The 109,052-nt window shown below is 38.6% G+C and overlaps 6 protein-coding genes across 10 annotated transcripts; 4 read left to right on the top strand and 2 right to left on the bottom strand.

Annotated features, from left to right (window-relative positions):
- Positions 1-4,720: 4,720 nt before the first annotated feature.
- On the top strand, positions 4,721-9,810 carry LOC136240950 (uncharacterized). Its single transcript, XM_066032045.1, has 2 exons — positions 4,721-4,874; positions 4,935-9,810. The coding sequence occupies exon 2, from the start codon at positions 4,972-4,974 to the stop codon at positions 8,905-8,907; it is 3,936 nt and encodes a 1,311-aa protein (XP_065888117.1). The 5' UTR covers positions 4,721-4,874; positions 4,935-4,971; the 3' UTR covers positions 8,908-9,810.
- A 15,875-nt stretch (positions 9,811-25,685) lies between these two features.
- LOC136240953 (catenin beta-1-like) lies at positions 25,686-34,686 on the bottom strand. Of its 2 annotated transcripts, none has more exons than XM_066032047.1 (18): positions 34,533-34,686; positions 34,302-34,399; positions 34,083-34,250; positions 33,245-33,271; positions 33,065-33,189; positions 32,591-32,835; positions 32,108-32,262; positions 31,224-31,330; positions 31,024-31,164; positions 30,576-30,683; positions 30,323-30,442; positions 28,372-28,593; positions 28,166-28,321; positions 27,479-27,598; positions 27,202-27,352; positions 27,050-27,147; positions 26,772-26,999; positions 25,686-26,133 (listed from the first exon to the last, which is right to left on the bottom strand). In XM_066032047.1, exons 1-18 carry the CDS (start codon positions 34,598-34,600, stop codon positions 25,816-25,818), a joined length of 2,655 nt encoding a protein of 884 aa, XP_065888119.1. In that variant the 5' UTR covers positions 34,601-34,686; the 3' UTR covers positions 25,686-25,815. The 2 variants fall into 2 exon arrangements, with proteins under 2 accessions (XP_065888119.1, XP_065888120.1); XM_066032048.1 differs by having other exon boundaries at positions 33,065-33,180.
- A 1,527-nt stretch (positions 34,687-36,213) lies between these two features.
- LOC136240951 (catenin beta-1-like) lies at positions 36,214-44,991 on the bottom strand. Its single transcript, XM_066032046.1, has 20 exons — positions 44,873-44,991; positions 44,756-44,811; positions 44,586-44,674; positions 44,298-44,395; positions 44,065-44,244; positions 43,883-43,910; positions 43,662-43,821; positions 43,190-43,434; positions 42,690-42,844; positions 41,682-41,788; positions 41,478-41,618; positions 40,771-40,878; positions 40,517-40,636; positions 39,626-39,847; positions 39,418-39,573; positions 38,485-38,604; positions 38,196-38,346; positions 37,969-38,069; positions 37,683-37,910; positions 36,214-36,726 (listed from the first exon to the last, which is right to left on the bottom strand). Exons 1-20 carry the CDS (start codon positions 44,877-44,879, stop codon positions 36,379-36,381), a joined length of 2,820 nt encoding a protein of 939 aa, XP_065888118.1. The 5' UTR covers positions 44,880-44,991; the 3' UTR covers positions 36,214-36,378.
- Positions 44,969-59,973, top strand: LOC136240954 (N-acetylneuraminate 9-O-acetyltransferase-like). Of its 2 annotated transcripts, XM_066032049.1 has the most exons (22): positions 44,969-45,119; positions 45,176-45,266; positions 45,316-45,436; positions 45,641-45,682; positions 45,729-45,788; positions 46,461-46,502; positions 47,270-47,321; positions 47,366-47,446; positions 47,494-47,584; positions 47,633-47,738; positions 50,144-50,262; positions 50,802-50,854; positions 50,907-51,045; positions 51,802-51,910; positions 51,957-52,052; positions 52,832-52,951; positions 53,993-54,134; positions 54,189-54,337; positions 54,388-54,522; positions 59,415-59,459; positions 59,507-59,599; positions 59,652-59,973. In XM_066032049.1, the coding sequence occupies exons 1-22, from the start codon at positions 45,029-45,031 to the stop codon at positions 59,829-59,831; spliced, it is 2,157 nt and encodes a 718-aa protein (XP_065888121.1). In that variant the 5' UTR covers positions 44,969-45,028; the 3' UTR covers positions 59,832-59,973. The 2 variants fall into 2 exon arrangements, with proteins under 2 accessions (XP_065888121.1, XP_065888123.1); XM_066032051.1 differs by lacking the exon at positions 47,366-47,446.
- Positions 59,974-70,499: 10,526 nt separating this feature from the next.
- LOC136240670 (uncharacterized) lies at positions 70,500-82,576 on the top strand. The gene is made up of 7 exons (XM_066031690.1): positions 70,500-70,818; positions 70,863-71,138; positions 73,670-73,793; positions 73,932-74,327; positions 74,376-74,739; positions 77,927-78,242; positions 82,261-82,576. Exons 1-7 carry the CDS (start codon positions 70,620-70,622, stop codon positions 82,473-82,475), a joined length of 1,890 nt encoding a protein of 629 aa, XP_065887762.1. The 5' UTR covers positions 70,500-70,619; the 3' UTR covers positions 82,476-82,576.
- Positions 82,577-85,767: 3,191 nt separating this feature from the next.
- Positions 85,768-105,357, top strand: LOC136240696 (uncharacterized). 3 transcript variants are annotated; one of them, XM_066031721.1, is made up of 6 exons: positions 85,768-86,366; positions 87,322-87,417; positions 90,708-90,831; positions 91,646-92,005; positions 92,054-93,387; positions 105,102-105,357. In XM_066031721.1, exons 1-4 carry the CDS (start codon positions 86,315-86,317, stop codon positions 91,692-91,694), a joined length of 321 nt encoding a protein of 106 aa, XP_065887793.1. In that variant the 5' UTR covers positions 85,768-86,314; the 3' UTR covers positions 91,695-92,005; positions 92,054-93,387; positions 105,102-105,357. The 3 variants fall into 3 exon arrangements, with proteins under 3 accessions (XP_065887793.1, XP_065887794.1, XP_065887792.1); XM_066031720.1 differs by having other exon boundaries at positions 85,785-86,366; positions 92,054-92,207; XM_066031722.1 differs by lacking the exon at positions 92,054-93,387.
- The last annotated feature ends 3,695 nt before the right edge of the window (positions 105,358-109,052 follow it).

The raw sequence follows: 109,052 nt of genomic DNA, 5'->3' as shown, positions 1-109,052 counted from the left end.
TACTACTATTACTAACACTTTACAGTGACCAGCACTGAAGGTATGACACGAAACCGAAGGTGTGTAACAATTGCGCGATCGAGATTCGTTCACGCCTGCCATGCAAACCGCTTAGAGCAGTTAGCTGAAAATGAGTATGTAGCTGGAATAGTTATCGTAGAAAGTCCTTGTAGTAGTACAGAACAATTGGTTTACAAACCACTGACTTATGATTTCAAAGCTAACTCCGTGTAGCAAATTCGAGATCGAGATACTCTAATAGAACAGTCACCCTAATAGAGCATTCAGCTAGTTCATGACTTAATCCATTGTAGATTTCTATTACATTGCAAGTTATGCTGTAGGGAGTTCAGCAGCAACCAGTTAATATTGTAGACAGTTCAGCTACAAGCAAGTCACCCTGTAGACAGTTCAGCTACAAATATATCGATATATACTTATAACAAGTCACACTGAAGAGAGTTCAGCTATCAACAAGTTATGCACCCTGTAGAGAGTTCAGCTACAAACAGCTCACTCTAGCTGATCTGCAGAAATTCTGCTACAAACAAGTCTTCATTTCATGTAGAGAGTTCAACAACCAAAATCCACCATGTAAAGAGTTCAGCTTTACTAACAAGTTACTCTGTAGAGAGATCAGCTAGAAACAAGAGAGATTTCAGCTAGAAAATGTCATCTTGTAGAGAGTTCAGCTACAAACAAATCACACTGTAGAGAGATCAGATAGAAGAAGCCACCTTGCAGAGGGTTCAGCTGTGAAGTGATCACCCTGTAGAGAGTTCAACTACAAAGAAACCATCCTGTAGAGAGTTGAGCTACAAACAAATTACCCTGCAGAGAGTTTGGCTACAAAAAATTACCCTGTAGAGTATTCAGCTACAAACAAATCACCTTGTAGAGTGTACAACTAGACACAAGTCACCCAGGAGAGAGATCAACTAGAATAGTTTACATTGTAGAGAGATCAGCTAGAAGAAATCACCTTGCAGAGAGTTCAACTACAATGAAACCATCCTATAGAGAGTTCAGCTACAAACAAATCACCCTGTAGAGAGTTCAGCTACAACCTAACTGCATAGAGTTTGGCTACAAAGAAACTATCATGTAGAGAGTTCAGCTGCAAACAGATCACCCTGTAGAGAATTCAGCTACAAACAAATCGCCCTGTAGAGAGATCAGCTAGAAGAAGTCACCTTGTAGAGAGTTCAGCTACAAAGAAACCATCATGAGAGAGATCAGCTGCAAACAAATCACCCAGTAGAAAGTTCAGCTACGAATAGATCACCGTGTAGAGAGTTCAGCTAGAAACAAATCATCCTGTAGAGAGATCAGCTAGAAGGATCACCTTGTAGGGAGTTCAGCTATAAACAAGTCACCCTGCAAATAGTGCAGCTATAAACAAGTCACCCTGTTGGGAGATCAGCTAGAAGAAGTTACCTTGTAGAGAGTTCAGCTACAAAGAAACCATCATGTAGAGAGTTCAGCTGCAAACAAATCACCCTGTAGAGAGTTCAGCTACGAACAAATCACCATGTAGAGTTCAGCTAGAAACAAGTCACCCTGCAGAGAGATCAGCTAGAAACAAGTCATCCTGTAGAGAGACCAGCTAGAAGAAGTTCACCAGGTTATAGGAAAATGCCCTCTTTTAGAAACACTTCTGGTCTAACTTATTCATACTCATCTCCTTACAATTTAAAGGGACAGCATACTGTGGATTTATGTTCATAAAGAACTTGCATAAACTACATACCCTCTCATATTATAGCTTATCAAATAAATAACACACATGCATTGTGTTAAAATCTATACTTGAAGTGAGAATATATAGTCTATATAACATCATTCTCAAATCTCACACTGTAGCTATGTTTATTGAAACCTTAGTGTTCCTTAGTTACCTTAGTGTTCCTTAGTTACCTTAGTGTTCCTTAGTTACCTTAGTGTTCCTTAGTTACTTTAGTGTTCCTCAGTTACCATCATCTATTTGAGGAGAAACATTTATTGCATATACTACTTTGTACATAACATCAACAACATGTCTAATACTAGCTGCAGTCATTTCAGTCCCTAGCCAGGGATTTTTTCTGCATTCAGCATAGTTTTCAGTTACAGTTTCTGACTTCCTGCTTCACAGGCTTACTGTTAGCCTCCTTGCAGGTCCCTAGAGGAATAGCCGTATGGCTATTTACTGAACGGACTGTAGATCACCATATACTGGATTGTTCTTGACACCAGCTCCAAATAGAAAACAATTGTATTGTATTAATGCTTTACAGTGACCAGCACTGAAGGTCTGCAGCAACAATATACATTATCTCATTAATCCAATAGAAGAGGGAATTACTACTCCCGGTGTAAAAATTTGGGGTGCTTAGTTATTGATTTAAGATCACTCCAAATATGGAAATGATGTTTCAATAAATGTTTTATACATGTGGGTATATGTTGTCATATGAAAGGTTTCAAATAAAATGGACACCCAGATGCACTGGCTTAAAAATCTCCCTCACACACTGATTACCAGGATAGGAAAACATACACTCTCTGGAGTTGGAGTAGCTCAGCTCAACATGAGAGTTACAAACAAGTCACTACACTGATTAATATATGCTGCATATATTAATTAAAAGCTGTGTGATAAGTCATTATCTAGTATATATCAGGTAGACAGGGACATGTTGCCTATCCAATTCCATGATACAAATACATTTAAATATTATATATATATAGGGTCCTATTCTGAGTAATCACATTTCTGTCTTTCAATTCTGAATTCTCCACTAAATAGTAATATGTAGTAATAGAAACTTTACAGTACAGCATGAATAGAAAGAAAATAGGATTATAGTTAGCTACATAAGCTGCACTGAATTAAGGCCTACTAGCCTAGCAACCTGTGCTAGCAGCCAAATTGAAGAAGATAGTAACATTACTTAACTACGTAATTAAATTAATTAACGATTGCAATTATGGGTACAATGTTACAATGACTATAGGAGGGACAAAGGAAATGATTTGTAGAATAATTCCAAAGGTGTTTGTAAATCACTATAGCTACCTTGATTGTGTTCAAGTGTAAATTAATGTTGATAGGGTAGGGCATTCCAAAGCATAGGGAGTTGATTGAAGTAGAAGTTATGAATTTTCAGAGAATAATTTGTGAAGCAATTTGATGATCTTGTACTATGGTTACAGAATTTAAAATGTTAAAGTGATCGCTAATTGGCTGCTTTAGTATATCGTAATAATCAAGAGTATACATCAATGGAAGGAGTTTCAAATTAAGTAAACAAATTTTATAATCAGAAGTGTAATCATACATAGTGGCACAGAAGGAGGAATTAGACACATAACTCAGTATTTGTCTAAGTACGTGTGTCATAGGCGGTGGAGACGGGGGGGCCAGGGGGGCCATGGTCCCGCCACTTTTTTTGAAAGATCGAGATATTCTAATAGAACAGTCAGGATCTGGATACTCTAATAGAGCAGTCACAGTATCAGAGAAGCAGTGTAGCAAATTACTTAGCTACGTATGTGTAGTTATAAATAAGGAGATGTAATTGGTGGAGAGCAGCTATTGTCAGCAAATTGTGACCTTTTTTTTTTTGGTCTTCAACTTATAGCTGGCCTGGCCCCCTCACTCTTTGGCCTCCTCCACCGTCCCTGGTGTGCGTGCATAGTGTAGTGTGTGTGTGTGTGTGTGTGTGTGTGTGTGTGTGTGTGTGTAGTGTGTGTGTGTGTGTATAGTGTGTGTGCTGGCTTTGTAGAAAAGAGATTACATCCTTAATTGCTGTGGTAGTAGCACAAAATACTGACTTCTACAGTTTTGTAGTAGTGCAGACAGTCAAACTTTGCAAGGAATTATAAATATTCTGGTTTTGATGTTTTTGACAGTGTACAGAATCAATGTGTTGTCTTGAGTCAAGAGGGTAGGTCAACTCTATAATACCCATCAATGAAGAAAGAGAATTATTGATAACAATATCTGGTCAATATAAGGTGTGACCAGCACAGTCGAAGGTATGGTTTCCTGTCGCAATTCATTAAAGCAAAGTCACTGCAAGTCAGCAGCCACTGGACATCCACCCAGAATGAATATGAGCTGTAGTCAGTCAGTTGGAATCATACACCTGGTCATACAATGTATATACATTTTATGTGCCAGTAATGCAGGTGTACTACAGTGGGTAAAGCATAAGAGGACTGGAGCAGAAAGGAAAGCTGCCCAGGGTGGAATTCATTCTGCAAGAAGACTCCAACCTAGAAACTATGAAGTCAGATTACAGATATAACAGCAACGTTTCATCTATGTTAGCAGATTTACAATGGCCTTCTCTCCAATAATTACAAAATTATAATCGTTGTTCACTCCTCATCAGTCCTAATAATTCCTAGCTACTTTTCTAACACTACCTTACCCACTCGCCACCACCACCTTTCCCACTCGCCATCACCACCTTCTCCAGTTTGAGATTCAGAACAAATTACAGTATCCATGATTGGAACAACCTAGCTACCCACTGACACCAATCTGTAGGAGTATTTTTGGATAAATTACTATTTGATTGGCATTTACTTTGTGACTCATTAAGTTTTTTCCCCCTGAATATATCAGTTTGTTAACTGTACATTTCAGTACTCATAATCATAATCATTGAGATGAGTTTCACACTCTAATGTAACGGCTTTGGTTAACAGGTTTTTGGCTGTCTTGTTACTGGTCGTGTTTAGATGATGTAATTCACTGTGCACGTGGAAATTCCTCATAGTCGTATGATTGTATGCGAGCTCACCTCAAACCTCCCACAGTCACCGCGTCGTCACGGCGATTGTCGAGCACTAGATTGTTGACAGATGCCAACATTGCAGTGCAGGTAAGTAGCTAGTCCATTAATATTTCTCTCGAATTTCAACTCCATTTTGGTTTAATATAGGGGCAACGATTAAATTAAACGATATAACAATAACAATATGGCCGATTCAGCAGTTGGCTTTCTACAAGTAGCACTTGGTATGGCGCTACTAGCCTTTTCCAGTGGATCTTTGATAACTGTAAACTCTAATGGAAATGACAGTAGGGCCTGTCTACTGGAACCAGGACTGCCCTGTTGCACACTGGAGTACGCTCTCAACCATGTTTCCACTTCATCACTTGTCGTCATTACATCTGACGTCACCATTAGTAAACCAGTGACCATCTCTGACATTATGAACATCACCATTGCTGGTAGTAACCTGGTGTATATCAATTGCAGTGGAGATGATGGTGGTATAGCCTTCATTGGTGTTATCAATGTGACACTAACTAACTTGTCATTTCTGAACTGTGGTGCTCAACGCAACAGCACTAGTCATTACTTTGACAGCACCACATTAAAGTTTGATCCAACTACTGTGGCTTTGTTTACAAGTGCACTGTATTTTAAACAGTGTAGTGATGTTACGATGCACCTTGTTAGTGTTGTTGGGACCAAAGGTATTGGGGTTACATTATATAATGTTGATGGCATTGTAACTATCAATAACTCAAGCTTCATCAATAACAGTTTTACAAACATCACATCAGGTGGCGGAATTTATGTAGAGTATTGTGAGAATGGTGCAGGTTGCAATAAAAATAATTCATATGCTACATACACCATCAGTGATTGTGTGTTTAAGAACAACAAGGCACATATGAACAAGACACTCACGCGCACTGCATTTATTGAACCATTCTCTGGTATACATTATGCCTTTGGGAGAGGAGGTGGACTATCTTTTTATTTCAGAGGTAGCAGTTTCAATAATTTCATAATGATAAGGAACTGTAATTTTATTGGTAACACTGCAGTGTGGGGTGCTGGTCTGTTTGCAGAGTTTATGGACTGGTCGAGTGGCAATAATGTAACAGTGATTGATAGCAACTTTATTCACAACTACTGTCCTTATGATACCTTAACTACTATCTATAGTGGGACTGGTGGGGGTGGAACAAGAGTAAATTTTGCTTTTCATAATGAAACTCACTCACCTCATAACAACAACATACAATTTACTGGCTGTTATTATAACAACAATGAGGCTTGGTATGGTGGTGGGGTGTCCTATTACACATTTATGGAACGTCCTACAGAAGCTAGGCCAATATCCAGTCAGACCAACAAATTATCATTCCTTAGTTGTAGCTGGATAGGGAACAAAGCAAGGCTGGGTGCCGCTGCTTACTTATCAGTATGGGAATCACTGCCTAATGGGTTTCTAAGCAGCCCAATATTCGATAACTGTTCCTTTTTTTCTAACACTGTCAACTCAAGTATGAATGGTCATGTCCAACAGTTGGGTGTAGGAGCGGTCTATGTCGATAGCCTAATTATTAGTCTTGTTAATGCTGTTACATTTACAGCCAATACCGGTACAGCTATAGTCGGTCATAATGCGGGCTTCAATGTTCATTCTGGCTGTGAAGTAGCCTTTTATAACAACACTGGTATACAAGGAGGAGCTATTAGTCTTTATTCTTCATGGATACAAGCAGATCAAGACTCTACAATAAAATTTGTGCACAACTATGCTTTTGATCAGGGTGGAGCTATATTTGCACAACTAATTGGTGGAGAAAGACAAATCTCAGAGCGAAACTGTTTTATACGATATAATAATTTGTCTGTACTCCCTCAGCATTGGAAGGCAAACTACACATTTGTAGCCAATTGTGCTGGTAATGGAGGCCACTCTATATTTGCAACAACTCTGGCCAGTTGTGTATGGTTTAACAATAATGGTGATAATTCCAACAGTTCCCTAAATGTGACTAAACTGTTACAAAGAGTGTTTATGTGGGAGAATGTATTTAGTTATGATAGCTGTAGTTGTGAGGTTGATGATTGTTACCACATTGCCACAGAGGCTACACAATTTAGTGTCAAAAACACCACACTGAACCTTTATCCAGGTAAAAGTCAGATATTAGAAGTCGGAATAAAAGACGATAGAAACCAACCTAGTAATGTTGTATTTGTTACACAGTTATCTAATGGTGATCACAATAGGACAGCTACAATAGATCCTCGATACAGGTATGTGTCAAATCCTGCTATCCTGCTATATGGTGAGCCCCATACCATTGTGACTTTATCACTACAACACAATGGAGCACAAAAGACTCTTAGCTACACTGTTAAGTTCCTTGACTGTCCCATTGGCTTCTTCCTAGATAACTACACTTGTAATTGCACTGCAGATTCTGAGGATAGGTTTATTCCAGGAATAGAAAGGTGTGATAGTCACTCCTACACATCGTATGTTGAGAATTTTTACTGGGTTGGGTTTGTAAATAACAAAATGGCTACAGTGTATTGTCCCTTGGGTTACTGTGCAAGAAATACAAACAGCTTTTTACGCAGACTTCAACCTAATGAAAGTGATAGCTCAGAGACAATTTTCTGTGCACCAGTCAACAGAATGGGACAAGTTTGTGGTGAATGCAAAGAAGATTTTGGTGTGGCTGCTAACTCTGATGAAAGAAAATGCATAAAATGTCAAAATGGAAAGCACTTTGGTTTGTTACTGTTTATAATATACGAGATATTACCCTTGCTATTGTTTTTCATGCTGTTACTCTATTTCAACATCACCTTAACTTCTGGATATTTTACTGGCTTTATTTTTTATGCTCAAGTGTTGAGGGCCATGAATATTTATGCAAACAACGCTATAGTCACTACCAAACTGCAAGATGTGCTTATTACCACATACAGATTTCTTTATGGCATGTGGAGTCTTGACTTTATAGAAACCATTACACCAGAGTATTGTATCCTGCATGGCATGAACACATTGGATGTGCTTGTCTTTGACTATCTAATTGCTCTCTTACCTCTACTAATAGTTGTGGTATTATTTTTGTTAACCAATTATGGTTACATCCTGCTTAAGCCATTCAAATTAGTTAAACTTAGTTGCTGTTGTACAAGACTAAGGAAATGTTTCCAGAATATTGATAGACATTTACGAGGTCATCAGCATTCATTGTTCATACATGGAATTGCTTCATTCTTGGTCTTGTCATACGCCAAATTCATTTTAATCTCATTTGACATATTACGGCCAGTACATGCAAGTGGGTTTGGTGGGAAAAGTGTAGCCACATTAGTATTTCTTGATGGAACTTCACAATACTTCGGCAACAAGCATTGTCTCTATGCCATTCCTGCCCTGCTAGCATTATGTATATTTGTTATTCCAATTCCACTAGTTTTGATACTTACTCCATTTTTGTACAAACTACAATGTGCCAAGTGTCCATGTAAACTAAGACGTGTTTGGTCATATTTCCCCACTACAAAGTTTAAACAATTTCTTGAAGAATTTTATGGACCATATGAACAAAAATACTGCTTCTATGCAGGTGTGTTATTTCTGTACCGTGTTTTGTTATTTGTGACCAACAATGCAGCTGACTCTTTAGGTTTTCAATATGTTTGTCAACAAATTTTGTTGATTTTCTTTATCATCATTCAGACCATTGTACAACCATATAGTACAATGTATAATATTGCCAACAAACTGGACACTTTGATATTCTGCAACTTGGCTTTAATAAATGCATTAACAATTTACAATTATTACAGTGTGCTCAATGTTTCTGATCAGACAGAAGTTGCCCTGTGGGCACAGTTGGTGTTGATATACATACCATTAGTAGGACTGATAGTCAAGGTGATATTATCACTGAAGTACAAATGGTTTGTTTGCCGACTACAGCCAGAATCAAGAGACAACATGGATAACACCAATGTGTACTTCTTGATCGAGTCCAACAGGAATATGTTAGCAAAAGAATTTGAAAATTCTACACTACCTGTGGCCATTAAAGAAAGCAACAGTAGCTTTATTGAGCCTTCCCCACATCACAAAACAATTTGATTCTTATAAGTGTGACAGATTGTGTGTGTGTGTGTGTGTGTGTGTGTGTATGTATGTGTGTGTGTGTACTGTATTAGTCTGTATAGTTATACCTGCATGCCCAGTGCTGACATATGCAGACTTGTAGTATGATGTGTGTGAACATGTAAGCCATATGGTTCTCTGATGCATTTTTGAGTGCTGTTGATTGTATTCATAATGTTTTGGTGTGAAGTAATAGCAAATGAACTGTAAACATTATGCATGGAAAGGAACTAATCTGCTGATATGGCATTACAGCATATACTAGTGGCACCTGCCAATAATAAAACTTATGGAATGTAGTTAATGAAGTCATGAACACAATTTTATTTTAGTCAGACTGAGCGCTATGAAGTACTTAATACTCAAAGAAATTTTAAAGTTAATATTAAATTACTTTTCATAGCTATGAGTTATACATACACACTATGCAGGTGTAGCTGTACAGTGTTGTTTGTGTGTGGTGTAATGTTTGCTTTTGTCTTGGTTTGTGTTTATATATGAATCTATGTTTAGTTTGTTGTTGTTCTTTGTATCACATCAACAAGGAGGAACGGCATTGTGCTGATTGTTGTGAGTATAAAACACACACACAAAATACAGAATAGTTTAGTGGTTGACTAGAAGCTACTTTATTTTGATATAAAGTCCAGAATCATTGTGACTCTTGTATTCTGCCACTCTGTTTGATTCCATCAGAAAATACACATTAACAAAACCTTCTTCATTATCATTAGTCTCAATCATGGTAGCTAAGTTTGATGGTGAGCAGAACAACAATAATAGCTGATGCTAAGCAGAGAACTAGGGAGATCAATGGAATACAAGCTATTACAAAACCAATATAGCAGTTGCTTCTATATAATCCCAAAGTAGTAGAGCGGCTAAGCGAAAAAAATCGTTCATTTTTTTGATAAAAGAGCACCAAACTTGGTACAAAGTTTGCTTAATTAGATATGGTGCCATTAAATTTACTAATTGTATCATGCTCAAAGAACCTGAAAATAAAATAATAGAAAATGAATTAGGGAAGCCATAAAAGTGATACGTAGGAAATATACTGAAACTTTGCATCTGCATAGATGAGCAAGGGATGGTGATATCCAAAAGCTGATCAAGGGAGGTGTCCGTCCAGGTGATTAGCTTGCCATGTTAAGAAGCACGGAGAGCCGCAGTATATGAAGCCATAGACGTGTAATGTATAATTTCTATAGGATTGTGCCTGTACTTTTAACACAAAAACATTGGCTGAATTAGAAGTGTTTAAATAACAGCTTATTTTACCACATTTTTGATTGCATATGTAAAATTGAAACATTTCCATGTAATTTCAGCAAAATAAAGATTCCAGATGCACTTGTATGGTTTCCTGACCAGCTAAGAATAGGCATATAACCCAGTTTTAAAGCTTCAAAACATGCCTTAAGGCAATGAGTTTGATGTGGCACCGTATTAGTGTTGTTCCAGTACCAGCTTGTTATTTCAGTTCCAGTTCCAGTTATAAACCTTTGGAATTACAGTTCCAGTTCCAGTCTAGAACTATAACAGTTAGAATTAAAGTTCCAGTTCCAGTTCTGGAACCATAACCTTTAGAATTATAGTTCCAGTTCCAGTTCTGGAACCATAGCTTTTAGAATTACAGTTCCAGTTCTAGTTCTAGAACTACAACCTTTAAGATTACAGTTGCAGTTTTTAGTTCTGCATAATTAGTTTAGTGCTCCATTTCTAAAACAATGCACAGGACTATGGGTTTTGATTTGATTGTGTTATGTATCTAGGCAGGGCAACTACTACAAAACCAACTATACATGCAAGGCATTGATCCAAGGCTTTGATTATGAGGGATGATTTGAAGTTATTTATCAAACATTAAACTAGCACTAATATGAACATATTTCAGAATGACAGAAACACCTAGGTAGTGAGAATTATCAGTTTCACTTCAGTGTTGCATTGGGTGTATACAATCACTGGACTGGATCGTGGACTAGACCAGTGGACAGACCACATGAACTGGACCAGTGGACAGCCATGGACTGGACTAGTGGATAGACCATGGACTGGACAAGCTTCTTTCTTTTTATTGCAAGTATTTAGGAAACTGGTTGTAACTACAGTATTTTTTCCACAGCAGCACTAAATTTAGACTAACATGTAGGTGGACCTGTCAACCTACAGTTTGTATATGGAAAAGCAAGATCGACAGATAAACTACAGCTACTTAATTTTGCTTCCTCGAATGCCCATAATTTGTGTTAGAGGATGCATAATAATATTAAATGTTAAGAACAAGAAGGATGGTGGACGCACACACACACAGAGCTAAGAGTTTAACTGTAAATGGAAGTATTTAATACTTCCAATTTTTAACAGCTATTCTGTACGTGTTTCAATTCCTGCTCAAAACATTAACACAAGTTGTTATTTGTAAACAACCCCATGAACAAGTAATGTAGGTGGGAAAAGTTGATGGGCTCATTTGCATATTCTATACATGTGTAGAAATATCATTTCTTTTATAGCAGTATAGCTAAATTCAATATCTCAAAAGCATGGAAGTTAAAAGCCAAAATTGTCCTCAGAAACAAGAAAGAATTAACTCTAAAAATGGTAATGGTTTCTCCAAGCCTGAATATTTATATAAGGCAAGAGTCCAGTTGTCCAGTCCTCCAGTTCAGCCCAGTGTTTCTAGTTATATAACCTTTTGCATCATTGAACACTTATCAGTTCTTGCTTTTATCAGCACACTAACTGTAGTCGTGTAATGAGCATCGTATTTGCTATTTTTATTGATAATAACTAAATGATTATGACCAATTTCAGTTCCAGTATTAGTTCCAGTACTTGATAAATTTTCATTTTAGTTCCAGTTCCAGTTCCAGTATTGAGGAAAGTAAAATTATTGTTCCAGTTCCAGTTCTAGTTCTAGAACTGGAACTAAAATAAAATTGCTGGTACTGGAATTACTTTTAGTTCCAGTACTCAGTACTGGAACAACACTACACTGTATCTTAGTGTACCTTACTCAACTTCCACAGAAAATTTGGTGCTTTTATCACAAAGTGAACGATTTCATCAAAATTTGTTGCTTATAGCTGCTCTACTAAAGAAGGAGTATTCCTGTAAGCAACTTATAAACTGCACCCAGTAATATTCCATCAGTATGGTTGTTACACAAAAACACCAATACACTTTTAAGTTTTGGCACCTCTCCTATATATACCGCAATATTTATAGTTGCAATATTGCATGGACAAGTTTGTATTTCTTTTCTAGTATTTACTACTCCTAATCTGCACAGGGGCATGCCTAGGATTTTTAAAGGAGGTTTCCACTGGAAAGTAGATGCAGGGGTTTGGGGGTGCAGCCCCTAGATGCTGATGACAACCTAATTTTACAGGTTGTCAAAAGCCAGTAGCTATAGTCTGATTGCTACATAATATGTGACCGAATTTGCGAAAAGGTACCTTTTCCACACATTTTACATACCAGCAAACAAAATCCTGTAACACCTGACTCCTTACACTGATTAACTTGCTCTTAGTATCAAACTGCAGCCAAATACTGTTTTACTGTAGCTATACTCATGGAAAATTTCAGGCAATTATATGAAATGATCAAAAAGTTATGAAACATCAAAGTTCAAAAAACGGGTCAAATTTTTTGTGTGAAAAGGTACCTTTTTGCAAATATATATATAGATTGTATATATGTGAGTGGTTCAAGTAAAAACGAAACATTATGTATTTTGTATTTTGGAATTAAAAATCACAAGTGCAAAAGTTACATGACTGAACAATCTCATCATATCAAAACATATGTATGGGATTTGTCAAATCAAGCATTTTCAGGTGGTCAACATTAAAAGTTTTCAAACACTGGGTTAAAACCTTTAAAATTTAAGAATTATACATTAAATAAATCTAATATCTGTTTAATATCCTTTTTGAAACCTCAACTTGGTAAAACAGGCTGATCATAAAATCTCATCATTCCTTGTCATTTGTTGTCCAATACAAAATACATGTATTTTACACTACACGCAAAAACATTAATTTACAACCTTTAACTCACACAATTTCTACAGCACACCATACAATAAAAGAAAGCCCTTGAATTTCTCTATCCAATTCCGACCGTACAAATGGGAAAATGTCGCCATAGCGACAGTTATTTACTGCTGATGATGACATAATACGCGCTCCATACATTAACCTATTGGAAAATTTAATTATCCCGCCAGGAAAATCCCAATTTACAAGTTGTTATCCTCAACCAAATTCGCTAAATTTGGTATCATTCTACGCAGCGAAGGATGCTTAATAAGACTCCGACCGTACAAATTGTTAAACAGGTTAGTTTATAGAAATATGTTTAAAAACACGTGTTTTTACAAGCATTCTGAACACGTAAATTTCGCGGTACAAGGCTCCTTTCTAGCTTCCCCTTCGTTACTACACAAAGAATTTATATATGAATCGAATCGCCTTTCATCAAGGAATCTGATAAACCAAACTTCGTGTCTGTCAACCAAAGTACGCGGAAGTTATGGCGCCTTGTTTAGAGGACGGTGTTATTTTATATGAAACGGGCGTAACCCATTCGGAAATCCGGAATATCTTACACAAGTTTTGATATGTGTTGAAAATAGTTGAATGGTCAGTTGAGTTGAAAACGCTACATGCTATAGCAAAACCTGCCTTAGCAACCACCTGCATAGAAAGGCCAAGACTCTAAAAAGGCCAACTTTAAATTCCCAAAGTGAAAAGATAAGTTACAAATTAACTTCTTTAAAAGCAGCCACCTGTCTGTTAAGGCCAAGAAATTTTGGCCTAAAAGTAACTAGGTTAGACAGATTTCATTGTAATTCATTTACTTTTGTTAGTGTAGACAGCTAGCATATTGTGCACTCATAACTTTTTTAGCTAAACTTTTGCAATTTTCAACTCTAAAAAAGTCAAATACATGAAGTTCCATGTTTATTTGAACTGGTCACACATGTAGTAGTTGTAACATGGGCACAAATTATTTGCCTGAAATATCGTGTACGCGTGAGCACGGGAGTGCAGCCAGAGTGCGGGTGCATATATTTCAGGCAAATCACAAGTGCCCACGTTACAATTAATATATTCCACTTGGATGACTCACCTGTAAGTGCCGGCGGGGAAACTGCAGGAACGTGCGCATGCACACGCACACACACTACACACACACACACACACTACACACACACATTACACACACACACACACACACACACACACACACACACACACACACACACACACACACACACACACACACACACACACACACACGTACCTTGTATCATTGACATGTACAGTAATACATATAGTTATTGAAGAGTGTACTGTAGCAGTTCTAATTGTGTTGTCTACTTCAATATCATGCAGTAAAATACATGTATAATATACCTATTTCTAACTAGTTAGCTAGCTAACAGATTTGCTACAGATTACCAGTTAACATTACAATAGTTTACCCAGTATATCAAGAGCTGTGCATGGTAATCAATGACAGTGATGAGTACTCGTGTAGTTAAGAACCTAAAGTAAATGATTACATACAAAGAACCATGTACTTTGCAAATAATAATCCTAGCAGACTAATGGGATATTGCTGCAGGCGCAAGTTTTCATAAGCAACTGTAGAGGATTTTAAGTGTAATGTGAGGTGACTGTTCTATTAGAGTTCTTCACTGAATGCTCTATTAGAGTATCTCAATCTTGCATAACCAATTTTGGAGAGGGGCTGTGATCCTCCTACATGAATCTGCTACTACAATAGTGTACATTGATGTAGCCCATATAGCTATACTCATGCTATTTTTTAATTGCAAACAAATCAACAGCAACACTATGGCCTGGACTTTGTTATACCACTGAAAATTTGTACGGATTTCCTGAAACCCCTGGAAACCCCCCTCAATACACCCCTGCTCTTACAAGCTTAAGTATGATAGTATGTGCACATGCACATGCATGTATGTATTGCTGACATATGCAGACATGTATTTAGCGTGTGTACAGACACACACACACACATGTAAAGCCTTGACTTACTGAGTATATTTTTGAGTGCATGTATAGTTGATAATTTTTGGAGTGCAGTAAAACATAAATTTAAACTATATATCAACATCATTGCATATGGAAGGAACTGATCATGATCACAGTGAGAATGAGATATATATCATAACAATGGCACCTGTACCATGAATTAAGTCAATTATCTCATGCACACATTTCAAACAGTTGACCTTGATTTGCCAGAGTTGCCTATGCTATTCTAACACTTAAAAGAACTTCAAACAAATCTATTAATAAAAGAATATTTCATAGCTGTGAGATGTAATATAATTTCACAACAATGTCTGATGGTTGGCTAGAGGCTGTTATTGGCTTCAAAATATTAGCTGATTCACTGTGATTCCTATACTCTGCCACTAGTTCATTTCTGATGGAATCCATCAGAAAGTACACATCAACACAAGCTTCTGAATCATCCACACGACATCATGGTAAGTTTGTTGGCAGACAGAATGGATAATAATTGATGCCAAGTACAGAACTAGGTATATTAATGGAATATGAGCTATTGTTGACCCAATATAGCCTGATGGCAGTTAATCCCATGACTAACAAAGAAGTAGTATTTCTGTAAGCAACTTAAATAGAGTAATACACCAAGTAGCTAATATTCCATCAACATAATAATGCACTTGTCAATTTCATGCCCCACCCCCCCACCCCCGGGGAGGGTGGGGGAATACAGGAGATTTGACAAATCGTGGTGTCAAATTCCCCACTACTGGGGCAAAATCGGCTGTCAAATCCCCACTATGTCCCCACCCCCATAGTAGGGGATTTGACCACACCTCAAGGATGACTAAGCGCATATTTCATAGTAATAAACCTGCCCTGTAGCTAGTAAAATTATATAGCAAGTGCGATTTTATTGTTTAGAAATGCAACTACCGAAAATCAGTCAGTGAATTGGACAACTGTCAATTGCTCCAGGGGTGGGGACGAGAAGCAATGTCAAATCCCCACCTGGGGTGTGGGGACGCCCGGGGGTGGGGGGGTGGGACATGGAATTGACAAGTGCATAATTATTATTATAGTTGTACAGCTTTTACTCTAACACACCATTTAGTGTGGCAGGACAAAATGAGTAATAGTTTATGGCACAGTACAATTATACAATTGATAAAACTTGCATTAATCTCTCAGGGAAGGATTTACAGAGGTAACATTTAAAAACTTGTTAAGAAGATCGATATACTGTAATAGAGCAGTTAGGTGTCTATACGTACTCTAATAGAATATTCCTGTAAATGTCCATATGTTAAGGAGCTTAATTGGTGGAGTTTTTCAGACATTCTAACAGACAGTAAAAGCAAAACTGAGCATGACCTTACATTATACTGTTGGTGTACATGTGTTTAAAGATATAGTCTAGAACTCCAGTAATTTATCACTTGGGTATACAAAACGAACCCATGCTATGTATATTTGTAGTTTATGTGAATCAGCACTTCATTTATCCAGCATTAAAAGAATCAGCACATCAATATGCAGCAGCCATAAATTTACAAAATCAGTGTTTTTTATACTAGTAATTGTTTATTGTTTCTATAAGGTTTCAATTACATCAGGGTTGCATCATCACGCATCATCACCAGTTACTTATTACAGTCCCAGTTCTCAGCTACTTTACATCATCTCCTCGCCGGTATAAGCTCGACCCGAGCTTCTGCACTAGGCTTCTTTCGACTTCTTAGAAAATATCGGTGCTCATCATTGGTTGTATCTGTTGATGTGACTTCCTTAACTTGGGAAGCACTTGTTGGTGGAACTTCTGCTGGATTAGTTGAACTAGTCTGTGATGGCTCTGGTAATGACTCTGCTGGAAAAGTTCCTGTGGCTGTTGGCTCTGGTAGTGACTCTCTGTCCATGATCTTTGGTCCGGGTGTTGATTGATGTTTCATTTCAGCGTCCAGGTTCTCCAATTGCTTCAGCACTTTCTTTGGTGGTCTACCAGGTTTTGATCGCTTGTTCCCATACCAGAAGAAGCCTGTTGGTAAGGATGGAGGACAAGGTTGTACTCTGGATTGATGGACTTGAATGGCCGGATCATCAGGGAAATAAATCTTGGTCACTACAATATCTGGGTCATCTTGGGACACTATCCGGTATGGTCCATGCCAAGGCTGAGAGAGTTTCCTGTTTTTTCCAGTCTCATCTTGAGAAAAGTAGATTAATACCCAATCTCCAACTTGGTTTAGCTGATTTGTCATATTGGGTCTTGTACCGCTTCTGAGAGATCTTGTTAGCTTCTTTAGCTAGGTTCCTAGCAGTTGATAGGGACAGTACCATCTGTTCCCGATAATCATTCAGATTGGTAGCCTTCAGTGATCTGGTTGGCAGTAATGCAGCTTCAGTGGGAGTGCGACAATCAAAGCCATACAACAAAAATGATGGCTTCTCCCCTGTGGAACTGTGAGGGGTGTTACGATAAGCCCATAAAACTCCACTGAGATACTGGTCCCACTGCATCCCGAACTTAGCTGCGTGCTTCCTCAACATGGTCTTGAGGGTTCTGTTAAATCTTTCTATGGCCCCATTACACTGTGGGTGATTTGCTGTAGTGTTTAACTTCTCTATTCCAAGCATTCTACAGACATCTTTCATAAGATACGATAACAAGTTGGTTCCTCTATCAGACAAAACAGCTTCAGGTACACCAAAACATGGGACTATTTCTTCAACCAGTAATCTTGCTATACGCTCTGTCTTCTGGTCTGGAGCAGGGAAGACCATGGGCCACTTGGTAAACAGATCTTGAAAAACAATCACATAACGGTTCCCTCTAGTGGTGACAGGTAGTTCCATGATGTCTACTCCAAGTATTTGGAAGGGACGCTCAGTAGCAATGGGTTGTAGTAGTGGTTTCTGTCTCCTTCCTGTACCTTCTACTATGGCACACTGTGGACAGTTGTCAGCATACTTCATCACATCAGTATACATATGTGGCCACCACCAACACCGTATCACACTCTTGTACAACTTGGGTCCTGAGAAGTGACCAGCCAATGGTCCATCATGGTGTTCCTGCATTATTCTATGACGCAAATGCTGTGGCACCACCACTCGTGAAATCTCAGTCTGCTTGGGACCTACAAAGTATAGCACATTGTTACACAAAGCATACAGAGTTGACTCAGCTACTATTTTCTTGGCCAGAGTAGCATCTCCTGGTAGTGTTCCATCTCTTAGGTAGAGAATAATTGAACTCAGTTCTGGATCTTTCATCTGCTCATCACAAAATGCAGTACTATTATGCTCCGCTTCTCTGGGTTCCTCTTGTAGCACATCACTGATAGTGGCTGGTAGCTCACAAGAGATGGCTGCAACTTGTACCTCAGTGTTACTATCTTTATCTGAGGGTGCAGCCATGACCGGCTGTCTAGAGAGACAATCAGCATGTGGGTTCTTTTTACCTGACCGATGAATTATGTCAATGTGCTTGATGCCGCTACCATAGACTTTACTCCACCATCTCGCGTGTCTTCCAGTGAGGTTTGGTGCACCAAGAATGGCTCTGACTGCAGCATGATCTGTAAAAACAATAACATTATGACCATACAGATAGTAGCGGAAATGGGTAACAGCCCATACTACTGCAAGGGTCTCTAGATCGGTTATGGCATAATTTGCTTCAGCATTGGATATGGATCTGCTGGCATAAGCAACAGGATGTAGCTTCAGATCATCTTGATATTGCGATAGTATGGCACCCAGTCCCAGTTTGCTTGCATCAGTCTCCAGTGTGAAGTCCTTGGTAAAGTCAGGGTAAGCAAGCAGTGGTGAAGAGGACAGTTTCACTCTCAAGGATTCAAATGCCACTTCACATTCTGCTGACCAGCTAAACACTGCTCCTTTCCTAGTGAGGGCATGAAGTGGATGGGCTACTTTAGCATAGCCAGGAATAAACCTTCGATAGTACGAAGTCAAACCAAGGAACTGTCTCAACTGTTTCAAGGTGGTGGGTTGAGGAAAATTTCTCACAGCTTCCAAGTTACGATTATTGGGCTGGAGTCCACAAGGTGTCACAATATGTCCCAGATATTCAACCTCCTTGCTCAATAACTTGCATTTACTAGGGTTGAGCATCAGTCCAGCTTTCCTTAGTCGATCAAACACAGCTCGAAGATGTTTGATGTGATCTTGCAGAGTCTCAGAAAACACTATCACATCATCCAAGTAAACAGAGACAAATTCAACTGTAGATGATGTCTGTAATCCGGACAACACTCGCTGCATCAAACGTTGAAAGACTGCTGGGGCATTGGTAACCCCGAATGGCATCACTCGGAACTCAAACAAGCCCTTATGAGTGATAAATGCGGTCTTCTCCTGGCTGTCATCACTAACTTTAATCTGCCAGTACCCAGACTTGAGATCTAATGTACTAAAATACTTTGATTTCCCCAGTTGGTCAAGCAGGTCATTAATTCTTGGAAGTGGAAAAAGATCTGGCTTTGTTAGTGAATTCAGAGCTCTATAATCCACACAGAACCTAAGTGTTCCATCTCTTTTCCTCACTAATACGACGGGGCTTGCCCATGGACTTTCAGATGGCTGGATCACATTGTTTTGCTGCATCTTATTAAGTTGATCAGCTATCTCTTGCCGAGCCCCAAAAGGGACTCTTCTGACTGGTTGCTTCCTTGGCTGTGAATCTCCAGTGTCAATTTTGAACTCGACTAAATCAGTCTCTCCCCTTTCATCATCACTCAGGCTGAATACATCATGGTACTCAGATAAAATCTTACTCAACTGCGTGGACTTATCATCAGATAGCTCTCTGTTAGACTTTATTAAGATTCCTCTAAGCTGTTGCTGTCTCCATCGTATATGCTCATTAGAGCTAAGATGGTTATTGGACAATGTATTTATAGTCCATACGTTCAACTGTCCAGAAGCTGGTTGTAACGACTCTGGCACACTAGGTGAAGAAACATCAGAAATAGTAGCATCATCTTCAAAGCAACACTTCTGGTCTGACAATTGACTCTTCTCTATAGTTGATTCCACCTCCACCTCACTAGCACATGCAAGCTTGATACTACTCTTCAGTTGATAAGGTGTTTTGCTGTTGTTGGAAACTATTACAGTGGTTCGTCCCTCTTGATTAACATTCACCAGAGAATCATCAATGCTCAAACAATCATCAGGTAAGTATTCTGACTCTATCAGAACATGTCCTCTCACTGCTTCAACCTCCACTGGTACAGCTGCTGAATAATAAGCTGGTAGTCGAACAGCAGTAATCAGTTTCACTCGTGCAGGCTGAGTTTTAGAAATATCGCCAACATCATTCGAAGGTGGGTATCCATCACTACTTATCAATTTTGACTCACTTTCCTTAGCATCGGGCAGAACATGAATAGCTGGAGTATCAGAAGACTGATTCATATCTACTACTGGAATCTTATCACTAGTAGAATCACAGCTACTCTGATCAGAAATTGAGGCTTCATTAATGCTAATTGGGAATTCCTTCTTTTCTTTCAGAGGTTTCTCTTCACTAGTAGACTGACACCTCTCAGCTGACTTCACACTGGGGTGATAACTCACAATTCCCAAGAGGTGACAAACTTCTTCTGACAATAGTAATTCGTCAGGTGCAACTAGCTTGATATAAACAGTAGTAACAATTGCCTTCTCACTAAAACTAAGACTCATCTTCATCTGTCCATCTAGTCGTATTGGTTTCTGGTCATAAGTGCAGGCTCTAATCTGTTCAGCAACTTCAAGATCTTGTACATTCAAGCCAGCTTTTGAAACTATGTTGTAGAATTGATCTCCTCTTAGTATTGTGATATCGGATCCAGTATCTATAACACCAGTTATGGGAATTCCTTCAATGTTGACTTCCACACTACGGGATCCACACTTAGGGTGACTGTGAGGAGTAGCTCGAATTACATTAGCACCAGGTCTAGAACTAGATGATTTAGTCTGTGTTGACTTCTTACCAGAGCTCTCGGTCTTTGGCTGTTGACATTGCCAAGCCAAGTGATTTGGGCTATCACAAATGTAACATCTTCGTTGTTTCTGCTGTAAGACTGGGCTGCTACTATCTTTCTGCGACCTGTTCCCTGGCTTCCAGTGCCAGCTTCGTGAGGTTGTAGGCTGCTTGTAGGTTGAGCCAATGATCGATTGCTTAGCATTCTTCAAGTAATGCTGCTTCTTCTTAAGCTCATTGAGCCTCCTCTCCTCTCTCTTGGCTGCTAAACAAAGCTCCTTGTAGTTCTGGGCACCAGACACAGATGGTGCCTCCATCAAAGTGTAGAGTAGGCCCTCCTGTAGTTGCCCAAAGAGTAACATCTCCCTTGTCTCATTGGAAAGTTGTTCACGCCCAAATCCAGTCTGGAACACCTGTTCTAGTCGACCTATGAAATCTGAAACAGATTCATTTGTGTGCTGTGAAATGTGACGGAAATCAAGAGCTGCCAAAGTATGATTTCCCGGGTCTAACCTCTCCTTCAGAGCAGCTATGGCAGCTTGGTATGTCCTCTTATTCTCTGGCTGTAGTAGTTTCCACTGTTGCGCTGCTCTTCCTCTCAAGTAGCCAGCCAGCTGCATCAGTGACTCTTCAGTGGTCCACTCATTCCACTGGGCTGCTCTCTCTAGTGTCAGTAGCCAATCCTCAAAAGTTACTGTGACCTCTTCAGCATTGAAAGGATCTATTGGGGGTGCTTTCCCTCGGCGAGAATAAGTCTGACTGTCGGTAGCCGGCTTACTACAGTTAGCAATTCCAATAGAGTTTATAGGTCTGCTGACAGAAAGGGCATCAGATAACGATGCACTTATATTGGTTACCTCTTGACCAGTTGAAGGTAAGCTCTGCTCATAAGCTCTTCCTAGAAAACCACTCCGTTCACGTTTGTTCAACTGTCCCTGGGTTGTTGTTGGTATGCAGCTGGTAGGTAATGGCCATGGCTGTTGGAAAGGATTAGATGTGGCTGCTCTTGTTGTGACAGGTAAAATATCAGCTGATGTTGTTGTCACATGTCCCAAAGGTAAGGATGTTGTTGTTGTTGTTGTTAGTGGTGCTACAGGTACAAAGGTCTGACCTCTGTGTTGCTCTGGTGTTGTTGAAGCCATAGTAGTTGGATAACAAGTAAAATTAACATCAGGGCTTCTCTGGAGACCTCCTCCAGGTAGGTTGTCTCGAGCAATTCCTGTAGGAAAAGAAACACTTTTACCATCAAGTAAACTCACTGACTCCTCCTTGAGAAGTTTAGCAGTATCACTCAGAATTTCTGGCCTCTCCAAACTCGACAGTTTCAACCTGGCTAGCTCCAGCTCTCTCACTTGCAACTGTTCCCTCAGAAGTTGCAGCTCCTTATCTTTCTCGGACATAGCATTATCGTACTGTATTAGTTGCTCACAGTTTTCCTGCCAGAGTTCCAGGATCCTATCCTGGGCGATACTGAGCTCAGCCTTCAGATCATCTATTTCACCTCTCATTAACTCGAGTTTGGCACTTAAAGCTCCACTCTCTTCCTCTCTCACTTGAAGAAGATTACGTAATTGGGTTACCTCAATTGCTAGACTCTCCAAGTCCTTTGCTATGTCCAAATCTTCAAGCTCCTCGCTAGAAGTAGACACCATACTGGAAGCCATACTAGATGCCCTTCTGGATACTCTGCTAGATCCTCTACTAGGCAAGGCTGGCAGTGGTGGAGCAATCAAAAATGTACCCTCCATGTCTCTCAGTGAAACTAGTTCTCCTTCCTCAGTCAGGGAAATAATGACTTGAACTTGTGCTTCTTCACCACGGGTTTCTGCTATCCTTCCAGTAATCATTACTTCAAGGTCACTTCTTGGGGCTGCTGCTGGCAAGTCAAGGGCTCTTGCCAAGTGCTGAATGTGCTGGAGTTTTAGCCTTTTCGAGCTTAAAGGGTAGGCTGTCCCTTTCACTGTTCCAACTGTATTGTCCATTCTCACTAAAAGAAATTCTCCTACACTGAAAGCCAAAAAGCCAAAAGTTCATGGGAGTTGTCTCTTTACAGTAAGCTGTATGTTATACCAGCAGTACCTGTCTTGTTGACCTTTTCCTCCCTGTCCTTCTTGCTAAAGCCAAGAGTTCAGTTTCTTGCCAATTACTACACAAAGTAAGCCTGCAAGATCTCGGTAGGACCTCCACTGTGAATCAGCACTTCATTTATCCAGCATTAAAAGAATCAGCACATCAATATGCAGCAGCCATAAATTTACAAAATCAGTGTTTTTTATACTAGTAATTGTTTATTGTTTCTATAAGGTTTCAATTACATCAGGGTTGCATCATCACGCATCATCACCAGTTACTTATTACAGTCCCAGTTCTCAGCTACTTTACATTTATATGTTTTCATTGTAAGTCATTCCATTATCAGTGGTTTCATGGTTCCTATGCCAGTGGGATAACTACCCTTAATTTGACTGTGGACGGAAGGTATACAGTGGCGGATCTGGGGGAGGGCACGTTCCCCCCCATCCCTTTAAACAATGCATATATGATCGAGATAATAGAGCAGTCAATCACCAATCACTCTAATAAAGCAGTCACAGTGTACATGAGGAAGTGTAGCTTAACTATATGAAGCTATGGATGAGGATCTCTTTATATACTTTATAGTATATCTACTTGGTAAAGGACAGCCATTATTGTTGTTGACCTTTTTTTTGGTCTTCAATTTTTCAGCAAAGTGCACCCCCCCTTTCCAAACTCTGGATCTGCCCCTGGTATATACCATATTGTGTACTACCGCCAATGTATCCACCTTATGGAGCATCACAGAAACTCTAAGAAAGTGCACATGCATTGATGTAACCATCACATTAAAACTGTCAACTACAATGTCTGGGATTGCATCTCCATAGTCCAGACCCTTGTGTATGATGTCATGTGGTCTATACATACTAAAAACCCCTTCATCTTACCAGGTCTTAGATTGTCTCTGAAATATAAACGACATTATATAAAACATGAAACAGAAATCCTGACAGAGGATACACAATGCAAGTGTTTGTGTTACACATAAGTTGGAGCACTTGTTGTTGATGGGCGGCTGGCTGGCTGCAAATGTGGTGGAATTGCTGTGGGCTGCAAATATGGGTAGAGCTGCTGTGGCTGAGAAGGGACACCATATTATCTTTTTTTTAATACTATCCATTGTATTCCTACACATCACTTATATTACTCAGTGTGTTCTCTAGCAGATTACTGAAGCAACACAAGACGGTACAAATGCCGAGCATGATCTCCTCACTGCAGATTGTGAGTATCCCGACCAATGGCTAACTTAAAATCCTACTATAAGGAATGTTTTTTGCCACCTCCACCCTCAGTACCAGCTGTCCAGTATTAGATGTTATGGAATAACCAGCAAGTGGTCAGTCCAGACAGCAATCATGGTTGGCCCTTACAGTAGAACAAGCCAGGTTGACAAGATGGCTAAAAAAGTAATGGGTGCTATGAACAATCTTCTGTATCAGTTAATTTTATGAGTCGAATTCAGCATACCTACGTAAACTATCAAACTGTGCAATTCCTTTCTGAATTTCTTTGATGTGATAGTCATTCCAGTGGATCTGGTAACGTGTTTTAGACTCGTTTGCAAACATCTTGCTACTGCACACACTTATGAAATGATCAGAACACGTGACTTGTAGAAAATCACACATTTCTTCAATGACTCTTCTTGGATTGGCAATCAGATCCTTGCCATGTATTTGAATTGTGTCAATTCCAAATCTTACTTTGGCATCCTCGGAGGCTTGATATAGCTTGAAGTACTTGGCTATTTGTTCATCTATCAAGTAAGAGTCAAACGAGTAGTTATAACCATTCTGTTTCAGTTCTACCACATCATCAGTAGTTGTATTATGAGATTTTATTGCATTGTAAAACACTAAAGTGGCAATGTTATCATATGGGTTGCGGATAACATGGAATAGTTTCACTGGCAAGCCAGTAACTGTTTCTAATCTATCAAAGGTTTGTTTCCAGAATGTGGAATTATTTGCCAGCAGTGCCGCGGTTTCCAAACCCTTCTTATCTCCTATAACATCAATGTACGATTCATAAGTGCCTTGGTATAGGTTGGGAATTGCAAGTGTGTAGCCTTTTTGAACTGCAGTCTCTGTTCTAGCACCTGATGTAGATACTGCACTAACAGCCTTCTGCCATAATGCATTCATGATCTGTTTTTTGGTCCAGTTTGGATTGTGTACCATCTTGCGCAGCAGACCTAACTCATGAGACATCACGATATGAGGATGACTGTCCAATATACTGGCCACTATACTGTGTCCACTGCGGGAGTGTCCAATGAACAATACAAGTGACTTTATTCTGCTCGCCACACGTTTGGGGAGTTTTTCTACTGACTGCAACAACGCCTTTCGCGGTGTTTGTTCCTGTGTCTTGAGCAGGTACTTAGTTCGAATCTCCAGAGCTTCAGCATTGCGGGGTGAGGTAAGTATGTAATATAGTAAACATCCAGCGGTACACACAGCGGTAAATAATGTTACTTGAGTTAAACGACGTCTCATTCTGAAGGAATCCATTTTTCCGATGGTAGAACAAACGCGAGAACAAATTAAGGCTTTAATTAGAACAAAGGCACACGCCCTCAACCACAAGAAAAGCCGCTTGAACAGATCAAGAAAAAAAAATCACGATGAATTGCTTTATTTATTTGTCGAGGAATTTGTTACATGTGAATACAAAAATATAAAAAGGTATCACAACACATAGATGAATGTGAAGGTGTGTGTGTGTGTGTTAGTTGGCAAAGGTCTCATATCATAGGTCAGTGTCAAACCACTGTCGCTGGCCTCTTGATGTATCCATCACTGCAGGTGATGGAGGAAGATACTCTTGTTGTTGTTGCTGCTGTTGTGTGTAATGGTGTGCATAGCTCGGAGGTTGTTGTGAGTGGTGTTGTTGTTGTGGGTTCATTGACATGGCGGCTAGATGAGTCATATGATGCTGTTGCTGCAAATGATGTGGGTGTGGCTGGGAAGATAGGGGCTCCATCATGTAGCTGTTGACAGTTGATGATGTTGCCTGCATCTCCATTCCATCCATTGTGCTGAATAGTAGATCTAAATCATCTGAAAACTGAAATAGGAGACAAGGAGAATATACAGCTGTGGCATTAGTGTGCATACATGGTGACAACAATGACAACTCAGTATTCACTTTTACAAACATGATTCACAGTGAAACCTCTTTGAACTAAAGCTCTAGTTGTTTTGTAAAACCAATAATAAAACAATTGTACTTTTAGTAGAGTACCGCAAAATTTCAAACCACTTCTGAACACAGTTACCTAAGCTCTCTGATGTATAGCAGAAAATGTTACTGAGTTATTGAAGTTACTTATACAGCAACTTTGGAATTTAACTCTCTAATAGAGCAGTCACATTAATTTTAGTCACATACATGACACAACAGTGGATACTCTAATAGAGCAGTCATTAGAAAGCTCACATGATTCAAATGGAATAAGACCAACCAATAGTGTCCAAGGAACCTAATTTTCTACATACCAAGGGATACTTTAAGACCTTACTTAAGTGTCTGGATTAAGTAGGGGTTCTCAATCATCCACATTAAAAGGTTCCACTACTGTCTTAACACTAAGTATGTAACAAAACACTCTGATAGAGCAGTTACATTAATTTTAGCCTTGTTCCATATAGGAACATGACACAATCGTAAAAATACTCTAATATAGCAGTCACTATAAAGCTCACATGATTCAAGGAGGACATGTGATGTTGGTCTGTCATGTACAATGGTTGTTGTTGCTGCGTGTTAGGTATGCTCCCTCCACCCCCTGTGTGAGGGGTTGATGGGTGACTGCTGTGTGCCGACAGGTTGCTAGGGGTGTGGTCATACATCTGGTTGACCATTCCACTCTGGTACATGAGAGGAACACTCTGATGATGTAATCCTCCCATTATCTCCGAATGGTACTCAGACTAGGGAAATCACTATGGTAACACACCCATTAGAGGTGTCATGTCCTCACTTCATTATGACATAATTGTTGCATGTTGGCTGATAATCTGTGACCATTACCTGCCGACCTGTCTACAGACAGTTGTAACAACACACCAGCTGCATATGCTAATAGAAAGTAACAGCATTTAACACTATGCTGTTACACAGGCACACGCTCACCAATTCCTTCACTAGGAGAATGCAGCAACTCTGTGAGACGACTAGTGGCATTCTCTCGTTCTATCTCAGTGATGCTCCCACTCTCTTGTGATAGGTCACATAACAATTCTAATGCCACTCGGATGATGTTGTTCACCGTGCTGTACAGGAACTGGAATGGGAATGGAATAATGGATCAGGAGCAGGAATAGAAAACATGGCAAAAACGAGCAAAAAAGGATGTACCAACAATTGTAATTAACAACAAAAATGATAACACCGTGAACAGAAATCTTACCTTTACGATTAATGGAATGCAGTGATGTGATCGGATGATACGTCTGTTCTGATAATCCCTGGCCAGAATATGTAATGAACCAACTGTTCCTTCAATAATCTCATCCATATAAACTCCTTCCTAACAACAGTGACACAAGAAAACAATTAGTAATGGCTAAGAGTATAGACATCACATGATCTCATAGTTCAACCCCAACACCTCAGTATCAATACTAAGTATTCTAATGTGTGAATTTATTATTTGCTGCTAGCTTATATGCCCAGAATTGGTAGAACCAGGTGTCCCAGAACCCTTACAAACCTACTTTATACTTTCAGCTACCCCAAACAATATGCTGCCTATAGTAGCAATCGTACAAGTTTCAACTACATAAAAATTTATTCAACTATTAGGATTCACCAGTCACAACTAATCCACAAACATGTAGGAATACATGATGATCATATACTAAACTGTACCAAAATAAGTGGGTTAGCCATTTAATTAAACTTCTATCAAACCTTCACTTTGGAAGTTTAAATTCTTACAAAGGAAATATTTTAAAGATAATGCTGAGTTACCAGTGTGACACCCTGTGAAATGTGATAACTTAGGACCAAGGTGTCTTGATGTTTCCGAATTAGTTTAAAAGTAATAAGGGATATTTCAGAACTGAACCTACATCAAGTGACCCTTAGAGCTCACCACATATCCAGGGGGTCCACCTTGTACATGTCTACTGCTGGACTCCTGGTATGCTTTGTTCATCAGTTGTATTAATATTGGGATAAGAGCATTGTCTCTGAGGGAAGCGTGATTTTCCAACGATAATGCCAAGTTCCTTATCAAGCCAATCACAGCCTAAACACACCCCATACACAACATCATAATTATTTAAAATAAAATTGAACCTTGATGAGTGGCCACCGTGTTATGGGTGATTTCATAATGTTTGCTAGGGCAGTGATGCCCCCACATAGCCGGACAGCATTCTGTGCCATCTCTGCATGTACATGACGGCTTGTTAAGTGTCGTAGGGTACACACAGCTGGGTCAGTGATCTCTTCACGATCACCAGCATTGATTAAGGCATGAACTAGCGCCTCAGTGCCGTGAATCTGTGTCACGATCACCTACAACAAGAGAACATAACATGCTAGATAACTGTACGCATTCATACACCACCCAATATTCACAAAGTCAGTACAAACATTTTGAATATACTACTCTGCTATCAAGGACACTCTAAGGACACTACTACAATGATCAAAACCAAATCAATCCTTTCTAATCAGGGAAAGGACAGTGCCAGTAACTGCCATTATTTCCAGCTGTGCAGTGAGGTTACATACAAAACAATTAGAGTTAGGCACAATGGCAATAAGAGTCTAGTCCTCAGTATTATAGCTAACGATCAGGACTGTCATAATTTTAAACTTCCCCCCACCATCTCATCAATTTAATTAACAAGTAAAATTTTTGAGTTTCAACAGAAAGATTTGGGTAAGTAGAATTCTAGGAAAACGGGAACAGAAAGCGGAAACGGGAACAGAAATAGAAACAACCAGCGGAAAATGCCTGATAAAAAGTTCATCATGCCATTATAAAGGTTGGCTGTTATCGCACAATGCTTATTTGCAGCATTGTTGGATTCTTCCGCTAAAATGATCGAAACACTCTAATAGAGCAGTCACCTGTAGTATAATACTCTAATAGAGCAGTCAAAAATGTTTTGTCAGCTATCCCACCAGAGATCCACATTGATGGCCTGTGAATTGATGGGCTATAGCTGTCATACATTAGGTGTATAGACTAGCTAAGTCGTCAACATTAGAAGTTAGCTACTCCTTTGAAACTATAAATTTTTAGAATATTCAACTATTAAACATTAAAATAATACTGATATGAAAACTGAGATTCACAAAGTACTCTAGTTAACTGGCAGTTCCTATTATAGGCTTCGAAAACTGCACCTATACTGCTTCCAGATAAGAAGTCATATGATGGGAGTATGTATGCAACATTTGGTATACTTGTCAAGCTGAAATTGGCTCCAAGATCCCCATGACTGCTCATATAGTACTTAACCTCCTCATTGGAGCCATGCACCTACACATACTTCAGCTGCCACATGCCCATCATGTGACATTTTCATGAGGGTGCAGGTACAACCTCCCTCATCTATAGGTAGTTGCTGTCAGTTAATTAGAATCCTTTTGTAAACTTTTAATTACTTGTTTGGTATGCTATATTGGTATAAATTTATGGTTTCAAGGGAGTAGCTAAGTTTTAATGTTGATGACTTAGCTAGTCTATACACCTAATCTATGACAGCTATAGCCCATCAATTCACAGGCCATCAATGTAGGTCTCTGGTGGGATAGGATCCATGACCAACCTTCCAAAATACAGACAGACAAAAAGTAGGGACCTGCCGATTATGCTCATTATTTTACCTATTATGCTATGCTGCACTGCTCAAAATTTTGCCTATTATGCTTAAATTAATGCTCAATATTTATACCTCAGTTCTCATGTTTTTCTAGTAAATTTGCACTTTATGGGAAAACAGTAAGTTGCTGAAGCATAGACTCTAAATCCCTGCTTGTCAAAATCCATGTCACGGAAAAGATCGATATACTCTAATAGAACAGTCAGCTGTCTATTATTTTCTGACTGTTCTATTAGAGTATATCGATCTTTTTCTGTGATATGTATTTTGATAAGCAATAATTTATGGTAATGCACAAGTGTTCTGCCTATTATTCTAGCATTATGTTCAATGCTTTCAGGCACCTATTATGCTCATTATTATGCCAGCATAATCGGCGGGTCCCTAACAAAAAGTAATTACGTTCTCACTTTGTTCTTGGCATTGTTACAGGTCAAATTGGACAGGATTCCAGCTGCACACAATACTACGTTGACATCACTGCTTGACAACAGGTTGATTAGAATATGTAGTAAGCTGTCCAAATTACCCTAAGAAATGTATACCATGTAATTTTTTTAAGAAAAAAGGTTTTAATAACAGAACCCCATAAATTTTACAGTATTTCTTCCCTCAAATATAAGTTCCCCATAGAAATTTGTTGACTGATACAACCCGTTTTACCTGTTTGGTGGCAGCATCAGACAGGTTACGTAAGATCCACAGTACATTCTCCACCAGGCGGGCATTGCTATGGTTAAGGAACATTGCCAATACCTGCATACCACCAGCCTGTAATACCAAACAATTCAGTGATGATGACTGATGAATAATATACTGTATTGATTCTTAAGAGTTGTCCTAAATACTCTAATAGAGCAATCACTGGTTAAAATTATAGAAATGCTAGGAACATAATGGGAACACTGAAGAGCATAATAGGTGAAAGTTTTGGGAAATTCATGAAAGAACTTTGGGCAACATTTTGATCAGGCTTACTCCCAAATTATTAGTATGCAGTAGTAAATTTGTCCACTGGAGACAAGAGTATTTCACTACAAAGTGACTGTTCTATTAGAGAATATCAATTCGCACAGCAATAGGACAATCACAGATGGACAGACACACTAACCTGTACAATTTCAGCTTTGTTACTAGCACACACTGACAACACCTTCAGTAACCTGCTACAAGTGAGCAACAACTTCTCATAAGAGTAGGAACGCATCACTCGGACCAGCTGTGCAGGACCACCTGATGCCAAGATGATCAGCTACAGAAAATAAGGTGGAGCTGATGATCGTGTGATGCCCCCCAATAAACCCAACAAACCTTGCTATCTTGATGTCTGTGGGCCAGCAAATGAAGACAATCAATTGTGATGGTGAGAAACTTGACATTGTCTTTAGACAGGAGTCCAACCATTCTCTCGAGGCCAGCTGAAGAGGAAAGAAAAGATTAACCAACAGTTGATATTAATAGAAACCCTGGTATACCACAAGAAAAAGTAAAGCCTTTAATGCTTTTTCAAATGACTGGGTACTACTCAGGTGCTATGAGTCAGTGTAAGCAAATCTTCCTGGTTCAGGACTAGTAACTCACAGGAGACTGTACCATGTTTCACAGGTGAAGGTGTGGGCACCTGAACTTCCATATTATAAGGGAGAGACACATGGACAATTGCTTTCCCTGTATCCATTAATACAACTAGCTACAGGCAGGCCGCTGCAATGTAAGTAAGGTTTCTGCACATATTTGGAATAAGGTGTCATCTGTGTAGAAAGTAACCTACTAGACAGAGCCACCTGCTCACTGACTACCAGGCTTCACTGTACAATACAAGCCAGAAGCCCAAGCCATTAAAATACTTCATGAGCCCTGAAAATAATTTGTGTAACATTCTTAGTACTTTCATGGTTAGAAGTTAATAATAATTGTGCAACAGCTTGCTGGAGATGAAACCTTTGTATGTGCAGTTGTGTTATAGTTTAACATTAACAAATCAACAATTTTAGTGTACATACGTACTTGAGAACTATAGTGTAGTGTGTGTGTGTGTGTGTGTGTGTGTGTGTGTGTGTGTGTGTGTGTGTGTGTGTGTGTGTGTGTGTGTGTGTGTGTGTGTGTGTGTGTGTGTGTGTGTGTGTGTGTGTGTGTGTGTGTGTGTGTGTGCATATGTATACATATGTGTACACAACATTTAGATACAGACTTACATTCAAGACGGACAGCCATTTTACTAGGCTCATAATGCAATAACAAGTTGTGCAGGGTGGTGATGGCATAAAACAGTACCGCATCAACTGAGGACATCAGCAGATTCACCAAATGACGAATACCTCCAGAATTGTAGATTGAAATCAGGCCTTGTCTAGAGGAACAGTAACATGGAACAATATTATACCAGTTTCTCCTGTACAATTGCATGAGTATTGATTTCCTCTTAAGAGACACAAGTTACTACTGTTAACATGGACAGTACTTAGTACAAAAACCGTCAGGATATCTTAATCAGGACACTTAGGTCAGTCCTAACTCCAAAGGTGTCCATGTTGCACAGTTTGGACTTTAACACAAAACTTCATCATATAACATATTATGGTAAAGTAACACCACATTATTACTAAACAAGCATTTGTACACTTCTAAAAACTTATAGCAAACACAGATGCCAATAAAACTAGGACCAGCAATTCTACCTGTCTCCGGAGATATGATTTAATGTTCCTGCAACATTACGCTGCACATCAGGGTCAATAGTCCTCCCTATGACTTGAACAATTGAAGTGATGACATCTTGATTGCCAATAATGGCATGCCTGCTTGCTTCCTTCTTTGACAGCTGGTGAATCAACATTGCAGCTTGTCCGACTACTATGACATCTGTGTTGCTAAGAAGCTTTGTCAACTCTGGCAAAATCTGAGCTGTGTGCTCTGTGCTATCCTGCAACAACACAAACACAGGTGTAGATCTGTGTCTAATAATAGTTCTAACAGTTCACCCTGTAGGACAGAGGTTTCAATTTAAGTGGGAGAGGTGCTAGCTTGCTAATGTTTAATTAGTGTCCCACATGTTTCAAGGCCATCACAAGGTAGTCATTGTTTTGGCTCCACAGAATCAGATTACTACATTGTGGTCAAATGGAAGCCTAAAGTAGCATAAACAAATTTACCTGATAGTTTATCAGATTGGTGACAGCATTCTTCATGATCTCTGATGGATTTTGCAGCTGCTGTAAAGGTTGGCTAGGATTCAACTGGGTACTTGGGATTCTCTGACTCTGGAAACCTGACCATCCTAGCAAATGGAGCCATAATAATGAAGGGTTGTGCCAGAATTGCTTATAACTTACCTTCTTGATTAGATGGGTTGTCATTGGCTAAATGTGGACATGAAAAGTGCCAATCAACACATCACATGCCATTGGGAGTGTATAAACAGTGGAATGGACGGTGGAATGAAATTTTTGAAGTTCAATATGATTTTTTACATTCAAAAAAGCATAACTCCTCTCCTTCAGTAAGCAAATAAATAGGATTCCCCTTGAAGTCAGCTCTTTTAGCATACTTCACCTCACTCACCATAGACAAAGCTTACCAATGTAATGTACTGTACGGTCAGTTATGAACATGCACAATAGCAGTTTATTGGGAATACCTGCAAGAAGACTCCTGATAACCATTGTTCCAAAAGGGAAATTGATGACAAAAGTTAGCTAGCTATAGCTGATTACGTGCATGTATATGAATTGTAAAAGTACATCCACTTAGTGTTACCTTGTAAGCGTTTAAATGAGCCTTTTACACAATTATATATCAAAACGAAATTTAAGCCAAAGTTCGTTGTGGCTGTGCCACATTGCACACTGAACTGAAACTGACAATTATAAATTTAAGTTTCAGACAAGCAATATAAAGTATTGAGTCATAAGTCATACAAGTGTTGTGGTGAGAAGTATGCTAAATGAGCTGACTTCAATTGAGGGGAATCTTATTTATTTGTTTATTTAAGGGGGAGGAGTTGTACTTATTTGGATGTAAAAAAATGATCAGTAAAAAATTCCACCCCATTCCACTGTTTATACACTCTCCCCATGCCATCCAATAAATCTGATTGGTGTTAACTGAAGTTTATTTTAAAAATCAACACATCTATCAACCCCATTAACATGGCCATGCTGGCTAACTAACCTTGGGCCCGTTGCTGCTGAGGGTCATATGTACTAAACATGTCCATTATGTCGCCATCATCCAGGTCTCCTTCAGCAACCATTGATGGAGTCTCTGACCCAATGGCTGAATCATACGGGCTTGGGAATGATGATGAAACTGTTCTAATGCGTTGAGTTTGGCCTATAGCTAATAGGACAAAATAAAGAATAGATTTAAGAAAAAAAACAAGACCCTTACCTCCATGTTGGTAATGGAAAGCAGCGTAGGGTCCAAGTTGTTGCTGTAGCTGACCAATTTCGGCATCAACTTGACGCAGGCTAGCCTCAATCTCATACCTGTTAAATCCAAGGTTAAATCAAATCGATATTAACATTTATATGATATTTAAAAATGTATTTGGAAATGTGTAAGTTATGTGTGTGTCTGTGTGGACCAGACTAAACTTGTGGCACACAATTCCTCACTTACCTTTGATGAGGATTTGTCTGCAAATTTGACAGCAATCGTCGTCTTTTTTCGTGCAACGTTTGAAGCATACTCTTTCTCCTATAACACCACAACGCAACACAAACAACAACTCTTTAACGAGCAATGAATGAAGCGCGGTTGTTTTCGTTTTTGTATATATCTAGTTAATAGATTACATCATCACAACATTACATTACATAAGTTATGCTATTACGTCACTGGCAAAAGCTTTGGGTGACGTGTATGGTAACAAAAAATTTTCTGGTAAGGGGCCAGAAAAATTCACACTTTATCATCACCGCCCACTTGCACTGCCAAAATATTCATTTTGTTTTATCACGTGCTTGAAATATTATATCATGGATGTTATGTAGCAATGGAATCTTTGATTCTATGTGTAGCTAACATAGAGGAGTAGAAAAAGGAGCTACGTGAATTGTAGTGTCACAGACAAACAGAGTTGTTCCAGCAAATGACAAAGAGCAAGACCGTCATCACTAAGAGATATGTCACACAGCAATGTCCTGCAAGACAGGGCAATCAGCTGTTGACCACCGCAACCCTAAGATTCAGCCACCAGAGGGATAGAGACACCAAGCACCAGCAGCCTATACAAGTTCGATTCATCACAGGTGAGCATCCTAATCTTCTCCTCTACAAGCAGCCACACCAGCCCATCCAGCTGCAGCAGACTGAGCCAACAGTAGGCACCGGCCGATTATGCCAGCATAATTTAAAGCATAATAGGTGACCAAAAGCATCAAGCATAATGCCAGCATAATAGGGACGATGTTTGAAAATTTAATTAAAATGCGCAATACGCTCGCCTGAAAGAAAGCAAATATTCACTGCCAATAGTATTATTAGTGCATTTCATATTTAAAAACACGTAATATAACTTATTAAACCATTTCTTTGTTGGTTATTCACACTTTGCAGAAATAAGATCGAGATACTCTAATAGAGCAGTCACTTACTCTAATACAGCAGTCAGGAAAGGTTGATATACTCTAATAAAACAGTCAGTTCTAGAGCATAATCTTGATTTTGAAAGCATAATTTTGAGCATAATAGGCTTAATTATTGAGCAATGCTCAAAAGCAGAATAGGTAAAATTTTGGGCATAATAGGCCGGTGCCTAGCCAACAGTATATTCCTGTAATGGACATCACACAGTAACATCAAAGTATGCAGGCCTCCCATGTATGAAGTCAGGGTGAAAGATAAACAGCGAGTGTTGCCTTAAGGTACATACATCACAAGAAGCAGTAGCTACGTACGCAGCACGTGATCACCTAATAGATCAACACTGCCACAGGGCAGCAAAGACATCAAGGGGACACCAAGCCATTCAGTATTGAAGAGAGCATACAAACTCCTGGGAGGCCCAGAAAATGTAAAAGGGTGTAGTTTGCATGCATGTGTGTGACATGAAGTGAGTAGTTTAGAGAAAGCACTTTCCATTCAATCAGGAGTTAATAATATGGTTCTGTATGAACTCTTGATTCAACCACAAAAGATTAAAAGATGTTTTAAAATGTACATGGATACTGGGATATTTAAATTCATATAGCTTTTCTGATCACTTGATCCCAGTCCCAAAATATTATCAGTAGTGACGCTCATCTTGTGAGCATATACATCTACTAAAAGCCAGATGATTTCCTTGTCATATTGCATGTCTTGATCAAGGGGAAGTTTATGACTGAATTACACCATACAAACAAGTGACACACAAAAATAACACACATGTACAACATGAATAATACAGAAATATACAGAGGATATATGATAGATAAATGTGAAGGTATGTGTGTGTGTGTGTGTTAGTTGACAAGTTTTCATATCATAGGTCAGTGTCAAACCACTGTCGCTGGCCTCTTGATGTATCCATCACTGCAGGTGACGGAGGAAGGTACTCTTGTTGTTGTTGCTGCTGCTGTTGCTGGTGTTGTTGTTGTTGCTGTTGTGTGTAATGGTGTGTGTAGCTCGGAGGTTGTTGTGAGTGGTGTTGTTGTTGTTGTGGGTTCATTGACATGGCGGTTGGATGGGTCATATGATGTTGTTGCTGCAAATGTGGTGGGTGTGGCTGTGAAGAGAGGGGCTCCATCATGTAGCTATTGACAGTTGATGATGCTGCCTGCATCTCCATTCCATCTATTGTGCCGAACGGCAGATCAAAATCATCTGAAAACTGAAATAGGAGACAAACAATAAACAGCTGTGGTATTAGTCCAATACATTGTATTAAGTACAGTGGAGAATCAATTATCTGAACTAATATGGAGGAAAGATACTTGTAAAGTACCAAATACCGTATGCGCAGAAATTTTCGTAGTATGAAAATCATTCACCGTTGGAAACTAAAACATGATTTTAGTTTCACGGTTCCAAGTTAAAACTGATTTTTCAGTTTTATCTACCTCAAGTTTTCATGGTTTTTTTGTGCTTAACTGAAGAATTGTCTTGCAGCTATTTGAGTTGGTATTAATGACTACACGAGATATAACCCATTAGCCAAGCCAAACGCTTTGCCAAGCAGCGTTCACAGTCAACAATTGATTGTGTTAACAGGGAGATGAAAGTGATCTCAAGCGCCACTCACAGTCAAGCGGGAAAGAAACGTGGTGAAGATATGATGAAGACAGAGCTACTGTTGGCAAATATGCTGCAAAACGTGGAATTGCAGCTGCCATTTGACATTTTTGAGGAAAGAAACCTTTTCCGGATTTAGGGAAGCCAACATTCGTGGGTGCGAGTCAATGTCTATGTCGTACCACTAGCACGCGTATACACGTATCGCAAAGAAATGTTTCATGCTATGAAAATTTGACAGATTTTATTTTCACGGTCGCTCTGTTGACCACGAAATCTGTGAAAATTATGTACCGTGAAAATTTCCGTATGTACGGTATGACTATTTATACTACAATAACAGACACAATGTGATGTAACAACTTTGGGATCAACCAATAGTGCCCTCTGATTATCTGATTTCCCAGGTCAGTTGATGTACTAAGGGATACTTTGGGACCTTAACTAAGTGTCTGGATTATGTAAGTGTCCTCATTAGCAGGTTGCATTACCTTTAACCACAGCAAACTATACTACCACAAAACACTCTAATATAGCAGTCACTATAAAGCTCACATGATTCAAGGAGGACATGTGATGTTGATCTGTCATATACAATGGTTGTTGTTGCTGCATGTTAGGTATGCTCCCTCCACCCCCTGTGTGAGGGGTTGATGGGTGACTACTGTGTGCCGACAGGTTGCTAGGGGTGTGGTCGTACATCTGGTTGACCATTCCGCCTCGGTACATGGGGGTAATACCCTGATGATGTAATCCTCCCATCATCTCTGACTGGTACTCAGACTATTTGAGGGAGATCACCACGGTAACACACCACACAGTAAGTAAGAGAAGCACTCACCTCATTATGATACAGTTGGTGTATGTTGGCTGATAATCTGTGACGATAATCTGCCGGCTTATCTTCGGACATTCGGAACAACACAGCAGCTGCATAGCATGCTATAAGAGACACAACACAATACAATTATGCAATAGAAAACAGAGAAACAGCATAAGATAATACACTTGTATCAATGAACAGTTATTCAACCCCACAATCACTCACTACACTGCACACACACTCACCAATTCCTTCATTAGGAGAACGCAGCAACTCTGTGAGACGACCAGTGGCATTCTCTCGTTCTATCTCAGCGATACTCTCACTCTCTTGTGCTAGCTCACACAACAATCCTGTGGCCACTCGGATGATGTTGTCCACCGTGCTGTACAGGAACTGGAATGGGACAGTGGATTAGGAACAGGAATAGAAAACAATAATAAAAATAAACACAAGAGCAAAAAGGAATTATTTAACTGAATCAACAACAGAATTGGAATAGACAACAGAATAGGAACTGAGATATTTTCTTACCTGTACGATTAATGGAATGCAGTGATGTGATCGGATGATATGTCTGTTCTGATAATCCCTGGCCAGAATGTGTAATGAACCAACTGTTCCTTCAATAATCTCATCCATATAAACTCCTTCCTAACAACAGTGACACAAGAAAACAATTAGTAATGGCTAAGAGTATAGACATCACATGATCTCATAGTTCAACCCCAACCCCTCAATATCAATACTAAGTATTCTAATGTGTGTAATGGTAGTATGTCCCAGAACCTTTACAAACCCCAACACAATATTATTTATCCTGCCCACAGTAGCAATCGTACAAGTTTCAGCTAGATAGAAATTAAATTCAACTATTAGGATTCACCAGTCACAACTAATACACAAACACATGATGATCATATACCAAACCACACCAAAATATGTATACACATGTGGGTTAGCTGATAAAGCAATTCTTACAAAGGAAATGACATGTTATGATGCAGTACAAGCCGTGTTAACATAGGATCAAGGTATTCTGATTTTCTAGTGATGCACTGATACGAGATTTTGCCGATATTCTGATAACCAATATTTTCAAGTCAACAATTGGTAGCTGTTCACTACATGCCTATATTCCTACAAATTTTATTAGAAATTTGACCAGTACAGCTTGTTTATAGTGACAGTAATGCTACAAATATAGTTGACAGTATTTGAAATACTAATAACAACATTGTAATGCTGGAGAATGCAACTCAATGCATTCATATTCGGTACACACAAGCAAGTGTTTCTAAATACACCATGAGCTGGTCCAATACAAATACAGCTGACGATAAGGTTTTTCCGATAACCAATCCGATCATCAGTGCAACACTAGAATTTTCCACATCAGTTTAATGAATATTTTGCAGTGTCCACATTAACATGTTCCAGTGACTAAACACAACCCTTAGAGCTCACCACATATCCAGGGGGTCCACCTTGTACATGTCTACTGCTGGACTCCTGGTATGCTTTGTTCATCAGTTGTATTAATATTGGGATAAGACCATTGTCTCTGAGGGAAGCGTGATTTTCCAACGATAATGCCAAGTTCCTTATCAAGCCAATCACAGCCTAAACACACCCCATACACAACATCATTTTAAAATAAAACACACAATTGAACCTTGATGAGTGGCCACCGTGCTATGGGTGATTTCAAGATGTTTGCTAGGGCGGTGATGCCCCCACACAGCCTGACAGCATTCTGTGCCATCTCTGCATGTACATGACGGCTTGTTAAGTGTCGTAGAGCACACACAGCTGGATCAGTGACCTCTTCACGGTCACCAGCATTGATTAAAGCATGAACCAGTGCCTCAGTGCCGTGAATCTGTGTCACAATCACCTACAAGAGCACATAACACGTTTGATAACTGTACACATTCATAAACCACACAACATTCACAGTGAGTACAAACATTTTGAATAAATCATTCTGCTATCAAGGACATGCTGGACACTACCAACATCTCAAAATATGCACAACACCAATTTTTAAAATCAGCAAGCAACTGTGCATTGAGGTCACATACTTACAGTGGGACAGAATGAGATTAACGGACAAAGAGTCTCATTTACAGTACTGGTATTAGTACTACAACTAGCAACCAGTGGGATAGCTAAATTTTTAAATAAACATCTTACCCAATTAATTAACAAAGTAGCATGTGTTAGTTTCACCAGAAATGGTTTACTAAATGCTATTAAAAGATATTTCATAAATATGTAAACTTTATAATTAGCAAGACAAAATGTTGTGAAATATTTCAGTGGGATAATCCAAACTAGAGACAACTAAATTGTCTAGCAATAGCTACTGATCAGAGGAAGTTGATCACATGTCCATGAGGTATTGGTATGTGTGTGATTGTGTAACCAAATATGGTACCTAGTAAACACATTAGAAGCTAGGAAAGCCGTGTTTGGAAAAAAAGGGAATTGAAGGTTAAATGAGATGTCTCCTGACCAACCACCAAAAATGTAGCAGACAGTCACACAAATGGTGCTCACTCACTTTGTTCTTGGCATTGTTACAGGTCAAATTGGACAGGATTCCAGCTGCACACAACACTACATTGGCATCATTGCTTGTCAACAGGTTGATTAGAACATGTAGCAAGCTGTCCAAATTATCCTAATAAAAGCACACCAAGTAAATTTTTCAAGAAAGCCTCATAAAAATAAAGCTAGTTTATATTGTAACAGAACACATAAACTTTTACACAAATTTCCTAATAGAAATTTGCTGACTAGTACAACCCGATTTACCTGTTTGGTGGCCGCGTCAGACAGGTTACGTAAGATCCACAGTACATTCTCCACCAGGCGGGCATTGTTATGGTTAAGGAACATTGCCAATACCTGCATACCACCAGCCTGTAATACCAAACAATTCAGTGATGATGACTGATGAATAATATACTGTATTCATTCCATAGAGCTCTCCTAACAGAGCTTGTCTCCAGTAGACAAACTGTACTAGTGTACACTAATCATTTGGGAGACATAACAAGGTATTGTGTGTAGCACGTGGTGTAGGAGTGTTGTAGTTACTATGAATATGTGTCATTAGAATTGATTGGCTGGATATAAATGAGGTATAATGATTGAGTACACAAACATGTTAAGGACTTGCCAGTTGATTCACAGGTGAAGTTCTTAAGAGTAGGGTAACAGAATCAAGCACAACAAATGGAGTGTAAAAAATTCAAATAAAAAAGAGGGTGGTCTTGATGAAATAGTGTGTTTTGAAAACATATTTGCAGGTGTTCAGTAGTTAAACATATTGAAAAGAATACGAGCCTAGATCTCAAGAGTAATTTATAGTGGTAGTTACGCTCGACTTTTAAAATAAATAATTTCTATCTATGAAAAAAAGTGGATCAGTCAACCTCTAACATACAAACTAAAACACAAGTACACTAAATACACACACTAGCAATAGGACAATCACACAGACGGAAGGACACACTAACCTGTACAATCTCAGCTTTGTTACTAGCACACACTGACAACACCTTCAGTAACCTGCTACAAGTGAGCAACAACTTCTCATAAGAGTAGGAACGCATCACTCGGACCAGCTGTGCAGGACCACCTGATGCCAAGATGATCAGCTGCAGAAAAAAAAAAACAGGTGGGACTGATCATGTGATGCCCCTGCAATCAATTTAACAAACCTTGCTATCTTGATGTCTGTAGGCCAGCAAATGAAGACAATCAATTGTGATAGTGAGAAACTTGACATTATCCTTAGATAGGAGTCCGACCATTCTCTCAAGGCCAGCTATAGAGGAAGGAAAAGTAAACGACACTAGACTCAGAGTTTGGCATATTACAAGCAAAGGCAAAGTCTCAGCTGTTGTATGAATGGATATTCCTACCCAGTCAACTGGGGTACTAAGTGCTTTGAGTCAAGTACCCACAAGAGGCCGTACCACAACCTAAACCTCTCCCAGTATGTGGAAACATGGGACAGATGGAATTTACTTCCCCAGTACCAAACAGTAGCTAGACCGGAGTTAGTGAAGTTTCTACACGCCTGTATGTTATGTGACCGGATATGTGAAAAGGGGTCTCCCATGTACATCTGATTTTATGATCTCAAAATTTATTTCAAACATGCTCATTTGAAATATTCTCCATCCATTATGTTGTGGCTAACTTCTGACTGAATTTCAAGCCAATAGCTTCCAAATGAGCAACAAGGATGAGTGTGGAATACATTCTTTTTGGATACTCAATCACACATATTTGAATTTTCAAGTTAAATCGCATGTCATCTATATATGTACAAATTAAACTGTGTAAGACAGAGCTATCTGCTTACTGATGACCAGCTGCAGGCTTCACCGTACAATACAAGCCAGAAGCCCATACCAACCTACTGTATTGTTTAGTGTGATTTCTTACCATGAAAATGTTAAAAATGTTACACAAAATATTTTAAGGGCTCAGGAAACATTTTAATGGCTGGAGATGAAACCTTTGTATTCACACTTGTGTGAGATGGGAACAGTTAAAATACCATAAGAATTATAACAAATCAACAATTTTAGTGTAAATACTTGAGAACTACAGTGTGTATTTGTACGTAGTGTGTGTGTAGTGTATAGTGTGTGTGTGTGTGTGTTGTGTATGTAGTGTGTGTATGTACATGTGTACACACCATGTAGATACAGACTTACATTCAAGACGGACAGCCATTTTACTAGGCTCATAATGCAATAACAAGTTGTGCAGGGTGGTGATGGCATAAAACAGCACCGCATCAACTGAGGACATCAGCAGATTCACCAAATGACGAATACCTCCAGAATTGTAGATTGAAATCAGGCCTTGTCTAGAGGAACAGAAATATGGAACAATATTATACCAGTGTGTCCTCTGCAAAAACACATTTTTCCTTTATGCTTAAAACTGTTAAACTGGACATTTGAGGACACCCATAGCTACATAATGCAGACACTTAGTTAAGGTCGTAAAGTACCCCTTAGTAAATAAACTGACATGGACACTATTCGGTTGGTCCCAAGGTGTTCATGTTATACATTTTCCACCGAAACACAAAACAAATTACGTACATTTACAAGGAAGTGAATCATACTAAAATGTGCTGAACCCACAAAACCACTGAGATCACAAAAGCCGATAAATAAGGATGACAAGTACTAATATATACAAGTACCTGTCTCCAGAGATATGATGTAATGCTCCCGCAACATTGCGCTGCACATCAGGGTCATTACTCCTCCCCATGACTTGAACAATTGAAGTGACGACGTCTTGACTGCCAATAATGGCGTGCCTGCTTGCTTCCTTCTTTGACAACTGGTGCATCAACATGGCGGCCTGTCCAACTACTGTAACATCTGTGTCACTGAGTAGCTTTGTTAACTCCGGCAGAACTCGAGCTGTTTGCTCAGTGCTATCCTGCAACAAGAGAAACAAAGGTGTATAGATCTGTGTCTAATATTAGTTCTAACAGCTCTCCAGGAAAGAGGTTTCAATTCAGGTGGGAGAGGTGCTAGCTTGTTAATATGTTAATTGTCCCACATGTTTCAAGGCTATCACAAGGTAGCCATTGTTTTGTCTCCACAGTATCAGATTAATACATTGTGGTCAGTGCAGATGGAAGCCTAAAGAACAAACAAATTTACCTGATAGTTTATCAGATTGGCTACAGCATTCTTTACGATCTGTGATGGCTCGGCCAGGCGCTGCAAGTTAGTGGGCTGGTTAGGATTCAACTGGGTACTTGGGATTCCCTCCGATTCTTCTGTGATTGTCTCAGGAAACATGACCATCCTAAGTCTGTCACTACAAAAGGAGCCACAATAAAATAAAACAAGGGTTGTGCCAGTATTGTTTACAACTCTACCTTCTTGATTTGATGAGGTTTTCATTGGCTATATGAAGACATGAAAAGCACTTAAGTCATCACAATCAACACATCACATGCCAACCAATAAATTTGATTGGCTTAAACTGAAGTGCTTAATTCAAATAATCAACACAGCTATCACCTAAATCCCATTAATGCCAAGTTGGCAGCTAACACACCTTGGGCTTGTTGCTGGTTGTATTGTTGTGGATCATATGTAAACATGCCAGTAATATCATCATTATCCAGATCTCCATCAGCCACCATTGATGGAGCTTTGGTGCTAAACTCTGATCCAATGGCAGAATCAAGTGGGCTCGCAAATGACGACGAATGTGTACTAATGCCTTGAGTCTGCCCTATAAACCACAAAAACAAAGTAAAGAAGGGATTAATTAAACAAGACACTTACCTCCATGTTGGTAATGGAAGGCAGCATAGGGGCCAAGTTGTTGATGTAGCTGACCAATTTCAGCATCAACTTGACGTAAGCTAGCCTCAATCTCAAACCTGTTACATCACATGTAAACATTGTAACATTATGACATAAAAGTCATGATTTAATTTTAAGTGTGTGTACATAATAGGACCACAAGACTCCGCATACATTGATATTAAACTAATTTGGGCTACAGTCCAAGCGTCACAGCATAACAACACGAATAACTATCGTGGTATAAACAACTGATTCCTCACGTACCTTTGATGAGGATTTGTCTGCAGATTTGACAGTAACCTTTGTCTCTTTTCGTGCAACATTTGAAGCATGCTCAATCCTTCTACTTGCTCCTAACACCAGAACACAAACAAACAACAAAGTAATATTATCGCCACTTAACTAGCAAAGACTGAAGCGCTATCATCGCTAACCTGTTCATCGCGATTGAAGTTTCTCTGCACAGAGCCGGGTGGAGGGTATTGATATCCTAACGGGTAAAACATAACCGCTAATGTCACCTACTCGATAAAGGAATGCATCAGTCTTACCGTCCATTGTTGTCAGAGATGAAACGCCTTTCTGCGTTACCCGGCCACCGCCAAACTTATAAGAGTGAAATACAAATGGTATACTAGCTCCGGATACTAGGACTGCTCTCCGTGTAATGGCTCCATCTTTGCGCACCAATGACTTAGAATACTAGCATGCATTTAAGTTCACCGTGTCGGGTAACAGTGTTTCTGATCCTTTTGGTGGTGTTTGGGCTAAATCTCACCTTCTGGGTTCAGGACACAGGTAACAAGCTGCTTTTGTGTCTATGATTGCATGTCTGGTGTTTGCAACTTCTCCAGGTACACGTCACTGCGCTAATGTAGGACACTGGGAACACCTACAGTGGCATTCAGAACTAACAGAGTGCTCACTACACGAGTTCACTGGCAGGTAAACAAGTTCAACATGTCATGAGCTTGTGAAGTGCTTGTCCGTGCAGTGATGCTGTGCAGTGTCTACATGATAAATATATATCATTTATTGGAGATGACAACATGAGACGATTGTTCATGTTCTTTGCCATGGTTGTGACAGGGAAAAATTATGAGTCAAACGATAAGGTATGTTCAGTGAAATCCCTCATAAGATCACATCAGGATAGTGGACGACCTCTTTATAAAGGACATCGGTCTAGTTAGTTTATATCTAAGACCACTTCTTTACAAAGGTCAAAATATAGATTCTCCAGTGGTGTCCATCATAGAGGGATTCCACTGTGTTGCTATGACTACTGCACATCATATTATGGTAGTAATGTGTTATAGGGACAGTTGAGTGTGAGGGATGAGGTCAGAGACATTACCATGGTGAGTGTGATAATGATCATGTGGTGATGCTAGCCAACATTGATAGGATTATCATCAGCTAAATGTGGTGGACAATGGAGTGGATCAACTCTATGAGCAATGGAAGGTAATGAGTATGACATTGTTAACGGCAGCCAATAAGGACACTACATATATGGTCCAGAATGTACGAGGCTTGTGAAGTCTTAATATGACATTGTTATCAGTATCCGATAAGTACACTTCAGCATGATCCAAGGCGTACACAATATATGAGGCTTCTCTATATTTGTCTGTTCCTGATTTCCCCCATAGAGTTAGTGTGAGACTAAGTGTCTAACTGGCTTCAGTTTGTGATGATGGATGATGTAAGATAAGAAAATACAGGGAAAATATTGAAAGAATGCTTTTAGCAAACAAATATTGTAAGAGCATTTAGCCCCCAAACAAATTGGTGACCTAATATTGTTACTTTTGTTAAATATTCTAGCCAGCCAAATATGGTCTCTTCATGTAGCTGCTCTCGCAATAAGATAAGCTTTTGAGGATACACGATCAGCATCTCAGTTCATAAAGCTTTGTGCCTGAGATAAGTGTTTTCATAGAATTAGTGAAAACTACAAATATGCTCTACTGATTGTTGTGTACGATGTAGGGCTTCCCAGGGAAGTCATTTATTTCCAGGTAAACTAAGGGTATGCTCCATTTATGGTTGCAGATACTGCATATATAGCAGCAGATGTCTACATGTGATGTATGATATTATACTCTAATCATTTCTGTTTTTGTTTGTCCACAGGCATCCAATGGTCCCCAGCTAATTCTGCATAATGGATGCTCGGTGAGTTGTAGTGTTTAAGACATCTTATACAACTAATTTGAATTGGCTTGCTGGCTGTATCTCACTGCAAGGACAATGTCACTTGTCCTGTGCAAATACACAATGCTCTGACTGTTTGTAAAATCAGACAACTTAGACTATTTTTGGGCCTACTTGACACGGTCACTTTAATGTGAGGAGTGAGGTACACCTTTAAGTTGGAGTTTGGGAAGGAATGAAATGACATGAGTGATATAGCCTGGTAGATGTTTCCATTGTGCTGAAATAGGGAATGAATAATGTTGATCTATAATTTTAAAAAGTATTTGTAATCTGGATATTTTTTTGTTGTAATTGAAGGCTTGGCCAAAACAGATGCTGTATCATGGAAATAATACTGAGCTGTATCAGTTGAAATCACTTACTAGGACCCACCTAGCTGCCCTACACTGTACTTTCTCTAACTGCTGAATGCTGTTATGACAGTATGGGTCAAAAATAATTGCAGCATATTCCATTGATGGGCGTACTAACGTACAATAAGCTGTTGCTTTGACCTCAGATGAATAGCAGCTCAGGTTATGTATGTTTCAGGAAGTTTAATGTTTTATTGGCCTTAGCAACTGTATTGCTGTTGTGTTGAGATCATAATGGTTTGTTATGTAATATCCTTATAATGCCAGGGGTAAGATTAGCTACATTTGGGACCTGGTCACTATAATGAAATGTCTGTTAAAATGGCAGCTACATTAAGGATTTGTTGTACGTTTCTATCATACCTTCCATAGTGGATGGTCAGCCGTAGACGGACAATGAGTGAAGTGTTATCAGAGACTAAAGGTAACTTATTCATAACATTTCTTATTGTAATTTATACCCTCCAGCTAATGTGTCCAGGTTGATGTCTAATCAACATGGTTTTCTTGATAACCACAGGGATGCCCATATTTTCTGGCTACCTCAAGGTGTATTCTGATTGGTTAGTTCACTAATTTCAAATTTTAAATCACAGATGATGTATCAACGGAGAAACTATGGGGTCAAGCCAGGAAGAATACTAATAGACACATTGTGGCATGTAACGAGTTGATACGATATGTTTAGTAAGTATTTGCAGTTTGGAGGGTGTGGCCGATCACGTGATCCTGTAGTTCAGGAAGTCCAGTGGAGTACATGGAGCCTCTAACAAGTCTGGTATATAGTAAATCACCTGGGGGCATGGATATTTCTGTATTTTGGAATTTAACATTGAAAGCGGTAAATACAATGAGTGTGTCTTATACAATGTAGATATTTTGGGACCAGCAACTATTTTTGATGTGTTTGTGGTTACTTTAAGTGTATCTCTTTTTTGTGGTGACACGTGCACCAAACCTGTTGGAACGCTTTGTCTTATGATTGAGGTGTGAACTACTTACTTCTGTATTTAAACATCCATATAATTGCCTATTACAGTAAATCGCTAATGCCGCCATGTTAAAGGTGTTTTTACATGGCAGTGGTACATATTTTGTATTTTGTGCTGGAGGTACAGTACTGTAGATGGTTTTACATAAGTGACATGCACAACTTCTTTCTGTTTGATGTAGTATTTAATATCCTATAGAATAAAGTGTTTTACTAAAGTACTTCATGCACAGTACACTATAGTTTTTTCATGCTGATAGTACACAGTTAGGTTACCCCAATAGACTCTGTAGATGTGTCGTGTATTATGTAGTTGGCTCTTATGTAGGATAGTGTCTCATGAGGTAAAGCAATTATCATCACAATTTTAAGTAGACTTTATTGGACGAGGCCCCCAACTAGTAGGAGTGTAATTGTATGGTGGTGGTATGGCATTTGGCATGTCTCTGGGTCAAACCACCGCTGGTGCAGATCTTGGTTGTAGTGGCAAATATTCAAATGAGAGCTTTGAAGACTGAAGTGAAGAAAGCTGCATGGTGTCTTGTCTTACACAATTGTGATGTAGGACATTATTGTAGTCTTGTTATGATTGTATTTCTTTTGGCATTTGGTGAGGATTATCCTCAGGTCATTTTTTTTTCCCTGAGGAAAAAAAAAATCTGTTTGGCGAGACCATGGATTGTACCATGACATCTGCAGAGCAACTCGTTTGTTTGATCAGCATTACTTTTGAAGTTTACAAATCACATCCTAATGTTTGTGGTTATTGTGAGTTATGTAAGTGGTGTTATGGCTATTTTCATCATAATAATTTTATCCAAGCTATATGGTGAGACACCTTCCAGCTGCCCAAACAGTGTAACTGACTAGCTGCTGGTTTCATCTTGTGAATAAACTGTAGGAGGATAATTAGATGAGCTTGACAATGGCTTCCCTAGCAACTTTAATGGATAGTTGTATGGCTTTGCTTGTATGAGAGCCTTTGGTGATATTAAATTGATCAATTGCTAAGCAAATGAATATTCTTGTATTGTCTGTGTGTGTAACAGCCCCTGGTCAGACTTGGTATTTTAATACTATAGTGACTACATGCTACACAAATTTGAGTAATTGTATGCTCAATTGAGTTACTTCCTGTTGTTGTAGCTATTTAATTGTTATTTCATTGTTCATTTATATTACCTTCAACTTGAAAAATAAATTTAGACCTGTGTATGTAATTGTCTAAATATATCGAATTATAGAAATATTGTAAGATAAGGATGATAGGTCTTTTTATTTAGATATTAGTAATCTTCTACTTGTATACTAGTAATCTTCTGTAAACTACTTGTATACTAGTCAAATAGTGTAGTAACAAAACACACCTTCAAGCTTCCAGCCACTTTATTGCAATTTATGACTAACATTTTTCACTATTTGTTCTAACATTGTTTTAGTGCAGTTTTTTTCATATTTTAGTTTTAATTTTAACACTAATATTAGTTTACCATATAGATACCAGAAACACTCAAGAGAGCATTTAATTTAGTTTTACTAAAATAAAATTATTACTAATTTATATTTTAGCAAATATTTTTTTTAGTTTTACTTACCAAAGCCATTCAGTCTTTATTTTAGTTATATCAATCAAACTTAACATACTTTTAGGTGGTACTAAAAGTCAAAATGCCCTGTTTTAGTGGTAACTAAGGCAACACTGAATTTTGTTCACTTCTCAAATAATATTATTGAGAGATGTATGCTTAAACTTGTTATCACACACCTCTTAATTCATTAGTAGCTACAGTACATCAGTGTGTTGTAGATGTTTTTCCCTCGTGTATTTTTTTGATCTGTTGTAATACTGTATTTGTACTTGAGGTTTCATGGAAATGAAAGCTTTGTTCATGTTTTTGCCATGCAAAGTTACAGTGTATTGAAGGTGTTAAGGTGAAGATGATGGAGTGTTATTTGCAGCACAAGTTCTTATCTGTGTTACCTTCATATTGAGGATGACGGAAAATTAAATGTTTATCTTAAAATTTACCCTGCAGCCATTCACTGAGCAACAGTTTATAATATACAAGGCCATCCCTGAACAGTTAATTTTGTGTGAGAGTTGTTGTACCAGAAAGTAGCTGGTCAGTTTGAACTATAGATGAGTTAATCAAACCTTCGTACACACAATGATGGTTAGTAGCACTTATCCCACTTCACCTTGACTGCCTGCAATTCTGTGATGATGGTTTATGGTCATATTTCTGTCTGTACAGAAACTCAATGTGGTGTTGAGTTCTTATTGTTCTCCATCACTACCGGATGTCAAGTTGTCACCGAGGTGTTGTGTTAGCCCTCAACCCAGCCAATGGCTGTTGGTTGTGATGGTACTAGGGTGAGTGTGTGCATGCATGCATGCATATGTTTGTGTGTGTGTGCTTCCTGTGGGTTACTAGTCTAGCCCGGCAACCTGAAGTTCCAGGTTTGATGCTTTGTTATGCCTGGTTGGTGTTATTATTGTTGTTTTCTTGAACAAGAAACTTTATTACTCCGTGTGCCCAGCTGTATACTGGCAAATGGGTTTAGGTGGGACTTTAGTGCCCACACCTTGACCTATGTGACATGGTCCAGTGCAGCCCCATGCAGATTGCTAGTCCTGCCCCTGGAGGATTTGCCTGTGCTGACTTGTAACACTTGAATAGTGCACAAGTACCCTTCACTGGGTATGCACGACTCCTTTCAAGTTTCAAAAGCTTGTAAAATAGGTTATCCGGTGTCCTCTCCTGTACCTTCCAAGAGGGGTTGGGGTGGTCTCAAAATGATTGATGACCTCCAGACAAGCAGAAAAGTGTTTGTAGTTTTTGTATATTTGTATTGATGTATGCATGATGTGTGCTAGCTATCTATTTTACTCTACCATTCCATTCTCTTCAGTGTGGCTATCTACTTGGGTAGTAGTATGATAGTAGCTACTAACACATTAAAAGGTTAGTCCACCTGCAGCATATCTGTAACACACCCATACCACACCCTCAACAGGTCTCCAGCCCTTCATACAAGCCAGCAAGCAGTTAGGGATCATCCCACTGTCTGACCAGAGACTACATGTCGTTGGTCAAATCATCAGCTCTGTGTGTCAACTAACAATGATCTTTCTGTTAATATATGTGTGTGACAGGTACACTGTACAATGTGTTAATGTGGACACTTGAGGACACCTACATAATCCAGACACTTAGTTAAGGTCCCAAAGTATTCCTTAGTACATAAACTGACCTGGAAAATCACGACACCTTGATAGTCAGGACACCTTGATAATCAGGACACCTTGATAATCAGGACACCTTGATAATCAGGACACCATTGGTTGGTCCCAAGGTATCCATATTACACTACATATGTGACCCAGTCTGAGAAAACCAGTCTTATCGCCCATATCAGCAGATTCGATTTTTCACCCAGGACACACAGCTACATGAATAAACTATCTAATTCCACATTTAAAATCAGCTAGACTTGAGTGGTCTGGTTTTGCTGGCTGCTTTTCCCGAGCCCAGTGGCGATCCGTACGTGTGGTGTGGGGCCTTAATGGAGCTCTGGTCAGCCTGGGAATGACTGTATGTGGCTGTACAGCTCTGTGGTGTTGAATAAGTACCTCTGCTATGAATTTCCTTTCATTTTAGCCAGTTTTGAGACCTCAATGGCTCAAAACTTGGCCTAATTCATCCCTTGGCCTTCCTTTTCAATTTTTGAACACCATCATTGGTGTAAAACGTGTGAAAATTTGTTTCAACCATTGGTGAGCTACAACACACTAAATACTTAAAACCGGCATTTCTCGATACTATTAAATAGGCGATTAGCCCGGTTTTGTCAGACTGGGTCACATATTACACTGATGTTTCCTAGTGCTATTATTATTGTGTATGTATAGGACATTCCTGTTTACCAAGTCAGACAAAATATCGTCAATGCTGATATTCTTGCTACTGCTGTTCTGCTCTGTACTTGGTGGACTATTAACACTGACAGAGCCAGAAGAGGTTGGGAGTGTTTTACTGGTATTGTGTAAGACTGCCATTACTGTAGTATGGCTTCTTTGATGATCGGCAAGTTGACGAGTTCAAAGGATTGTCCATGTTGTTTATCCTCTGTTATTCCTATATGGCGCCCGCCATCCAACAGGTATGATTTAGCAGTCAATACCTGTAGATACACCAGCAGGTACTATTTGTAAGTGTTTCCTAGGGTATGTGGTTGATCTCTGAATGAGCCTCCATTATATTCAAACACTTGTGTGCCAGTTCACTTACGAAAGTATGTTCAAGTGAAATTTTCTCAGTAAATGAGGCTCATTCATACCAGGAGCTCATAAGCCCCGCACATAAACTCCTGTTCATATGTGGCTCTATTCAATTGCTCCAACAGAACATACAGTTATGAATGCATACTGGCGGTTGGTATCTATGGATTAAACCTCCATTATGTGCAAGCACGTGTGTGCCAGTTCACTTACTGACATATTCAAATGGCTCATTCATACATGGCTCTATTCAATTACTTCCACAGAACGTACAGTGATGAATGTACTCTGGTTGGCAAATACTCTAATAGAACAGTCACTTCTACCATTCAAAATCAAGGGCCAGGTTAGTCAAGACGCTGAAGTTCCATTGTGCCTATAGCATGTAAAATAGAACTGTGTCATATCATAGCAACGTCATGTCAATACATCAGTTCATCCCTATTCTCTCACTCTGCATGTAAACCACTTTGTTATACCGACCCAGCATGCTACTTGGGTGTGTGGTATGTGTTACATTTATCTCTACAGTGAAACCTGTCTAAAATGGTTATCCCCGGGTCGGGTTTGGCCTTTGTGAAGTATGTGTGTGATATGTCAGAACAGAAACAGTGTTAGGTAGAGTAGATAAATAATGTTCCTCTTTGTATTTCTAATGTAGCGGATATTTCCAGACAGTATCCATCAGTTATCAGTTGGACTGTACTTGTTCACAACATCCTACAATTGTTTTGTCTACTCCAGACATTGTAAAGGATTCAGCCTCAGTAAACTACTCAAGGTTAGCAACTGCTACTATCTTGGAAAACTCATTAGGGTGCTCCCCCTATAAGGCACTGTAGCAAAAAACTTGCCAAATTTGTTGGAAAGAGCAGTGAATTTAATAGATGCAACCTTTTATAATTTTTATTTAATCCAATACACACATTTTTCAACTTGTGACTTTTCTTTACCAGAACTTTACAGTACCATTGAAGCAACTGAGGTAACTGCCTTAGTCAAAGTTGGACAATAAGTGTGACTGGATCTACGAAAACCATATCTTATCACCCAAGACAAGAAGTTTGATTTTTTCACGCAAACACAAAGCTTAATGAATGCACTATCAAGTTTCACTGTCAAGGTTGACCAGAGTAAAGTGGTCTACTTTTGCTGGCTGCTTTTTTAAAGCACAGTGGTGAGCCGTACGAGTGGTCTGGGGTCTTGGTGGAGTCCTGGCTAACCAGGAGATGGCTGTGTGTGGCTGTACAGCTCCGTGGTGTTGGACAATGACCTGTGTCATAAATTTCCTTTCATTTTGGCCAGTTCTGAGCCCTGAATGGCCCATAACTTGGCCTAATTCATCCCAACACGTTCGTTTTCAATTTTTGACGCCATTTAAATAGTTTTTAAAATGAGGTTGACTGTATCAGTTAAGCTGCCAAAAGGGTGGGAGGCAGGGGCCCTGGAAGGCGAGCAAGATGGTGCGGGAAACTTAGCTGTTGACAACTTCTTCAGTTGATATTCAGGAAGGAAATTGTTGTAAAATGTGTGAAAATTTGGTATGCGTAGCTACCACCATTGGCCAGCTACAACACTCTGAATATTTAAAACCGACATTTCTCGATACTCTTAAATGGGTGATTAGACCAGTTTTCCCAGAGAGAGTCACAAGTTTTAGTCAAGATTTATTTTTGCAAATATCGAGATACTCTAATAGAGCAGTCAGACATTCTAGTAGAAAAGTCAAGTGTTCCTTACCTTCCAACCCTTTGATGTGTCAATGTAACTCCTCTGCTGTGTTGTGTTACAGTTTTCATGACGTGTTGGTTTGTTTGTTTAGCGGCTGGCACACATCAACCTGTTCCCCATCATCCTTAGTACATTACTCAAGACTTCATATCCTGTCTATTACCTTGCTCCAATCTTGTCATTGTCTTATTTGTTCATGTTCCTCGTCATCTCAACACATCCCAAAATTACAAGTTAGTTGTTGTGTACCATTTGGTGTGTTTACACAGTATCGTTTGTTTGTTTAGATTTCAGTCATTCTATGTCAGTCATTGTAATTAAGCTAGCTCTTCTTGCTGTGGTGATTTGGTTTTTGCCACCTATTGATTCATTTGTAAACTCCAAACAGACACCAGCCTGGCGTGCAGTTTATAAGTTAATAGATGACAACAAATTTGTTAGTTACTGTATCTGTGTAATTGTTTGTAATTGTGTACTCAATGAAAGGTGCCATTGTTTGGAATGATTGTGGGTTTTGCAACATGCAAGGCTAAAGATGCAGAATTGAATGTGTACAAGCTACAGAAAGGAAGTCGTGTGGCAATCAGAGTGGTCATATTGATAGGATCACTATTAACATTGGTGAGTCCATTTTTATCAATTTGTATCATTTGGGCTAAATATTTCTGATCTTGTTAATTACATTGGGAAGGCCACTTTATACACAAATGATTATTAAGTTGACTGGTTTAGGTGACCTTATTACATAGTTGGCTTCATTGGGCCTGTACATATATACATTTGGCAAGCTTCTATTAATTTAGACAGGTGACCTTATTTCCACAGTTATCTGTTATCCATTTGGTTCAGAACACCATGGTTTTGGTTCTTAAAGAACACAGCTTTTGTTACGTAAAATATGTATTTTGACATACAACACTTGGGCTCCTGTCAATCCCTGTATGGACCACCTATTCCTTTGTGGTTAGTACTAAACTACTCACAATGACTACAATATCATATATACCACTTTAGCGTGGGTGTTCAAAGGCACCGCTCAGTGTTTAACTCGCATATTGCCCGGGAAATATCAAGATATTATCCGGGCAATATCATGGGAAAGCGGTTTGCCAATGATTTTGATACCCAGCCAGTTCAAAGGAACAATACGCTTTGACTCGTTATATTGAGCGACATAGAGCTTTGCATTGTGGGACTCAATTTTGTAGTGATTGCTAAACTGAGTATATTCTCTAAGATGGACTAGTTGGTTGTTAGTAAAGGATAATGAAGGCACAAAATAATTGTTTGGGTGATCGTGGATGCGTATTTCTACCCACCACATATCAGCCTTTGAATAGACCACAGAACGGAAAAACTATTACTGCTATGCTGAAATAGGTTAGTAACTTACAGTCCTAAGTACTTAACTTAATGTAATAACTTACTTACTGTCCCAATAGCGAAGTTAGTTGGCTTAACTTAGTACAAAAATGATAACAATATAAACTCAATCCCACAATCGCAAGTTTTCTAACATAGCGTGTTGAAGCATAGTAACGTATTAATGACATTTTAACGTATGGACAACGTTTTGATGGTTATTAGCCCACGCTTTTAAAACCACGATCGATTTTCAGATGCTACTGTATAAAACAAACGGGATAAGTTCTCGTTAGTTCTTTCACCTTTTAGGTGAGTGCGCCCCAAGTGATATATATCACTTATACCATGGCTGCTTGGAATTTTGCTGACATATACACCCGCAGCCCTCGATCCGCAGGCCCAAGGGCTTTGGGTGTATATATCAGCAAAATCCCTTACTGCCGTGGTATAACTATTAAATAACTTTTACTAACTCTTCTTTGTTTCTTCTATCCATTGTGACAGGTACCATCGTCATAAGTATCACCTTAGAAACAACCAAAAATTCTTTCCAATGCAAATTCGCCTTACATCATGCTTGATCATGCTTGATCATGCTTGATCATGCTTGATCATGGGTCATTCCATGTCAAATCACCAAGGGTCACCTCTCGGATTTCGACAAAACTTGTTGTGTTTGTAGTACCTATGGTGCTCATCACCCATACCAATTTTTAGCCTCATACACCACATACTTTTTGATTTATGACTACAAATATTTTGAACATTCATGAAAAATTGATCCGTCTTGAGTTACAAAATCAACTGTAGCTCACCACTGTGTTAATATTTTAAAATAAAATTTTCAGCGATTAAAGACTGTTAATTGATCTTTCAAGTAATCCATAAACTATGGGATATCAATTTAACTAAGGTTCAAAAAGGCTCCATTAAAAACTTTAATCCTTAATATTTCAAACAGTGCTTCGTCAAATTCTTTGAATTTTTTAGTAAATAATAATTAGGTTATGGTCTATTGTTGGTAAAATTTTTGTGGTGGGGCCACAATGGGTTCAAGAGATATAATTAAATATGTTGTGGTATGTATGGAGTTTTATAGTCTATTATTGCTATATGGGAGTGTACACCTCTAATAACCACTGCTGATAAGGCCATGCCAACTTTGTCTTACACAATGAAGGTGTCCAAGTACAGTGCAACCTGTATTAGCGACCACCTGTATTGAAAGACCACCTTTGTGCTGCAATTTATTTAGTTGTATAGTTTTCAAATGCAGCCAGCTTATATAGCTTGCAAAGGCAATACGATGACCAGCTAATGACACCGTGTCAGTTGTTCAATTGAGCATGTAGCAACATACCTGCTGCTTACTTTGGGTATTGTAACAATGAAGATTATTCGAGACAACAGGGATGTTGCTTTCAACTCTCATGTATAATCCATGGTATGAGAAAACTGCACTCTTTTGTGCCAATCTCAGATAGCAGAGTGGAAATAAAATTTTACTCATAATCTGATGTTTTCAGGAAAGAGAGAGTTGCTCTAGCAAAGAACGAAGCTTCACCAGAATCGATTGCTGGATTTGTCACTTGTTGACATGAAGAGAATTGGTGGTTAGCTTGTGTGCTTCAAGTTTGCAGTGACACTGAGGAAGTGAAGTTGACATTTCTGTATCCACACGGTCCATCAAACACGTTCAAGCACCCAGAGCCCCAGAATATCCACACTGTACCAACAGTGTTGGGCAAGTTACTTTTTGAAAGTAACTAATTACATATTACTTGCAACTGAACTATTTAGTTACAGTTACATATTACTCATAAAATAAAGTAACTATAATAATATTACATATTATATTACTTTGTGTCCACAGCCTTAAGCTGTTACGTGTGAAACTACCACCTTATCACGTGACATGATTTCGTTGTTGGGAAATGTGCAAATCTTGGTTATAAGTAAGAAGCTGGCGAATAAGCCATTCAGTAGGCTTCGATACTTCATTGTGGCTAGGCATTACTCAGTGGATTACTAACGAGATTAGTAACTTCGTTACTTGTAGTAATAATATTATGTAATATTAGACTCGTTACAGTAACTATATTACTTAGGTAATGTGTTACATTTGTAAGTAAAGTAACTTGAGTCATATTACCTGTTTTTATGGCATATTTCGTTATATTACTTAGATACCATAAAAATAATAATATTACGTAACGCGTTACAAATGTAACGCATTACTCCCAACACTTTGTACCAATGGATGACATTATAACTCTCGTAGACCCAAGGACAAGAAATGGTTGTGTGTACTCTGACAAAAAAGAAATGACTTTTGCTACCAAACAGCATCACACTGTATCACCACAGTAACAAACTTGTATTACCGACATGCCTTTGTCACAGCCTGTTTATATATGCATACATTTAACTTGCAGTTGAATCAAAGAGTCTTGTGTGTCTGCAAACCTAAATCAGCAAAATGGGCTTCAAGGTGTGCAATACTGCATGGGATATCTACTATAATACCATACCTGTTTCACTGCCCATATAAAAGTCTCAATAGTAGCAGTGAAATTTATCCCGTATTTCACTGGTAGCAGTGAAAATGTTGTAATTGCAATTTCATTGGCTAGAATTTATGTTAACAATATAGCGCCAATTAGTGTTGACGTGTGTTTAGTACATAGTGACAAATTGCGTACACAGCATGCGTATATTAACTGAGAATAGCATGGGTAGCAGTGAAATTTGGGATAAGTACCACCCTTGTTGTATTGGAAATGGTAAATTTCCAATACAACACTCGTGGTATTTATCCCTAATTTCACTGCTACCCATGCTATTACTAGTACTAATACCGCAAACACCACTAGCTACCTATCTCATAATCCCATAGAGACCCCACACTGAAACTTTTGCAACTAATAGGTGAATGTCTGACAAGTATCCACAAAAAATTCTAATCAGCACTTTTTGGTAGAGCAAAGGTCAAAGATTAGGAGACATGGTTAATTATCAACTTCATCAAATTAAGCTGTTAAATATACAAACGAAAGCTTTTTCTATGAGCTTTAAAGTGGTGCAATTCATTTTAAGAACACCCAAGTTGTGATGCTTTGAATGATCACAAGTACAGCAAAAATAGATCACTAAATAAGCCATTTCTGGGAAGCCATATGGGCAATGGGTGAAGGGACACATATGACCACTTGGGATGCCCACACACCAATTTCGTCCAATTCTGAGGGGTCATGTGCAAAACTTTGAACTGATATGGAATTACCCATACAGTAAATCCAACTAAATAAATTGCAGCACAAAGGTGGTCTTTCAATACAGGTGGTCACTAATACAGGTGGTCACTAATACAGGTTGCACTGTACTTGGACACCTTCATTGTGTAAGACAAAGTTGGCATGGCCTTATCAGCAGTGGTTATTAGAGGTGTACACTCCCATGTAGCAATGATAGACTACAAAATTCCACTACATACCACAACATATTTAATTATATCTCTTGAACTCATTGTGGCCCCACCACAAAAATTTTACCAACAATAGACCATAACTTAATTATTATTTTCTTAAAAATTCAAAGAATTTGAAGCAGCACTGCTTGAAATATTAAGGATTAAAGTTTTTAATGGAACTTTTTGAACCTTAGTTAAATTGATATCCCATAGTTTATGGATTATTTGAAAGATCAATTAACAGTCTTTAACCGTTGAAATTTTTATTTTAAAATATTAACACAGTGGTAAGCTACAGTTGATTTTGTAACCCAAGATGGACCAATTTTTCATGAAATATTCAAAATATTTGTGGTCATAAATCAGAAACTATGTGGTGTATGAGGCTAAAAATTGGTATGGGTGATGAGCACCATAGGTACTACAAACACACCAAGTTTCGTCAAAATCCGAGAGGTGACCCTACAATTTCTTGGTGATTTGACATGGAATGACCCTCATGCTACAATGTTTAGAAAATGGCTGTTAACTGCAGTGTAATGTGGTCCAAACTGTTTACTCATACTTGCCTTGTGTTACTATAGTAGTGTTCACCTTTTAACAAAACAGTTTTTTTTGTTAACTTTATGGCCAAAGGGTTATTAATTAAAACTGTGCATCATGTTCATTTCTTATACAGATTTATTCAACAAAGTTATCACATACTAACTTCTCACTCATCATAGTAAGTGATTCTGTCTTGTTAACTGATCATTTATGAATCGATTACAGTTTCTGGCTCTTATTTTGTTAAGAAATTTTCACTCATCACTTCAGAAATACAACAGTGTCTTTTTACAAACTGCAGGTTTTTTATCATATGAGGTAAGCAACTTTTTGAACGTGTAAAAAATCTATTGGTCATATTTTTGTCTAGCTATTTTTGATTCACTTTCATATTTGGGTTGCCTATCATGGCAGTGCTCTGTTGCTGGTGACTCCAGAAATTGAACTGGTTAATTTTCTGTTGGCAACGTCAGTGTTAGTTGTGATCGGAGACTACCTCAACTCTGCAACACATTCTCTTCTACAACCTTACTGTAACTGGCTCTTGTAATATTTTTACAAACTGTTTGTTGAGTTGGAATCGTAATTCTTAACTGAGTGCTTATTCAAACATATTTTTCATACTTACACAAGTCAGAACAATGACGAAATTAAAATATGAATGTAGATTTAAATTAAAGATAACTTTTGAATGAATGACAACGCGTCACAACCCCTGCTGCAATTTTTTTGTAAACCGTAACCAATAATTGTAGCTATATGAGTGCTGCCAACTCAGCAAGTTTATAGAACCACATAATATGTAACTGTAAGCTATATCTAAACTAAGCCTCTAGACTGCAAATCATTAATAGTTATATCTTTAACAAGATCAACATTTCACAGTGTTAGGAAACCTTCCAACTCTATGGAGGCATTTCTGACCACTACTATAGTATGTACTTGGATCCTGAAAAACAGCTAAAAATTATAAGTGGATTTTTTCTCAAGAGAGTAAACAATACTAAACATTTCAGCCAACCAGTTGATTGATGGTGACAGCAAAGGTGTCAACAACAGACATGTACGGTTTGGCTCCATTACAAGTTCAGGAAGGGGCTATAATGGCCACTGTACTTTATGGCTTCCCCATAGGACATGTATTATGGTGAAAATTTTGTTTGGCTGTAAATATTATGTCAGACATTTGAATGAAAAGATTTTGAAACATTTTTAGTGGGTCAACCAATAATACAAATGAGCAAAATTTCAAGATCGTGTGTAATTGCGTCATCCATGAGCTATTGAATGTTTTTGAGGATCCAGCTCAATGCGTTCATACCATATAGCTACGTAAGACAGCTTAAAAACTGTAATGTGGTTAACTATACCTCTTTCATGAATATGTAAGTAATGTAACAGAACCTCCCAAATTCAGCTTTTTGTACAACTAATATGTTTTGGTTGGATGAATACTGTATGTAGCTGGGAAGACATTATATCTACTAGAAGACTAACATGAAAGTTGTCATTGGCTTTAAAAAGACTATTGTAATTGGAGTATAATGAGCACTCAATGAAATATATGCACGTCTAGTTCTGGTCCACAGAATAAGTTTGCTGGAAAATTGGACCTATTATGCTTGATGCTTTCTGGCACCTATGCTCCCTACTAAAAATGAAAAAAAAGAAGGAATTGAACCACTGACCTCTCGCTTTCAAAGTTGGTCATTACCACTGTGCCAGGTACCCATAAGACTGTCTTGTACTGCTATGCTGTATGTTTAGTAACCCTGTATATAGCCAACAGCTAAAACTTTGGCAAAAGAGGTTTTTATTGACTGCAAATGGTCTGTTTTATATACTGTTGACTGAAGAAGTTGGCATTATAGCCAAAATGCTTTAAATTGTTTGTGAACCTTGAGACACCATGAAAACTAAAATGGTTACAGCTTCTGGGGAGCTGCACCCCCCATGCAGACTCCCTGATGCCCGAGATTCTATACTCTAGTCGGCCCCCTACCCTCGCCACCCCCCCCCCCCCCCCTCCCTCACATCAACTACTTTCTTTGCATTGTATACAGCCCTGATGCATATAGATTGTTGGAAATTCATTTTTATATAGATGCGAGCTAGGATGCAGCTGCAGGTGGGTGGCAGAATTCACCAAATGATGGAGACTATTTGTTCTATTAGAGTAAATCACTGATCCAAGAGGTAACCACCATGACGGCACCATCCCCATTTTAATTTCTTGCAGGTTAAATTGCTAGTGAAGCTATAATAACATTGACACTTAGCTAAACAGCTATAATAGATTTTATCATTGTATATATTGTGTGGTTTTTCAAAAAGTCATGCACACTCAGTGAACCAGAAACAGATGAATTTCACAATAGGGCGTAAAAAATTACCATTGTCCCTATATATAGAAACCGGAATTTTAGCTACATAATTAATTTTATATGGTGATAACCTCTTCAAGTTTTACAACACTGTAAGTGTGTCTGACACATCAAAAATGCTGCAATACACACACCATGTGTAAAAGTGTATCTATTGTGATATTATTTTGGTGTGTCAGCTACACTTTGACTGTGTTTGGCACATTTCATTTTGTACAGTGAAGGCATAGTTGTACAAGTCACAAGCTGGTGGTTTCTCATCATGCAGTATATTGGGGGGGAACAGTTTCCCAATAATGTATGGGGAAAATTTAATAGCAATGTCATGACTGAGTCTGACAAAACCAGTCTTATAGCCCAAAAACTTTTTTTTTACCAGTTGTGTAAATATCCCCTTTATGTAGTTTTACAGAATTGTTATAGCTTAATTATACAGAAAAGGAGATACACAATATTAAGCCAACATGTATCATGCATGTTCAGAGACAGATGTTAAATTCAAATTTTAAAATATAGTCAAAATACAGGCTATAAAACTGAGACTGCATGCCGGGTTTTGTCAGACACTTTTTTGTAATTCAAATTCTGCTTTTTGTCATTTATAAATTAAATTAGGGTTAATTTCTAGCTAGAGATCGGGGAGGATGGGAGTGCCACTAGGGCCGGAATAAAAAAAAATTCAAAGAGGTATCTTTAGAGGTTCGCACATTCACACCTTATAGAGTTGATATTATGAGATTGTTTTAATTTATCGTTTCCCATAGATAATTATTGCATGGAAAAGCTGCAAATTTAAAATCTTACACATGATGGCTCCTGACCTATAGTTATGCTATCCTTTTAAAGTTTAAGAGCATTATTCTCATGAGGGTCAGGTCATTTTTTGTTCCATATCGAAATACAATCTTAGCTACTTTTTCACAACAATATTTCAGGCATAAGACATTCATAGGTGGCAGTGGCGTAGCTAAAGGTGAGTACTGGTAGGGTACAGGCCCAACCAATCAGTTCCAGTGCCCTACCAAATCAGGTACTCACCATACGTAGCTAGCTATAGCTAAATTGTGCAATACGAGGTGCAATATGAAGCCTCCTACAGATACGCAACTAATAATAATTATTATGCAAACAAAATGTTCATACAGCTAGAGTCCTACTAAAGATGACAAATTTTAGCTGCAAAATGCCACCAAATTGAATGTAATTTTCAAAATTTTTCCTGGGGGAGCATGCCCCAGACCCCCATAGCTGCAGCATGCTTTGCATGCTGGTTGCTGCAGCTTGTACACATACATGCCCAACCAACACTGCTTGAAAGTTCTTAGTTTACTAATTTGTTAAGTTGCTTTACTGTAGTTGTACCCATGCAGTTATACTGATGGTAAAATATCAGTAACTATAAGTATATGGAACATAATTGTTTTACTAAGTTTTAAACTCTCAGTAAAACATCAGTGAATGCAGGTTTACTGAAAAACTACTAAAATAACAAACAATTAACTGTTCCATATACTGGGGATATACCACTGTAGTAAACTAGGAAACTTCAAGCAGTGCAATGCTTCTGGGCTAGCTATGCCACTGATTGGCCATGGTGGAGCAGTATACTGAATTCCTTTCATTATTGTAAACAATTGCAACAAAAAATCCAATAATCTCTTTTAAGTGTCGCTGAGAGTAGGTCAAAAGGATATTGTAGCTGTTAAACATATACTGGAATAAAAGAACATTCAACTACTCTAATAGAACATCCAAAATAGTATTGATTACCATCCCACTAGATATAGGATCTGCTTGGAGCTTGAGACTACAGAAAACCTGTGAGTTAGAAACTTGAATTAAAATTAATTATGTTGAATGCTATAACTTCAATAGTGCATGTACTCCTATCTCACCAATGATATATCTTAGTAAGAGCAAGAGTTCATAATATATATATATATATATCTAATCCAAAACAGCCAAGCTGTAAAAAAAAGTGTGCGGCCCTCAGAAAGGCTATGGTGAAAAAAGATGTGAAATCCAAGGTGGCGGCCAAGAAATGGCTGTGATGGTAGGTTAATGGTAAAAATTTTAATAATGACAATTCAGGTAAATTTTGTGAAGCGGCACAAAAATTCACCTGAATTGTCGTTATTAAATTTTTTACCATTAACCTACCATCACAGCCATTTCTTGGCCGCCACCTTGGATTTCACATCTTTTTTCACCATAGCCTTTCTGAGGGCTGCACACTTTTTTTACAGCTTGGCTGTTTTGGATTAGATTTCATTTCTTTTTGTATTTGTATACCCCAAAGCCGGCCTATGGCCAGCTTTGGGACTTTTTTAACCTATGTTTTTTTCTTTACTACAGGAAGAAGAAAAGATGAAGTAGATGTACTTTAAATATTTTATCAGTAAATGTACAAATTATATAATATTATATAATACATATGTGATCGGATTTGCGAAAAGGGGCCTTCCACACACATCCAATTTGCCAACTTTGACAATTGATAATTTCAGATTGGAAAAAGCTATTGCCTTGAAATTTGGGCAGTGGTGATTTCTTTGCAGCTGAACTTTCCACATGATGATTTCTTTGTAGCTGAACTCTCTACAAGGTAATTTCTTCTAGCTGATCTCTCTACAGGGAGATTTGTTTGTAGCTGAACTATCTACAAGGTAACTTCTTCTTGCTGATCTCTCTACAGGGTGATTTGTTCGTAGCTGAATTCTGTACAGGTGATTTGTTTGCAGCTGAGCTCTTTACAAAATGGTTTCTTTGTAGCTGAACTCTCTACAAAGTAACTTCTTCTAACTGATCTTTCTACAGGGTGATTTGTTTGTAGCTGAACTATCTACAAGGTAATTTCTTCTAGCTGATCTCTCTACAGGGTGATTTGTTTGTAGCTGAATTCTGTACAGGTGATTTGTTTGCAGCTGAGCTCTTTACAGAATGGTTTCTTTGTAGCTGAACTCTCTACAAGGTAATTTCTTCTAGCTGATCTCTCTACAGGGTGATTTGTTTGTGGCAGAACTTTCTACAGGGTGATTTCTTTGCAGCTGAACTCTCTACATGGTGGTTTCTTTGTAGCTGAACTCTCTAAAAGGTAACTTCTTCTAACTGATCTTTCTACAGGGCAATTTGTTTGTGGCTGTATTTTCTACAGGGTGATTTCTTTGCAGCTGAACTCTCTACATGGTGGTTTCTTTGTAGCTGAACTCTCTACAAAGTAATTTCTTCTAGCTGATCTCTCTACAGGGTGATTTGTTTGTAGCTGAATTCTGTACAGGTGATTTGTTTGCAGCTGAGCTCTTTACAGAATGGTTTCTTTGTAGCTGAACTCTCTACAAGGTAACTTCTTCTAACTGATCTTTCTACAGGGCAATTTGTTCGTGGCAGAATTTTATACAGGGTGATTTCTTTGCAGCTGAACTCTCTACATGGTGGTTTCTTTGTAGCTGAACTCTCTACAAGGTAACTTCTTCTAGCTGATCTCTCTACAGGGTGATTTGTTTGTAGCTGAACTCTCTACAAGTTAACTTCTTCTAGCTGATCTCTCTACATGGTGATTTGTTTGTAGCTGAATTCTATATAGGGGATTTGTTTGCAGCTGAGCTCTTTAAATAATGGTTTCTCTGTAGCTGAACTCTCTCAAGGTAACTTCTTCTAGCTGATGTCTTTACAGGGTCACTAGTTTGTAGCTGAATTCTCTACATGGTGGTTTCTTTGTAACTGAACTCTCTACAAGGTAACTTTTTCTAGCTCATCTTTCTACAGGGTGATTTATTTGTAGCTGAATTCTTTACAGGTGATTTGTTTGCAGCTGAGCTCTTTAAAGAATGGTTTCTTTGTAGCTGAACTATCTACAAGGTAACTTCTTCTAGCTGATGTCTCTACAAGGTCACTAGTTTGTAGCTGAGCTCTCTACATGGCGGTTTTTTTTTGTAACTGAACTCTCTACAAGGTGACCCCTTCTAGCTGATCTTTCTACAGGGTGATTTGTTTGAAGCTGAACTCTCTACAAGGTAACTTCTTCTAGCTGATCTCTGTACAGGGAGATTAGTTTGTAGCTGAACTCTCTACATGATGGTTTCTTTGTAGCTGAACTCTCTACAAGGTAACTTCTTCTAGCTAATCTCTCTACAGGGAGATTTGTTTGTAGCTGATCTTTCTACAGGGTGATTTGTTTGAAGCTGAACTCTCTACAAGGTAACTTCTTCTAGCTGATCTCTCTACAGGGTGATTTGTTTGTAGCTGAACTCTCTACATGGTGGTTTCTTTGTAGCTGAACTATCAACAAGGTAACTTCTTCTAGCTGATCTCTCTACAGGGTGATTTGTTTGTAGCTGAATTCTGTACAGGTGATTTGTTTGCAGCTGAGCTCTTTACAGAATGGTTTCTATGTAGCTGAACTCTTTACAAGGTAACTTCTTCTAGCTGATGTCTCTACAGGGTCACTAGTTTGTAAATGAATTCTCTACATGGTGGTTTCTTTGTAACTGAACTCTCTACGAGGTAACTTCTTCTAGCTGATCTTTCTATAGGGTGACTTGTTTGTAAACGAATTCTCTACATGGTGGTTTCTTTGTAGCTGAACCCTCTACATTGTGGTTTCTTTGTAGCTGAACTCTACAAGGTGATTTCTTCTAGCTGAATTATCTCTTTCTATAGTTGCATGAATTCCCTACAAGGTAACTTCTTCTAGCTGATCTCTCTACAGGGTGAATTGTTTGTGGCTGATCTCTCTACAGGGTGACTTGTTTGTAGCTGATCTCTATACAGGTTACTTGTTTCTAGCTGATCTCTTGAATTCTCTTCGGGTGACTGCTCTATTAGGATGACTGCTCTATTAGGATGACTGCTCTATTAGAGTATCTCGATCTCGCACTTGCTACACTAAGTTGGATTTCGTGTTATAACTCCGTGGTTTTAAGTCTGATTCTTCTACACCATTGGAGAGCCTTTCTAAGATGATAACTCCATCTGTACAGCGATTTTCAAAGCATTACCCCAAGCGGTTTACCTGGTAGGCGTGGCAAGCAGTCGTTTTTTATTAGCTGATCTCGATTGCGTAATTGTTACACACTGTTGGTTTTTTCGTTGTATCTTCCTGGTTTTTAGCTCGATTTCTTTCAAACCACAAAAGGTTTGAGGTTCAATAGTTAACCTATTCACCCACCGATTTTCAGCTTCTTCCCATACGCGGTTTACCCTGTAGGCGTGACAACATATTGGTGTTATTTTTCGTGAATAATCGCTCATAACTCTTTGCCTGTTTATCGTATTCCAGCCAAAGTTGGTACCGAGATGCACCTTTATATCCCCCTTCTGTGTGCCAAATTTCAAGGCAATCGGATATGGCGTGCGAGTTTTATAGCAGTTTTTGTAAGTGTGCGACAAGAAAAAGAAAAATAAGAAGAAAAAAAAAACGAAGAAACTGAGCCAATTTTTGAAGTCGCATATCTCGGGAACGCACGAAGCGATTTCGCTCAAATTTGGAATGTGGAGTGCTGCAGTTGGGGGGCATGTCCACAGCAGAAATCGTCTTGTTTCATCAAGGAAGCACAGAGCTACGGAGGTGCGAAAATTGCGTTTTCTTTCTTCCTGTCAATATACTCACGGGTGTTACGCGCCGGCTTCTTGGGCCGCACGACACACTACCGTGTGTCTTGATATATTATATTATGAACTCTTGGTAAGAGGTTCTATATGTTTCAGTTTAGTATGAAAGTTGCTTATTAATCGAAGAGTTTCAATTGTAAATGTACATTTTTATTTATTTATTTTTATTTATGATTACTGGGCAGTCAGCACAGCTGGTGTGCCCAGGAAAAAAAAAGGGAATCACAGTATTAGGTACAATTATATACTAACTAATGTGGTGTTGATTGTTTTTAAAGTGTGATATCAAGTTAGTTGTAAACTCATCATAGTTTGTCATCTCTATAATAAATACAGGCAGTTCATTCCATTCTTTGATTGATCTTGAGTAAAATGATTGTTGATAAGATGTTGTTGATGGTGTGGGCAGGATAAAATGCAAGGGATGATAGTGTCTTGTTTGTCTCTCTACAGATTGATAATATGGGGGAATTGATAGGGATATGTCTTGATGGAGGATTTTGTGGAGCAGTTGCAGTCTAGATATCTTTCGTCGTGTCCGTAGGGTAGGCCAGGATAGTTGATTTAATATTTGTGTCACTGAGCTAGTTCTGTTGTAATCACTGATGACCCACCTGGCTGCTCTACGCTGGATTTTTTCCAATTTGTCTACATCAACATTATAACAGGGGTCCCAAACAACTGAGGCAAACTCCATTTGGGGTCTTACCATGGTAAGATATGCTTGTGCTTTTACTTCTCTTGAACAATCACTCAGATTACGCTTTATAAAATTTAAAGTATTATATAGATGCTTTCTTAGCTATGTTTGATATGTGTGACGACCATGACAGTGTCTTATTCAACATGATCCCCAGGTAGAGATGCTGGTCAGTTTCTTTTAGGAAAGAATTATTAAGTGTATAGTGATGAACTATTGGTGTTAGGGATCTGCTACATCGAATTAGTGCACATTTTGTAACATTTAGTCTAAGCTGCCATATTTTGACCCAATGTGAGATTTGATCTAGGTCTTGTTGGAGAATGATGGTGTCTTCTGGAGAGTTAATAACTCTGTACAAGACAGTCGTCTGCAAATATTCGTAAAGGCGACTTTATGTTGGTGGTGATGTCATTTATGTACAACAGGAACATAAGAGGACCGAGGACTGTGCCCTGAGGGACACCAGATGTTACATGTACAGCTACTGAGCTAGATGTTATACCATCAAGAAGGATTTGCTGGGTGTGGTTGGAAAGCCATGCCTTAATCCAGTTATAAGTGTCATTCTGAATTCCATAAAAATGAAGTTTAGTAAGGAGTCGTTGATGGGGAACAGTATCGAAAGCTTTAGCAAAGTCGAGAAGGATTACATCAACTTGCTTCCGGTGATCGAGGGCATATGATATGTCTTCTGTTAGTGTTAGTAACTGGGTGACACAGGAATGATTTGCTCGGAACCCATGTTGATTCTCTATGAGAATATTGTTGTTGTTTAAGTGATTCATGATGTTGTGATATATGATGTGCTCAAGGACATTGGAGCAAATAGATGTCAGAGAGATGGGCCTATAGTTAGAAGCATCATCACGTCTTCCTTTTTTGTGAACTGGACATATGTTAGCTGTAAGCCAGTCTTTAGGTAAAATACCTGTTGTGAATGATTTGGTGAATATCACTTTTAGCACTGGAGAGATTTCTTCAGCACAGTTTTTAAGAATATAGGGAGGAATACAATCAGGACCACTTGCTTTATTTACTTGAAGATTACAGAGTGCTTGCTGTATTCCATTTAAGGAGAATGTGATATCAGACATGATGGGAAATGAATTTCCAGTATCAGAAGATGTGGCCATTGTTGGAATATTGTCGATATCTTCATGAGTAAAAACTGACTTAAACTGTTTGTTGAGTGCTTCAGCCTTGCTTAAGGTATCTGTGTGGGGAGACCCATCAATCATGATTGTGGAGATTGCATTAGTGTCTTTTCTTTTCTTTTTGCTTTTATGTACTTCCAGAATTGTCTTTTGTTCCCACCAAAGGAGTTGTCAAATAGTCTTCCATAGTAATTATTGTGGGCATCTTTTAACTTTACATTAATCAAATTCTTTATTTTTTTTATAAGCATTCCAGTCATCTTGCCTATTATTCTTCTTAGCAGCGTTATATAGACGTTTTCTAGTTTTCATATCCTTTTTAATCTCATGGTTAATCCAAGGTAGACTCTTGTTAGATCGAACTGTTCTATGTGGTACATGTTTGTCTATGCATTCATGAATAGCGTCTTTAAATTCCGACCACATTGTATCAACGGATTTGGAAGTTGAGTCACTTTGTAGGAAATAGTTCGCAAAATCCTGTAGGTCCCTTTTAATATTGGTGAGATCACATCTATGGTATAATGCTACCTTGTGTGGAGGCTTGTGTATGGCTGATTTATGTGTTACTGAGAGTTGAAACTGAATAGCATCATGATCAGAGATTCCTGGAACTACATTTAAATTATGAATATTGTTATTGTTAGATAAGACCAAGTCTAATATGTTGTTCTGGCGGGTGGATTCAGTGACATACTGCTCTAAACTATAGCATCATTCATGGTCTCAAGAAATATTTTACATGGGCATAGTTGATTAATGGTGATCAAAACTCAGATCGGGCAACAGGACTTTAAGGTGATGTTGCAGTGACGCATAGCTATACGAGGACGTGTATTTCTCGACATTTCATGAAGTAGTATAGGGCGCAATTTCCATGACATTTCCTAATAGCAGGATTGATGGTGTTTCTTGACATTTCCTAATACAGGATAGATGAAATTTACTGACATATCTGAAACACAGGAAAGATCAAATTTTCAGAAATTTCTTTACATTTTCTGCATTCAGAATAGGTGGTGTCAAAATACAAATTTCCTGTCTAGGAAATGTCAGTATTATGTAAATGTCATGTGTGATGTTCCTAAACACAGTATAGTTGGGGGACAGTATAAGTTGTGTAAAGTGTTCTTTTGCTTCTGCAGTTTTTTGTAGACGGTCCTGTACCCACCTTACCTCGTGATTAACATCAATCTAATTAGTGTGGGGGTGTAGTATCTATGATGTCACCATAGGATGTAGTATTTATTTCGGTCGGTATTTATGGTGTCATGCAAACACCGCATGTGATGGCAAGTAAAGGAAGCCACTTAATACCCAAATAGAATCCATGCACGCACGACTGACAGTAGCGGGAATTACAATGCTTGCTGCTCCTGTTCGTGATGTCTACGCTTCTGGTTGCATGAAAACACGCCCATGACCAGTTCACGCGCACTTTTATTTATTACGCGCGTAGGACGATTCATCTCTTCCAGCGTCAGAGGATGGCGGATAGTATAATAAGATCTATTAGACAGAAGATGGTGATAGTTGGGGACTATGAAGTTCTGAAGGTACACTTCTTACTGCAAATCATCGGAAAGTATGAAAAGGACAGCGTGTATTTCCCAACGAAGTTTGAGAACTATGTAATGGACGTTGATATATACGACAAGACAGTAGAACTGGCTCTCTGGGACACTAGTGAGTTTGTGGCGAACGTGAATAGTTGTAAATTGTGTTGGCAGGCGGTCAAGAGGAATATCATCGATTACGTCCGCTTTCTTACCCGGATACCAGTTTTATTTTGATGGTATATTGCGTTGAGTCGAAGGAAACGTTTGATAATTGCATATCTGAGTGGGCGCCAGAGGTAGCTCACTTCTGCCCCAATGTGCCAGTCATCTTAGTGGGGGCGTTGCACTGCAACAGATCTGACTTTGATAATCGAGATGAATGTGATAGGCCTACTTCACCGAGATGTATCAGTGAAGAAGAAGGACAAAAAGCAGCCAAAAGAATGGGTAAGTGTTGTACTTGTGTGGTACAAATGGTAACAAATACAAATACTGTATATGGTGCTTAGACTAATATTTTGCAGTTTGCTAGGCTAAGCCAATGTAAGTTGATTCCTTACAGATTCCCATTTCCAACTGCACACTTTAATGGAACAATTTTTGCTTAGGCTCCCTGGCTCATGGTAAGCACCTCGTACAGGCTTTGCCTCCAGTGTTCACCCTCCACTGCTTAACTGGTAAAGCAGAAAACAGGTACCACAAAATTGTTGTATGGCGATTTCCATCTCGTGAATTTACAAATCAAAAATTTCATAATAGTACTTCGCTCATAGTTTTCACCCACTGTCCGCCCGCATCATTCTAGAAAAAAATCAGGTTGGTTTAGCCTTACATTACATGCAGTGGTGAAATTGTATTTTGGTAAAGCATTCCTTGACGTATAGTACATAAGTTAGCATTAATTTAATTTGCAAAAACTTGCCAAATTAAATTCAATCCTAAATTCTTTGTCCAAATTTGTTCTTGTATGGTTGGTCTCTAACCTTAGACTGTCTTCTGCAACACAGTGTTATTATTGTACAGGAAGAAAAATTCTGCAATAGGAAAACTTTCATGAAAATTTGTCATTAAAATTCATTCTATTATTTTGGAATGTACGTAGGTATAGAACTTTTACATTACAAACTTCAATAAAAATTTGTAGATATTTTTATTGTTTTTTCCTTCTTTTGGTTTGCGTTCTTCTTGCATGCTCATACATAACTTAGTACTACTCCTACCTACATTTTTAACATGACAATAGTTCATAACATAATTCACTACTGACTGTACTATTAGAGTATTTTACCATCACTGTATTTTCTATTAAATTATTGTAAGTGATTGTGTTATATATAGAAGAAAGGTATAAAATTATGTTCTAATAGTCAAAGTAAAGACTAAGAATTTATAGGCAAATCTGAGTTGAGGTCATTGCAATAAAAAAGGGAGATCATCAGCTGGATTATAAATTTAATCCCTATTTTGAATAGCCACACTAGATATTTTGGCTAAAATAAGGATTAATTTTGTATGTCACGTGTTATTTTTATATGATATTATTTGTGTGATCTCTTTAGTCATACAATTTTAAATGAGCTGTATAAAGATAGCAGAGACTAAATCACTTCTATGGTGGTTGGTAGAAGATCCATTAATAAAACAGTGTAAATGCTTACACATGCTTGTAGAGTTGTGCTGCTGGTAATCAGATCATAATCTGTAGTGGTCAATAATTAGCTGTTGTTTGCCATAATTGGTATCAGTGGCAATGAGCTGTGACTATCAGATTATTGGCCTGTTTAGCTGCAATATTGCCGGAGGTGACAACAAGCCATATCATAAACAAACAATAATAATTATAGCAAGAGTTAATAATAAGAGAGGAGAGTGTCTAACGCTGTATAGGCCTGTAATAGATGATTGCGCAGAAGTTAAACGGCTTCCTTTCCATGTAACGTACAGGCTTCTAGTATTTGTTCGTTTCCTTACCGCAATTAGTTTAGCCGCACCATGATGAATCCTTGAGAATATTCGAAGACTGAACTAAACACTGAGCTGTATGTACAGGGAACAGTGCTCCTTCAATTGAAGAATGCTCAAAGGTAGGGTAACATAGCGACGCAGTGAAAATTCGAAGCGATACTCCGCCTTTGGTTCAGTGTTTATTGGTTTCTCAGATGCTCTCCCCCAGAGTTATCTTCGAGGTTAACAGCCACACTTCTTTACGCAACAGAGCGATGCTCTTCATGGTGAACTTGAACATCGAATTGAACGCACGCCCTTGTGTCTGGGATAGCCTTTGTGGTTAAATGCGAAAATATACTAGCCAGTCTGTCGTTACGCGGAAAAGAAGCCATTTAACTTCTGCGCAATCATCTGTTACAGGACTATACGGCGTTAGACACTCTCCTCTCTATATTATTAACTCTTGATTATAGTCTTAGCTCACTTCTAATTAGTGGCTTTGACTTGTTACAGTTGTTAGTGGTTGTTGTTGTGCAACAAAGTCAACACAGAAAATGTTTGGTTAACTGTAACAGGCCATCCACCAGTGTTCCAATAGTTCTCATCAAGCCAGGTTCTTTCTTACTAAAGCCAGATTTAGAAATCACCATTCAAGCTTGCCATACCACCCAGAAAAGACAGCTTTTAAATCCAGCCTCGAGTAATTTGAGTATGGTAAGAAATAATACAGTAGTGTAGCTATCCACTGGTAGTATTAATATGATTTGTTTGATATGCAATTTGGATCAGTTGTCACATTTGAAACTTGTGGTTATAACATTATTTTGTTGGGATATTGCAATTCTACTTGATTTCTGCTACGTTAAGTGCTACCTGATATTTTTAAACATTTTTTAGCAAGCAACAGTTGATCTGGCTCATTCTATTGGAATGCACAAATTAGTGTGTATAGATCAAGCCAGACAGTTTTACTGACTTGTACCATGATATTCATACTCTGCACTGACAATTTGTTGTTGTTGTTGTGTTAGGAGCTTATGCCTATTACGAGTGTGACTTGTACAAACACTATGAGGTGTATGGGGTAGCACTACTGGGAGTGACTGCTGTGTTAAATAAGAGTGGATACCAGGAGCAGGGAGGAAAATTACACAAGTAAATTATACTGTGTTGTTACTAGCTAATCAGTTGACTAATGGATTCTGTTTTCCCACAGTGTAACCTTTTAGTATAATATTTTCTATTATAATGTGTTTGTTGTCATAACATTTCCTTATGATGATAATCTTGTAGGCAATCAGCCTATCTAGGTGGGCTGTTTAGTGCTGGAGGACACTCAGCTTATCTGGGTGGGCTGTTTAGTAGTGGAGGAAGGAACACAGTTAAACCACCTATACCAGAAAATTCTGAAAAATTCCAGCCAGTAATGGAGCCAATGAAACACCACAGTAAACAATCATTCTCATTCACTACACTGTGGAATAATGAACTATTCTCTGATGTCATCATACATCATAACCAGATGGTATATCATGCCCACGCAATTGTCTTGTTCTCACAGTGTAAACTGCTTACAACACATTTCAACAACAACAATAAATCAGTGAATGGCTCAACCTCAAGTGTAGCTAGTAAGCTAACAGATGCAATCAAACAGTCAACATTCTTCACTTCAGCAAGTATGGAGAGGTTAGCAATAAGTGTCATTGAGTAGGTATTAGTATGGTGATCCTGTAGTGAGTCAGGGAAGGTGCACCTTTATGTGAACAATGATGTTCCATCAGTGATCACTGAGGCTGTGCTATCGTGTTTGTATAGTAATAAAAGAACAGTTAGTGGTGTTGTTGATGGAGTAAAATTGGCTGCTGTTTGCTCTGAGCTCTCCATCAAGGTGAAACAATTAACAGAGAACCAGTGGGATTTAGAATTACCATTGAACACTGATAACCTTCAGTGTTTCCTCTCATCTGGGGAATTTTCTGATGTGAGATTTATAGTGGAAGGAGAGAAGTTGTGCGGTCATCGTGCGATTCTGTGCTGTCACTCTGAGGTGTTATCAGCAATGTTTTCAGGTGGTTTTGCTGAAAGTCATCAGAAGGAGGTAAAATACACACATAACCTTCCCTAATATCAAGATATGTAGCAGTCTGTCATGTAATTACCTCTATATAGGAACTCAAAATGCATAGTTTTCATGGAGTGCTTACACCTGCCCTGATTTTTAAAATAATTATGTCATTGTAATTGATTGACATCAACACCATAGCAGCTTTAAGCAAAATTCACATTTGAATTTCCATTGCACTTGATAAATTTCAAGCCAAGCATTTTGGGGAGTTAGGTAAGAGAGATAAAAAGATGAAAAATTTGAATAATTTTGAAGTGGACATTTCTTAATGGCACAATTTTGCTCAAATCTGTTATATGTACTGTACGAAACCTGGAAGAAAGTTCCTCTGTAAATGTTGTCATTGCATCAGTATTTGTAACAGTCATGCAATCTAAAAAATATGGGCGTCACTATTCATGGACTGGACTACTGGACTGACATATTTTTGGTTTTTGCACATTCTGTGGTTGAATTTATGGGGTCTTGCTATAGTAAACACCCTTAGGGCACCTGTATCCCACTTTTAAACGCTAAAGACGAACAGTGGAATATGCGAAAACTGTCTCTTAATAATTTCTCTACTGTTCACTATGCCACCATACAGCACTTATTCCTTAATACCCTGGTGTGTAGTAATGCTACAGGCAGTGCAGGTAATGTGACAGCAATAGTTAACCAGCGATCAACCTGCCAGTAGACAATATCCTTCAAGATATCCTTAGAGCAAGCTTGAGGAGCAAGCTAGTCTTGCATGGCCAGACCTCGCAGGGGTTTACCAATTAGAGATTTTTTAGCACAGGCACTTATAATCTTTAATTGATAAGCCCCTGCACTGAAACAGAAGTCTGGCAGTGAGACTAGCTTGCTCCTCAAGCTTACTCTAAAGATATCTTGAAGGATATTGTCTACTGGCAAGTTGATCGCTGGTTAACTATTGCTGTCACATTCCCTGCACTGCCTGCACACCAGGGTAAGAAATAAGTGCTACATAGTGGCATAGTGAACGGTAGTAAATTACAGTTTTCGCATATTCCACTGCTCGTCTCCAATGTTTAGAAGTGGGCTGCAGGTGCCCTAAAGGTGCTTACTAGCTAGACTTCATAAATTCAACCATAGAATGTGCAAAAACCAAAAATATGTCAGTCCAGTAGTTCAGTCCAGTGTTCCAGTCCAGTAGTCCAGTCCACTGAATAGTGACGCCCAAAATAAATATACTCTAATTGAAACGTCAACATTTTGTTCCAACAAAGCTAAATTTCTCTCTACAACCCTGATCAGACATCACACAGCAATCACTTTGCTTGACCTGCCATTGATAGTTTTCACCAGCTCTGTAATTGGTATTAGTATCATTTGACAGCCATTTCTTGGCTACTACTTGTTGTTTCGTTTTTAAAAAGGTCACCAGTTTTTGGAGTACAGTTTTAGTCCAGTGGTTACTCGTTAGCATAAACAGCTTGATTGTACATGCCAAGAACAGTGTATTAAAATACAGAACAAGTAACTGGTAACTGGTACTGTTAAAGCTGATGCCTTAACCAGGAATTGGTCTCAGAGCAAGTGATTAATCTTATCTTCAGTTTTGTACTATGTGTACTTGTATTATACTAACATTCTCTTGACCATCTTTTGTGCAACTGAAGCATCACATTTTTTTTACAAAAAATATGCTGGTCTGTCAGCTTGCTTACCGGCCTTACTACAGTTGAAAGGCTGGAGCTTGGAGGCTAAGATTCATTGCATAGCAAAAAATAGTACAAACGTATCAAATAATTCTACACTGATTGTATCCATGTAATGTTGTGAGTAATGGTCATTTTAAAAACCATTGAGTTTATAATGTAACAACTAACTACGTGTAACCAGTTCACGATTGAGATACTCTGATTAGTGCAGTCACTCTATTAGAGCTTTCAGCTACATTCATCCTGTAGACTCTGTACAGAGTTCAGCTACAACCACGTCACCCTGTAGAGAGTTCAGCTATGTTACAAGTCACCCTGTAGAGTGCTCAGCTATGTAACAAGTCATCCTGTAGACAGTTCGGCTCAAGCCATTCACCCTGCAGAGCAATATGTAACAAGTCACCCTGTAGAGAATTCATCTACAAACAAGTTACCCTGTAGGTAGTTCAGCTGCAATACAAGTCTCACATTACAAATCACTCAATAGAGAGTTCAGCTATGTTATACGTCTCCATTTAGAGAGTTCAGCTATGTTGCAAGTCACCCTGTAAACTGTTTGGCTATGAAGCAAATCTACCTTTTAGAAGTTTTGCTACAATATAATATTACACAAATAATTAACAACTACATAGTTCAAACAAACCATACAAATTAAAAAGCCTATCCCTTCTTTCTGCAGTAAAGAAATAGACAAGTAAAAAGAAAGCCCCAACCCCTGGCCATATTTGGAATTACAAAATGAAGTGATATCTATACCAAAATAGCAAGCTGTGGAAAAGGCTATGCGCCCCCTCCAAGAAAGAAAAACCAGGATGAAAATGTACTGTATACGCACAAATTTTTGAGGGACGTAATTTTTGCGGATTGACAAATTTCAGTATTTTTGTGGTTTTATTTTCAAAAGGATCACTTATTTTTCACTGAGGTTACCTATTAGAAAGCATAGAGCTAGCTCTGATAATCTCTTTGTGCAACTGCTAAAATTACACCCCTCGAAAATTTGTATGTATATGGTACTGAAATCAAAAGTAGCTGCCAAGAAATGGCTGCAATGTCAATCGCTTTTAATCATGTAAAATCATTGGCATCAGAATCATTAATTGCAGGCATTTCTTGACAGCTACCTCTTAATTTGCTACTTTTCTTGCTGGCATATATATTTTTTCTTGCGGGGTCCCCCCTCCCGAGAAAAAATTTGAACATGAAACAAGGATATATACATATACATTTAAAAGGTAGTGATAGTATTACAACATGTCTAGGTGCAAGCTGTATGAATTTTTTCCGAAATCTAGTAATACCTATTTATTTTAGCACAACTTTGACTATTTCCTTGCCAGAAATGCATACTTTTAAACTAGTTGTATGTCAGACTTACTACAAGTAAATGACTCACAATGTTGTTATGTTTGCTTTAGTTGTGTGTGCTTTGATCTTTCTTGCCATGCAGCTTACTGCCATGACTGTTTTTCTCATATTACTACTCCACACAGGTGGTGATACAAGACTGTAGCTTGATGTCTTTCTGTTGTCTGTTAGAATGTCTGTACACTGGCAGGTGTGACTTCAATCCCAGAGTGGGGCTGAGTGCATCGAGAGAAGCAGCAAAATTTAGTGCACGTCACTTATCTGATATTGAGATGTTGGAGGTGATACGATTTGCTGATCAGTATTGCCTAACAGAACTAATATCTATCACTGAGGTGCAGTTATCAGAAAGAATCATCACCAAAATCAATAGCTTTACAGTGGAAACACCCAAAGCCTTGCAGAAATCAAAACTTGCAGTGCTGCTTGATGAGTTTGTTGGTTAGTATCATGTACACTAGAGATAAGTACAAGGAATTTTAAGTTTGATTATAGGGATCGCAAAATAAAAAGAAATGAGCTAAGAAGTATCCATTGATATACTAACGGACATTTAATTCCTATCCTCACAAAAACAGCCAAGCTGTGAAAAATGGTGCGGCCTTAAAAAGCCTGGGTGAAATAAGTTGTGAAATCAAAGGTGGCGGCCAAAAAATGGCTGCAATGATGTTAATGCTAAAATTCTTTAATAATGGCTGTGCGCATTGTTAAAATTTATTAGTATTAACATCATTGCAGCCATTTCTTGGCCGCCACCTTTGATTTCACAACTTTTTTTTCACCCAGGCTTTTTAAGGCCGCACCATTTTTTCACAGCTTGGCTGTTTTTGTGTGGATTTCACATCTTTTTGTACTTTATAAAGCCCCCAAAAACCAGCCTATGGCTGACTTTGAGGTTTGTTTTTTTACACATTTCTTCTTTTCTATGTAGATGCAATGATGATTCTCAAAGATAGTCTTATAAATGTATTTCATTGCATGATTTAATTCAATATTTGATATTGTAATACTCTAATAGAGTACACATTTTTTTTGAGGGCTTCCAATAGAACATACATAGAATGTTCTAGAACAACCTAGTACTTCTATTGGTAGATCTATGAATTCCAAACATTTGATTGTAAGCAGATTTCAATTTCATTTCTAAAGCAGAAATTAAGTGAGGTGATCAGCCAAGGTAGCAGTGGTTCAGTGGTTAAGGATGCAGGTGTTAGGTATGGAGGTCTCTGGTTCGAACTTTGGTAAGTTTTTCTTTTCAAAATTTTTTGCACACCTTCTCTACCCAATGGTGGCTGCTCTATTAGAGTATCTCGATCTTGTGATTTTACACTTGCTTAGTTTTTGCTTTATAACTTTGTCACTGTAACTCTATTGCTATTCAAACTATCAAAAGGCACTACTACGATGATCAGCCTATCTACACACCAATTTTCAAGTCATTTCTATACTTGGTTTACCCTGTAGCCGTGACAGAAGTTTGATCTTTTTTTACGTGAATAAACACTCATAACTCCTTGAATATTCCTCAGATTCACAACGAACTTGGTACATGAATCCACTGTTACATGCTCTTCATTTGTGCCAAAAATCAAGGCAATCAAGTTACATGTTTGCATTTTATAGCAATTTTTGCAAAGTGTGCGAAAAGAAATTGAAGCCTCCGTAGCCCCCATACAGCATAAGAAGAAAAAAACAAAGAAACTAAATAAAATTTTGAATGCCCATATCTCGCAAATGGCTGTTGCGAATTTAATCAAATTTGCTGTGTGGTGTACCCTACTTGGGGGACAGCTATAATCCAAAAATAGTGTGCTTTGGAGAAGGGACCATGGAGCTATGTACGCATGAAAAAGCTGTTTTCTTTCTACCTGTAACGTAAATATACTCACAGTGTGGTCACTGGCTTTCTTGGCCGCACGACACACTACGACACACTCTGTGTCTTGATACTGAAGCAGGAATTAAATGTCCACTAGTACGTAGGCTGCCTCCTTGTTTCTTTCTGTGTTCCCTAACCAGACTTAAAATTGTTAGTAGGTACTTTTTGTAACATAATAATGTGACTAGTGAACCTGCTCTTACCACATCAATGGCACTAAACAAATTTAATTTTCCATCTGAATGTGCACCCCAATTATCAATTACTGAAAAGTGAAGTTTCATTTTCAACTATGTTCAGCAGTGCTACAAATGAATAGCTATTATGAAAGCATTGATAAGTCACAGACTATAAAACTTAAATTATAGTCAGTTCGTGTTCATCTGAGCCCTTGTTTCTTGTTAATAACTCTAGTTACATTTGCCAAACATTTAGTAGCACTGTGAAGCCCTTAAATGCTTGAATTGTTTATCGAATAGCACTTTGATACAAGCAAGAACAATAATATTAGTGAGTTAGTGATATCCCATACATTTAGTATGGATGATTCAGGTGCAAAAACATATTTACAACATGAAGAGATGCTTGTTCCAGTACAAAACCATTGGCAGTGAACACTTTGATATTACTATATTTGATGGAGGTTTAGGTGAATGCATACTTACTGTAAATAAAATGTATTAAAATTCCATAGTAGCTTATTGGAAGCATTTCATGTTGTACTAACATTATTCTTGATTTGGCTATGCCTAACCAATACTGCCAGGACACCGTGAAGGTATTATGAGGTCAATATCTTTTGTGAGAAAGTGCAAGCCCCTCCATGATCCCTAATAATCCAGTTCTATACTGTGCAGGATAATCCTGTTGAGTTATATCTAGTTTCAGGTGGGGTGTTGGCTTCTCCATAAGCTAGTTGTATTCTTACTTCATTAAATGGAGCAGTATCATCCTATAATTTAGCATAATGATTGAAAGTGTAATAAATACCGTGAAAAAGGTTACAGAGCCAAGCATTAACTTCATGGTAGGTGGTATGTTTGTGGTAAGTTGCTGAGGAAATGGTTTTGTGAGAAATACAAGTAATTTTACAACTTGGGTTGCTCAAGCCAACTTGAAAGGGGGCACTGCTCCGGAATGTGCTTCTTTGAGCATGATATGATTGGTAACTTTAACAGCACCATATCTATTATGAAATAGTATGACTTAAACAAATGTTTTACCAAGTTTGGTGCTTTTATGATTTTTTTCTTTGCTTAGTTGCTCTACTAATAGCCTACAGCTGTATACATCTGACTGTTCTATTAGGGTGACTGCTATATTAGGGTATTTAGAGTCGGTTTTTCACCTACTAGGGTGTGTCACTATTTCATTGTATTAGCTTATGAATATAATAATGGAGTGTGTCATTGTGATAAAGTAAATAGATTGTTAAGGGCATGGTCTTGGTACTAGATCATTATTAATCAACCAAATAGGCGTGGTCTTGAACCCATCATGAAGTTACTAGGGATGTACCGATACCACTTTTTTGATACCGATACATGTTTAGTGGAAAATTGGCCGATACTTGGCTGATACTGATATTTTGCCAAAGAGGCATTATTTTCGAGAAACAGCCGGTATCTCCACTGTTTAGTAGCCAACTTACTTAAAATACGTTTGCTAGTGTCTTTATAGCACTGCTTGTTGGTTTTGTGGCCATCACACATTGATTCATGGCATTCAATCAGCATTATATGACTTCAGTGAATCTTGTTTTGTGGCTTATTGCCCATTCAACTGTGCTAACAATCATAATCACTGGCTTTTTAAAAGTAACTTATGGTTATATATTTTTCACTCATTACGTATGCCGCCATCTCGAAAAATGATATCATACAAAGTGTTGGCTGTGGTGTCGGTCAGTTAAACCATAACTGATACCAATCCAATACCATCAAAAATTGCCAATACCAATAAAAATATCAGTATCCGTGCATCCCTAGAAGTTACAGGTATCTACCAAGTGTAAGCACTTAAATAAATTTGCGGCATACTAAGTGTTGATAGGGAAAATTAATGCCTCAATATGGTTTTATTACATGAAGAAGGATGAAGACCAGCCTGATTGAAGATAAAAGGAAAGATAAGGCGCAGAGGGCACGCACTCTTCTAAACCCCAAAAGGCACAAGCCACTGGTGAGTTTGTTGTTGTGGCATAAAATGGTAGCTGTGCACTCCTTAATGCATTTGACCTCCAGCCTTGAAACTGTGGTCTGGCAGGCATGTTGGGGCAGATGAAAATTCAAGTTGTGTTCAGTGCTAAAAAAAAATTCTATTCTGCTGCCTGTAAAAGTTTTCTTGTTTTTAATGCTATATATTTGATGTTCCGTAAAGATGATTTTCATTGCACAAGATGTCTCTAGAATAATTTTTAAAGGTAGCATTTTAAGCAGCACATGTCACTTGGGGGATCCCTACTTAACAGTACTGCTGTACTGTTTGATATATACTGACACTTCTACAAATTTGATGGGGTAACATAAAATCCAGTTCAATATCTCTTAATTCACGTAATTGTCACTATACATTTTGTAGACATAGTTTACTACTGTAATAATTGTGGTGGTAAACAACTTAAAGAGTGGATATTAGTGTTGATTGCTCACAATTACTATGAGATCTGGGATGAGTGGAAGGTGAGCAAGAAGGCACTAGAACTACTTGAAAGTGATAGACAGTTCATCGAAAGTAAAATATGGAACAAACCATATTTGGACTTCATTAAAAAATTTAAATATTTGTATTGGTGATATTAATTCTTTGTATCACATGCATATTTTGGAAATTTTTAACATTTTTAATGCATTTGTTTGTCATTGACATGATTTGCACTTACTGTAGTCCCATCCTGGTCAGTCAATTATGACTTTCTTTAAGCTGCATGGAGTTTTACACTGTAAAGCTACAGAGGGAATGGCTAAACTGCTGGAGCAAATTACATAGATCACATTTGCCCTACAGCCATAGCTATCTGGTGGGCAACTATATATGATACCAAAATGGCATGCTTTGGAGAAGAGACCATGCATGGAGCTACAACCTTTAGTACTGGCCGGTCACTGTAAAGCTCTAATAACTGCAATAACAATATGCAAGCGTGAAAATCACATTTTCTTTCTTCTTGCATACTGTGCCCTTTGACCATATATGAACTTTATATTCAGGTATGTAGCTGGCCTCTATAACGGGTACTTTTTGAAATACACTGCATTACTACAAAAACAGTTTCACAATTATAGATCCATACTTTGATACTTGAACAGATTATAGCTAACTGCATGTTGGCCTGGTATAACTGGGCTGGCCGATAGGCAGCTTGTTGCTTAGAGAGCTGAAAGATCACAGCTTATACAATGGCATTGAGAGAATGCTTTGATATTTGCAAGGTATAGCATTTTTATTATGGTAAGACACCTGTGTACAGGTGTCTTACCTAGCCACGAATTTTGACAAACATTGTGGGTTATACAAAGTCCAGTTACAGGGGCCATTGTCAAAATAACTAAGACATATGCATTGCTATATAGCTTATAGGATTCAGTGGATCAAGACCCCTCAGGAACAATGTAATAATGCCCTCGGGCTATTTCTGAAGCTTATGTGTAAAGACTTTTATATGAGGATTTGAGATTACGTATATTTCTATAAGTGGTTGTCATCTGTGTGTATTAAATATTGTATTATGTGGTTTAAGCCGAAACCCTTTGGAGAAGCTCCAGCAGTATACATTGGTGACACTCTTCTTAAAGAAGTTTCTACCTAAAAGTATGTACACTTAATTAGAGCCCATATTGATTGCCAACTTAATTGGACTGCACATGTCCTTACTGTTTATACGAAGGTATCCTATTACCCCATCGCAAGTGTCTTCATTTCTTCTGTTATTATTGGTCTCAATGATGCATGACAAGGAGATTATAAAAGGCTAGGCTTATAAAAGTAACACCAACAGAGTACAATATTACAAAAAAAGAAAGACAGCTACCACATGACATAAACAGTTATAAAACAAATTACATAAATTGTACAAAGAATTACACAAATACAACTGTGGCTTAAACACACTGTGGTCAGGTTCACAGAGAACAGAATATGGTATGTAATTTCAATAAAACACATCATTGATAAAAAAAAGGAATATCTATAAAAAAATTCGTGCTCAGTGAGGTCTGTATAAAATTTGAGAGAATGACAGGTCAAAGATATCGTGAAAATTAAAATTCAGACATTTATGATTGTGGATCGGAGGAATCGTAAGTTGTAAAAGCAGTAAAAAAAAATTACGACAGAGTTGAAGTGAAGGCCATTGTAAATTGTTGGAGCAGTAATACTATAATTTTTTTTTATGGTAAATTGTTCCAGTAATTGATGACTTGATTGCTGAAGAAACGTGATCTACAATCTTAACACATGTAAATATCCAAAAGTAAAAGTGGTCACGTGACCAATAATCCCATTAAAGCTATAAAGGATGTGCTATAACACTATAAGATGTAGAAGTCTTCATTATAAGGCAAGAAAATATACTAATTGGCTTTGGTCACCCTACAATACAATGATTTTCTAATAAGCTGCCCAATTTAATTATGATGGTCTGGTCACGTGACCACATTATGTATGTTTTGTGTGTTAAACTTGGGAGCCTCGGTTAAATTTATGCCGATACTCAATGCTACAATCCAATAATAAATTAGCACTTGTTTGCTTTATCTTAAAGGTCAGTCTGTGTGAAAATTACCAGAAACAATAGAAAGAAGCACCTTCCTATTTTGAGTTGGAAACCCTACATGATACGCCACAAAGGCCAGTTTTAATTTTAATTTTTGTTATGCAAGACTCAAATATGAGTGTAGTGCATATCAAGTTAACATACATTTAATAAGTTAATAAATAAATGTAAGTTAGAAGAATTAACTGTTTCTTCAGACAGAGAGTTCCGTAGTCGAATAGTTGTGGGTAAGAAGTAGGTGTTTCTTTTAGCAGGAATATAGTCATAAATCTAATTTGATGACCTCTTGTTCTGGTAAAGCTTCTATGAAGATAATTGGAAAAGTCAGCTGAAACAATATTGTTGATGATTTTGTAGAACATGATAATGGTAGACTTGGTTCTTCTGTGTTCAAGGGATTCCCATTTTAAGCAGTTGAGCATGTTAGTTACACTAGAATATCTATAATAATCATTAAAAACAAATCTAGCAGCCTTACGTTGTACCTTTTCAATCTCGTCTATGTTAGATTGTGTGAATGGTGACCAAACAACAGAGGCATACTCCAACACCGGTCTAACATATGTAAAACAAGCTAAAGATTTGACACGAAGTGAACACTGACTAAGGTTTCTTTTGTAAAAAAACTAGAATAGAATTTGCTTTACAAGTGATAATATCAATATGTTTAGACCTTTGACTTATTGTAACTCCTAAATATTTTGCTGAGGTAACTTCGCGAATGGGGTAGTCCCTGATCTTGTACACAGTTGATAAGGGTTATTTTTTGCTAGTTATAACTAGGTGTTCGCATTTGTTAAGGTTGAGAGACATAAGCCAGGTTGCAGCCCAGCTGACTAGTTTATTCGAGTCTTCTTGCAATATTGAAGCGAAGCATCTTCACTTGAAAGGATAGCTAGCTCTGTAAATTATTACATCATCAGCATACAAACGAATCTTGGAGGATATAGAGATAGGTAGGTCATTAATTCCTCTACCCCTAGTGAGTTTTGTAATAACTTAAGTAACTTTTATGATCACACCTGTGCGTTATAATCTTTTGATTGCTGCACAGTAATAAATATAATGTATATTAATGACCTTACGCGCGCCTTCACCTAATGGCTTGATGACCTAACCTGGCGCGGCCGCCCCTTTGATTAATTGAAGAGGAGGCCACGCCCATTAGTTAAGTCTAGCGTTCCGGCGTTAGACTATAGCTCTGGACTGTGGCGGAAAGTATTATTAGATATAAGATGGTGACAGTTGGGGACCGTGAAGTCTTAAAGGTGCACTTTCTTAATGTAAATCAGTGGCTTTTATAACAAGGGGGTGTCACGTCGGCTCACGCTGTAGGTAGATCTGCGACCGCGGTCAAAGTCTTGACCGGGGAAAATTTCACCTTGACCCTTGACTTGCAGCGTTTATCGTCTTTGACCTGTGACTTGAGAGTTTCTTGTCGAACTTTTGACCTCCACTTATTTCTCTATTTTCCTACACGCACCTGCGCTTGTAACCTAGTATAATATTTTCTTAATGCGTGCTACCAGCAGCTGGGAGAGAAAAGTTATCAAAATTACGGCGAAACGCCTGTTGGAGCTTTAAAACATCTTCTTGGAGATCCTTACTTCTTGTGAGTTACGTATAATTCCGTAAACTTGATAATAGCTACGTATAGTTTTCGATTGTGGGTTTCGAACCTTCCGTATCGTCTTGACCCTTGACCCATTGTAAGAGCTATTTTGTGGCCTTGACCGTTGACTTAGAGTTTGACCGCGGTCGCAGATCTACCTACAGCAAGAGCCTGAGTGACACCCCCTTGTATAAGAAAGACAAGCCGTGTTACCTAGCTGACCTACTTTGACAACTCAGGACTATGTAATGGACGTTGATATATACGACAAGGCAATAGAACTGGCACTCTGGGACACTAGTGAGTTTGTGGCGAACGTGAACAACTAGTTGTACATTGTGTCGATAGGCATACACAGGATACAAGAGGAGTATAATCGATTAAGCTTACGTCTGCTTTCTTATCCGGATACTAATTTTTTCTTGTTGGTGTATTGTGTCGAGTCGAAAGAAACGCTTGACAATTGCATACCTAAGTGGGCACCAGAGCTAGCCCACTACTGCCCTGATGTGCCAGTCATCTTAGTGGGAATGTTGAATTGTAGCAGGTACAATTTTGAAAATCGAGATCATTTCAAAACTCGTGTCAAATTAACCCATACATTACAATTTTCCGTAAAATATTATTATGCATAAAATCAATGTACAGCAGCCTATGGACGTAAGTTAGTTTTAAGTTACATTATTCATCATAACTCTGGTTCTGAAGGCGATATCAAAATTGTTCGGCCCCCATTACACACGCATAACACTCCTCTATCCGATGGTAACAAAATCTATTCGAAGCTAAAGTGTTTACAGCTTGCAAATTTACAACAAACGATGGTAAGTAGCAACTTACGCAATACAAAATCCATTGGAGAGCAAATCACCAATTTCGCGTTCTAATTAAATCGCGACATCACGCCGTAACCATGGCGATTACGAATTTTGTTCGGCCGGAATCGGATAGAGCAAGTCATAAGGAGTTGAATGATATCAAGTTTTATGGTATTTGATCGTGTCTAGTGCTTGCAATTATTGAATATACAAAATGATGTAAAATGTATGGAGTTTGTATTGGAGAAATTGAAAAAGTGATCCATCCATCCTGAGACCTTTGAAAAAATCAGTGTTTAATCAGTCCATTTCATGATCTAAGGGCAGAAAACAAACAAAGGACTCTGGTAATGTACAATATTGCTGATAAAATGATTATACTGGCTGTAAATTTGATTTTGCCATTTTTGCCATTTTGACTTTACAAATCCCAATAGCATGTTTTGATATGTACACCGGATGTTTCATTTGGGAAAGATGTGTCAGTGAAGAGCGAGGTGAAGAGGAAGGAAAAGAAGCAGCCAGAAGAATAGGTAAGTATTCAGTGTACTTATGACAACTGGTAACACTTTAATATTGGAAATATGTGATGCAGTTACATGGAGCCATTTTAAGCTGATTGCTCTATTAGTGTGTTTTGCCATCAATTTTGTATTCTATTAAGAGTATATAAATGCAATAGAAAGTGCTATGAAAGAAATCACTTCTTATAAAGTGCTCAATGATAAGTAACCATCATGACAATGAGAAGTACCGAAGCAAGAATAACAATTTCATATCATTAGAAATCATCACAGTAGAATTAGAAATCATCTAGAAAGTTATTAAACAGTTTCTAACTGCTTAAACAAGTGCACAATCTATACACTCTAATACAGCAGTCACAATTATTGTAGTGTTCAACAAATTAGTGCATCAATACAATTTTTCACTCATACTTTAAGTACATACCTGCTTTAGCCGGTATGGCAAATATTAAAATTGAATTTGCACATCACATGATGTTTGCTTTAGCACTTTCTGTGCTACATCTGCTTGATCTTTTAATCTGATCAAATGTATCAAGAAAATTCAAGTAAGTGGGGTGTTTAGGCAGCAAATGTGGCGAAAAGTTTGTATCATCAACTAGCTACTTTATTAGAGTATCTCAAATGTGTGCTTGTTGTATTATGTCCATCTTCTCTCTATATAAGATATTAGTACCTTGTTAGGCAATAGGTGTGGCAAATCATATTTGTGAAAGTGAAATTTTTATTTTCTTGTTTCCTGTATAATAACTGCACACTTGTCTGTCATGCATACACGCTAGGCTGGTTTCCTTGGCAACACAATACACTGTTGTTTGGCTTGATCCCTACTTTAGTCTACAATTATAAATGAGTCCTTAAATTGCCAGTTAGTTAAAGATTTTCTGATGATATAATTTATTATGGAATTCTATTTTCTTCATAATCAGTATCAGTGGCATGGTATTGCTGCTGTTGAAAAGGCTCTGGCATGTATGCACTTCAGTGCCAGAAGTAAAGGTCGGCCATCAGCCATTTTCCGAGCAAATTTCCATTTCGACTGACCATTTTGTGACTTGCAGCAGAAGCGAGAATAGAAGCCACGGTAAAGCTCTAGTTACACAATCAAAAGTAACAATTTACCATTGCCTAATAATGATATAAATAAAACTCAATCAGGCTATAACCAGTTACCAGTGCCATGCCAAAATTAGCTACTCAGCATCCTAGCAATATTGTGCATGGATCATGTGATCACATGTAAAGCGTAAGGACTGTTCTAATACTTTGGTGCACAAGTTGACAGTCTGTGAAGATGAAATTGTGGCTGTGTACTGGCATTGCTTCATGAAAAACAAAGGCATAGGGTGAAAAGAGTTCACGGAAAATTTCTGCCAAGCAAAGGAATTTATAAGTGACTTGTCACTTGTCTGGTTTTGGCGGGCTGCAGTTAAGCCACGTGGAGAGTAGTGCTGGATGCTACCTCCTTGGTACTCTTACATTCATGGATATATATATAGTGTTTAAAATAGTAATCTTGAAGGAAATGATAGAAAACCAATATTATCAGATCAGGATTCGTGGACAGCCAAAGGCACTGAACTGGAAGATGTGATACCTGGCGACACGGATGATAATAAAAAGGTTCTTGCTGTAGCTACATCACTATCGTGGTAGTACAATTTACTTGAGCCAGGTGTGGCTATTATCAAAGCTGTGGCATTTAATGTAGTACATAAAAATATTAATTAATAATTGTAACTCATGAGTATAGTATACATTATGATAGTATGCATCATAGTGTAAATGCACACATTTTTGTTTAATAGGAGCCCATATGAAAATGGGCTCCTAAAATGTATGTTGTGGAATCAGAAATGTTTCTAGGTGTTACATGTGTTGGTGATTTCCCAGCGGTGCAAATGAAGGATTGCTTGTAGTGTCCACTAGTATCCTGTCTGTGACTGAAATTCATCACCTGCTGTAAAACTTTCATGTGCACTGTTAAGGGTATTCTCAATGATGCAGGATGACCAATCATATCTGAAAATGACCTAGCAAATTTAGTTTTGCTAGGACATACGACCACACAATGCCAAATGTTTTTTTCTGGCACTGTACCATGTAGGTGATTTGTTGATGGATGGTTTGTGATAACCACAAACCATACCATGTGATGCCCTAGCCCATTAGTATGATTAGCAGCTTTGACTAATAGCATCAGCTGTACAATATGATGCTATTAGTGGAGATTATGCACAAGCGTAACTTGTAGAGCATTACAAAATGAGCAAACCTAAAGGAATCAAATTACTCTAAAAAACTTGTATTAGGTACTCTGCATTGCTTAAGAGTTGCATTAAGCTCGGTTTTAATTGGCAAGTATCATAGCCAACATTTGAGGCTAGTTAATTTTATCAGTGCAAACTCTCTAGTACTATTGCATCTAGGACCAACAACTCTCATGCAAATAAAAGTTCAACCCCAACACCTCAGTAATAGTTAGAGACCTACCACAAGGATCTTCGTGATTTTAAAAACCTGAGATGAAGCAGAGGTTTTTTAAAGCCACGAAGATCTGACTGGGCAGTCTTTAACTGACTTGGAAAATGGTGTGGGTTTATTTATACTAGTAGATAAATTAGTTGATTGTGGGTTTAGTAAACATGTCATCAAATCTTGCACAAAATGTAAACCCACAATCACTTTCTACATTTCTGCTCTGCCTAGGGAGGTATAGCAGATCAGTGATCAGTTGTGAGATTTGTAATGCTACTCAGCACATCAGTGATCAGTAGTGAGGTGTGCTGTGTGTTGACTCCCTCAACTGGAGATAGGAGGTCTCATTTTAGAGAACCTCTCCAGAGGTACCTTAGGGATTTTAAAGACCTCATTATCTCCCAAAGATCAAAGGGTTTTATGCATACCATTTTCTAAGTATTGATATAAAGTTTTAATGCACAAGTTAAAACCAATAAATTATAGTTTCCAGTACCTTCCTTTCAGCCACCCAACACTCTGTGTGACTTTCCTAGCTAAGAAACAGAACGATGCTACATGATGTGTACTTCTTGTGAAGGTGACAAAAAAAACTTTCATAACAATGTTAATTAAAACACCATGTTTGATTGTGCAATCACACGTAGAAACACATCAGAGTGCTATGACGTGTGACCAACCTCCCCTGGAGCAAGCCAGACATTGATATTAACAGTTTTACATGCAAATTGAGTGCGCAAATTCAAGTGTGTGTGACTTGGGGTGGTGCTAATCAATTAGAGATTAATATACTCTTATACTTCTTGTTGTTGTGTTAGGAGCTTATGCCTATTGTGAGTGTGACTTGTACAAACACTATGAGTTGTATGGGACAATACTATTGGGAGTGACTGCTGTGTTAAATAAGAGAGGATACCGGGAGCACGGAGGAAAGCTATACAAGTAAGTTATGCTGTGTTATTCATTTTAAGTTGGTTCAGAACAGTTTCAACAGTGTTGTGTAAGCTATCACTAGTCTTGTCGCTAGCCACTCACTTGTTTGATCTCTTCACGTGGATCATCGATCACGTAAAGGATCTTCACATGATTGAATGCATGGGTAGCTGGGTAGGAGACTAAGCTATCACATTAGTTGTGAAGCTAAGCTGTATTATTACAACAATTCCTGTCTTGTTCAGAGGAATAAAATTATGTCACACAAACACAGATAATATTCGATGAGATCACCATACTATTATAAGCCTCAATACAATGGTTTGGTAAACTATTTGCTGGTTTTCAAGGTATAATTGTCAAATTTTGGGTGGACAAGCAGTAATTAATAAGCTGCATTTGTGTGGAAGCTGTTTGTTTATATTCACCTCCATCTGGTAATGAAAAGCTTGAGATGTGAAGTAAAGACCTCATAAGAAAATTAGCTCTCCATAATGGTAGGTAATCAGGTAAATGTCTTAACAACAAATCTAGTGCCATTGTGCCATATGCATAGGAAGAGCTTGTTCTGAAGAACTATAAACTTGGAACTCATGCTACATGTTTCCCCGAGTGTTTAATTGTTGTGAAGGGTAGAGAACAAAATGCTTCATAGATTGCAAGGCAAACGTAATTGCAATGTTTTAGGCCCTATGAATTTCATGGTGAAGTCATATGGAAACTGTTTTAATTTAATCTCTTACTGTGACATTTTGGAGTATAACTTTTCCAGTAATGCATTTTGTTATCACAATATTTCCATAATTATTTTATTATTGTGTAGGCAGTCATATCTGGTTGGGCTGTTTAGTGGTGGAGGAAGAACACAGTAAAACCACCGGTACCAGAAAATTCTGAAAAATTTATCCAGCCAGTAATGGAGCCAATGAAACACCACAGTAAACAATCATTCTCATTCACTACACTGTGGAATAATGAACTATTCTCTGATGTCATCATACATCATAACCAGATGGTATATCATGCCCACGCAATTGTCTTGTTCTCACAGTGTAAACTGTTTACAACATAATTATTTCAACAACAACAATGAATCAGTGAATGACTCAACCTCAAGTGTAGCTAGTAAGTTAACAGATGCAATCAAACAGTCAACATTCTTCACTTCAGCAAGTATGGAGAGGTTAGTAATAAGTGTCATTGAGTAGGTATTAGTATGGTGATCCTGTAGTGAGTCAGTGAAGGTGCACCTTTATGTGAACAATGATATTCCATCAGTGATCACTGAGGCTGTGCTGTCATGTTTGTATAGTAATAAAAGAACAGTTAGTGGTGTTGTTGATGGAGTAAAATTGACTGCCGTTTGCTCTGAGTTCTCCATCAAGGTAATACAATTAACAGAAAACCAGTGGGATTTAGAATCACGAATAACCTTCAGTGTTTCCTTTCATCTGGAGAATTTTGTGATGTGAGATTTGTAGTGGAAGGAGAGAAGTTATGTGGCCATCGTGCCATTGTGTGTTGTCACTCTGAGGTGTTATCAGTAATGTTATCAGGTAGTTTCGCTGAGAGTCATCAGGAGGAGATATGAGGCACACATAACCATCACTTATATGAAGATACATTGCAGTCTGTCATGTAGCTCAATAAACCTTTGTTTAATAGACGTGGTCTTATGAAATGAGCAATTTTAATTGAACTCTTATACACTGCTCCTGAATTATGTCATTGTTACAATTAATTGCCATCGACATTATAGCAGCTTCTAGAAAATTATTTTAAAATGAACAGATACCTAAGCGATAAAAACTATTGAAACAAGAGATGAATAATGGTATTACAGCATAGCTTGGTGGGATATATACATTGGGATGTTATATAACAATCATTTTGTTCAATGCCAAAGTAGGGATTTCCCACAGAATTATGCTGTAGTACCATAATATTCATCTAGTTTTTATAGTTACTAGAGGTGTGTCCCTCGATTATGATTGGTCCAACTATAGTATGTATGCGCTGAGCTGAATCCTCAAAAACATTTAATAACTCACGGATGCAATTACACATGATCTTGAAATTTTGCTCATTTGTAGTACTGCTTGATGCGCTAAAAATATTTCAAAATCTTTTTGTTCAAATGTCTGACATAATATTTATGGCCAATCAAATTTTCACAATACATTTCCTGTGGGGAAGCCATATAAGTACAGTGTCCATTACCGCTGTTTTCCAAACTTGTAATGGAGCCAAATCATACATGTCTGTTGTTGACACCTTTGCTGTTACCTATAATTATCTGGTTGGTTGATATGTTAACTCTGTTGATCCACTTTTAATTTTTAGCTGTTTTTCAGGATTCAGCTCAACTTGTAAAAGGTCCTATCGTGCAGGTAAAGCGTCTACCAACTGTCTGCCAGTAATACCTCATAAAGCAGCGTGAGCACTTTGAATAAATTGTGGTATCTAAATGTAAAAAGTGTCAATACAGAAAATAAAAAACAAAAGGAAGATAAAAGGAAAGGCAAGACACAGAGGGTAAGCGCTTTTCGGAACTCCAAACCACTTGTGAGTTTATTATTGTAGCTAAAACTAGTAGTCATATGATCAAGAGTTTATACCCTACACCATTATAAACTCTTGATATGATGTGTCATTTAGCCTCTAGCGTTGTGGTCAGACTGGCAGGCTGAAGATAGCGCTTGTCTTGCTTGACATTTCAGCAAATGGTTTTGGGAGGTCATTGTGAGGAACCTACATTGACGAATTTGACGTAAAAGTTTTTTATCCACATGCTCCAAGTAGTTTCAAGTAGTTATACCACCAATTCCAGGGCCACAGAAAGTATGAATTGAATAATAAATGTTTCATATTCGTGAAGTTGAACAAAGTTCCTGTACTCTTCTAATTTAATTTCAGCCACAGGAGGAATGGCTAATAAAACAACAGTTTTTACAAGCACCTTGCCTCCCTACTATCGGATAAGTGGCACACAAATTATGTAGCTCTAATGGGACAGGTATGGTGCTTCCTGTCCTTCTTACTTATAAGATCATTGATCAGATGTATAAAGGGATCTAGATCCAGTTTCGATCATTCTTTTGGAACAACATCATACAAATTGAGATCAGGCTGCCAGCTTTTAACTGTTATATAGTTTGTGTTTGTATTTTCATTTTATTTGTTTTTGTTGTTTTGTGTCCTTTTATGTATTGTTTATTAATTAATCTTGCTTAGGAAAAATAGGGTGGCAGGCAGGCAGGCAGGCAGGCAGGTAGGCAGGCAGGCAGGCAGGCAGGCAGGCAGGCAGGCAGGCAGGCAGGCAGGCAGGCAGGCAGGCAGGCAGGCAGGCAGGCAGGCAGGCAGGCAGGCAGGCAGGCAGGCAGGCAGGCAGGCAGGCAGGCAGGCAGGCCAAAAATAAGGTTTGGGTGATTTAAAAAATATCTATATTATTTTGGTTATTGTGGTTTATTTAACACTATAATTTGACTTTAAATGCAATAAGACTTCCATAATTGTATTTTTTCCCTTAAGATGTTCCTAGGGTGGTTTTTAGAGGTGGTGAGCTCCATTCATTATTGGGACAATCGTTATAGCTATTTCAGAAGAACTACAGTATCTATCTACTTGTCAAATCGAAATCAAAGTGCATACACTTTTGAAACAATTAGAGAGCCATGCTTGCTACAAGTAACTATGTTGGTGTAGTGTTTTTAGTCATTGTATACATTTTGTTGTTTCTTGGCCATGCAACTCACTGCTGTGACTCTTTATTAATGCTAGCTACAACTCATATTACTACTCCACACAGGTGGTGATACAAGACTGCAGTCTGGTGTCTTTTTGTTGTCTGTTAGAATGGCTGTACATTGGCAGGTGTGACTTCAATCCCAGAGTGGGGTTGAGTGCATCGAGAGGAGTAGCAAAGTTTAGTGCATGTCACTTATCTGATGTTGAGATGTTGGAGGTGATACGACTCGCCGATCAATATTGTCTAACAACTAATATCTATCACTGAGGTGCAGTTATCAGAAAGAATCATCACCAAAATCAATAGCTTTACAGTGGAAACACCCAAAGCCTTGCATAAATCAAAACTTGCAGTGCTGCTTGATGAGTTTGTTGGTTAGTACCACACATTGCATATGCAATAGAGAATGCAATAGAGATGAGTCCATAGTGTGTCCCATATATATCCTCTGTTGGGATCAGAAGCAGATGAGGGAGTTGAGTTTCTCAGAAAATCCTTTCTTGACTCGCATCTAAAAGTATTTAAATTAAGGTTAAGGATATGGTGTAGTGATGGGTGATCATTCATTTTAAACATTTCATTGAGATGGCTGCAAAACCACTCTAGCTACTGCAACATGAAAAGTTACAGTAAATGTAATGCCCTTCATATTTATTTCTTTTGTGTAGTTACAGTGCAGGTGGAATACTGTGAAGTAGTACTTCATGCACACTCCAGCTGTCACTACCATGTTTTACCACTGCACTATGTATCTCTATGGAGTCTGTGGAGTATAGCAATACAATGTACTAAATTACTAGGACCTGTGGAAACATGTTTCTTATCAATGATGGTGGTATAAGCCTTCACTTCCTTATCAATGATGGTGGCATAAGCCTTCAATTCATAGAACTTGTTTCACTCCAAGAAAGTGCTAAAAGTTCAGTAAAATTTCTCCACAAAATGTATAACTTTTAGTTGTTTGTGTTGATGAATAGCTTTGCTAAAAATTCATCAAAAAGTAGGGGGTTTTTTTAGACCTATCGCCACATGTCAGTCTGAATGAGTTGTAGCTAGCTAGGTTTTTCTGATATATACAGCTATGATGTGCACATGTGACTATTCTATTAGAATATTAAGCATGACTGTTGTATTGGATGACTGCTTTATTAGAGTATCTCAAAGCCTCAGATGACTGGCTTACATAATACTAAGGGGCATGGTCTTTCCGTACCTCCTTTCGCCATGCTACCAGTAAGAATCATTGTCAATATGATTGATATGGTTAGATCATTAAGGGACATGTTGTGGTGTGCTGCTTAACATGCAGCTACAAGTATGGTGTCTACTAGCTAGTAATACATACTTCTTACAGCAGAGTGAGCGCTTTAAATATTTTTGTGGTGTTTAAGACAAAGTTTCAATTTGAAAAATTGGTGCCTTGTTTCATTGTATCAAGGAGGTGATGACAGCGTGACTGAAGATAAAGGCATGGCAGACACTTGTCGGAATCCCAAAAGGCACATGTTACTGGTAAGTTTGTTATTGTGACATAATATGGTGGTCATGTGATGCATTGTTTAACCTCTAGCTTTGCAACTGTGGTTAAGCAGACAGAGAGACTAAAATTCAGGTTAAACCTTAGTGATTTAAGCTGATGTACATATTATAACAGCTTTAGAGTTATTGTTGTGTAAACAGCAACTCAATAATCAAATTCTCCTTTGTGTTCCATTTCTTTTTGCTGACAGCCTAAGGTGCCAATTCACAGTAGCACAATGTGGTGACTGGATATCTACTGTTCTTCATTTGTACTACTGTGAAACAGGCTGAACATAGCTGAAAGTGAAACATAGTGGCCACTTTTCGAGTTAGTAATTGATGGTTGGAGTGCAGTCAAACACATTACCTCGGCCCATCCTTTCTTTTGATGCGGTATATATGTGTGGGTTTACATATAGTAATGTTACAAAAAAGTAAACAAACAAGTATGAGAAAAATTAGATTTTAAGTTTGATTAGGAATCATATTAAAATGTTTGAAAACAAGGGAGGTCACCTACACCTGGAGATATACTAGTGGGCATTTTAATCCCTAATTCAGCCGTGGGTATAGATTGAAGTATGGATTTAATGTCTACTAGTATATCTTCCGGTGTATGTGAGATCACGCGAGACTCAACGAGAGATTACGGAGTCCGGGGAACGTGGAGAGAGAGTTGTTGGCGCCAAGACACCTCATGGACAGTGACTCGACTAGTCAGACTTAACTGTATTATATTGTGATTGCTGTATGATTTTACAGTCTTAATAAATTATCTAATCGAGTCTTACAACTTGGAGGACCCCACCGAGATATTGCCGATTTTCACACATCGACCCAAAGTGAAGTAGAGTTCGGATAGTTATGGATTATCCCTGTGTGGTTTGCAAGGAAGATGTTGGCAACTCAGATAAGGCATTTCAGTGCGAGTTGTGCGAAGACTGGGAACACGTGGACTGCATCAGAGAATGTGAACGCCCGGATAGCACGCTGTATGATGCACTGGTGAGGTGTCGCACAAAGTGTTTGTCCTTTATATGCACACGCTGTCGTAAGAAAGGTTCACTTGTTAAACAATTTATGAAGTGTGAATTTGAATTAGCGCACGCACAAGACAAGCGGCTGGCCAGCGCGCGTCTATTAGAACAAGCGGAGGCTCGTGCGCAAGCTAGTGAACAGGCAATAGCTGAATTTAAGCAAGAGCGTGATGCATTGAAAGCAGAAGTGAAGAAACTTCACGACGAAATATCGAAGTTGCAGAAGGGCCCCCTGACAACGGAATTCTCAGGCAAGAAAGAGTCAGAAGTGTCAGAGCACGATGGTTCCGAGTCATCTTCGTCCGAGTCTGCTGGAAGTACGACCTCTAGTCGTAGGTCGACCCAGGTACAAAGACGTAGTGCAGCACGTCCCCACCCCCCAGGCTTCAGAGAAGTGTCCAGTCGTGTTGAGAAGTTTTCAGGCAAGCGAGCTGAGGATGGCACATTTGAGGTGTGGCTTGATGACTTTGAAGAAGCCACAAAGGACTGTGGATGGACAGATGACATGAGAGCTAGATGGTTCTCCTGGTTTGTGAGTGGCCCTGCCAAGGCTACATGGCAGAGGACCCTTACTACTGAGCAGAAAGCAGATTGGAAGAGTATTGTGAAAGTGTTCCAAGGGCAATATGGAGTGCATGTTGACCCCCGAACTGCTTATCAGAGGTGTAATGAACTCCGCTATGATCAATTTGGATCTGCACAAGGACTATTGAATGCTATGCGTGAGTATCAGAGAATGGCTCCTGAGAAGCTTGGTGATAGTATTCTAGAGTCCATCTTGTGGAATAAGGTGCCAATAGAGCTGCAGCAAGAGGTCAAGGAGATTACAGATGGCTCAGTTCAGGAACTGTTATTGAAATTGCTTAGAGCAGAATCAGCAGTAGCTGAGAGAAAGCGTCGCAGTCAGGAGACAATTGAGAAGCCACCTGGTGGTAGACATTATACATCTACTAAGAGAAGTAGTGACATTACTAGTGGTAAGAAGCCTGATGAAGGCAAAGGCACAAACTCTAAGGATTCTACCCATAGGAAGAGTGGTACAGTGAAGACTACTCTACAGAGTGAAGCTAGTATGCAACACATCAAGTGTTATAAGTGTAAGTTGAAGGGACACATGGCTAAAGATTGTCCAGAAGCGACCCAGAAGCCAGGAGCCAATGTGATAGAATCTGAGCTTACCCAAGAGCTTAGCAAGGAGTCTGTTGACCCATGGATGAGGACAGTGAGTGCTGGTACTGGTAGTAAAATTGAAGTTGCTGAGGTACCTACCAGAGGTCCAACTTACAAGGTAGATATAATTGTGGATAGTGTTAAGACAAGGGCACTATTGGACCATGGAGCCCAAGTGTCTATTGTTCGCAGAGAATTGCTTCCTAAGGTGCGTGAGGCCCAAGGATGGACAAAGGAACAGTACCAGACAAGGAACCTGAAGCTAGACAGACAGCCAATAGGAGCTAATGGAACAGAGTTGGGCGTTGTCGCTCTAGTGAAACTCAAGGTGTCAGTTGAAGGCGCAGACAGGACTCTACAGGTTCCATGTTATGTTTTGAACTCCAATAGACCACTTTGGAATGGTGAGTTGTGGAACTGTGGACTAGTACTTGGGACTAATTGTTTAGAGAAGTTTGGGTTTTTAATCACTCATCCCAGCGGTCAGATGGTCAGACCAGCTGTGAAGGAAGTTGCTACTTCACAGGACACTAACAACACAGAAACAGTAACCCCTAACTCAGTGGTGTGTACACCGATATCCTCTAATACAGAAGTGAGTGCAGCATCTAGCACAAATGTGTGTGCAACAGTTACTCCTAGCACAAATGCGTGTGTATCTACTTCTCCTAGTACAGACACAAGTAGGACTGTGGTACTAGACAAGCACCTGCGTATTGGACCGTTCCAAACTAAGGTTGTACAAGTGAATGTGGTGGGTATACCTGTATGTGATCTTCAGACAATTGGAATGGTTACACCAAGTGAGACGGTGGCTAACTTACAGTGTGATTTTACTGAAGAGGTGTGGAACAGCAGCACATTAGGAGTGCTAGCTATCACAAACTGGAGTGGTGAGCCATTAGCGATTGAACAAGGCACAACAATGGGCAGTGTGGAAGAGGTGGAACTTGTTAGTCAAGATGACCCAGTGTGGAGCAACACAGACCCATTGCCAGTAGATGTTGCAAGGCTTGACGAACTCACTGAGGATGAGGTCAGCCAGAGGAAAGCAGAGCTAGAGAGCCAGTTAGTAATTGGTGGTGCCTGTTCTGAAGAGGAGTGTGGCAAGTTTAAACAATTATTGTTGTGTAAGCATAGTTGTTTTGCTCTAGAAGACACAGAGCTTGGAGAGACAGGTCTGGTGGAGCATGTCATAGATACTGGTGAGGCAAAACCAGTGAAGACTTCTCCAAGACGTCTGCCATATGTTCTCAGGAAGGAACTTGAAGATGAGTTAATCAAGTTAGAGACAACTGGATGTATCGAGCCATCAACTAGTCCTTATGCATCAGGATTGGTGCTGGTGCGTAAGAAAGATGGGACATTAAGAGTGTGTGTTGATTACAGACAAGTGAATAAGGATACTGTAGCTGATAGATACCCCATGCCCAGAGTGGATGAGCTGGTGGACGCTATTGGTAGAAGGGAGGGTAAGTACTTCACAACTCTCGACCTGATGAAAGGTTATCACCAGGTGAAGATGGAGGAACAGTCAAAGCCAAAGACAGCCTTCACCTGCCATTTGGGACTTTACCAGTACCGTCGTATGCCTTTTGGCCTGACAAATGCGCCAGCGACATTCCAGAGATTAATGAACAAACTATTCAGTGGCAAGGAATGGGAGTCAGTATTTGTTTACCTGGATGATATTCTGGTAGTGTCGGCATCCTTTGAGGACCACTTGAGAGATGTGGGACTTGTATTGGATAGACTTAAGGATGCAGGACTGTGTCTCAAGCCCAGTAAGTGTCTGTTTGCCAGGAAGGAGGTTGTGTACCTCGGATTCACCATATCATCAGAGGGAGTGACCCCTAATCAGGAGAAGGTGAAGGCAATTGTGGAATATCCCCAGCCAACAGACTGTAAGTCAGTGAGAAGGTTTTTGGGTATGTTGAATTTCTATAGGAGACACATACAGAGCTTGGCAGCTGTGGCCAGACCGTTAACGGCACTAACACGTAAGGACCCAGTTAGTGGTGGTATAGTGCAGTTTAAGTGGAGTCCAGATTGTGAGAAGGCATTTAGAGAATTGAAGGAGAAGCTAGTATCAGCACCAGTTTTGAGCCCACCAGATTTGTCAAGACAATTCTTTGTGTGGACAGATGCCAGCCTGTTAGGTTTTGGAGCAGTGCTTGAACAGCTTGATGATGAGGGTCGAAGGCACCCCATAGCTTATGCCAGTAGGCAAACCAATAATGCAGAGCAGAAGTATGCACCAACACAGTTGGAAGTGGCAGCTCTAGTTTATGCTGTGGAACACTTTGAAGTCTACCTGCTCGGACAACCATTCACAGTGTATACTGATCACCAGCCTTTAGTAAGTGCATTTATAGTTCACTTGAAGAGCCAGACAAAAGGTTTACTTGCTCGTTGGTATTTACGGCTAGCCAGGTTCCTGCCTAACGTGAAGATTGAGTACAAACCTGGAGTTACTAATGTCGTGGCAGATGCTTTGTCGAGAGCTCCCAGTCAGGGTGACAGTGATGGTACCAGTGTTTCAGTAGAAGGAAGTGATGTATTACAGTTGTCAGAACCAGATTCAACTCTGCGACAAGTGCAGACAGATCAGTGTAAGGACCCAGAACTGGCAAGACTGATTGATTTCCTTACTGACAAGACACTACCATCTGATCCTCGTGATGCCAATGTTGTGGTTGGTTTAGCTAAGAAGGGATACTATGTGGTAGATGGTATTCTTTATTACGAAGGTCCTGAAGTGTGTGATCACAGATGTGTAGTGGTACCAATTCATTTAAGACAGAAGTTACTGGATGAACATCATGATCTGCCATTCGCAGGACATTTTGCTGCGAAGAAGATGGTACAACGAATCAAGCAGTATTATTACTGGAGTGGACTACGAAGTGATGTGTACAAGAAGTGCTCCTCTTGTGTAACTTGTGCATCAGTAAGAGGACAGGGCAACAGAGGGAAACCACCCCTTGTGAGTATACCAGTTGGAGGCCCATTTGACATGATTGGAATGGACTTTGTTGAGTTAGATGTCAGTAAGAGTGGCAACAGGTATGCCCTTGTGTTTCAAGATTATTTAAGTAAGTGGCCCGAAGTGTATGCGTTATCCAACAGGCGGGCAGAGACTGTAGCTAAGTGTTTACAGGACTTGGTGTGGAGACATGGAGTACCCAATAAGATCATACATGACAGAGCGGCCGAGTTCTTGTCTGATGTTCTACAGGAGACTGCTGAACTTCTAGGTGTGAGGCAGCTACCCACATCAGGGGGCCATCCCCAAACTGATGGTCTCGTAGAACGCTTCAATCGGACCTTGAAGCAGATGCTGTCAAAGGTAGTCAATAAGGAAGGCCATGACTGGGATCAATTGTTAGGTCCAGTGTTGCTAGCTTACAGAGCAACACCACATGCATCATCAGGCATGTCACCATTTTATTTACTGTATGGTAGGGACCCCCAGTTACCAAGTCAGTTAGAGTTTCAAGTGCCAGTTACAAGGTATCCTGTTGTGGAGACAGAGTATGGCAAAGAGCTAGCCATGGAGTTGAAACAAGCTCGTAGTGTGGCCAAGCAGAATATTAGTAAGAAACAGAAAGAACAGAAGAAATATTATGACCGAAGAAGCAAAGAAGTAGAGTTGCAGGTCGGGGATTTGGTTATGTTGAAGACAGAACCTAGGTTCAAGTTAGATCGTTTGTTTAAGGGACCATTTGTGGTGAAGTCCCTAACTTCAACAAATGCAGTGATCCAGTTGAAAGATGACAACACTGCAGAACTATTGAATGTGTCCAGGCAGCGACTATCCCGTTGTGAGCAAGCAATGGCAACTGCTACCCCATGGGTAGGGCACTCTGGCAAGCTGAGAAAGAGACGCCGAGTTTTTAATAGGCGAGACAAGCAAGCAGCCACTGATAACCAATCTGTAGAGGATCAATCTGAAGAGAGGGCTCCAGACAATGTTACCGTCACCAGACATGGACGTTTAGTATAGAAGCCAGCAAGATTTCACATAATGAATAGCCCAGGGACTATTCACAAGAAGGAGGGGGAAGTTGTGAGATCACGCGAGACTCAACGAGAGATTACGGAGTCCGGGGAACGTGGAGAGAGAGTTGTTGGCGCCAAGACACCTCATGGACAGTGACTCGACTAGTCAGACTTAACTGTATTATATTGTGATTGCTGTATGATTTTACAGTCTTAATAAATTATCTAATCGAGTCTTACAGTAAGCGATCTCCTTTGTTTCCCTATTTTTTCTATGATCCTCAATAAAACTTATAAATTCTTAATTTTTCCTTATCATACAGTACGGTAGTACTGTATATTGGGATCATGGAGATTTGGGTTTTCCTAGCCAAAAAATTCACCCAAAAACCAGCTTCAAAACTCCATCCTGGCACCTTGGCAGTATTGGTTAGGTGTAACCAAACCCAAAAGTACCTTCAGTATGATCCTAAAGGCTTCCAATAAATTGTTACAAAATTTGCAAAAAAAAAATTATTCAATGGAATTTTCTACTGATTCACTACCTGCCTGCCTGCCTGATGCCTTCAGGCAAGCGTAACTTGATTAAAGCTATTAGGCTATGGGCTTGATTTTTTCACTGTTTGATGTCGCTTCGTCCTGAGACGTCCCTTTTGGCATACCGCAGTACATACAATGCATGCATCATGGACTTACCTTTGTCCTCCTTTGTGTCCCATTTCTTTTTGCTGACAGCCCAAGGTGTTGATTTGCAGTAGCACGATGCATGGCTTCCCTACAGTACGTTTGTAAATGGGAATTGTCAGTATTTCCGTGGCGACTGGACTGATTGCAGAGATGATTTCCTATCACTGTTCTTCATTTGTAACACTATGTAATGGGCTGAACATAGCTAAAAGTGAAGCATAATGTCCGCTGCACCGAGGTAGCAATTTTTTTTAAGGCAACAACAATAATAAGGTAGTACTGCTGCACTGAGGTAGTAATTGATAGTTGGGGGTGCGTGAATTGCGTGGTAACTGAATTGTTGCAGAGGCACTTCTACTATTTTCATTTGTAGTGCTGTGTAACGGGCTGAACATAGCTGAAAGCGAAGCGTAATGGCTACTGCTTTTTTGAAGCAGTTTTTGATAGCTGGGGCATGCGTTCAGACGAAAAAATGGCGCTATCCTTTATTTTGTTGCTGTATGCGTCATAATGCGTGGGTTCACCAGTCATAATAATGTTATAAAAAAGTGAACAACAAATTTAAGGAAAAATTAAAATTTTAAGTTCAAGTAGGGATCATAGAAAAAAGGTAGGAAAACAAGGGAGGTTGCCTACATCTGCAGATATACTAGTGAACATTTAATCCCTAATTCAGTCTTGGTCTTGGGTATAGACTGAATTAGGGATTGAATGTTCACTAGTACATCTGCAGGTGTAGGCAATCTCCCTTGTTTCCCTACCTTTTTTTTTTCTATGATCCCTAATCGAACTTAAAATTTCTAATTTTTCCTTAATACAATTATGTACTGTAGTTTTATAAGTAAGGTTTGCAGTTTATAATCAGTAGATTTGCTGGAGCCTCTACATATTCAACAGTGCATGAGTGGGTTATAACTTTACACCACAGCAAGATAAAATGCTTGAGTTTCTTTGGCTACTTACAGGATCTAAAATTAGCTGTGAAAAAAGTGTGCGGTCTTCAATAGCCTGGTTGAAAAAAATTGTGAAATCAAAGGTGGTGGCCAAGAAATGGATGCAGTGATGTTGATGCTAATAAATGTTAATAGTATAGCCTGTAGTAAAATTAATATTGTTGCAGCCAATGCTACCTTTGATTCCATAACTTATTTTCACCCAGGCCATTGAAGGCTGTACCAATTTACAGTTGTTTGGTTTTGCTTTGTAACTCTGTAGCTGTTACTTTGTTACTTCTTTGTTTTTATAACCATCACAAGGCACTGCTATGATCATGGCTAGCCTGTGTATATTTCAAGTTATTCCTATGAGAAGTTTACCCTGTAGCCATGACAAAGGTTCAATATTTTACGCAAATAAACATTCATAGTATATACTGAGGATACTTATCAGATTCCTTGCTAACTTCATATGCTACTCTAGGTTAAGTAATGTTTAAGTCTCCAGTTCCTGTTTGTTAGGTTAGGGTAATCCACTGTAAAGCTCCAACAATAATAAATACTTAGGTTTAAAGCAAGAAAATCCATCCCTCCTGGAGGAGGCTGAGTGTGGCACTTGACTAGACATTGGGTGGCCTGCAGTTCAATCCTGGGGTAGGAGGGATTTTTTTTCCCTTTCTTTGTCCTATTTTCTGTTTCACCCTATCGTCAGCTTAAGTAATGTTTAATTAAGCCTCTAGTTCCTGTTTGTTTAATTTAAAGGCTGCAGCACAAGTTGCTGTCAGACCTTCAGTGCTGGTCACTGCAAAGAGCTTCATTAATAGTATGTGAAGGTAATTATTTGCTTTTCATAACAGTTTTTGCAAAGTGTCCTAAAAAATAATCTAGGCCTATGTAGAATCCTTCAGAAGAAGGAAAAATTAAGGAAAAAAGTTGAAACTTTGGCCACAAATGGCTGTAATGAATTTAATCAAATTTGTTGTGTGGCCTCAGTGCCCTACCTGGCAGACAGTTATAATGCAAAATGGTGTGCCTTGGAAAAGGGAAATTGGTGAAAATTGCATTTTCTTTAATTTCTTCCTGTCAATATTCACATGGTGTAAGGTGCTGGCTTTCTTGGCCACGCAACTGTCTTGATATTTAACATTAATTTTCATATAGCTGTTGCTATTTTTGTAGACATAATTTACTACTGCAATAATTGTGGTGCTAAACGACTGAAGGAGTGGATATTAGTAACAATTACTGGGGTGAGTGGAAGATGAGCAAGAAGGCACTAGAACTACTTGAAAGTGATAGACAGTTCATTGAAAGTAAACTATGGAACAAACCATATTTGGACTTTGTTAAAAAGTATAAGTCTTTGTATTGGTGATTTGTCCTAATTATGCATATGAGTGATTTTTTAACCTTTTAAAATGCATTTGTATATGTATACTGACTTAATATAAGTGATTCAACATTCATAGCAACTGCTGTAGCCACTTCCTGGTCACTACAAGGCAAATATTAACTAGATTTCTGCACTGTAAAGTTACAGCAAACTTACACAGCTAGTTTGTCATCGTAACATGTGCAAAATGTAATGGTTTTTTTTGCTTGTACACAGGTAAAAATTAGTAAAAATTAACTAGTGAAGGTCACTACTAAATGTAATGAATTAGGTCACTACTAATGTCTGCCACAATACTCACTATTTTTAAGTAGTGATGTTCACTATACCAATTTCACTATACTAATTTTGTAGTGACCCTTACTACCCGTAGTGACATAGTGATGGTCACTACAAAAGAGTGTGGCGAGGGTCACTACTTAGTATTGTGGCAGAAATTAGTAGTGAAATTCACTACTAATTTTTTACAGTGTGATATTTTAATTAGGGCATCTAATTAATATTTATTTATTGAACTTTTAACATGTACTGTACAAAGCAACAACAGCAATATAACTTGAGAAATATCAATATACACAAAAGGATATGATGAAATGTGGAGGACAAAACAACAAGGAGGAATCTTGACCACATGCATCAAAACTGCCGAATGTACTGTAGCTGAGTGCTTGCATGGTCACTACCAGCCAGCCTCTGTAAATAATTAATTTTCTTACCTTGGCACTACAACTTCTAAGTTGATTGTCAGGAAGATGTTGGATGATACTGCACTGTAAAAGCATTTCATCCTCTTAGAGAATTTTCTTGAGGGAGTATGCCCCATACCCCACTAGTTAGTCAGAAATTCTGCAGTTTTCTCATTAGCTGAAATCGAGGTTATTTTTTTGAATGCTCTATTTAAATCTAATTATTTGATCCTATATACCACATAGCTATTGGATTCTACTATCACATACCGTAGTTCGTTTTATTTTCGTGCAAAAATTTTTCGTGTAAAAATATTTTTCGCATGATTTACGTAAATGACTGCTCTATTAGAGTAGTTCGATCTTGTATAAAAATTTTCGTGCAAGAAATTTTGGTACAAATTTTGCATACGAAAAACGAAAAAAAAGCAAATTACGGTAGCCCCTAAAAATAATGCAATTGGCAGCATATTAAGTGATAAATTCATTGATGCTACAAATTGTGGCTTGGAAAAATTTGAGGAATGGCTTTATAACGCGCATTCTTCAAAAGCCATAGGATTTCATTACCCATGACAGTTGCAGCTATTGCTTATGGGCCAAGTGTGTATCCAAAGTTTTCTTACATTATCTTGGAGAAACAAATAGGAATATCAAAATCTGTCTATTAGAACAGTCACCCCAATACTGACACAATTAAGCTTTCCTTTCTAACTGTTTGGACGATCATAGCGGAGCACAATACATAAAGAGTATGTGTATCTCCTGGTCCCAGGTTAGGGCTAGTTGTAAAAATGATAATTTTTTTAGATACTGCAAAAGCAGGCTTCGTTCCTAGTCCTACAGTGTACACGTGGTCCTCGAAACGCTCAAGCGACGGCGCTATCAAATTTATCAGGACCCGGCTATGGGCGTTACTACTCAGAATGGCCGATTTCATTAGGATGAAAGCGGTGATGGTGGGGGACGTAAATGCGTTGAAGGTGCACTTCTTACTGCAAACTGATGGTCTGTATAAACGAGATCGCGCCAATTCCTACTCACTGTACGCGGTGTAAAATCACCAAGTTGATCTCAATGTTTACGACAAGGTGGTAGAAGTCGTGGTATGGAACTCTAGTAAGTTTGAAATACGCATATATGAGGTATAGACCCTATCAGTGATGCAACCAGATTTAGTCTCGCCATAGATATATAAACCCTATGGTCTCACTCCACTCCCATGGGGCGGGCGCCGCTAGTCCAAGCCAGACCTTACTACAAGCACTCACTGTAGGTAAAGCTTGGACCCGTCAATTAACTTTGGTAATAACCACCAGAAGTACTTTACACAAGTCAAGTAGCACTTTGCCAATCCAATGAAGTTTAACCATACATTTTCAGATATCAGGCATCACACCACGTCCCTTCCCACTATTTAATGATTTTTGCTTTTCATCAGCACCTGCATGTATTTTTGCTGCCACATGTATTTTACCATTATTAAAGATTTACCATTATTTCATCTGACTAACCAAATATTGAGGATGTGCAGTCCAGTTTTTAAGATTGCTGCACCCATACAAGAGCTACCTTGTGCATTGTAGCCAAGAGAATGATGTGAAAGATTGGTGCAGTGAATTTACAAGTAAGAAGTTGATCCTTGATCACGTGACGAAGGATGACTATATGTAGCTACATCTACAGGAGATAGTTGCCAAACTAGCTATGTTGAGTTAGCTAAATTAGCACTGAAAAACTGTCTTTTATATAGAGGGTATCCGGCCCTGGAGAGTATAGAGGTATGAAAATAAGTCTAGCTAGCTATATTGTGGCAAGTACTAGGGAATGGTGATGACCCACCCGCCCGCACTCTACATTGGAATTTTCTGATGAAAAACAGAAAATCACCAAATAGTGGTCGAAATGACTGTTGTTACTGCCCAGTACTAGCTACTAATTAGACATCAGTAATCATTCCTTATATTTGAGTGTTTATCAGAGTCATAAGACTGTTGGTATGTAAATTTGTCTATTTATGTGTACCAAATGTCAGTGTGATTAGATTACCTGTTTTCACTTTATGGTGATATTTGTAAAGTGTGCAAAAAGAGTAAAGTGAAGCTTTGGTCACAAGTATCTTGGGAAAGTTAGGTGATTTCAATCAAGTTTGGTGTAAGACCTACTGTACTTGGGTGATAACTCCACTCTTAAAAAGTGGTACCATTTGGACTCAAGAACTAAAGATGTATGAAATCTCTTTGCAGTGTGACGTGCTATAGCTTGCTTGGTCATGCAATATAGAAAGTGAATTTGTTGATAGGTGGTGTACAGACAGGAGACTATCCCAAAATGCGTCCACTCTACTGCTATCAATTGCACATCAAGTGTAAAACTTCCAAGTGCACATACTTGACCGAGCAATGACTCGATCTATGTGTAGGTTATCGCACAAATCGAGGTATCTCTGAAGGTCTCTAAAATAGCAAAGATACCATGGATTTGGGCGATAACCAATTTTAGACTATGGCTCGGTACGACTCTGGTCACTCTCTGGTCAATGCCAATAATGGTGGCTTCCTGATCGAATTAGTGTTAAAACAACTCACTGGTAGGCTTCCTAGATGAATACAATCATCTCTATTATCCAGTGATGTTTTCTTCACACTCTAGTGATGATTTCTGATGGCTGTTGTGACTGGAATCCAGTAAAACACGTGATGCATGTGACAAAAAGTTTGTCACGGGTATCTAACCAATTTAGATACCTATCCGCAGGTATCTATTGGATTTTAAATACCTCATTGATGACCAAACCTCAAAGCATAGTATGCGTGCCATAGTCGAAATATACTGAGTCCTATTGACATGGAGCAATACAACAACAGTTCTGCTAACATTTATGTTACAAGTAGCATAAAGAAGGAAGCTTTATCTTCTTTGTACATAACAGATGTGGCAGATGTCTACTAATTATATAGGGTTTCTGGCTTTCTGTTATTCATTTCAAGTCAATTAGATTCATTACATATCCTGCAACCATTTAACCAAACTTTGTGTATATTATAGCTG

Source organism: Dysidea avara, chromosome 12 (genome assembly GCF_963678975.1).
Source record: "Dysidea avara chromosome 12, odDysAvar1.4, whole genome shotgun sequence".
NCBI lineage: Eukaryota > Metazoa > Porifera > Demospongiae > Dictyoceratida > Dysideidae > Dysidea > Dysidea avara.
This window is presented reverse-complemented; position numbering and strand designations above follow the sequence as displayed.

What these genes read in the sequence shown, in the direction of transcription:
- LOC136240950 (XM_066032045.1), top strand. Translation starts at nt 4,972, where the DNA reads ATGGCCGATTCAGCAGTTGGCTTTCTACAAGTAGCACTTGGTATGGCG.
- LOC136240953 (XM_066032047.1), bottom strand. Translation starts at nt 34,600, where the DNA reads ATGCTTCAAACGTTGCACGAAAAAAGACGACGATTGCTGTCAAATTTG. An exon ending in CTGATGCTGCCACCAAACAG is followed by an intron (nt 30,443 to 30,575) that starts GTAAAACGGGTT and finishes TACATTTCTTAG; the next exon opens with GGTAATTTGGACAGCTTACT. An exon ending in CACGGTGGCCACTCATCAAG is followed by an intron (nt 28,322 to 28,371) that starts GTTCAATTTTAT and finishes GGGTGTGTTTAG; the next exon opens with GCTGTGATTGGCTTGATAAG.
- LOC136240951 (XM_066032046.1), bottom strand. An exon ending in AACCTCATCAAATCAAGAAG is followed by an intron (nt 43,822 to 43,882) that starts GTAGAGTTGTAA and finishes CTCCTTTTGTAG; the next exon opens with TGACAGACTTAGGATGGTCA. An exon ending in GTGGACCCCCTGGATATGTG is followed by an intron (nt 38,605 to 39,417) that starts GTGAGCTCTAAG and finishes CACTGTTGTTAG; the next exon opens with GAAGGAGTTTATATGGATGA.
- LOC136240954 (XM_066032049.1), top strand. Translation starts at nt 45,029, where the DNA reads ATGCATTTAAGTTCACCGTGTCGGGTAACAGTGTTTCTGATCCTTTTG. An exon ending in ATTATGAGTCAAACGATAAG is followed by an intron (nt 45,437 to 45,640) that starts GTATGTTCAGTG and finishes AATGTGTTATAG; the next exon opens with GGACAGTTGAGTGTGAGGGA. An exon ending in TTAATATATGTGTGTGACAG is followed by an intron (nt 51,046 to 51,801) that starts GTACACTGTACA and finishes GTGTATGTATAG; the next exon opens with GACATTCCTGTTTACCAAGT.
- LOC136240670 (XM_066031690.1), top strand. Translation starts at nt 70,620, where the DNA reads ATGGCGGATAGTATAATAAGATCTATTAGACAGAAGATGGTGATAGTT. An exon ending in AAAAGCAGCCAAAAGAATGG is followed by an intron (nt 71,139 to 73,669) that starts GTAAGTGTTGTA and finishes TTGTTGTGTTAG; the next exon opens with GAGCTTATGCCTATTACGAG. An exon ending in GCTGCTTGATGAGTTTGTTG is followed by an intron (nt 78,243 to 82,260) that starts GTTAGTATCATG and finishes TACATTTTGTAG; the next exon opens with ACATAGTTTACTACTGTAAT.
- LOC136240696 (XM_066031720.1), top strand. Translation starts at nt 91,797, where the DNA reads ATGAACTATTCTCTGATGTCATCATACATCATAACCAGATGGTATATC. An exon ending in ACTTCAGCAAGTATGGAGAG is followed by an intron (nt 92,006 to 92,053) that starts GTTAGTAATAAG and finishes GTGATCCTGTAG; the next exon opens with TGAGTCAGTGAAGGTGCACC.